The 144,179-nt window shown below is 40.8% G+C and overlaps 4 protein-coding genes and 1 non-coding gene across 18 annotated transcripts; 3 read left to right on the forward strand and 2 right to left on the reverse strand.

Moving 5' to 3' along the window:
- Window positions 1-2,042: 2,042 nt before the first annotated feature.
- Window positions 2,043-2,990, reverse strand: Foxe3 (forkhead box E3). The gene has a single exon (XM_020184005.1). It carries the CDS (start codon window positions 2,988-2,990, stop codon window positions 2,043-2,045), a length of 948 nt encoding a protein of 315 aa, XP_020039594.1.
- Window positions 2,991-27,041: 24,051 nt separating this feature from the next.
- Cmpk1 (cytidine/uridine monophosphate kinase 1) lies at window positions 27,042-53,518 on the reverse strand. Its single transcript, XM_020184009.2, has 6 exons — window positions 53,253-53,518; window positions 33,341-33,487; window positions 30,817-30,969; window positions 29,484-29,560; window positions 29,142-29,238; window positions 27,042-28,096 (listed from the first exon to the last, which is right to left on the reverse strand). The coding sequence occupies exons 1-6, from the start codon at window positions 53,421-53,423 to the stop codon at window positions 28,055-28,057; spliced, it is 687 nt and encodes a 228-aa protein (XP_020039598.1). The 5' UTR covers window positions 53,424-53,518; the 3' UTR covers window positions 27,042-28,054.
- LOC141425387 (small nucleolar RNA U13) lies at window positions 37,954-38,054 on the forward strand. The gene has a single exon (XR_012450438.1). It is a non-coding gene; the product is annotated as a small nucleolar RNA U13 (small nucleolar RNA).
- Window positions 53,519-53,535: 17 nt separating the features above from the next.
- On the forward strand, window positions 53,536-117,443 carry Stil (STIL centriolar assembly protein). Of its 7 annotated transcripts, none has more exons than XM_074080198.1 (17): window positions 53,536-53,738; window positions 69,818-69,902; window positions 71,862-71,969; window positions 73,586-73,695; window positions 74,109-74,296; window positions 76,573-76,820; window positions 78,942-79,025; window positions 80,573-80,659; window positions 83,126-83,276; window positions 84,548-84,657; window positions 89,071-89,185; window positions 90,674-91,639; window positions 98,153-98,306; window positions 101,669-101,900; window positions 111,908-112,121; window positions 113,094-113,347; window positions 115,996-117,443. In XM_074080198.1, the coding sequence occupies exons 2-17, from the start codon at window positions 69,859-69,861 to the stop codon at window positions 116,753-116,755; spliced, it is 3,825 nt and encodes a 1,274-aa protein (XP_073936299.1). In that variant the 5' UTR covers window positions 53,536-53,738; window positions 69,818-69,858; the 3' UTR covers window positions 116,756-117,443. The 7 variants fall into 7 exon arrangements, with proteins under 7 accessions (XP_073936299.1, XP_073936301.1, XP_073936303.1 ...); XM_020184006.2 differs by lacking the exon at window positions 53,536-53,738 and adding an exon at window positions 65,081-67,762; XM_020184007.2 differs by lacking the exon at window positions 53,536-53,738 and adding an exon at window positions 65,081-67,762 and having other exon boundaries at window positions 111,911-112,121.
- Window positions 117,444-128,252: 10,809 nt separating this feature from the next.
- Tal1 (TAL bHLH transcription factor 1, erythroid differentiation factor) lies at window positions 128,253-143,546 on the forward strand. 8 transcript variants are annotated; one of them, XM_074080203.1, is made up of 7 exons: window positions 128,366-128,742; window positions 129,513-129,576; window positions 131,028-131,176; window positions 133,061-133,122; window positions 134,491-134,937; window positions 136,207-136,301; window positions 140,104-143,546. In XM_074080203.1, exons 1-7 carry the CDS (start codon window positions 128,710-128,712, stop codon window positions 140,550-140,552), a joined length of 1,299 nt encoding a protein of 432 aa, XP_073936304.1. In that variant the 5' UTR covers window positions 128,366-128,709; the 3' UTR covers window positions 140,553-143,546. The 8 variants fall into 8 exon arrangements, 7 of the variants coding, with proteins under 7 accessions (XP_073936311.1, XP_073936304.1, XP_073936305.1 ...); XM_074080204.1 differs by having other exon boundaries at window positions 128,646-129,882; XM_074080205.1 differs by lacking the exon at window positions 129,513-129,576 and having other exon boundaries at window positions 128,646-129,486.
- Window positions 143,547-144,179: the final 633 nt, after the last annotated feature.

Here is a 144,179-nt window from a genome sequence, read left to right on the forward strand (position 1 = left end):
CCCTTCACTTCCAGGAAAGGTGCATCCAGCACATGCAACAAATAAATCACATTCATTCTGAGCTTGAGACACACCGATCCCCTCCTCTGCCCTTTCTCACCCCCTAATTCAGGCTCAATTAGACTGGGAGCCCTGGAGCAGGAAACTGGGAAAATACTGATGCTTGGTGTTTGGGTCAGCACCAGAGAGCAGGACAGGGTCAAAGCCCAATTCCCTCATATTTTCCCCTCTGAGTCTCTGCTCAGTGCTGCCCTGGCCTTGGTGCTGGGGACAGTGATGAATCAGCTCAGGTCACTGCTGCCCCATTTTACAATACAGTAGGGATGACAAAGTAGGAAGCATAGCTGACAGTGTAAGGTCTAGCTCCAGAAGTTCAGAGGGGGAGGTGTGACCTGTGACTTGGTCTCACTCCTTATGGTAAGGAGCTTTACAATTGTTTTCCCTGTGGTACTGGGATTGAACCTAGAGCCTTCTGCATGCTAGGCAAGTGCTTTGCCACTTAAGCCACACCCCCAGCCTTTTTATTTTTATTGTTTTTGAGGCAAGGTCTCCAGCTACCTTTGCCTGGACTGGCCTCATATTCTCTATCCACCTCCACCTCCCAAGTAACTGGGATTGCAGGCATGAACCACCACACCTGGCTGGGGGCTTTAATTTTTTAGACTGAGCCCCCAGCAGGGTCCAGCATATTCCTTCAGCATAGTATGTACACTAACCATCTAGTTTTGTTGAAATGAAGAAGCTGATGATTCAGTGGGTTTGAAGTGAGGCCTGACCTGAAATCCTACATTTCTAACAAGCTTCCGGGTGATGTTGGAGGTCTGTGGACCACATTTTGATAACAAGGCTCTCGTGCACTTACCTCACTTCTCTGAGCAGTGATGACTACATTAATATCTTTCCCCACTGATCTGTAAACTCCACGAGGCAAGGATTTTGCCCATCATTCAATGATGTGTCCATAAGTACTTGGGGGAGTGTATCGACCACCTTATCCATGAGAGCTGGCAATGACCCTAAATAGCAGGCAACCCACTGCACAAATGCACTCACACATAGGCACACCCCCATGTCATCTCTACCAGGTTCTGAGACATGGGTGACACCATTTGACTAGGCTTATGTGCACAGCTATGAATAAAATACTACCTGATCCCATTTCATGAAACTCTGCCTCATGACCCACAAGAGGGCTCGCCCCATGTGGCATCCCATGATGCAACGCTCACCCACCTCCGGTCCTCCCCACCCACTCCCCAAGTTACCAGCCAGCACACCAAACCCAGAGAAAGGTTTCTTTCTTTTTAATTAAACCAGCTTCCATTGAAAAATAATAACCGAAAAAGTCCTGTACTTTCCAGGGAGTCTGGCAGACATAGAGGTCCACTCATTCCCCTTTCAGTCAAGAGCTCCTGGTGCTGCCTGTCTCAGAAATCTCTAAGAAAATGTCCTCAAGGGCTGGAACAGGGCAGCCAGCTATGTCTGTGTGGGAGGGGAGCTCTCTCTCAGTAAGAAACTGAGGGCAGACAGGTAAGTGGGGAGGGGAGGCAAACTTGTGGGGAAATAAAGGAAGATGGTGAGGAAGCAACAAACCCAGGCGTCTGACCTCCACTGTGTTGGCAAAACAAGACAGGTTGACCAAGTAGTCTGCTGAGGAGGTGACTTTCTCCAAGCTTCCCAAGACCGGAACTACCAGGACACCTAGGTGAGGGGCTTACTGGTGTGGTACAGCTTCCGGACATGGTACCACAGACAGTATTGGGGGAGGTAAAGATGGGGTTCACAAGTGAATGCAGAAGAAATGAAGGGCTCACAAATTGGAAGGGACGCTTCAGTCCGGTGGCGAGAAGGGAGCGTCTCTTTCCTCACCGATGGTGGGCAATGAAGGATTTAGCAGGTGTGCTCAGTTCAGGAGGCAGATATGGGGAACTCAGAGAAGAGTCCCGAGCTGGGCATGGAGCGACAGAGATGGGGCGCTCAGGAGTCGCGCCTCCTTCCTGGGGGACAGGGACCCACAGGTGCAGCTGGATGTGGGGAAAAGGTCACAGGTAGCGCTCCAGCCCGGGCGTGAAGCCAGGCTGCCGCAGGTAGGCCTCCCCGGGGCTGAGTGGCCCTAGCACGCTGGCCTGCCCGGCCAAGGCCAGGAGGGGCTCGGCGGGCAGCGGCCCGGGGCGCGTCGGGGGCAGCCCTAGGCGTTCTGGAGCCTGCGAGTAGAGCTGCGGCGAGGCGGCGGCCGCACAGGGCGGGAAGGCGGCGGCGTCGGGCGCCGCGCAGCAGGGCGGCTCGGGGGCGCCCAGCCCCGCCAGCTCGGGCTGCAGGCTCACCAAGCTGTCCACGCCGAAGAGGCGCGCGGGCGGCGCGGGGCCTGAGGCGGCGGGCGGCGGCGCGAGCAGCGCGGGCCCGGGCGCGGGCGCGTAGGGCGCGTAGGGGAAGGGCAGCGGGGGCCCCGGCGGCGCGGCCGCGTGCGCGGGCAGCTCGGCGCGCTTGAAGCGCTTACGGCGCCGCAGAAAGCTGCCGTTGTCGAACATGTCTGCGGCCGCGGGGTCCAGCGTCCAGTAGTTGCCCTTGCCCGGGTTGCCCGGCTCACGGGGCACCTTGACGAAGCAGTCGTTGAGCGTGAGGTTGTGGCGGATGCTGTTCTGCCACTTGCGCGGGCTGTCGCGGTAGAAGGCGAAGCGCTCGGTGATGAAGCGGTAGATGGCGGCCAGGGTGAGGCGGCGGCCCGGGGCGTGCGCCAGGGCCATGGCGATGAGCGCGATGTATGAGTAGGGCGGCTTTCCGCGCTGCAGGGGCCGTCGCCGCCGCCTCCCCGGGCCCGGCGTGGGGCTGGGGTCCGCCTCCCCGCCTCCCGCCGCCACCACTTCCTCGGGTTCCCGCCCTGGCTCGGCTCCCACGAGCGGCGACGGCGGCGGCCCCGACGGCGCTAGCGAGGGCAGCGCCGGGAAGCCGGAGAAGGCGGCGGGCGGATCCATGTCGCTGCGCCCTGTCATTGGGATGCAGCAGCCCTTGCCCTAGGTTCGGAAAGAGCGGGGGGCCTCGTACCCGCCTTATATGGACACCCCCCCACACACACACACCTCCAGGGGAGAGGACTCAGACCTTCCTGGCAGGCCAACACCTCCTCTCTCATTTGCTTTCCCAGCCCCCTTCCTGGGGCCCCCCTCTATTTCGCCCCTCCCTAGGTCTCATCCCTTTGGGTCAGTTTTTCCCAGACCCTGCCTTTTCCCTTCCCATCTCCACTGGGTCAGTCCCCAGTGGAGCCCCTTGGCCCCATTCTGCAGTATTTGATCTGCCCCTTGCCTTTCTGCCCCTCCCTCAACCCCCTCCTCTTTGGGTCAATCCCAATTACAAATCCACCCACTCAGCACACTCTCTGACCCTTTCCCCATTTTGCTCCTCCCAGTAGTAGGACCCCTCATCCTCCTCCCGCCCTTCCATCCCCCACTCCTCCCTCATCTTGCCAACCCTTAGCACAGTAGGTGGCTGGTCAGGGAGGCATCAGGCTGCCATTGGATAGTGGAGAACCAGAACCAAGGTAAGGAAGAAGGGCAGGGGCAGAGCCAGACTGGCTTTGTCTCAGGGGAAGATTTTTGAAGTCACCATCCCCTCCCTCTGCTTACCTTCCTCACATCCCTGTTCAGTCCTCACTCCAGACTTTGTGAGTCTTCTTTGAAAAAGCAAAGTGGTAAAAAGTGATCTAATTGCTTTAAATCAGGAGTCCCCCCAAAACCCACAACTTGGAGTTGCCCTTCTGGCTGCTAGTCTCCACACTACCTTTGTTTCTTCCCCTCCCCCAAGAAAAAGAAAAGAAAAAAGGAGGGGAGGACATTGAGTCTGCATTTCATAGAACTACTCCCCATCTATTACCGTTTTCAATTTGGAGAAACATTCATTTTGGCTCATAATATTCCATTATGCTGTTTTTCAGAGAAGGGAGGGAGGAAGGGAGGAAGGAAGGAAGAAAAGAAAGAAAGAAACACAAACACAGCTCTGCGAAGTCAGAAACACCATGCCCTCATCTCATTCGGGGTAGGGAGTCTAGGCAATTTTCGTTAAAAATTCAGTAGGAAATATCACCCACCAACATGATCCAGAGAGAACCAAAGAGTGATGGAGGCTATGTTAAAGCCTGAAGACAGGCAAAATTAAGAAACCTGGACATGGAGAAGGGCTGGGAGTATAGAGATGTAAGTGAGGGTCCTTTGGTGCAAACTTTAAGGAGCACACACTCTCTGGGGCTTGCAGGTGCATGATCAGCCCTTGAGAGCCAGGACCTACTAAAATTTGGAATTTTGTTCCCAGAGTCCAACTTTGATGAGGTGTGCTTTACACCCCCTACAGATGAGCAAAGAGAGCCTGTGACCTACAGTATCAGAACCCAAACTCAAGCCCCAGAGTACGAAGGCCCCTCCCTCAGCTCTGGTTATAGTTGGTAACATCCCAGCCACCATTATGAGCATTTTGTATTTGGTAAACATTTAAAAACATTATTTCACTGAAGTTTGAACACCCCGTGAGGAGTTATTATCCTTACTTCCTTAGTAGGAAGACACACTCTGAGAGGCTAAGTGGTTTATCTAACATCACATAGCTGATAGTGACAGACTTAAACTCAGATGTCTGAGCACTGGCACCACCATTCTTTTAACACCATCCTTTACAGTGGAGGCTTTAGTGGGTATAGTGGTACACACCTATAATCCTAGCACTTAGGAGGCAGAGGCAGGAGGATTACGAATTTGAGGCCTGCCTGGACTATATTTGAGTTTCTGGCCAGCCTGAGCTACATAATGAGGCCCTGTCTCAAAAACAAAATAAGTATAAATAAATACAGTAGAGACTTTAAAAATAAATTATTCTAGAGTTCTTTTAACTTCAGGTACCAAAGCTGATTCCTGGCCTCTCTCCTGACCTCCTGGTCAGCAGGTCATACCCATTTGGACATCACCACCATCTCATGGCATCTCAAACCCAGATATCCTAAATAAAATGCTGCTCTCCCCTAACCCTCTAACTCCAGACTGCTCTCCTACCAGCATTCCAGATCTCATCAAATGGATGCCCCCTTCTCCTCCTGCCTCAGTTCCTGTGTCTAGACCACTGTCAAGTCCTGTCAGTGCCTTGTGGATCCCCACATCCACCCGTTCATGAGCTCTCCTGGGCTTAGTTCAGCCTGCATCACTCACCCAGTGATTCTGGACCAGGCACTTTGAGAACACTCAGGGCAATACGGAGAGGATGAGACACAATCTGATGGAAAGATGCACATTCCAAGCAGAGAGGTAGGGGGTGGGGGCTGTGAGAGCAGAGATGAAAGAGATGACACTTGTGGATCTAGAGACAATGCCCTACTCACAACAATACAGAATCAGCTGGGCTTATGCTCAACAGGCCCTGTCTCGATACACCTGCTACCCTTTCCACCTTGTATTCTGCTGCTCGAGAACACAGGACAGGGCAATCACACCAGGCAGTTCACCAGAGAGAAGGGCCCGCACCTCTAAGAAGTGAGGAAGTTTGGGGGGAATTTCATCTTACTACCTCCCATAACTGACTGCACTTTTCTTGTACTTTCAATTTCCCAATCCATGTATACAGCTTGAGATGTAGCATATGTCCAATAAATGATCTTGAATGTGTGGCTGGCTATGCTAATCCTGAGGAGGTTGCTGGGCCAAAAGGGTAAGAACCCAGACATTTCGAGTTCTTTATGTCTGTCTGCCCCCTCCATTGGGACTGCTTCCCAGAGCCACGCAAGCCAGTGTCAGGGGGCAGCCCAAGGGCTAATCCATGTTTTCAGCGTGGCTGGGCCCTCTTTTCACAGGCCCTGGGCCAGACGTGATGCGGCTGAGCATCCGGGCATAAGATGGCCAGTGAAGGCAGCCCCTTTCTCATGGGCCTGGATTCCAGGCGGCCCAGCGTCTGAGTGGAGCCCCTGGGGCGGGAGGAACACAGTGGCTGGGCTGGGCAGTCCTTTGTCTGACCATACTGGGTGGATATTTGGGCTGGCAGGAGGGATTAATGGCCAGGGATTGGCCCTGGGGCCGGCCTTCGCACTGCCCTTTTGAGGCCAAAGGCCCAGGTCAGGGCACACAGCATTGATGGCTCTCTAGATAGGAGTGGAAATTCCCACCCTTGTCCAAAGCTGTTTGCACCAGTCTCCAAGACCCCCTGCCTCCTGCCCCAGCTCTGCAGAGGCACCACTAGCCCAGATAGACTTGGAGGCAAGGAGCAAGAGTGGGGCCAGAGTTTACCAAGTAGGCTGCCTAGGAAAGAAGACTGGGGTTGAAAGACATTTCAGGTCCTCTGGAAGTGCCCCATGATTGCCCCTTGAGCTCTGGAGAGAAAGAGCTTTGTTAACCCAATGAAGATCCAAGAGACCAACTTGAACTGTCCCCAGACCCCTTAAGCCTTGCTGGAATATTCCCCAAAAAAACCCTCTAGTTGTAGAACATCCCAAAGCATCCAGGGATCCCATAGCCCAAAGGCGGCAACAGGGTTTCGGAAGCCACAGGAATTCCTAGACACCCACAACATCTCTGGCCATCCAGGGGACCTTAAAGGCTCCCTGCAAAGCTTTCTCTTTCTTACTCCCTTAACTGGACCTGCTCACCGCTCATTCCTCAAGAGCCCGAGGCAGGCAGCTACAAACCGGGTGGGGGCCATCTGGGAGCCCACTGTGGTGAGGCTTCTTCTGCCAGACTGTTCCTGCAGCAGGGCTGAGAGTAGTAGCCCAGCCTCGCCTGTGTGAGTGGGCTCAGGTAAGACAGCATTGCAGGCCTGCCTGGTGAGGAACACCCTTCATTGTGATTCTTCACTTCTTTTTGATTCTGAAAAGGCTAAGGAAGTATGTCAGGCAGCCTGGAGACTGGAGACTGAATCCTAATTAGGAGTCACACAGTCCTCTGCCTTCTGCTGCACTCAGGAAGAGGCAGCCAAGCAGACACTCCCCCATATGTTCGTTAGCATGTGATGTCGGCAGAGTGTGATATTTGTGCTCACCCAGCCTGGACAAATCAGAAGGGTTTCCTAGAAGGAGTGCAGCTCTAGATGCCAAGTGGAAAAGGACCCAGGCTGAATTAGGAGCTTGTTCTCTGGGCCCCTATAACATTCCTGTCACTGCCCCTTACCTTGTTGAATTATCCTTGTTCCTTTGTGACTGTTTCCCTCACTAGACTTTGTATACACAGATACATCCCATGTCTCACTCATCTTTGGACCTCCAGCATTTAGTGTAGTGCCTGGCAGGAGTTGATAATTGATAGGTGTCAGATGGCTGGAAGATCAGCTGCGATAGGTTGAGGATACTGAGAGTACAAAGGTCTGAAGACCTGGTCTATCCTGCTAAGGGCAGGACTTGGGTGTTTTTCTAAGAACCATAAGAGCTAATGTGTAAAGTTCCTAGAGCCCTGCCCACACATTCTAGTGCTGGGTAACTAGTGGTTGTTGTTACTGTTATTATCCACCATGACTGGTGGAGAGGGTCACTAGACTTACACAAGGGAAACAGACAGGAGTCAGGTGCAGCTGACTTTATTTGCCTGGCAATAGGGACCTTTGAAAAGTTTCCAGCAAGGGGTGACCTCCTCAGATCTCCCATTCAGATGCCTTAGTCTGCCAGGGGTTGGGTAGAGCAGGAGGAAGCTGGAGGCTTAGAGGCCAGGTTGGAGGCTGACCCTGTGATGATGTGTGCACCAAGGGTTTGGTGCTGAGAGAGCAACAAACAATTACCATTCATTCCACACAGGACAGAGGGAGAACCTCTCACTCCATGCAGGACAGAGGAAGAACATCTCACTTGATAGCTTAAACACTTGGTCACAAGTCCAGAAACCAGCCACCATCCTCTACTCCTTTTTCTCCCCAACCATCTCCACTCACTGAGCTCTGCCACTTCTCAGAATGTTCTCTCAAATCCACTCTCTTCTCTTGTCCTTCTGTCTCAGTCTTCATTCAGCCCAGTATCTGCTCTTCCTCTAGTGGCCTCCTGGCTAGTCTGTGTGCTTTCCTTCTCTCCTCAGCAGCAATAGCCATGCTCATCTATGGTCTGCTTAGACACCTGAAGTGTCTCCCCACCTCTCTGCAGGGTCACACAGCTCAGCAGGACTGACTTGCATGCCCTCACTGCTGCACTTCTCCCCAGTTTCCTGGCCTGCTTCCTGGCAACATGCTCATTCTGTACAGAGCTAGATGGAGCTACTTTCCAGCTTGGTGCCAGGTCTGCTTTCATCCTCAGCCTTTGTAATCAAAATGAGGACAACCCATTTGCTAGCCTACGACACAACACAGTCTCCTATTTTTTTTAAACAGCCCAAGGATCTCCTAAGCCCTTTGTTGCAGCAAGTCCATTTGTACCTCTGAATAACTCCACCTCCATGTTATCAAACAAATGACCAACAAATCAACACACAAAACCCCGAGGGCTTTTCCACTCAAAGGCAGATCAAGGAACTACTGGCTTCTCTCACTGGCCCTGAGCCAAGAGGGGCCTTTCTTCCCTGACCTGCCCAGTGCCCTCATACTTGTTCCTTGAGAGCCACTCTCAGATAATAACCATTTTATCTTCTAGAAAACATTCCCCAATTCTCCTTCCCCAAGCAAAAGGCCGCCCCGACACCTCTGGCTTGCCTTTATCCAGAGAGACTGCCACTCATGCTCAGCAGAAGCCGAACAGCTCTGATCAAGGCTGGACCATTTATCCTTAAACTCAGCCAGGATCCAGAGCTCAGTGAGCATTTACTCAGCGCCCATCTTGCTGAATGAATGAACGAACGAATATGAATGGCCACCGTGTCTGGAAAAGGGATAGGTCCTTGTACCTGACTTCCAGCTGTGAGACGGCCTCCTGCTCTCACTGCCTCTCTGCACAGCACTGTGGCCCTGGGTAGAGACCCCACACACAGTCCTTGCCTTAGCAGGGTCCAGACTCAGCCCAGGTTCAGACAACGTTGGCTCAGCCTCGAGGATGTAATTCTAGCCACTCCTAAGCCACACACTTGATGTATGTTCCGTGTCATTTGGAGCTGTCAGCATTCTGACATCTACCTCGCCTCCCTGCTTCTCATTTCCCAGGAAACTGAGGGTGTGGTGCTGCCCACCAAGCTGGCTGGGCCACGGGCCCACACTGGAGAAAAGTGAGTTTGAATTCACCACTCATTTGCTGTGTGCTCCATGCAAGACACCACCCACACAGCCCATGTTAGATGTACAAGCTTCTAGCACCTGGAGGAAGCCAGCGCTTCCCAAGCTCTGGACCCCTTCACCAAAGGCATCTGGAAGCCATGTGGCACCATTGCTGTCTGTAAGCAGGATGCACAGTGTATCTTATACACACAAGTACAAATGTTTCTCAAATGGATGTAGATGCTGCTGTGACAAACACAACCACATTTAAAAGTTTGCAGTTGTTTTTATTTTGTCATGATTTTTAATCCATCAATGGATATTAAAAGCTCAACTACTATCATATGGGGTAGCTGAGAAGTATTTTTTAAATACCCATTCTTAAACTGCTGCTAAGGGTGCAATGTGCCTTCTCTATAATTTTGGATATTGAGGGCCAGAAAGTGAAGATACATGCCTGAAATCCTGAAGCAAATCAGTGCAAAGCCATTGATTTGTGCGAAGCCCCCCTTCCCACCACCCAGTTTCTTCTTCTCTCCATGTATTCAACAGTCTTTATGCAGCACCTGACTGGTGGTAGACTCTAGGCTGGGCATTTGGAGCCAAAGATAAAAACCAAGGGTCCTCACTAACTCAGGGGCTGTCATTTGGGGGAGGATGGATCATTGTTAAGGGAGAGAGATTGGAACAAAGATGTCCTGTCCTAATTATTAAAAGAAAGCCATTGAAGGACTTGAATGGGAAAGCGGTACAGATTCCTTCTGTACAATAACCACTCATTTGCAATATGGAGGGTGGGGAAGTGTCTGTCACTGAGGATGTTTTTGGCATCTAGCAATAGAAAACTCAAAACCGTTTAAACTATAGCGAAACCTATTTTCTCCCTAACAAGAGGGTCAGAGGAGAACACTGTTAGGCCTCTGATTTGACTTTCCCTTGATGCTGCTGGCTCCGCTATCCCTCAGTGGGCTTCATCTCTAGGCCTGTACAAGATAATGACAGCACCCAGGTCTACAGCTTGAGTTCCAATTGTCCAGAAGAAGACAGGCTGTTTCTTTTTCTAGAAGGCCACAGGAGTTGACTAAGTAGGGCACCTTCTCTCAAATGCTTACCTGTCTGTCTCATGCAAGCTGCTCGTTGTTGTTGTTGTGACATAGGTTTGAACTCAGGGCCTCACCCTAGGCAGGCACTCTTACCACTTGAGCCACTCAGCTTTTTTTGTGATTTTTTTTTTTTGAGAGAGGGTCTCATGAACTATTTTCTGGCTTTGAATCATGATCCTCCTGATCTCTGCCTCCGAAGTATCTAGGATTATAGGTGTGAGCCACCAGCGCCTGGCTACAACCTGCTTTTGTGTGTCTGGCTCACCTACTTGACTCTCAGCTCCTGCAGGCAAGGCCTTGTGGATCTAGGCCCAATTGCTGAAGAGGAAGAACAGTGGCTAGAAAAGATATTGTATTTCCACAATAAAAAGCATTGGCTTCTATTTGAGAAGTGTTCCAAGCAGAGACCAGATAATAATACTCCACGGGAGATTATCCGACTGGGCGACCTGGAGTGATCACCTTAAATATCTCCTTTGAGAATTGAAACGGGGGGGGGTGGTGTTCTTACGCTTTGGCAACAGTTACCTCCCACAAAATGTTGTCTTTATCACGTTGGTAGAGCCTCCAAGTGAGGATGAGTGGAGAGGGCTTGAGAAAAGGAAGAAGAGGGAGAGCTGGGTAGGTAGAAAGATAAGAACTGGAGTGCTGGAGCCAGTCCCAACTAGCTTAGGAAAGTGTATGCATCTCATCCCAGCTCTGCTTTTGGTGACTTCATGTTGGTAGTTTGAAATGAGCTGCATGGGAGTATTTACACCACAGAAATTGGCAAACACTACCAATCAGGGTGCCTCCACCAGCCAAAGGTACAGCTGTTTAACATTTACGAGCTCACCACTTGGCAAGACTCCAGCAATAAAAATATTCAAGATCAGATGATTGAGACTTTCCCATGTGGCCCAGTAGGAGGCTCCAGGAAGAGAAGGTTTACAGAGTGGGGCTTCTGGAGGGAGAGAGTAGATACTTATCCTCTCTCTACTCTTAGGCTTACACTCATAAGTTTCATGCCTGTGTCCAGCACTAAGCCAGAGCCGTATGTAACATGAGTCCTTTCAGCAGCCATGTGAGTCAGGCCTGAACCTCTCTATTTTATCCTGAGTTCTAAAGGAAACTTATGACTTGATTCCATAATACCCCCTTTTAGGAACTCATCTTGGGGCATGTACTTAATGGTGTATGTCCAAGGATGGTCATTGCTGTGCTGTTATCATAGAGGAAAACTCAAGCCTAATATTCTACAATCAGATGGGATCCATTCCTTAGAACATTAGGCAAACATTAAAATAACTATTTTTCTTAAAGAAAAACCAAACACACTATTTTTTTGGTCTAGCAAGCATGAGGATAGATAAATATGAAAACAGAAAAGAACTATTTTGAAGAATATTTAGTGACATGAGAAAATGTTCATGACAAGATGATAAATATAAAAAACATGCTATAAAAATTATACACATGGCTTCAGTGTTTGAAAAACAATGGGAAGATAATACACCAAAATATCAAGTTTTATCTCTAGGTGATTTTGATTTTTAATTTTTTAAAGGAATTAAAACTGAACAGCCAGGCACCAGTGGCTCACACCTGTAATCCTAGCTACCCAGGAGGCAGAGATCAGGAGGATCATGGTTCAAAACCAGCCAGGGCAAACAGTTCTCGAGACCCTATCTCGAAAAAAATCCATCACAAAAAAGGGCTGGTGGAGGGGCTCAAGGTGTAGGCCCTGAGTTCAAGTCCTAGTGCCAAAAAAACCCCAAAAACCTATAAACAGAGGGGCTGGGAATAGAGCACTTGTGTAGAATGCATGAGGCCCTGGGTTCAATCCCCAGCATTGCAAAGAAAAAAAAAATCCACTCTAAGACTATGAGCGTTAGTCATCAAGTTATGTTTTTTTTTATATATGTACCTCACTGTATGTAGTGTATAGATATTTAATATGACAGATGCCAATAGCAATGGCTACCTCTGGGAAAGAGAACCATGTGACTATGAAACAGGAGCCTGTGGTGCATGCCTATGTTTCCAGCTGCTCAGAAAATTGAGGTAGGAGGGTCTCTTGAGCCCAGGAGTTTGAGACCAACCTGGGCAACATAATGAGACCTTGTGTCAAAAAGAAACAAACAGCCAAGCATGGTAGGACATGCCTATAATCCCAGCTACCCAGGACACAGATAGGAGGACTAAAGTTCAAGGGCAACCTGGGCAAAAAATGTCAATGAGACCCTATCTCAAAAAACAAACTGTGTGTAGTGGCTCATGTCTATAATCCCAGCTAGTCTGGAGGCAGAGTTAGGAGGATCATGGCCCATGGCCAGCTCTGGGCTCAAAGATCCTGTCTGAAAAAAATAACTAAAGGAAAAAAGGACTGGGGGCATGGCTCAAGTGGTAGAGGCCTCAGTTCAAACCCCAGTACTAAAGAAAAAGAAAAAAACAAGAAAAAGCAAAAAACAAAACAAAACAAGAAACAGGAGTAAGAGGGGGACTAACCATGCTACAGTGTTCGCGTATTTTGAATCTGGAGTCATGTTGAATATATAACCCATCCAAAAACATCTTGATTAAATTTCAAAATAAACAGTAAACATGCATAAATTCATCAACTAGAAAGGAAATGTTAATTTAAAAACTGTCCCCAATTTACAAATGAGAGTGGAGTTTCACAGAGCTGGAAGAAGCCACCCCAGACCATCCAGCTAGAAAGTAATTCCAACTCCAGGATCCTCCCTGACTGTGTTTGGGACTTGGGCTTTTCAAGTTACTGCTTCCCTATAGACTCCCTTTTTGACAGATGCAGAAACTGAGAACACCCAAATTTTGAACCCATATTCCCCGGCCTCAGGTCACCTGGAGTGAACCCTGGCTCCAGGTTCACCATCCCAGCACTTCTCTCACCACGCCACCAGGCCAACATGCACAGTCCCTATGGTGACTTAAGGCAAGGATTCCCTAACTTCCCCAAAAAGCCCAGAGATGATAGTCATTCAACCCAATATCCCCACTGGATCATCATCTCCTAAAAGACTGGAATCCCAGGAAGAAATCAGAAGCTTGGGTGGCTGCAGGAGAAGGAGGGCTCTCCCAGAGGGAAGGGGCAGTATGTGGAACAGTTGAGCCTCTGGAGCAGGCGTGCCCTCATCAGCAGGACTTTGGTACATTCGGGGGCAATAACAGCATGTTGTCTCCAGGAGCATTGCGGGCCACCTCTGATCAAAACGAAATGAGCATGTTCCCTGCAAGAGAGGGGTGTTCCTTCCTCCCAGGCCTGCCTGCCTGCGCTGCTCCTGTGCTGTCTGCATGGTGTTAGCCTCACCTGCCTTCCTATTTTTGGATGAATTCCACAGCCCTAAGTGCAGTTCTACCTGCCTAGGTGCCCTTCTATCCCATCTCAGCCCTGCTCAAAGGCTGCCTTATACCTGATGCCTTTTCCCCACCCTCCACTCACTCCAAAGGGGAAAACAGGCTCCCTTCCCATGGACCCACTACCACCCACTTTATTTACAATTATCTATGCAAGTACCTGTTTGCTCCACCAGAACATGGCCCTGAGACCAGGATTCAGATCGTGTTTATCTGTTTCCTTACTGCCCAGTGTTGGGGCTGGCCCTGGCCCTGTGGGGGGGTGGTGGTAATGAGTTTGCTGAATGCATGAGTATATTCAGCTCTCATGTTAATCAAGGGAGGAAGAAACGTGTTGCTGCCTCCTTAGCAACCTCCCACCCCCATTTGCCAACCTGTAGAAAAAGATTTGAGGGCCTGGGAGCCCATCCTGCCATGGGGGGTGAAGGAGATTAAGGAGGAAGCCAAGTGGACCGCAGGAGGGAAATCAGCAGTCTAGGCAGTAAGAGTGGCTACTACAAAGGTGTGGAAATGGGAAGGCCTCTGGCACCTTCCAGGAATTGGGAAGAGTCCAGTGTGGCTGGAGCAGAGGGAATGGAGTAGAGGACTTGATAGCCATGCAGGGCACTGTTCTGATTTGGGCAGTCACTGGAGAGTGACAGAGTAACATGATCTGATTTAGTCCTAAAAAGTCTAATATTCTTGCTGTCATTGTATATGCCTACTGTGTTCAGAGTTGAGCTGAGGGTGTAGCTCGTGGTAGAGCACTTTCCCCAGTGTGCACAAGGCCCTGGGTTCAATCCCCTGCACAGAAAAAAATGTACGTTAGGGATTTAATAGTTTTGGATGGATGGGAGAGTAAGAAGAAAGAAAGGAATAGCTGTGGAGGAAAAAGATGGAAAGGCAACCCTGGAGGACAGGCTAACTTTGATGCCAGTAATTCAAAAGTTCTGTTATACAGCCATAACAAGGAACCTATTTCTGCTGAGCAGTGTATATCTTCTTGCTGTAATTGCATCTTAATGGCAGAAATCCTTGTCTTGGGGACTGAATGGCCTCAGGAAAATCTATGAGCTGTGTCTTCCATGATTAGAGATAGCCTGTGTATCCCTAACCTCCCCATCTGTCCTTTAGCTCAAATATCACAAGTGGGTTTAGGGGTTGGTGTCACCTCCTTCTGATCTTCAGGATGCTGAGCCTTTTGGGTGCCTTTGGTCTGCTTTCCTTAGGCAGTACCAAAGACAGGGAGGAGCCATGGAGTCAGCCTGAAAGGAAACACTGGCTGCGGAACATCTGGAGCAATATTTGGCTGGGCAGAGTCCTGGGTTCTAGTAGGGAGCCAAGGACAGGCAAGCCAGGAACCCTCTGCCTTAATTTGTTGCCTCTAAATTCCTCCCAGAAATGAGGCGTGTCAGCCTTCAAACTCCCAGGTTTTATGAGGCAATTATAGCGATTACTATAAATCTCCTGTGTGTTGTTTTCAAAGGAGCAATTAGGTGAAGGAACCAGGCACCATTTTCCTTTCTCATTAAGTGATTAGGTTTGTTTGGCAAATTCCAACACCAGTGGCTAGAGGCAGGCTCTGCTGAGTTTGGTTTGGGCAATTCATAAGTCTCCACACCTGCTAAGATTCCAGCACTTCCCTTCCACCATGGCCTCTCAGCCTGAAGGAGCTGGAAGGAGGCCTTTTGTTACACAGGTGAGGAAATGGACACAGAATGGAAAAAGACTTGCCAATATTACACCACAGTAGAGCCAGTAGTCTCCCCCTCCTAGAGAGTTTCTGGAGCCAAAATAAATCCTTTCCTCCTTTTAAGCTGTTTCTCTCACTTATTTTCACAGCGATGAAAAGTCTAATGGAACACAGTATGGTAAGATGGCAGGGTCATGGCCTTTGCGACGTATTAGCTACTAGAGGGTCAAGCCATTGCAAGCTGGGTTTTCTGTGAAAGTTTGGAGCAGAGAGCAAACAGAACTGGAGAAGGCTTCCTTGAGGAAGAGAGACTTAAAATGGACATTTCAAGAGATTTCACATGCTTAGACTTTGGCATCAGGGGACTCCTTGGCTCCAGTTCAATTTCTTCAATTACCATTAGCTGTGTGTCTCAGAGCAGGTTAGCCTCGTTAACCTCCCCATGTGTGAAGTACGAATGTTAATACTCACTGTAATGTCATTCTGAGCATCACGAGATGATGATACAGAGCTTAGAATGGGGCCTAAAATAATAAATGATCTATAAATGGTATTTGTCATTTTAAATCATGTCATTAATTGAAAGGAGAAACCTAGCTTGTTCTGTGTGGTTCCTGAGGTCATGCTGGGACCACTGAAGGAAAGTTTCAGGAAAACACTTTGTGAGAGACTCCAGTACATCGGTATATACCCAGCCCCCATCTCTAGAGGTACAAGGGAACTCGGTGAGGGGCATGAGAGGAGGCTATAGAAGGGCTTTTCCCCCCAAGAGATGTCCATTACAACTAAGGGAAGAGGTGGGGGTGAGCCTGTACTTGAGACTAGGGAGAAGAATCAAACTTTCCTCTATGGGACAAAGCCTAGGTTGGAAGAAATAGGCAAAGGAAATGTCCTCTGAAGGTAGGTAACCAATTTATCCTGTGTGCACAGAACTCTCCAGACTGTGCACTGAAAAGCTCATTTCCTGGAAAACCTCTGGTCCTGGGCAAAGCAGGCTTGTGAGTCAGGTCCTGTCTGTAGAGGATCTTCCAGGTGAAGCCCTTCAGGGGGGCCTAGCGTCCCAGCCTTGGGCACATCACCCAACCCCCTAGGTCTGTCCCACAGAGGTTTAGGATGTAGAGCCACCTCCAGAAAATGAAATTAAAAGATAAGGAGTTTGAAAATATGAGAGCTGGGTGCAAAGGCTCATGCCTATAATCATAGCCACTCCAGCTACTCAGGAGGCAGAGATTGAGAGGATCATGGTTTGAGACCAGCTGGGGCAAAAAGTTAGCAAGACCTCATCTCAATAATAAAAACTCTGGGCTTGATGGTGCACTTCTATAATCCTACCAACAGGGAAAGAAGGCATAGGTAGGAGGATTATTCTCTGAGGCTGGCCCTGGGCAAAAACCTGAGATCCTATCTAAAAAATAACTTAAAGCAAAAAGGTCTAGAGTGGCTCAAGTGGTAGAACACTTGCTAGCAAGCACAAGGCTTTGGGTTCCATCCTCAGTACTGCTGAAAGAATTTTTTTCTTCTAAAATCAAGTTCATAAAGTTTCCATATTAAAATAACTACATGCCTTCCAAACTGTATGAAAAAGTGATCCACTCAGTTATGACGTCCTGACATTTGTGAACAGGATAATAAGATCTCAAAACTTTCGGAGGGAAGAAAAATGAAAATAAAGAAAAAAAGGGCACAAAAGTGTGGGGATTACATGACTTCAGAATTCTCAGCAGCAACACTATTTGCTGGAAAGACAAATGGAAAATGCTTCAAAATGCTGGGAGAACTCAGTGCTCAATCTAGAATTCTATATAGGCTGAACTATCAATTATAAGACATTTGGAGACAGAAGTCAGAATATTTATATGTTATTCACCCTTTCTTAAGGTGGTTCCTTGATGGCGTGCTCCAGAAAACCAAGGGACTATATTATGAAGGAGGGAAACATGAGTTTCAGAGAAAAGTGGGCCTCATGCAGTAGGCTGAGAAAAGGAGTCAAAGTCAGGACAGATGTCCAGCAGCTATAGACATCAGCAGACCAATCTAAAGCAGGTAAACAGAGGGCCTCTATGTGTATGGAACATGTTGTTTCTACATTGAATATTATTGGTGAAATGTATTTGGGAAATCAGTACCCAAGGCTGCTTTTGTGTGTGTGTGTGTGTGTGTGTGTGTTGGGGGTGCTTGTGGAGAGACAGTCTGGGAGTTGGATATAGACAAATTTCAGTTTGAAATCTTTACCATGCTATTTTGCCTAAATTAAAAAGAGAAAAATAGAAGCATATCTTATAAATACATGGAGGCAAGTCCTAGCAGGAACAGCTAAAATTCTGAAGTCTTTCACTTCACAGAGGTGTGTTGCTGCTGCTTTTAAATTTTTTATTATAGTAAGGAATGAGCTTAGGAGGAAGTTTCCTTCCTAGAGCCTCTAAATAAGAGCCCAGTCTAGCCAACATCTTGATTGGCTTGTGGTACTATGCACTGAAAACCCAGTCAACTCCACCAGACTTCTGACCTATAGAACGATGACGTAATAAATAGGTGCTTTAAGTCACCCTATTTCTATTGCTGTAATGCAATAGAAAGCAAATACACTGCAATGACCTTCGCCTGTCTGTTCCAAACTCTTACTTTGCTTATGTCATGAGAGGCATTCTGGACTGCTGGTTAAGCTTGCACAGAGGAAGCCTACTTTCAAATGCTTCCTCTGTGATGACTGACACTCAGTGAGCACAGCAACTGGTAACACTCTTTTATATTCAGTCTATGCATCTCTGGTCTGCTCACTCCCTAAATTTCCCTACTCTTTTGGAAAGTTTGTCACAGTCTTGGGAGCATTTTGCCCTTATTCTTATTGTTGCACATCTCTCACCTCTCACTGTATTGCCCTCAGCAATCTATTAACTCCTTGGAGGACAGAAATTTGGTCTTTCCAGAGCTTGCCCCAACTTCTGTTTTGGTGAAGAACTCTGAAAACAAATGTTTGTGGAGAAGCACAGAGGAGGAAGTCTGAGCGATCGATGAAGAGGGCTGCTCAAGGAGGGGTGAGTACTAGCATAGCTGCCTGCCAGGGGTACAGAAAAGTATGGATTTTGCAGGCTGGTGGAGTGGCCCTGGTGGTAGAGTGCCTGCCTAGCAAGCATGAGGCCATGAGTTCAAGCCCCAGTACTTTTAAAAACAAAACAAACATGGACTTCATGACGTTTTAGGTCTTTCTGACCCTAGTTTGTGTTTTGAAGCTGGCATTTGAATCACTGAAACATAAAAAAAAAAAAATTTAAAAGACAAGTATTGAAGGGGCAGACCTCTCCAGCCAGCTGTTCCTGGGGAAGAAGCTCCAGGTAGGAATTACATGACAATCAAGACCTGACAAATCCAGTTATCTAGGAAGAGTTGCAGGACCAGCAGAGCATTCTGTTAGCAGGATAGGGACTTGTGTTTGTTTCAGTGATGTGAGCCAGACAGAAGATTAGAATGAGTACAGTAGATTCTGGAAGGTTGAGGTTGAGAGTGCCAAGCTTCAAGCAGGAAACCAGAACAAGAAGATAAAGGCTTGTGTGTGCAAAAACAATTGACCAACTGACAGAACCAGGGATAGGTGAATGCAGGATGGATTCTGGGCGCCCCTTGGTGGCTGCACTGATAACTACACCTGATATCACCAACACACGGCCAGTGCCCAACTGATTAAGGACTTCATTTCTCCTGGGAGGACTCACTCACTCACCTATGAGAATCACTTACTATAGTAAAATTGACTTTTGTGAATGGATCTATGTCTGAAGTTGTGTATCTCTGTGCTTGTATTGTCCAAATGTGTAAATGTATTCATATATGTGTATATGGATGTATTCTTATGTGCCTTGAGTCTGTGTAAGTGTGGGTAATTGAGCACTTATGTGTGAGTTGTGTGTATTGTATATACAAGCATGAGTTTGTGTGCACTAGTGCCAAACCATGTCTGTGTTTGTATGTCTGTATATCTGCTGGTGTGTTCCCTTGTGTGTGTGCGTCTGAGTGCATGGTTAATGCAACTTCTTGGGACTTGGCTTTCTATTCTATTACACATTGAAATAGTTAAGCTCCATAATCTTATTGTTTGTTTAAAGTTTGCTTTTGGATGCAGGCCTGTTCCAGAATAACTAGCAGATGCAAAAAGCATCCATTATGTATTTTTGCAATTAGCCAAAAACCCAGAACCTTTTCTTAAGTAACAGACACAATTCTGTGGGTTGCTTATTGCTGGGACCCACCTCCTTTCCCCAGCTTGTCCTGTGCCCAGCCCTAACCCAAGCCAAGCCAGAGAGGGTTTGCAAACTGTCCCTAGTGGGATGGGAAAAAAACCATTAAGGGTTTCAGAATAGAACTCAAGGGAATTTGCAGTGGGGAGGAGGAAGAGAAAAACAGGAGAGCAGCCATCAAAACCTGAAATGCCTTTGTCAAACTGACTCATCCAGTCTAGCAGTTACCCAGCTTTCTAGTCTGGACTCAGCCAAATAGTCACAGGACAAAATCCATATATATTCATTCACCTATTAAAGGTTTTTCCATTGTATGTCTCCATCTTATCTTTGCATACAGGAACCCTCACCTCCTTTAACTCGGTGTACCTCCCCTATCCTTTACTGATACCTTTTTGCTAGTCCATTTCTTTCAGCTGGAATACACTGCTCCTCTCCTCACAAACCAGGCACCACCTGCCTGCTAGCAGTACTTCCATCAGCAAACTTTGTTCAGCAGCTACCCTAGGCCCTGGGGCTGGCCCCTGGGTAGCAGAAACAGAGACCCAGGGACTTTCTCAACATTTGAGCTCTTTTGAGGAGGCACAGATCCCTCAAAATAACCCTTTGCCCTTCTTCCCCACATCTATGGATAGGGAACTCCTGTGTCCTGGGTTTCAAGAGGACCTAGGCATGTAGCCGAGGTTCCAGGTGAACATCAGACATGCATAGCTACAGCTTGATCAGGGTGACACCTAAACCACATGCCCTGAGACTGGAAGACTCAGCATCCAGACTCTGCCTGCACATTTCCAGGGATGGAGAACTCATGTCCTCAAGTTCACGTGGCCCAGTTCACAGTTGGCCAACATTAGGTCTTGCTTATATTGCTCCACTGTACTAACTCTACCCTCAAACGATACTGAACACATCTCCATCTCCCTTCAGAGGTTGGACACAGCAATCATGGTCCCCCAGGTGCTCAACTTGTTGAGACTGGCAGCTGCTAAGTAAGATCAAAGCAGGGCCACTATGACAAGTTGGTATCCCTTACTGGGAGAGCATCTGGGATCTTCTTGAAGTACTTCTTCCCCTCAGTCCTGAGCCTCTGGGATGGAAGACTGGGCCAATGACTCACTTGTGAGCATTCATTGAGTTGTCACAATTGTGGATTCATCAAACATAGTGCTAGGCACTGTGGACACAAAGGCCCTTGCCCACAGAGCTGCAGAGCTGTGCATTTCCAGTATCTGCTCTGCCCACTTTGTTTAGTATAATGATTCTCAAAGTACTAATATCAGCATCACCCAAAACTTTACAAGAAATTCATTCTTGACTGTGCCCCAGATTCACTGGGTCAGAAACCTCACCCATGGGCCCAGCAATCTAGGTTAAGCAAGCCCGCCCAATGATTCCGATACATTCTAATCTTTACAAACCACTGATTTAGATTCACCTAAGCTTTTAAAATTAAAGTAGAAGCCGGGTATCGATGGCTCATGCCTGTAATCCTAGCTCCGGAGAAGGCAGAGATCAGGAGGATTGCGGTTCAAAGCCAGCCCCAGGGAAATAGTTACTGAGACCCTATCTCCGGGGGAAAAAAAAATCACACACAAAAAAAGGACTGATGGAGTGGCTGAAGCAGTTAGAGTGTCTGCCTAGCAACTGTGAGGCCCCGAGTTCAAACCCCTGTGCTACCAAAAAAAAAAAAAAAGTAGAATTGCTAGAAGTAGGCCTGAGGCATTGGTCTTACCACTTGAGCCACTCCGCCAGCCCTCAGACCATTTTTCTTTTCAATTTATTCTTACTGGGGGTGGGGAAGGTGGCCAAAACAATGTATATACACATGTGAGTGAATGTAAAACTGAGTTAAAAAAAAAAAGAACTTACTGAGTGTCTACTATATGTAGGCACTGGGAAACGGGAATGAGTAAGAGTGATGTTTTTGTTCTCCAGGTACTTAAAATCTAGAGGGGAGATCAACAATAAGCAAACAAAGTAACTTCACATAACCATATACAATAAAGAAAACAAACCAGGAGATAGACGTGGAGGCCCACACTCCTAATCTCAGTACTCAGGAGGCAGAGGCAGGAGGATCATGAGTTTGAAAACAGCTTGGGCTGCAAGATAAGACCTGTCTTTAAATACACACACACCACACACACACACACACACACACAAAATAAGCTAGTGTCCAAGGAAGGATGATAAGGCATTAGAAGACACACTGCCTAATTATAGGTAGACAGCAGGTAGAGGAATGAAAGACAAAATGGATGAGACCCAGAGATGAATGCATCTGTTTTATTCCAGTTCCAAACCCACAACTATTTCACAATAAAGACTGCACACAATTAACTTGGTCTCTTTGGGTCTCAGTTTAATCATCCATGAAAAAGGAAAATCACTGTTTCAACCTGCCTTGGAATTGTTAGGAAAACCACGTAAGATCAGAGGTGAAAGTTTGCCAGCATTAAAAGCACTGTACTCAAACAATATAGTTAAGAAACCACTGGACTTGAGTTTGTTTAGTGAGCTTGCTGAGCCCAATGGTTGGATATTAACTGATTGTTGGATTCCCCAATATCTCAAACATGTTTTGAATGAATGACCAGTTTTTCTAACATGAACATTTTGGTGTTATTGGCATTCTTTGGTCTGGTGACACACAAGGAAGATGTGGACTACACGTAACCAACTCTGAGCCCAACATATCTGAAAATTGGCTTGCTAGTGACCAGCTAGCTACAATTAAGATGGCAGACCCCCTTGTGTGAATGTGATTAGATTGCAATAATGCTTCTTAGATGTATATGGCTATCATTTCACCAATTAGTCACAATCTGTATGGTCATACAAAACAATGCCTCAGTTGCTAACTAAAATTACGTAAGTACTTTCCTAAGTCAAATGCACAAACTAAACTCACAAATATCCATAAAGTTACTCAAAACACAAACTAAAGATAACTGACTATAGATGGTGTTAAGGAAGTCCTATTCCTGAAACCCTTTTTAATCACTGAATCATTCTTGGAGATGAGTGGGAATGTGGTCTGTGATGATGAAGACTTCCAGGCAGACTAGGCAATGGTGTATGGCAGGAGCAATGATTGGCAGAGTAAGACAGACCTGACAAGAGCTGTCACACAGAAGTAGAACTAAACAGAATCATGCTTCTCTGTGTAAGGATTTTACTCTCCCTGCACATCTCCTCCCATCCTCTCAATTTCAGAATTTTCCATTAAAACATAGTAGCAGCAGCAGCTTCAAGTCCAGTAGCTACATTCCTTCCTCAAATAGCACTTACTAAGACCCAAGTAAATGCCTAACACCCCCCCACCAGCCTTTTAGGACTTAGGTTTCACTATGTTGCCCAGGCTGGCCTAGAACTCCTGGGCTCAAGCAATTCTCTTGCCTGTCTCCAGACTGACTACCTGTGATTACAGGCATGTGGCACAGCACCCAGCTGATACAGTTGCTTTTAAATTGGTCTGCTACACTTCGCCCCCACCTTCACTTTTTGTGGTAGTGGTAATCAAACCCAGGGCCTTGGTGATGCTAGGCAAGCACTCTAGCACCGTGTTACATCTCTGGGTCAGCAACTTGGTAATTTTAATGTGAGAGTATTTTCACCCAATCTAAAAGTTAGACAATTAGACTTTAGCATATTTCCCCTCCAAAAAATGAGTAATGTATCCATCTTGATCATTATTCCAGTTGAGAAGAGAAAAATGGCAATGCCCATTGTGCACTTGGGAATTAAAAGGGAAAACAGCCATCTTGATTCAGTGTCTTCCTGATTACAGATACTCAACTGACCCAATTCTGACAGCTGTTTTAGAACCACTTGTAAAAAATGCTTCTTTATAAAACCAATAAACAACTTAGGGCAAGTCAGGACACACAACATTGTGCTTTCAATTAACAATTAACAATTGCTGAACCTGTCCAATGTCTTTTCCCTCTGGCTCTGGACGCCCTTGGAGCCAGGCTAGCTCATAAGTCCTCAGAGGACTGCAAGGGCTTAGTCTCACAAGGTAACTTATTGACTGCAGGGGTTTTCTTGGAAGCTCATCTTGAGTCCACAAATAATTTTTTTTTAATTTCATTAAAGTAGCTACTGAGAGCATATTCCTTACATGAAGCCTTCAAGAGTAGTGTAAGAACATTTCCAAAGCTCCTGTACATGTTTTTTTTTTACTTTTTCTTTTTAAATGTGATTGTTCAACCAAATGAAGATACATATGCTCTTTATATGTTATATTGCTTAATTGCTTGATTCCACTGTGTAGAAGACAGCCAATAGGGTGTGTTTATAACCATACTGCATGTGGTTACATAACATTAGGGCTGGGATGTGGCAATGTAGCTGGTAACAACCTCTGCAGATGCTGCCCCTTGGTTACTTGGCTGTCAAAGGCCAGTGTTCAGAAGTTATACATTTACTTCAAACTGTATCATAAATAAAAAAGAATTTTCTGTGGCTAAAAGAACTTCACATAGAGAAATTTTCTGATTTATTACCTTATCTCCTTAAATAAAACTAAATAAGTAAACTCTCTCCTCTTAGGTTTGGGTATCAGAAGGATAAAGCCAGAAAGAAAAACCTCTTTGAAGAGTGACCCCTGAAAAACAGGTTCTGCATTTGTCATTGTCAAACACACAGTAGCCTCTCATTTAGCTCCGTTCAACAAGAATATAGTTTGTGCCCTGACATTTCCCTAAAAATGGCAAGTCTCATTTATCACAACGGAAGTTTTTAAGCTTCATAACCACCGTTGCAAAGGTGAGCTGAGATTTTTAAGAATGGCTTTGCTGAGCAATGTTATTTCTTCACGAAAACTCATAACTTGACTTTTCAAACTTGTATCCCTCCACATCCTCTTGCTATCTCAATAAAACCTGACAAAAAAAAAAGCAGGTTCTGCTCTGATGAGCCTGGAATGCAGAGATCCACAAACATCTGCCCCTGAGTGATAGCCTAGAGATAATATGGTTGACCTCAGCCTGAAATTGAATTTCATCTTCCAGCTCTCCCCAGAACCTTCAGGGCTTAATGAGTTTCCAGGTTAATAACAATCATAATAACCACTCCACAAGCATTCCTGGATGCAAGAGAGTACTTTCAACTGGCCTCAGGGATGAAGAAATGAAGGGACAGATGATCAGACCTTTGATTCCTTTCTCTTTGGCATAATAAATAAGCTTTTATTTCATTAAAAAAGGAAAAATGCTTAGAATTAAGAAATGCTTAATTGAATTAAGGATCCAGGTGGGTTAAGAAGAACTGAAATAAGAATGTATAAAGAATGATCGAGCCTGGTGTGGTGATACTCACTTGCAATCCCAGCACTCAGGAAGCTGAGGCAGGAGGATCAGGAGTTTAAAGCCAGCCTATGCTACATAGCAAAACCCTGCCCTAAAAAACAAAACAAAAAAAGACATTATTTGAAGGTCTATCCAAAAAAACACATAAAAAGACAACATTTGGAAATCTAACCATATCCAAGTGTTTTAGACAGGAAACTCCTGGAAGGCAGAGAATGAGTTTGTAGCACTATGGCTTATACCTGTTTAAAGATGAAGACCCAGGATAGCATAAAAAAATTAAATTAAAATAAAATAAAGATGAAGACCTCCAGGGAAGAGATGCTGACCTAGTGTGGCCTATTATCTCCAAGGATCACTAGAATGCCTGTCAACTACTAAAATTACATGAACAAAGCCACAGTCTACAAAAGGCCCACCTTCTGAGACATATTCCCTGCTATCAATTTCCCCCCTCAATGAGACAAGCAACCATGTTCCTACCGGTGCCTCCACCCAGATTACTTCTTGACAAAATGGGATAAAGTCATGCTTTCTGCCTAAGATGCTCAAACATAACACACAGCAGAAAATTCTTCTGGATCCTGAACTCTGCCTTTGCTGTGTGACGACCCACGGGTTAAATGTGATACCTTTTGTAATATGCTTAAGACAACAGAAATCTGAACCAGCAAATATAGCAAAGGCCACAGCACAAAATTTATTGGGATTATTTACTAAATAATGCAAACACATTCAACACCACTGAATAGAAATTTTAATTTTAAAAACATCGCAAGGCTCAAATTAGGGTCTTTCAAGAAACTTAAAAACTTCTTAGTAACCGTGTTGTTGTTGAGACAGGATCTTGCTATGTAGCCCCGGCTGGCCTTGAACTCCAGATCCTCTTGCCATAGCCTTTCTAGTGCTGAGGTTACAGGTGTGCACCACCATGCCCAACTTAGTGACTGAATCTCAACTCCAAAATTTGATACTACCAACATATTTTTCTACTCAAAAGCAAACAAAAAAGCAAAACTACATAATTTAGTAATTGCCATGTTTCTTGGTTTATGTTCACAAATGCCACAGAAAGATAACAGATGAAAGGAAGTAAGACACCTAGACTGAAGGTTATGCTCCCAAGCATCAGCATAAATATTTAGATTCCCATCTGACAGATTTTTTTTTTTTTTTTGTGGTACTGGGGTTTGAACTCAGGGCCTATACCTTGAGCCACTCCACCAGTCCTTTTTTTGTGAATGGGTTTTTTGAGACAGGGTCTCGTGGAACTATTTGCCTAGGCTGGCTATGAACTGCAATCCTCCTGATCTCTACCTCCTGAGTAGCTAGGATTACAGGCATGAGCCACCAGCGCCCATGACAGATTTCTTTACTTACATAAACAGCAATGCTCTCAAAATCTTAGTCTCTATTCTTGCTTCATACTATAACTGTGCTGATTAAATCACCAACAAAGCCCCTGGTGTTGGATGGACTGAAATATTAGATTAAAAACTCTTTACAATCTCTTCCAAGAAACCAAGACAGTCTCAGTACAAATTACTAAAGATACTTTGCTTTCCATGTTGAAAATTTTCTCATTGGTAGTTGAATTTCATTAACATACATAGTAACAAATGATTCTACTATAATACAAGAACATATATTAACTTGTTCTTACTATTACTAATGACTTTAAATATAAACTCTAATTATACAAAGACAAAATTCCATGCTCAATTTAACCCTGTGTACCAAACAGTGTAAGTGCTGAAAATGAAAACCATTTTAAGAAATCTCCATTAAGAGCCTTGGATACCACATAACTTTAGTGATAGGAGAAAACACATTTCTCAGAGAGAATTTTTAAAGGAATAATGGATCTAAAAGAAAATTTATTTTAGCTGGGCAGTAGTGGTTCACTCCCGTAATTCTAGCTACTTAGGGAGCTGAGTTCTGGAGGATTATGTTTGAGGTCAACCTGGGCAAATAGTTAGAGACCCTCATCTCCAAAATAACCAGAGCAAAATGGACTGAATGTGTAGCTCAAGTGGTAGAGTACCTGTTTTGTAAGCATGAAGCCCTGAGTTCAAACCCTAGTCCCACCAAAAATAAATAAACAAACAAACAAATAAATATTCCTTTGGACACTATAGCCTTTTTAAAAGCTGTGTGTGTCTTTTAACAATTCAATGTGATACCAAAAAAAAGAAAAAAAAAAAAAAAAGGATTTTCAACAAATGTAGCCAGGAAGAGAATCCAACATTTATAAGATATATTTATTATCTTTCTGACCAAAGTGCAATGATTTTTAAATCTTTTTAAACAAATAACTATGAAAAAAAGTATTCCAGAAAATAAAATACAAATAGGAAATTTAACCATTAGATTGCCTTTTCTAATTTACTCTTGCCCTATATTTAGTCTAGATAACAAAACAAAAAACCTCTTGAAGTTTTACTAAAATGAGACCTGAATCATTTTAACATAAATCTAGCACATGCATTTCAAAGTTTCATTGCTAGAAATTTTTTTTAAGATCAGTTTAATCATGAATAGAGCATAAGGAACACAAGTCACTAGATGTGATCCTTGCCCCACACCCTCAGATTATGTCAGAATATAGCTGACAATTCTGCCAGGTTCTGAACTCCTTGTGCCCCCAACCCAAACTTTGGAAGCTAGAACTATGCCCTGTCACACAACTTTGTACAAGCTGCAATAAATCAAAGCCTAAGTCGTCTTATCTTTCTATAGGAAATGGTCAGTTACTTGATGAATACTAAAACATTGCTAGGAATACATTTTATGAGCTTTTTACTAAATATCTTGTGCAAGAACTTACTACACAAAAAGTTCCTTTGAAATTTGGTCCACAAATTCATTTAACGGGTTGCAAATTTAAAAGCTGCAAGAAAAAGAGGAAGTGGGAATCCCTAACCTTAACATGTTGCAATTAGTAAAGAGACATACATGCATATTTTGCTCACAGAAGGACAAGCTATAAAAGAGACAGTCTTTTTAATAAATCAAAGAACTAGCAGATACCCTTCTTTGTTTTGTGAGCACCATAATAACTAAGATGAAGTTAAACCTGAATTCACTGTCTACTCTTGTGATAAAAATAAAAAAACATAAAAAATTTTCTTACTATATATTTCCTAACATTGAGATGTAATTTTGAAAGATTCAAATTGCCTTAAAAGGGGGTTGTGATAGCAGCTATCAAAGCAATATTCAAGCATGATTTCAAGGATGCTTTCAGATTTAAGGTTAACCTTCTTTGTCAAAAATCTTCATAACATCATCAAAAACCTGCAAAAGAAAAAAAAGACAATCGTTGTAAAAGCAAATACTGTTTAAACACCATATAGCACGTGCCAGTCTCTTGGTTCAATTCCCAGCACCAAAGATAAAATTAAGTACAAAAAATACCAAAACCACCAAAACAAAAATCCATCATAATGCTAAGTTCATGTTAAAGTTAATTTTATATTAACTTTTAAAATGAATCGTTTAAAAAATCAAATTATATTCTTAGTTTAATTTCACTTTATACATAATACAAATAACAAAATTATGATCATGCTGCATTGTATTTTATTAGTGCTTTTTGGATAAAACATACTTTAAAAAAATCATACTTCTTGATAAGCTACTTGGTAATTTGGTAAAACGTAATCTGAAGTGGCTTATCTTCTTAGTTCTGATTCTGAAAGAATGAAGTTTTCTCATGTATTATTTCACCTCTATAGAAGTAGTAATGGATCAAAGACTCACTGAATCTTTTTCCTCTGGACCTTTCTTTTTTGTCTTGTAAGGGGAAGATTCAGAGAATCAAGGAACAGGAAATTAGGTGAATTAAGATTCACTAAAAATATGTGTAGGCTCTGTGAGATCCAACCACAATTTAGAGATCACTGAGTTAATGAAGACAGAAACCTCACACCTGACCTTTAAAGCTACTTGTTCTGTCACAGAAAAAGAAGTAGCCTGGGGCTCTTGAGCTAGATGTCTTGTCAGTCATGCTACAGGTTTTAAATCATGAATATGATATGAATCACTGTACTCAAAATACCAATTTTCCAAGGTTTGAGAAAACCTAAATTCATGTTTTAAAAACATACTCATGTTTTTAAAAATGTTAAACCACCCACTCCTCATGAAGAGTAAGTCTAAAGTTATAAAATCCACTTTAGACCTATTCAAAAAGAAGAAAAACCTCATTTCAAGTTTAGTCTCCAAGCGTTGGGAAAACAAACTTCCCTGTCAAAGCATATATTTTTCTCATGCTTATCCCCAGAGAAGTAATCACATTTTTATTTGACTTTTTTTTCAAAGACAAGCCAGGGACACTTACTTCATCAACAGATTTAGAAGCATCTATTTTCTTAACTTTCCCCATTTCTTCATACAGGTCAATAATTGGCTTGGTTGACTGAAGGTAAGTCTGAATTCTGCAAAGGAAGCAAGTATTTCAAGGTTTTAGGTATCCATCCTTCCCCTCTCCACATTATATTACAGCTCAGAGACAACACAAAGTCAGACCCAATTGACTCCTTCATCATCTCTTTACGTAAGCCACTGTACCTATGTAAGCATAACATGTTTTCCTTCTGGACCAAAATGGGACAGGGATTTAATGTGTCATGGAAGTTCTGCACTGGCATTGAGGTAGTTAAAAGTAAAAACTGAAAAGTACCTCTTTTCCAAGCTTTCTCTGTTGTCATCACTCCTACCACTACTCTTTCCCCTCTCAAGACATCGTTCAATACAGATCTAAATAAAGATAGAGTAAAACGTTATGTAAAAAACAAAGTTATGAATTTGCCATTTACTTAACCTAAAAAGAAAATAAAGTTTAAAGAGACTACTAAAAAAAATCCTACATTAAACCTGATGTGTCTAACTCATTAATCAACATGCAAAATCTTTTTCAATTTAAACATGTGGTACAATTTATATAAATTAGGTTAAATAAGTACAGAGCATAATAATTCATTCATGACTCAGTTTTTCCTGTGTGTATTTTTTTTAAACCGCAATAAAAAGAAGATCTGTATGTGTATGTTCCATCTTGGATATATTATTAACTTATTAGGTATGAATTACAACCTCAAACTTTATACCATTTTTGCTTATTTTATGATAATTCCATAAATATTCAAATATTTAAGAGTCAACATATTTGAATAAAGCATCTCTTGTTAAATCATGAATACACATTTCTTAGTTATAAAGCTGTGGTAACAATCTAAAGTTAACTTTGAAAAATAAGTGAAAACATATTTTTAGGGGTTGGAAGAAGAGAGTTACATTTTAAAACAACTTAAAGGCTACAGAAAGTCTCTCCTTAGAGGCACATTTGTAATTCAACCTAAGAATAGCCAACTTCCTTCAAGGCACTACTTCAGATTCTTACTCTTGCAGACTGTTGGCATTAATTTAATGAAATTTATATCACAGCAGCTGTCAAGCAGAGTCAGGTCTTCTAATTAAATGGTTCTGAAAAATTCATTTAGTTATTCAAAGATATGTCTGGGTATGCTGTGAGGAATGCCAGAAAAAAAAAAAAAGAACTCTTTCCTGCTGTTTTTAAGAGCATCTCATTCTTTTGAAGACAATCCACGCTATCCTGTAAGTTTCTTTAAAACAGAAAACTTCCTCAACTTTCCAGAAATGTTTCTTTTCCAATAAACAACATGCTCTCTGAAAATAGTGAAAACTTAACCAAGCAATAGTTCAGCTTCATTACCTAACTTTATTATGCATTCTAATTCTTATTTTTTAAAAAAACCTAATTTTTATTATTTTGAAAATACAGCAATTTTTAAGTTTACAAGGCTGCTGATACCATACAGGTTTTAATGTTCCAAGAGCAAGACTGTGCTTTTCTGTTTACCCAATCTACTAATTAAAAAACAAACAACAAAACTGCTATCTATAGAAAATCACTTTGTTTTTCTCTAATAAGCTTTGTTTTACTCTTAATCAGTTGTTTAAAGTCTAGGTGAGTAGATGAAGATTTTCATTACCTCATTATTGCAGTCAAAAAACAGAACAAAAGATACATCTGCCTTCCCATCCATGGTCTTGTTCCAACCTTGAAGGTTGTCTTGATTTCTCGGAAACCCATCAATCAAAAATTTGTTCTTCTGAGCATTGACAGCCATTGTCTGATCCATTTCCTAAAGGAGAAAAAAGATTCAGATTCAACAGTACATTAACAAAGTACAATTTCTAAAGCAAAACATTGAATACATATTGTTTTGTTATTATTCTCTAAACCATAAACAAAGGGTCAGGCATGGTGGTGCACCTTTATAATCCCAGCTAAAATTCAAGATCCTATCTGAAAAATAACTAAAACAGGGCTGGGAGTGTGGCTCAGTGGTTGAGTGCCTGCCTAGTAAGTGCAAGGCCCTGAGTTCAAACCTCAGTACCACCAAAAAGAAAAAGGGAGGGGGGCTGACGTAGTGGCTCAAGTGGTAGAGTGTTGGCTTAGCAAGTATGAGGCTCCGACTTCAAACCCCAGTGCTGCCCAAAAAAAAAAAATCTGGGAGCTGGTGGCTCATGTCTGTAATCCTAGCTACTTAGGAGGCTGAGATCAGAAGGACCACAGTTCAAAGCTACTCTGTACAAATAGTTCTTGAGACTCCCGCTTCCAAAATAACCAGAGCAAAATGGACTGTGACTCAAGCAGTAGAGTGCCTGCTTTCCACGTGTGAGGCCCTGAGTTCAAACCCCAGTTCCAAACAAATGAATCTAATCAAAACAACAATGACAAAAAACATAAGTATGTAAAGAGTGAAGGGTACGTAAGAAAAATAGACCAATAGGAAATGAGCCTATCAATTTGGTTGCATCAAGCTGAATAGACTATGGATATGTGGTCCCCCTTCTCATTTTACACACACACACAATTTTTCCCTGTGGTTCCAAATTTAAAGAATAAGCATATCCTATGGTTTGGATGTTGAATGTCCCCCAAGGTCCATGGGTCCCTCAAGGTCCATGTGCAACTTTAGAGTTGCACTATTGGGAGGTGCTGGGGGCTTTTAGGAGGGGGTCTTGTAGGAGGTCCTGAGGTCATTGGGGGCACACTCCTGCAGGGGACTGTAGGACCCTGGCCTCTTTGGTTTTATCTCTGGCTTCCTGGCCAGGAGGTGAGCAGCTTGCCCCACGAGCTCCTTCTCATTGCCATCCATCATCTCCACCAGAGGCTTAAAACACCTGAGTTTACACTGGAACTCAAAACTAAAAGGCAAAAATAACCTTTTATTTTTCTTTTTTCTTTTTTTTTGAGTAAGGCAGGAGAATTTTTTGAGATAGAAAAGTAGCAAAGAGCAGAGCTCCTAGAGCTGGAAGGAGTCCCAAGAGAAATCCAAAAAGGAAAGGTCCAAAATAACCTTTTTTCTTTTAAGTTAATTGTTTCAGAAATTTTGTTATATACACAGAAAGCTAATACAGCACATATTAATTTCACATATAAACATCACAAGATTATAAAAAAATAAGAGGAAAGTAACCATTAACCAAGACCCTATTTTGCCCTCCCTCTGCTATTCCTAAGTCATTCTGCTGTGGTAGAAAGTATGCTGCTAATTTATTTTTTACTTTTTGATACAGAATCTTATCATGCAGCCCAGGCTGGCCTCAAACTTAGATTCCTCTGTCTCAGCCTCTCAAGTGCTGGGATTACAGATGTGTGCCACAATACTTGGCTGAAAGTGCTACAGGTGCTCAACTTTGCTGTAATTTAAGTCCAACAGAAAGTGGAGTCAAGTGTCTCTGGTTCCATCCAGATGCTTATATATTTCTCTTCCATCAGGCTTCAGTTATTTCCTGCTGTTACCAACATTGCAATTCTCCACTGTTTTCTTGTATGTCAAAATTCCTGTTAATGACCATACTCTTAGGGGGTCTACAGAGAAGAGTTACCAAGTAAATGCAAGGTGTCTGTTTTTCAGATGTCACATTGAGGATGGTGATTCATTTCAGGCATCAGGAAAGAAGATACCAAGACTGAGACTATCAACAATGACAATGAGGGACATAAGAGTGTGAGTGTGTGTGTGTGTGTGTGTAAGAGTGAGAGAGAGAGAGAGAGAGAGAGAGAGAGAAGAAGAAGGAGGAGGAGGAGGAAGAAGAGGAGGAGGAGGAGGAGAGGAGGAGGAGAAGGAAGAGGAAGAAGAAGAGGAGGAGGAAGAGAAAACGATAAAGGTTTACAGGAAAACAAAAAGGAGAAGGGGGGATGGAGAGGGAAGAAGAAACAAAGGGAAGAGAAAATAATGAATGTTGGGAAGGAAGGACAAAGTACACATATATATACATGTTACACTGCAGTGTGGCTGATCCTAAATTAAGGTAGAGAATCCTTGCCACTGTCCAGTTTCTTCCTAGATGAAAGCAGAGTTTCCAGTATTGCCATTCTCAAACACAATACCACCTTCCACAAGCAAGAAATTCAATGCTCTAATTTTTCATTACTTAAACGAAGGCACATTTAATTTCTTCTTTCCTTTCTGGTTGAAACTGGTTGATATGCACACTCCTTACCCTCTTTAATAAACTGATGGTTATCTCAACTGGCACAATCTTTCCATCTTTAATGTACTTTTCAATGAGTTCACCATATTGTGAGTCTGGGTTCTTTCTTTCATCACGAAGAAGCTCTCCTGCAGAAAGGTGTGTGTAGCCATATTTCTGAAAGAAACAACACACAGGAAAAAAAAATCAGAATTCGTTCAACCCACTGGTATGACTAGTCATTTTTTCTTTGTGTTAAATTCTACAATTTTTCTACAATAAATGTGCTTGTATATAAAATAATAAAAATTTAAGAGATTTTTGATAGTCCAGTTTGCTTATTAATAACATCCTTACCCTTCATGTTTGTGCACCATAAAATCATCCCCAAATTTATCTAACCAGTCAAGGCATTAACATCTATTTATATTTTTTCATAAACATGATCAGAATTTGTTATTAATATTGTTCAAACAAATGTCTAACAAAAATCTGTATGACTCAAAATAAAAAATCAAAAGCCTTACCACTGTTGGCTATATCCACATTCTATTTAAAAAAAAAAAAGTCTACTTAGAACTCAGTATGTCTAAACAGAACTCATCACCACTTCCACAAACCTCATTCTCCCATTTTCTTCCCTTAAGTCCTACCTCCATGAAGTCAGCTTTCCTGACATCACTGGAAAGTGCTCACATAATCAAATGTATTTTAGATTATCACTGTCTCTCCGCTTAGACCAGCTTATTGTTATTGTTTGGTGGTACGGGGTGGGGGGGTTGAACTTGTACTTACTAGGCAGACACTCAAATACTCGAGCCACACCTCCAGCCCCTTTTACATTGGTTATCTTTGAGATAGGGTCTCCCTTATGCCTGGGCCTGGCCTGGACTGCGATCCTTCTATTCACATTTTCTGTATAGCTGGGATGACAGATGCATGCCACCTTGTCCAGCTTTTATTGATTGAGACAGGGTCTTGTGAATGTTTTGCCCAGGCTGGCCTTGAACCCAGATCCTCCCAATCTCTGCCTCCTGAGTAGGTAGTATTATACACATGAGTGACTGCACCTGGCTCAGACCAGTATCTTAAAAGTACATTTTCTAACTTTCTATCCACAACAAGAAGTCTCATTTGTGAGTCTGCATGGTGTTACATGCCTGGAATCTCTGTACTCAGGAGACTAAGGCAGGAGGATCATAAGTTCCAAGCCTGTCTGGGTTACATATTGAGACCCTGTCTCACAAAACAAGAACATTGGCCAGGAGCAGTAGTTCATGCCCGTAATCCTGGCTACTTGAGGTTTGAGGACAGTTCATCAAAAAGTTAGCAAGAGTCCATCTCAACAAAAAAAATGTGTGTATGATACTTTGCACTTGTAATCCTAGGCTGGCCAGAGCAAAAACCAAGTCCCTATCTATCTAAAACAAAGAACCTAAAGCAAAAAGGGCAGAAGGTATGGCTCAAGTTGTAGAGCACCTGCCTAGCAAGCACAAGGCTCTGAGTTCAAATGCCAGTGCCGCCAAAAATAAAACAACAAAAACCAGCATACCATGTTACCCCAGCATTAGACTTACATATTTCATGTTTACCTTAATTGAGTCAAGAGGCCATATACAGGCTGGTTCAAGAAGTGGTTCCAGCAGTAAGAGCACCTGCCTAGCAAGCGTTAGGCTCTGAGTTCAAACTCCAATACCACCAAAAAAAAAGAAAAGACCACATAGAGTGACCAACCTATACCATCTGGGTTTGTGTGAGTGTACTTTATGATGTTCCAACAAGAATACATTTTTAAATTTTTTTAACCTTTTCTTTTAATTGTACTGGGTGAGGGTACATTGTGGCATTCACAAAAATTCTTACAATATGTCAAATATATGGTACTTGAGTTCACACCCTCCATCATTCTCCTTCATTCCCCCTCCCACAACAATAAAATTGCCTAACGATGAATTTCAGAACTTACCCCATCACTAAGTGACACGACTTCACAACAAGAATACCTACTTGTTGTCAAGCAATTTTGTTGTTGGGTGAATATCACAGAGCACACTTACTAAAATGGCTACAATGTTACAAGGCAATGTAATCTTATGAGACCAAGTTGTACATGTGGCCTGTCACTGAAATGTTAGTATGCAGTGCATGACAATATATATACATGTATCTTAGTGGTTTTGGTAGAAAAAAAAACAATCAAGGAGGCTTAAGTGAGATAATAGACATGAATACCTTAATGAAAGGTAGGTAGTAAAATATGATGGTGATGATTATTATCATTAAGGATTTACAAATACATATTACATCAGGGTAGAGGGTAACAGTTAAGCTAAGTCATGTAAGACACAATATATTGTACTGCCATTTCACCTTGAATGCAATGAGAAAACAATACAGTCTAAAAATAATTCTGAATAGTGAAAAGCTTCTTCTACAGAACTTACAGGTTCATTTTTATTCAATCAAATCCATTTTAAAAGTTTTAGCTGGGTGTTGGTGGCTCACGCTTATTATCCTAGCTACTCAGGAAGCAGAGATCAGGAGGATAGTGGTTTGAAGCCAGCCCAGGGAAACAGTTTGCAAGACCCTATCTCAAAAAACCCTTCAAAAAACAGGGCTGGTGGAGTGGCTCAAGGTGAAGGCCCTGAGTTCAAGCCCCAGAACTGGAAAAAAAAGGTTTTAAGTTTTTACTCTCAAATATTAGAAATATATTCAATACTCAAGTTACAATAATTATCTCATCCTAAATTCTTAAGAATCCTTCAAAGAGTTTTTAATCTTACCTAAATATACAAAAAAATACTTGATCATGTGTTATCTTTAATTTCAGTGTTAAGATTTGAGGCAGTCTACAAAACTACCCTGTTTTGAAGTGTTTCATGCTGGTATGTTAATACAAGCCTGTAAGTCTAGCTTCTCCAGAGGCTGAGGTATGAGGATCCTGAGTTCAAGGCCAGCCTGGCCTACACAATGAGATCCTGTCTCAAAAAAAAAAGAAAAAGAAAGTATTTCAGCTTACATTGCTCATTTTACAAAAACTAACTCCTTCAATTACCTAGACTATGGTGAACTTTCTTATTTTGGGTTGCAGAAGCCATATAGTCCTTATCCCCTTTCTATGTTCCAAAAATGTTGGTTAAGCTTGTTCTTGCTTACTGTAGTAAGCTAGCAATCAGGTAGTCAGTGAGAGAAAACAAACTCTAAGTAGTTTATTTGCCAAATAAATGTGGGTACAAAGGTGGATGAGAATAAGCAAAAGCCATAGTATCATCCATGTTTATGTCTTATATGTCTGTCCACTAGGCAAGTAATCAAAAGTATACTTAATTATTGTAATTATTTTTTTAAAAAGCTATCATCATTTATAGAAAACAGACATAAATATAAAATTATTCATTTAAGCTATTTTTAAAAATTATTTCATACCATTTATAAATGCCTACTTTGATCACTGGGTAAAGGCAAACTTCTGAATGCTGAGTACAGAAAGGACTTTATGAAAAATGAGGTGTGACCTACTTCCCCACTTACTATGCACAATTTTTAAAAAGCACTTTGCAACTACTGTCCACAAAATTTTATAGCAGCTTCATTTCCCACTGTTTATTTTGGCTCCTACTTGGAAGTCTCTGCTTGCCGGATGCTCTACTCTGGTCTAGTGATTATAGCATATGGTGATATTGAATAAATGCAGAGACAAACAGTACTAAACAATGGCAAGCACTCAGTGAAAACACCAGTGGTACATGCTGCTTCATAATGCTCTGCTGTAGGAACAATGTATACGTTTAGAAGCCCAGCTAGTAATTTAGAAATTAGTATACTCACTGTTTGTTTCCTGACATTGGAGAACTCAAATTTGCAAGCTTTATATTGCATTAAAATGGGGTTTGGGATTATATCATTAAAAAAAAAAGAAAAACTAGTTGTAAACTGTAGATATATGCAAATGATACTTTTAAAGCTAGTTTTATAATCTGTCAAAAAGAAAAAAACGACTTTACCTGCAAAGTCAAAGAAAATAAGGAATGTAAATAAACATGACTATGTCAAACCTACAAATGCATCTTTTGATTCTCATCCATTTCATTTTTTAAAAATTCTCTACCAGTTGCTTTTTAATACTACATTTTACTTAAGGATTTTGCTTACGCTTTCCTTTTACCACAGAGTTTCAACAATAACACAACTCACATACTAGTTATTATAACATTTAAATAATAACTAGACTTTAAGGGGCTATTTTCATGCTGGGAGCATGGCTCAAGTGGTAACAGTGCCTGACTAGCAAGCATGAAGCCCTGAGTTCAAACCCCAGTACCGCAAAAAAAAAAAAAAAAAAAAAGACATATTTTAAAAGCATTTTTCTGTCACCAAGTATTCATGGATGCAAGTTCTGAGGAAAGAACTTTTGCCTTTACCAAAGCTTCTTCATATTCTCTGTGACTTCCTAGCAATTAAAAACTAGTGGATCACTTTTGTAGTCTTTAGGGAAATAGTCACAACCATAGCAGCTTATAACTACAATTACAGGCTACTAGTCAACCAAAAAGGTTTCTAGTGACAAATGCCTACACTCAATTCATTGCGAGTAACTGTTTATATTTTTACTTTCATTTCTCCTTTAAGATGCTGAAAAATAGATCTTTTGGTTCATAAGCATGGTGATTGGGTGTTCACACCTTTGTGTGACATATGCTGCCCTCAAACCTTGTTACGATGTAGGTACATTACCCTTCTGACATGAAAAAAAAAATGGTGAAAAATAACCCAACAACCTTTGTGAATCATACACTAAGATTTAGAGGCAGAAAAAGGCACCATGTTCTCAACAAGTACAGAACAACATTCTATTTTACTATAACTAAAAGGTTCATGGTAGAGTGCCAGCCTGTTTTACTGTAACTAGGTAAATACTGTCAGTTCTATGGTATCAACTCAGGCCACTCTCACTGCCTAGCAACTTTGGCTTTCTTTCCCTCCTTCTAAATTTAGATAATGTGGGGCCTGGAAATGTTCCTCAGTGGTAGAGCACTTGCTCTGCATGTACAAGGTCCTGGGTTTAACCTCCAGCACTGCAAAAAATAAAATAAAATAAAAATTGAAAAAAATCAGATAATGTGGTTCGACGTGAACCACATTAAAAACAAAAAACAGAGTTGAAGGTACAAATGATACATAAATGACAAGTCCTTGAGGCAGGAAGAGAACCAGATGCCAGGCACTTCTCATGCTGCTGTGGCAATTAGAAAGTGCTACTGACTGCTACTGAGCCTTTCTTGCATTACACCCAAAAAAAGACAGCAGAAAATATTAGATACAAAGACAGACTAGATAGATAGCAACTGAGTGAATTAAAACTATTAGGTGTCTTTTATTTTTTAAAATTGTTTTTCACAACCAGTGAAAAACTATCATTAATCAGTTTCAACAAGAAAAGTGAATGAATACACCTACAAACATGAACACCTCCCCAAGCAGCAATCAGGGAAGGAAAGGCCACAGAGGTAGGCCTAGGTTATTCCCTGTATGCCCCAGGAAAAGTGGGACTACAAGTAAGGGTAGGTTCCCTCCATCCAGCTAGGGACCTTAAGACCACCTCACTTAAGATAAGAAGTGAAGTACAAGCAGCTAAGGATGGGAGAGTGAACAGCCAATGGCTAGGCCTAGGCAAGGTGAATAGGTAGGTCCAGCATTGGACCCTTCTCAGCTGACATCACCAGGACAAGGGATAGGACTCATGGGCTGATTCTGTACATAGGGCATCACCCCCTGCAGAGATGGGTGCCATGAAGCTATTCATCATCTGCTTAGTGTCCCTGAGCTCTGAGAGTTGGCAAAGTTGATAAAGAAGCAGTAGGCATCTGGGAGCCAGTGGCTCATGCCTGTAATCCTAGCTACTCAGGAGGCAGAGATCAGAAGGACTGCCATTCAAAGTCAGCCTGGGAAAATAGTTCATGAGACCCTATCTCAAAAAACCCTTGAAGCCCCAGTACTGAAAAAAAAGCAGTAGACAGTGACCCAAGTATATCACTTCAACTTAAGCCTGAAGCCAGTTCTCAGGTCATCCAAGGCCAGGCAGATTACACTCAGTTTGTGGGAGTTTATATCTCAGCACTTTGTTAGGCCTCTGTGGGTCTGACATATTGTTTGCGGACATAGTGAGTCAAAGCTATTAGGTGTCCTTTAGATACACACATATGAAACACTTAAAACTAAGTTTACCTGTCATTCTCTGTAAGATTAGTGAACACTGTCAACAATCTACCTTCAGAATGCCCAGAAATGTTGTGGGAACTATGCACGAGTCATGCAGACTCGTGTCTGGGATCTATTGCAAACAATAGTTTTGTAGCCTGCAACATGCTAGGAACACTTTCTGTAAGGCTATCTGTTTCAAAGATATTTCCAACAGAACCTTTTCCAATTAATCTAAATTATGTACGATAAGGACTTTCCAGTCCTGGGGAATTTACTTTTCTTTGACCATAAGATCAGAGTACCCAGATACTTACTGGCCAGCTTTTTAGGGTTCCATTCTGAACCATCCACATAGAACTGGGGGAAAAAAAGGGGTTTCCAATAGTAATCACTATTGAAGAAAGGTTTTCATAAGGAAAAGACTATATATCCAATGGAAGAAAAGCTAAGTGTCATATCTTATATAAATTGCTAGTGGATTTCCAATCTATTTTTAGTTTGCCCTTAGTGTATTTCTAAATGTGTCATGACTATTAATAAAGTATAGAAATTATAAATGAAGTCTAATCTCTTCTTAGGCAAGAAGTTTTAGCAAATTGACATGAAGCAAACTTCTTTCTCTAAAGAGTGATATGTAAAAGCTTACCTTTTGCAAAAGAAAAGAGGGATATAACCAACTGCAGACAATTACAGCACCATTTTGTTTTCCTCATGTTTTGCTCTTCATGTAAGAAAACATTAAGTACACTTTAAATCTACAAATATTTATTGAAGTCTACAAAGTGTTGGTAATATACTGATTTGGAGGAGATAAACAGATTATATTCACAAAGGATACAATAAGGACTTGCATTTATAAAGTGACTTGAGTCCTACTACCAATTCACAAACGCAACTAATTCTTCATTATTTCCATAACTTTACCAATTCTGCCTCTTGGGGAAGAAGCTGATTCTTCACAAGTAATGGAAAGAAGGCAAAACCATATATAAAAACTTAGAGAAAAGGTGAGTTAAAAGTCACCAAACTGTTGAGACCTGGATATCCCTCTAATTTTGCAGGTTTTTCAGATAATTGAGGATTATGGTATCTCATTTAGATACTAAATGGCCCCTACAGCAATTGTGAATTGGAATTTTCACACTCCCATTTCATTCTGTAGTTGGTCAATTTCAGTACCTGTATTTCTTCTAATTTATCTCTATTCTGAATCAGTCTACATTAGAAGGGAAAGGAAAACAGTCAAAGATGAAAACCAGGCCCAGAAACTCCTAGAGATTCTAGAAACTGAGGCAATAATTTGAAAACTTATAGTATAAATGGATATGCACAGAGCTCTTGTTAACATTTAGAAACACCCATCTAGTCTTGTTAATTAAGTGATCAATTCTTATTGTCACTGAAGAATCTATGAGCTACATACTCATCTAATTTCTGAACAGATCAATATCTTAAGAAATCTCTCATGTATTACTACAAGCCAAATATTGTTGCAAATGGTCTAAAGAAAAAGGACCTACTATGAGAGCCCTTAGGTCAGAGAGGAGTTAGACATACTCTTAAAGGTTACTCATAGTTTATTTTGGAGCTAAACTACAAATTACACACCACAGGAACAGAACTATCAAACCAGCTCAACAGTAAATGAAATGTACATAAGAAAACTGAAAGAGTAGAGTACATACAACTGAAAGAATAACTAGTAGTAAACACATGAAAATACAATTCATTCTGTAAACAGCTTTAAAAACAGGCTTCAAACACCGGCATCACACATGTATCTGAGCGTATTAAAAAAACTTGTGAGAATCAACAAGAATTTATCTGGCTTACTATCTTTTTTGCTTGTATTTTCTGCTTACTATCTTTTTTACAAACAGATTAATAGCTTTTTAATCAATTAACAGTGACTAGAGAATACACATTTTAAAAGAGCCAATGGTGGGTGTGTGGTCAGAGTCCAGGAGTTCAAGATTAGTCTGGGCAACACATTGAGAGCCAATCTTTAGGGGGGGAAGTAGTAAAAGAAGAAAAGGGCAGAGTTCAAACCCCTGTACCACCAAAAACAAAACAAAAAAGAAAAGGGCAAAGTGTAAGAACAAAAAATTCACCAGGTAGTGGTGTGTGTGTCCCACAGAGGCCCAACCTTACTAGTAATCATGAACATGCAAATTAAAAGAAAGTGATATGGCAAATGGCAAAGACACAGGGAAACAAGTATCCTCACACTTCATGCAAGTGCTCAGAGGGCAATTTGTCAGTATATCAAAATTTAAGTGTGCATTTTATTTATTTATTTTATAGTATTGGGGTTTGAACTCGGGGCCTTGTGCTTGCCAGGCAGAATCCCTAGCCCAAGTTTGCACATTCTTTGATTCAGTAATTCTACTTTGATTGCACATGTGCACAAAGACATACATATATAAATGTTCACAGTAGTATCACATGTAAAACAGAAAATCTAGATGGCCACCAACCAATATGTGAATGGATAAATTACTGTGTACATTACAATGCCGTTATTTGTATGTTCTGATATGGAAAGCTCACCAAGATATTTTGTTTAAAAATGCATGTTAAAAAAAACAAGCAATATGTGTACATATGCACATGCACTAAGTCTGTACATAAATACATTTAAAGAGGACAAAATGCATTTAAAAACTTGATAAATGATTATATAAGGAGAGTAGACCGAGACTGGTTAAGAACATCCACTTCTGGGCTATAGGTGTGGCTCAAGTGGTAGAACAATTGCTTTGCAAGCTCAAAACCCTGAGTTCAAACTCCAGTCTCACCACCACCCCCCCCCAAAAAAGAAAAAAAATCACTTTTTACTTCATATACTTTCAAACTGAGTTTTTATAGTATGCAGCATATAAACTTTTTAAAGTTTTAATTTTAAAAACTATGCACATCTTTAAAAAGCAAACACCACAAAACAAGATTTAAATGTTTTTAGTAATATCAGATCCTAACAGCACATTAAAATTAAACTTGAAACAGCTTTATATTAAGTAACAATAAGAATCTCAATATAAGGGGGCTGGGGGTGAACTTCAATGACAAAGTGTATGCTTAGCATCCTTCCAAAAGAATACAAGAAACACCATTCAATTTCAAGAAAAAAAGGAAATAGTACTTTCACAATCAAAAAAGTTATTTAAAATTTGAAACTAAATCGTTGCAGAAAATATCAGTTTTAGAGAAAAGATATTCGGTGAACTTCTCTAAAACCAAAAATTACTTCAGATTTTTAGATGAAATTTTCTCTGGAAAGTGATCCATTCCTTAAGCAAAGAAAAAACAAAAGTATAATACAGCAACACAGAAACATACTACATGGGCATAAAGTCAAGAATTATAAATGTAAGCAGAAAACAGTCCAGTTTCATAACCTAGGAACAGATGAAAATTTAGAGACATATTCAATTGAGATTATCCAAAGGTTTAAAAGGAAACATGTCCAATGAAGCCCTACTTTACAAACTAGAATTCAATAAGATATTCAGGAAATGCAACTTCTACAGTAGACAATGGACTCAAACAACTCCTAATCTTGATAACATGTTAGAGCACTTTTAGAACTGTACTGTACTAAGCAACTGTTCTCAATTAGCCTTAGAGAAAAAAAAAGAGTCACTGATTAGAGAACAGAGTCGCTGTCATTTTTAGTTTAACAACTTTTGTTAACAGAAGAAAGTGTAAGAAAAATCATCATTTGGCTTTGAAAAGTAGTACATCTTAAAAATATTTTTAGTATAATAGTTACCATCAGAAATACATTGGGTGACTTCAACTATGATACACTGTAAGAACTTTTGTACCCCCAGTACAATAATAATATGATAATTTAAACAAAAGGAATACATTTTGCTAAATCTAAAGTTAAAGTCAGTGTAGGAATATATTTTAGATGACATAGCAATCAAATCTTAGCCCACTTTAGGATTTTATGTTAACAAATAATTATACTCATTTTTATATTGTAGAACAGAATCAGGGGGTCCTGGTTCTTGGTTAGAATTTAACCTTATAAGGGAAATGCCTTGAAAGTGGTAAGCTCATGAAAAAAATTTTTCACAAACACTTCTTTCCTGCCATGACCAACAATAGGAAGAGCACTGGAAGCCATGTGCAAAATGGGCACCTCCCATTCCACTATTCCAACTTAATTAACTCGAACCCAACTGTGCCCTGGGATCAACAAAAGAAATAATGAAGATGGGCGCCGGTGGCTCACACCTATAATCCTAGCTATGCAGGAGACAGAGATCAGGAGGATGGAAGTTCTAAGCCTGCCCAGGCAAAAACAGGGCTGGCGGAATGGTTCAAGATGAAGGCCCTTAGTTCAAGCCCCAGTACCACCTCAATAAATAAATAAATAAATAAATAAATAAATAAATAAATAAATAAAATGAGAATTTGTTGCCTTACCCCTTTTTTCTTTCCATCCATCACTATCCCTTATCATCCCCATTCCCAACTCCCAGTCCCAAGCACAAAATAAACACTTATAGGTCTTTTAATCTCTGCATCATGGCCAAGAAAAAGTATACTGTAATTTTAAATTTGCAAGTTGTAAAACCTAATCAAAGTTAGACTTCTTTCTTCCAAGGACGCAACCAAGAAAATAAAAGACCACTGTCTTTTTATTGTCTACAGATCATATATCTGGAAAAGGAGCCTACATGTAAAATAAATAAACTCTTACAACTCAGTAATAAAAAGATATATAATCCAATTAAAAATGAGCAAAGATGGGCTGACAGAGTGGCTTAAGTGGCAGAGCACCTGCCTAGTACCCTGAGTTCAAAACCCAGGGTAATCCTAGGTAATCCTAGCTAGTAATCCTAGCTACTCAGGAGGCAGAGATAAGGAAGATTGAAGTTCAAAGCCAGTACAGGCAAATAGTTCCGGAGACCCTATCTCGGAAAAAAAAAAAAAATCACAAAAAAGGGCTGGTGTAGTGGCTCAACATGAAGACCCTGAGTTCAAACCCCAGTACTGAAAAAAAAAAGTTACATTTCAAAAGGCTATTCCTAAACTACATGTGGTGGTGCATACCTATTATGAATATAAACAGTAACCTATTTTTGAAATAGCATTTACATTCCCATGAAACATGCTTCATGGGACTCAGTCCCTCAAGTGACAACAGCTGACAGTAGTAAGTAACAACTGATGCTTTTTCCTTTACCCTAGTAAAGTGCTGTAATCCCAGCACTCTGAAGGCTGAGGCCAGTTGGATTACCAGTTGGAGGCCAGACAGGAGACCGTATCTAAAGGGGAAAAAAAAAGCTTCCTCTTTTTCAATTTTATAGGTTCCTTGATATCATTCTGAAGTTCTATGAAAACATGAAACACAGAAGAGAATTTATTAAGTGCAATTCCTTGGTACTTCCACTTGAGGGAGGGTAAAGTTCAGGACTCATACTACAATCTCAGATTAACCCTGCTCTGGCTCAGCGACTACCCTCACCTGGCCAGGGAGCCACCCATTCCAGTCCCCATTCATTGATTATTGGATGGGAATCACCTGGTTCCTCCCTTCGCACAGATTAGCCTACGTTTTAAAAGTACCTGGAGAAAAGAAGCACTCTCTCTCTGCCTGCAGATTCCACCTGCGCCCACCATGCTCCCCTTTGTATTTCCCTTCCCTAATTTGCAATAAACTCCATTTACACCCAGGTGTCCTGCATTGGGTTCTTCTCTGCAGGACAAACGAATTTGGACTTCTAATCACAGACTCCATCCACCATCAACACACTTACACAGCACAGAAGGCACACAGGTTACTAGTAACCATAATTTGCCTTTGGGGTTTGGCTAGATTGGACTACATGCTATCTAATCCTGAAGTCTTGAGATACAGAACTCTTTTAGGACTGGCAAAAGCCACTGACTCATTTTATATAACCCTCATTTTACAAAAGGAGAAGCTGAGATGTGCTGATTTCGTTAATGTAGAGAAAACTGAATCCAGGCCTCCTGATGCAGTGACTATTATTCCTCAGTGGGCCTCAGAGGTAATTCCTTGGTGAGCAAAGGGAAAATGCACAGCCTTTAGCCTTCAAGCTTCCATGGCCTTTAAATGACAGAATTAGAAGACAGACATTAAAGAGACTCAAAGCCAATGGATTTTTGTTGTATGCCAGCATGGAGATGACATAAAGGACTTTATTGCCAGGTGCCAGTGACTCATGCCTGTAATCCTAACTACTCAGGAGGCAGAGATCAGGGGGTTCGTGGTTCCAAGCCAGCCTGGGCAAACAGTTAAAGAGACCATGTCAAAAATACTCAACACAAAAAAAAAAAAAAGGGCTGGTGGAGTGACTCAAGTGGTAGAGAACCTGTCTAGCAAGCATGAGGCCTAAATTCAAACTCCAGTATCGCAAAAAAAAAAAAAAAAAAAAAAAATCCACACACAGAGCGAGGTATATTTCATTCACCTTGAATCAACCAGATTCTAACCACTTTGGTTTCATGAGCATTATCCTTGCTTTTCTCCACCTCTGAAATACTACCATTTGCACTTGCCTTGACCAATAATTATTAAATAGTAAAATAAAAAAAAAATTGAAAACCTAATTGGGCGTCAAATTAATTCCAAATTACACAATCAAAACATTTTCTAGGGTGTTTCTATACACCCAGCAGATAATACAATGGAAATTCATGTTATTATCTACTTAAACTACACACAGTTATAAAGTAAAGCCTATGGGTTAAATACATAGTACTTTCCAATAGCAAACATCAATGACCAATATATTCTTGAAGTCACAAACAGAAAGATGGCAAGGAAGCACTGTTTTTTTGTATGGCCCCAAGTTGGGGATATTTAATTGGCTATTGGTATGAGATATACCCTAATGGGGAATGGAACCAACTCATAGGACACGTCTTACGAAAGACTGATGGAAACCAGGCATGGAACATATGTTCCGTGGGACCTAGTCCCTCAAAGTGATAGTTTCTAAGATTATTAAGTACAGTTGGTGCTTTTTCCTTTACCCAAGTGATGTTTTGTTAGCATTATTCACAAAGCAAAATAAAGCTGTGAACAAATAGTGTCAGTAACACCTGCTCTCTATTAAGTTCCAAATGCTCTTATCACATGTTTAGTCTGTAAAAATGTTCTTGATTTGTGAAGTTAAAGCAACTGAAGTGTTAAAACAAATACACTTTCATATGGTTATTGGGCTAAAGTTAGCTTTAAGGTAACAAGAGCCAGTGTGACCAGGCCAACATAACACAAAGAATTAAGACAGTTATACTGTCCCCAAAACCTGACTTGGTCAAAATGTCTATTAGAACAATTTCTCAGAAGTGCTCCAAATTTCAGTTCAGAAGTCAATTATTAAAATACTGTACTCTTAATTGACTTTGGGAGGTCTTCCAGTACAGTCCACTCCCAATTATTGTTGATGAAACTTTAACTCAAAGGGTGTAAATGAAGTAGATTTCAAAGGAAATATAGACAAGGGAAAAAACGTATATTGAGGAGGGACTTTAAGCTAGGGCAGACATAGGTAGAGATGATATCTAATTCTGATTAGGGTAAAAAAAGTTACATTTTGGGAGTCTCTACTCCCATTTCCTGCATAGGGGCAGGAAATGTTTCTTTTTTCCACTTCTCCCTACTTTTTATCCTGTTATACTAAATTTCTTTCCTAATAAACTTTAAATAACTATTATTTTTACTACAAAAAGTTGTATTTTTTTTCCAGAGAAACCCCTTCCATCCAGCACAACACAATATAGATGAAAGGGTTTTTTGTTTGGTTTTTTTTGGTGCTGAGAATTAAATCGAGGTCCTCCCATATGCTAGGCAAGTGCTCTGCCACTGAGCTACATTTCCAGACCTGATTTTTTTTTTTTTTTAAATGTAGAAACTGAGTAAGCATAAATTCAGAGTCAATGCTAGAGGTATGGCTGCACTGGGACTCCTCACCCTTAAAACCTGAAGACTAGAGCCTGGGGCCAGCTACACATGCATGCCCCTCACCTATTTCCAACTCAAAGAGCTCCACGTACAGTCAGGACCCTTAAGGATGATACCCTTCCTTCAGAAAACAGTAAAATTCCTAGCCACAAGTTACATACTTTAAGAAGAAAAAATGATCTCAGAAGGGAGGTCTGAGGTACAAAAGCAAATGATGAGTGAAGAAAACGGCATATGTTGGGTGCCAGTGGCTCACGTCTGTAATCCTAGCTACTCAGGAGGCAGAGATCAGGCGGATCAAAACCCATGCATACATGCCATTTTCTTTCTTCTTTCTGATTAACATATCTTTCTTTCTCTACTACACTGTGAACTTTTGGCAACAAGGGTCTGTATCGTGTTCATCTCAGCAGCTATCACAGTGTCTGGCTCTTAAAAAAATGTTTTCTGAATCAATGACAATTACATTTATAGAAATAGAAAAAAAGTACACAGTTAATTTGCCCTTTCGACTTAATGGACCTCTTTGAAAAAAAAAGAATTTACTCAGGAAAAACTTCTTTACAAAGGAGATGACAAATTTGCAAAAACTAAAATAATTATCCAGTACTGGAAAAGAATCATACACTTCTGATAAAAATGTAGTAAGTATAGGCTAGTGATAGTTAAGGTTAGTGTCAAAATGATTGTGTAAAGGGATATTCACAAAACGGGTAAAACATTTTTCCAGATAGGTCTATAGGAATGTTTCGGAGGCAAGCATCTGTAGACTGAGTAAAGATAAACCCTCACCACTGCAGGCAGGCATTATGTAATCCATTGAGTACTATTTAAACAAAAAGGCAGAGGAAGGGCTCTCCTAGAGCTGAGACATCTATCTTCTGCCATCAGATGTCTTCAGACATTAGAACTTAGGATTCTCAAACCTTCCAACTCACTGCATTATACCAGCAGCTTCCTTGGTTCTCCAGCTTGCACATGGTATATCATGTGTCTTCTTGGCCTTTATAATTGTGTGAGCCACTTCTCCAAAAAAATCTTTTATATATTTATATCTTCATTTATTTCCTACTAGTTCTGCTTCTCTGGGGAACTCAAGTATGTTTTTCAAAAGTAACTGGACAATTATCAATTAAAATAAAAAATGCACATTCCTCTGACCCAGCAATCCATTTTCAGGAAATCTTGCTTACAAAATAAAAGCAACCATAAGCAAAGTCATATTCACAAGGAAGTTTATTGAAACATTGTTGCAATAGCTAAATAACCCTCAAAACTGTCCTCAATATTCATCAAGAGATGATACACCATTCTATGGTAACATACAGAACAGTGTGCAGCTACAAATAAGTATGAATTAAATCTGTACATAAAATCTGAAAGGATATATATAATATATTTAGTAAAAAAAAACAGAATAATCCCAATTGGAGGTAAAAATTATAAATATTTACATTTTTGTAAGAATACTGAGAAAGTGATGGGGAAGTAGTTAATATTGGTAACCTCAGGATTTAAAAATACTTAACTTTTCCCAATAGGCATGTATTACCTTTGCATTTAAAATGGAAAGGCAAAAGAAATACAGCAAATAATCTGAAGATATTCTCCCCTCTTCCAAATTCTCAACATAAAAATCCCATGTTACAAGCATCCTTAATGAAACAGTGGTGCTTTAGTACAGTCGATTCTGTGAACCAGAATCTTTACAGATTCTTTTAGAGATTAATTAAAAAAAAAAAAAACTTTTTATAAAAAAAAAAAATTATTCACTCTACCCCCTTCAAGAAAGAAAGAGTCCCAGTCTTCAACACTGGATCTTAAAGTCTAGCATATTTTCCCTATCTAGTTTCTTTTGAGGGCAAATATGCTCTGTGGATTTGTAATCAAGACCTTTTGAAAATCAAAGTAACCGGAAGTCTTACGTGAGAAATCTGAGAAAGTCAAAACCAGGTCTCATTCACACTTATGGTTCAGAAAATAGGAAAGCGTGGGCTACGTGGGTGCCCCCTGGAGACCAAATTTTTAAAATTTATACAACTTCAGGATGAATTATTGTCTTCCATCATCAATATCCACTGGAATACTCATTAAGTACTTACTATGTGCCAGATACCATGTTCAACTATGGCGACCAAAGATAAATGCAATCACATTTCTGACTTCTATATACTTACAGTCAATATCTACGCACAGTAAATAGGACGGGCATGCAAAATATGAATCACACATACAATCCATGAAGGAAGTTGCAACACAGATTATAAATAAGATCTCTGGGTGATACAGAAAGCAATATGGCACAGATGTAAGTTTTAGTCATAAGTTGTTTATGTAAGCAAAATGTTCACAATCTGTAAAAAGAGAGGTTTGATATTCCTTCCATTAATACATGAAAAATTGTGTCTGCTATTTTCAAAAATAAGTTTGAGTTACAGTGCCATAATTTCTCTTGGGCCAAAGCAACAAATATAAATAAAGGTTAATTTAAAACATTCCAAAAAATCACACAGTAGCTCCATCATTATTTTTTAGAAACAAGATATTACACAACAATAATTCTACTCTGAACACTTAATTTGAATAAAGCATGCAGTTATTTAGAGCATGGCTAATTTTCAAAGACAATTTTAGTACAAGAGGACAAAGATTTAGAAATAATTAGAAAACAAATTGAAAAAGACCAGTACAAATAAACCAGCAAAGTCACTTCCAAAACCTCCCTATGTCTTCTCAGCTGGTAACAATGTCAGAAGATACTGTATCAGATTTGCCTGTTCTTCCTCATGAAGCAATTTGTAGAATACAGAGTTTGTTTCCAGAGGAAAAGTATCAGCTTTCCTCCAACTACACCCCCTTCCCTAATTGTAATGCTAATCCTGAGGGTTTAGGGCCAAAATAGCCTCAGGTTATGTAGGCAGGAAGCACGAATTTCTGGTCAAGGAGCACATCTGTAAACCCAGCACTACAGACCAGTCTCTACAAGGTGAGACTCCAACTCAAAAAAAAAAAAAAAAACCTATACTTCTCTGCTGGCAACCTGTGATGGAAAGTTATCCAATTCCCCGCTCCCCCCCCTCCCGCCTCCCCAAAATCAATTCTACTTCAGTCCACATTTTAGGTAACCTGTGAACTAGATTAGCTTTGGCATGATAGTTGCAGATTTCAGCACTGATTTATATAACTTTTTACCTACGGGGAAAAAAATTTAGTCCCAAAGCCGGGCACTGGTGACTCAAACCTGTAATCTTAGCTACTCAGGAGGATGGTGGTTCGAAGCCAGCCTGGGCAAATAGTCAGTGAGACCCTATCTCAGAAAAACCCATCACAAATAAAGGGCTGGTGTAGTGGCTCAAGATGTAGGCCCTGAGTTCAAGCCCAAGTATCACCAAAAAAAAAAATTAGTCCCAAAAACTACAATCTCTTGGCATTTGGTCTATGATTGCCTATATAATAAAATATTGAGCCCAAATACAAGAGAATCACAAAGGGTGAGGGGAACTTCTGACTTAACTAAACATAGATATTCCAGTGTTTATTTAATCAGTTATGGGATATATAAACTACTTGAAATTAGTTATTATCAGGTTAATAATATTTAACCAAATAGAACCAAACACAAACATGTTCATCAAAGAAAATCTTGTAACTTAAACTGTTTAAGTTCATATAATTACTGAAATTTTAAATGTTATATTATAGAACATAACTCATCATGGAATCTTATAATTGGTAATTAACAGTTTCAAAAAAAATCAGCTTCTACTGAACAGAGTAAAGTATAAATACCAGTTACAGAACCTGTAGAGTATTCTTAATCCAGTGGAGTATAATATGGGTATTATTAGGTTTAGTGTGGACATTTAATGGCAAATTATGATTCAGAAACAAAATATTTACGTGCATTCAAATATAAACTTCATAAGCCAAATTTTAAAGTTACCTCAAAATAAAAATAACCAATTCAATAAGATCAGGAAGTTCAAATTGGAGAAAAATTTGCATCTGTCTCTGTATGCCAGATGTTTTACCTCATTCAATATTCACAAATATCACACAAGACAGACATTTCTACTTTTCTCCTTTTTTTACAGAGGAACTCAAGCTAAAAGTAAGAACTTTTCTGGGAGTAGAGAAACAGTGATGACAGAGTGAGGGGTTAAAACCATATCCCTTTGACTCTAAAGTCCTTGTACCTTCCCTTCACACTAATTACATGTAAGTCACTTAAGATATAAAACAAAAACCTGCAATCAGCCACTTGTCTTGGTTTTTTTTTAAGACAGTATCTTGTGCAGCCCAGGCTGGAGTCCAGCTGGCTATCCTCCTCCATCAACTTCCCCAGTGCTGCAATTACAGCCCTGTCCCACCATGCCCAGCCCACTAGTCTGTTAAAAAGTAAAAAATGCTGGGTGCCATGGCTCACACCTGTAATCCTAGCTACTCAGGAGGCAGAGATCAGAATGATTGCAATTCGAAGCCAGCCTGTGCAAAAGGTTCCCAGGACCCTATTTCGTTAAACCCTTCACAAAAATTGGGTTGGTGGAGTGGTTCAAGGTGAAGGCCCTGAGTTCAAGTCCCAGTACACAAAAGGACCTAAATTCAAACACCAGTGCTGCCAAAAAAGTGAAAACAACAAAAATGAATAGTGTATTTTTTTGTTAACAGAACTAGTTCCTAAAATGATCAGTAATTACAAATACAGCTGCAGAACACATCCTACTTTTCCTGGATGCTGTTAAAAGCATAAAAAATAGGACCAGAATTGATGGTATGAACACAGAAGTAAAAGATCAAAACTAGTATCCTGGAAAATAAATTATTTTAGAAGTTGTGGGTCAAAAACTTTTATTGGTCACAGAGTTTAACAACGATTTGGGGGCGTTTTACCCCACCACTGCTAGCCTCTTTTGTTTCTACATACCTGTTTTTCTCCCAGACATTCCCTAGACTGTACATTAAGTCTTCTTCACCGTAACACTACAGCTAACAATGTACCTGTCACTCTAGACCGAAAACTATTAACACAATTGAACTGGCAAACTTATCACGCCTTAAAGCAAAAGCAAAACAAAAACAGTAATAGCATTTTAGAGTTGGGAGGTGTTTTGTATTCTCACTCCATCTGGGTGCAATGCCTCTTATATTTAGACGGGACAATTGGGGCTCCGAGAGAGGAAGTGACTCGCCCAAGGACAAAGTATGAGTTGGCATCAGGGCAAAGGTTAAGCGTGAGCTCGATACACTGCTCGACCGCTTTTGCAAAGACCCGGGTAGAGCCCCAGGGTCTGGCCCTGCCCAGAAGCCGCCGGTGGACAAGGCCGAGAGAACTCAAGAGCAGGACACCTGAAGCAAAACCCTGCCTTTACACCTTTTGGGATAAACTGGCTTAGCTGACGGTTGGGAGTTGGAGGGCCTGCGGGAAGCCGATCTCCCTTTGAGGCCAAATCCGCGCTCCTGTACGCTCACCCTCCGCACACCAGCGACACACTGACCTCTGCGCGCGGGGCCCAATGGTTGGCCCTCCGGAACCCTCTCCCAGCCCACTCTTGAGACACATCCAGTCCCTAAAATATAAGAAAAGTGGGGCGCAGAAACAAGCCCCGAGCAGCGCCCCGCAGCGGGACGGGATGCCGAAGACTCCGCGCCCCGAAACGCCACGCGGCGGCGCGGTGGCCGTCGGGACGCGTAGTCCGCGGCCCGCGGCAGGGAGCGCGGACGGCCAGCGTGGCGGCTACAGCCCACCCGCCTCCCGCCAAGCCCCGGAAGCCCACCGCCGCCGCCCGGCCTCACCTCGACGATGCGCGCGCACTGGGTCCCCTTGCCGGCGCCGGGGCCGCCCAGGACGAACACGACCAGAGGCTTCATGGGGCGGCGAGGGCAGAGGCGAAGCGGCCCGAGGGTCGGCAGCGGGGATGTCGGGCCCAGAACGTGCAGCAGCCGGTGGCGACAGCAGCTCAGCATACGCCGCGTCTCTGACAGCGGCCGGCGAGGCGCGAAGCGGGGCGGGGCGGCACCAGGCCCCGCCACCGAGCTGCCCCGGCGTCCGCCCCTGCCGGAAGGGGCGGGGCGACCGCTGTACGCTTCCACGCCGGGATCCTCCGCAAGCCGGAGCGGGGCGGTCCTGCCTTCAGGCTTGTCAATCCGTGCCTCGCCGTGTCGGGAGCTGTGCCGGAAGCTGGCATGTGATACACGGCCCCTCAAAACCCAGTGTTTGATCGCCGGAGTTCCAGCTCCGATGGGGAGGCGGCCGGCCTGAACACGTTAATACACCAATCAGTGAGTGCGAACGATTCGGTGTTGAAGGAAACACGAACGAAAGAAAAACAAGAAGGGTATAATTTGTTAGAAGTAGTTAGAAAAGGTCTCTGAAGAGCTGACAGTTAAGCCAAGACGTAAGGATAGGAAAGAGCAAAAGCAGGAAAAGACTGAGAAAATGTCCCACAAAGGGAGTAAAGCACGTGGATCACTGACCAGAGCAGTGTAAAGTGAGGGAAGAATGGAAGGTGAAAGGTGACAGAGCTATGCCGGTGGCAGATCATTAAGGCCTTTTGACTGTGGAAAGGAATTTGGAATATACATATGTATTTTTCGTGTGGTACTGGGGATTGAGTAGAGGGCCTCACGCTTGCTAGGCAGGCAAGTTCCACTTGAGCCACTCCATCAGGCCTTTTAGTATTGGCTATTTTAGAGATAGGGTCTTGCTTTATGCCAATCTGGACCTCGATCCTCCTATTTGTGCTTTCGCCAGTATCTGGGATGACAGGCGTGCAACCCTGCTATTGGTTGATATGGGCTCTCATCAACATTTTGCCTAGGGTACGCTCAAACTGCAATCCTCTCAGTCTCTGCCTCCCAAGTAGGTAGATTACAGGCTTGAGCCACTATGACTGACTAGATCTTTTAGCTCTAGCTGCCAGAAGAGATAAACAAAATCACTTACAGGACTGTGCACAAAGGAAAGAAGGCACATTTTCTTTGATATGGCCCTTCCTAACATGACCAGTTGTCCTTTTTCTTAGTTGTTATGTCCTAGCTCCTCTTCCCCAGCACCTGGAGTATTTGAAACCTTCCTTTGGGCACGGATTGGACTTCTAATACCAGGTGTTGTGCTAGATCAGAGCAAACTACAGCTTGTCAGCTAAGAACTGTTGTCACATATCAAATGGATTTTTTAAAAAAAGAAATACTATTTTGAGACATTTGCAAATTATATGGAATTTAAATTTTAGTGTCCATAACATTTTATTCAAACACAACCATGCTCATTTGTTTATATTGTCTGAGGCAGCATTTGTCCTACAATGGCCAAGCCGAATAGTTGCCACAGAGATGGTATGGCCCATACAACCTAAAATATTTATTTGACACTACAGAAAAAGTTGGTAAATCACTGAGCTAAAGTACCAGGGGCATGTCATCAAGAAGTTTAGTAACAGCAATTGGATAGCTATCCCTTTTCTAATCAGAAAACATAAACCTGGTAAGCCTCAAGGGTCACCTAAACCAAGTCTTTCATTTTATCCTCCTCTCTATTCCCCAGTTTAAAGTTGGAAAAACTGAAAGTTCAGAGACTCGCCGTAGTTTCCTATGGTCAGAGTAAGTTATCAGAGATTTAAATGTAGGTCTCCTTACTCTTGGTCAGATGCTCTAAATATTCATCCTCTGTCAGTCCTAATACTTGTACAAAACAGGCCAATATTGTGGACTAGGTACTTTCTATTGGTAACATGAGAAGTCTGAACATACGACGAGTTCAACAGTTCCTTTCAACCTTGATGAGCTATGCTTTTTCATGAGATGATACCTAGCTCCATAGCAGTAACAAAAACATGAGACATGGACTCAGAAGCTCTGAATTCTAACTCCTGCAATTTACTGACTATATGTCTTTGAACTGCTTTGGCTTCAGGTTTTGTTTTGTTTTATTTTGTTTTTGAGACAAGGTCTTGCTATGTAGTCCAGGCTAACCTCAAAATTATGGCCCTCCTGCCTCAGCCTCTGGCTTCAGGTTCCATCTGCAAAGTGAGTTTACCTAATAGTAGCTATGTCACTAGGCCCAGCTACAATAATATGAGATATCCCATTCCCCCTTCCATGATGGAAGGAAAAGGTAGACATTGTGGAAAGGAAGGATGCAGGAACTGAAGGATGAGGGAATTAGTGAGGCAAAGAAAGAAAGAGGACCAAGCTGGGTGCTCATGGCTCATGCCTGTAATCCTAGTTACTTGGGAGGCTGAGATAGGAGGATCATGGTTTGAGTCCTGCCCAGCAAATAGCTCATGAAACCCCCATCTCCATATATATGTATATGGAAATATGCATATATTTAAAGTGTATAGGGTAATTTGTGGAATCTATTGGTCGACCTTTAGAGAATGTCTTAAACCAAAGACAAAGACAGTCTTTGTTGCTTCAAAATAGAGCATCAAAATTAAGGATTCCTTTTAGGGGTTTAGGTCTAAAACTCCTTATATTCCTACTTACAGCAAAACATAGTGATTTTTTTTTTCTTTCTGTGTCTCTGTGAATAACTATGACCAACTAAGTTGCATACTTAATGTAGTGCAGCTTGCCTATCTCCTGCCAATTATGCTAAACTACAAAGAAAAACATTAATGTGGAAAGATATAAAAAAGTGAAACCCAAGTACCCATCTCTGCCAAGGGTTTTCAAGGGAGTTACTTCTAGGAAGGATAAGGCTAGGCAAAAGAATGCTTCATTACTAGTTGGCTCTTTTGAGCCTGTTTTGATTATCTATTGCTTTGTAACAAACCACTCCCAAAATTAGTGGCTTAAAACGAAAAGAAACATTTTATTTTTGCTTATGACATTCAGTTTTGGCTGGGCTCAGTGGGGGGACAGCTCCTCTTTGTTCCATGTGGCATCAGCTAGGGCAGCTCACAGGAATGAGAGGATCCACTTTCAAAAAGGCTCATTCGCATTGCCGGCAATTTTGTGTTGGCTCTTGGCTGGTGGCTCAACCAGTACCATGAGTTTCACCATAGGTTGCTTGGATTGCTTCTTACTGCATGATGGCTAGGTTTTAAGAGAAAACATTCCAAGAGATGGCAGTTTTTAAAACCTGGATCCAGAAACTGCCACAGTAATACTCTACTATATTATTTCAGTCAACCAGGCACAGTGCCCAGACTCAGAGAAAGGGTACATCATTGCTACTTCTTGATAAAAGTAGTGTCAGAAAATTTTGGATCCAAGATGTTTTTGTTTGTTTGTTTGTTTGGCAGTGCTGGGGTTTGAATTCAAGGCCCACATCTTGAGCCACTCCACCAGCCCTTTTTTTGTTATGGGTTTTATTGAGATAGGGTCTCATGAACTATTTGCATGGGACTGGCTTTAAACCTTGATCCTCCTGATCTCTGCCTCCTGAGTAGCATGGCATGAGCCATGGGTACCCAGCCTTGGACCTGAGTTTTAAAGCAGCTACAGGCTCCCAAACCTGTCTGTTATACCTTAGCTTTAGTAAGCTGAGCTGGATCAAGTAAAGCTTAGAGAACTGTCTTGTGTAATCAAGGCAGACCTAGATGGCCTTCCTTCCCTTAGACCCCTCCCTGGAAACCCCAGACCAGATACATGGGAGCAATCAAGAAGAGAAATAAGCCAAGGAGGTCAGGATCTCCAAATAGCCTTTGACCTGTCTTATCACAGCACACAGTCACATGGAGCCATGTTAAGAAGCTCGGATTCATAAGGGGCAACAGGCTGTCTTGATGCTTTAACATTGAACCCTTCTGTTTACCCACAGTGAAAGGTCTACTTCTTAGCACGCTAGCTTTAAATTCTCTCCAAAGAGGTGGCAGAGAAGCAATGAACCAGATGTATAATAATAGTATGCCCCAATAAGTGTAGAAGTGGGTATCACACAGTAGAAGACCATTCCCTATTAAACCCATAGAATGAATCCATGGGCTAATACAAGTAAATTTAAATTTGATGAGTATCTATTGAATGTCCACAATGTGCCAGGCACTTCACTTATATTATTTTGAATGGTTTTCAAACTCTTACAGTATCAAAGCAATCAGAATATCTGTAGAGATTCCCATGCCAGGATTTTCTATACTAGACATCCTTTAATTGCTGAATCATGAGGAGGTCCCCAATGTTCCAAGGTATGGTGGAAGGGTACTGAAAGTGCTTACAGGACTAGCTGTATAGCAATTCATATGTAAATATTTCAGTATTTTAACCACCAGTACCGTCATTCCAGAAGTATATTGGCTAAATGTTAGCCTTGCATTATAAAATCTCCCTAATGCTGTGAAGAAAGAACTGAAGAAGTAAATCCAGTATATAAAAGTACTTTGCTCAAGACCACAAAGCAACTGGGTATGATGGCTCCTGCCTATAATTCCAGCTACTCAGAAAGCAGAGACTGGGAGATCGAGGTTCAAGGCCAGCCTGGGTGAAAAATTAGTGAGACCCCCCCATCTCAATCAGTAAACTAGGTATGGTGGTATGTGACTTGAGCCAGCTACACCAGAGGCCATAGGTAGGAGGAATGTGGTCTGAGGCCAGCCCCAAGAAACTCCAGATCCTACCTGAAAAATAATAATTAAAAAAAAAAAAGGCATAGCTCAAGTGTTAGAGTACCCATCTAGTAAATGCCAGGCCCTGAGTTTAAACCCAGCAGTACCAAAAATAAAACAGCTGGGTACCTGAAGCTCATGCCTGTAATCCTAACTACTTGACTACTTGGGAGACTGAGCTCAGAGGATTACAGTTCAAGGCCAGAACAAGCAAATAGTTCTCAAGACCCTGTCTCTAAAATAACTGGAGCAAAGTGGATTGAAGGCAAGGCTCAAGCAGTAAAGTACCTGCTTTGCAAGCACAAAGCCCTGAATTCAAAGCCCAGTCTCACCAAAAAAACAAAACCCCACACACAAAAACTAGTGGCTGGCAGAAATCAAATTCACACTGAGCATATGACTTCAAAATCTGCATTCTCACTGACTGCTTGAAAAAAATCCCATACTCACAGAATTCAAGTAAGTTATGTTACAGATGAGAAGACTGATCTCAGAAAGATGTATAGCAAGAGATATCCTTAAACCTACCAATTCATATGTGTTTATTTATTATTAATCACATTAGTTCTTCTGACAACTATTCTGTGAATGCTTACTACTCCCAGGATATATGTCTGTTCCTAGTGCACTCTTTCAGGGCTTAAGAAATTGGGCCTTGTCACCATTCCTCTGTCCTATTTATAAAGAATTGCCCTTTAGAGAGAGATTATCATTCCCATATTTTCATTCCACTTGGTTGGCTATGTTCTACTCTGGTTTTCAGATTTCAGCTCAGTTTTTACCTCTTCCATGAGGCTTCCTCTGAATTCCCATGACTAGGTTAGGTACACCCCTTTTGTGCTTCTGCCCTCCCTACTAATCAAGACCCTTATTGCTTCTGTTGCATTGTTGTGTTGGATATCTCCTTAAAGGGACTGATTACTGTTTGTACAGCTTTGAACTAAATGGATGATGATGTGTTGATAAGTACAATGCAAAATTCACTCTTATAAGTATGAAGGCTTTATGCTTTATTCAGGCTTTCATAGCCATCTAGTACATTATAATCTAGTTCCTGGATGGACACTTAACCCATTGCATAACATGATGCTTAATGGAGTTTCTAAAATTAAGGGTTCTACCACTCACATTTTCCTGCTTATTGCCAAAAGGCTTTATCAAATATTCTGAGAGCTAAGTTAAGGGAAATAGTCTTTGAAAATCTGATGTGCCAAACTGCCGGCAGACAAGATGTTTACCCTCCTGGGAGTGACTTTGTCAGCTGACCTTAGTTCCATACTGTAGAACCACAGGCAGACCAGTGAAAGGAGATTGTCTTTTTATCAGTACTGGGGTTTGAACTCAGGGCCTACACCTTGAGCCACTCCACCAGCCCTTTTTCGAGAAGGGTTTTTTTCGAGATAGGGTCTCTCGAACTATTTGCCCAGGCTGGCTTCAAACCAAGATTCTCCTGATCTCTGCCTCCTGAGTAGCTAGGATTACAGGCATGAGCCAACAGCACCCAGCTGGGAGGTTGTCTTAAACTGATTTTATAGCATCAATGCTTCTTAAATCTTGCAAACTTAGAAGTTGGTATACCTATTATTTTCTTGTCAGGATGATAGTATATGAACTCAGTTTAGCAAATATTTTTAAAGAAGTTACCAATGTGTGATTAATATCTAAAAGAAGTTTTATAGTAAAGCTGTCGTTATTTTTTAAAAAGCAGTAGTACAAATTAGCTCAGAAGGATAAATTTAAAAAGGGAAGGTTGGGTGTTTCGAGAAACTTAGAACAGTAAATAAGCAAAAGAACAGGGAAGAAAAGAAATAACTGATTCTAACTTCCTTGTTCCTGGTGAAAACAATAGCTCTTTACTCCTCACAGGCAGCTTGTTAGCAGCCACCATCAGGGTTTATAACACCAAACATTTACCTGATCTAATCATGAAGACCATGTCACCAAACAGGTACTGAAAGAGAGTACGAAAAAAACAATTGATGTGTCATTATCTTAGTCTATTTAGGACACTATGTTAGGACCTGGAATCCTATTCCCCCGAGAGACAGAGAGCCAGGCGTGAATGCAATCTACAAAGCAGAGTTTATTGGGCTGGCTAGCCAGGGTCGAGCTCCCACACGGACACGCAGGACCGGTTAGGAAAAACACGACCCTGAGCCTTTTTAGGGGAAATCTTATATAGACCGCGGTGGCGTGCATATTTTCGTTATCAACATTGGGCAAGCAGGCAGAGCACATCTTGCGCGTACCTCACATCTTGCATGTACCTCCCGCTCACATTCCCCACATTCTATATGCCCTAACTGAGCCCTGCCGCATTGCTTATCTTATCTACATGGGGTGTTTGGTACTGGTTTCTCCAACAAGGGGGTTGGGGCCCGCTGAGACCTCCTATTCCTTTCAACTACAAAAGAATCCTATAAACTGGGTAGCATTTAAACAATACAAATTTATTTCATATAGTTCTGGAGGTGATGAAGCCAAACAATGATAAAGGTCTTGGCAGATTTGGTATTTGGTGAGAGATGCTTCTCATTTCAGACACTGCCATCTTCTTGTGGTGGAAAGAGGCAAGGAGCACTCTGGGGGCTTCTTTTATAAGGACACTATCCCACTCATGTGAATTCTACCTTCATGATCTAATCACCTCCCAAAGGCCCCACATCCTACCATCACATTGGGGTTAAGATTTCAACATATGATTTTGGGTGGAACACAGTCTATACCAGTTACAAAGCAGAATTGTGAATGAATTTTTCCCTTTACATTTTTTTCTTATTATAACATTGTACAAAAATTAATTCATTTAAAAATTATAGTTTCCTTTTATTATTTTTATGTGGCGATGGTGATTGAACTCAGGTCCTCACTCATGGTAGGCAAGTACTCTACCACTGAGTTATAAATTCACACAATTTTTAAGAGTATGACACACTTGAAATGGTTCTCTCAGGATGATAGCTTTTCACAGTAGGGGCCAATAGCCATAGCAAATCTACAGTGTCTTGAAATGATGCATAAATATATGTAAACAAGAATCAAAGACTAGGAGAGTATATACTCAGTCTGTTTAACCTGGTCTGCAATTTAACAGTAATTCATATTTGCTTTGGAAATTACCTCTTATTACCTAGCCTATAAAATGATACCTTCCTGGTTCTATGCTTATTATGTCCTTTCAATTCCCCGTATCATCTAGCACAAAACTTAATGTGTAATAGGTTCTTTGTATGGTATTTGTAGATTTTATTTCACTAAACTTCTACTTTTTCTAGCTTAACAAATCAATTCCCTTAATCTCTTTGAATGTAAGGCAGTATGCTGCTCCTTTATCAGTGAACCTAGACTAGTAATAATATTTAGGCAGAACTTTTAATTAACTTTCATGCTCATGTATTAACTTTTTATGACAATGTACAATATGCAAATAAGGAAAATAAATTTTAGAGAGATTGAATGACAGATTTCAGGCTAGAATCCCACTATTGCTTGTTGTGTTTCACTATAATTTGAAGAAATGTTTTAAAATATCTGGAGATGCACACATTTTAATTGCCTTCTTGCTTTCCATAATATAAAGCCAAGTCATTCCAATCCTAAAATGAAGCACTAATTATTTTTCTTTCTGATCAAAAAGTCATTGTACAGAGCATTATATGTATCCTGCTTTGAAGTCCAGTGCTGATAGTGTTTAATTGAAATCTTGCTGGTATTTGAGTTATTATTAAGCAAAAAGGAAGACATTTTATTTTAGTTGTTAAAAAAATTAATACAGGCTTTAATTCCTCTCCCTTTGTTTTTTCTTTCTAACAGATTTTATTTTTTAGAAGTTTTATTTCCTTAGATTTGCTTTTTTTCCTGCTTCCCTACCTCCATTTTTCCCTCCCTTCTTTTTTTGGTGCTGCAGATCAAATTCAGGAACTCACACATGCCAGACAAGTGCTCCACCACTGAGCTACATCCCTAGCCTCCCACAATAATTTTAGATTTACAGAAAAACTGAAGGCTGCTGAGTGTATGTATATAATTCCAGCACTCAAGGGCTGAGGCAGAAGGACTGCAAATTCAAGTCAAGTCCTGCCTGGAATATATGGTAAGACTGTGTCTCAAAAAAAAAAAAAAGGAAAAGAAAAATTGGAAACATATATGAACATAGTACAGAGTCCCTATATACAATTTCCCCTATTTTTTTTTCTGTGGTACTGGGGCTTGAACACAGGGCCTTCACCTTGAGCCACTTCACCAGCCCTATTTTTATGAAGGGTTTTTTGAAATAGGGTCTCCGAACTATTTGCCTAGGCTGACTTCAAATGGAAATCCTAATCTCTGCCTCCTGAGTAGCTAGGATTATAGGTGTGAGCCACCAGCACACAGCAACTTTTTTTTTTTTTTGAAGTTTCAATCTTGTCCATTTTCTTTCTTTCTCTTCCTTCCTTCCTTCTTCCTTTTATTGTTGTGCTGGGGGTACATTGTGACATTTACAAAAGTTCTTACACTGTATCAAATATATCATACTTGAATTCATCCCCTCCATCAACTTACATTTTTTAAAAAAAGAGAGATAAGGTCTCATTTACTATGTTGCCTAGGATGCCCCTGAATGCCTAAACTTATCTTCTGCCTCAGACTCCCAGACTTTAGATGTATGCCACAAGGTCCAGTTTAACAGATTTTGTTTTGTTTTGTTCATCTGTTTGTTGGCAGTACTGGGGTTTGAACTCAGAGCCTTGCACTTGCCAGGCAAGAACTCTACCACTTAAGCCATATGCCAGCCCTTTTTTTTTTAGGCATTTTTCTTTTTTTTTTTTCTGATAGCATAGGAATTTGAACTCAGAGCCTCATGCTTGTTAGGCAGATACTCTTAACACTTGAGCCAATCTACCAGCCCTTTTTTTGTGAAGGGTTTCTTCAAGATAGGGTCTCAGGAACTGTTTGCCTGGGGCTGGCTTCACACTGTGATCCTCCTGATGTCTGCCTCCTGAGTAGCTAGGATTACAGGAGTCAGCCACTGGCATCTGGCTTGCATAGGCATTTTTCAAATAGAATCTTGCATTTATGCCCAGAGACATATACTTTAAGCCACTCCACCAGCCCTTTTTTGTGATGGTTTTCTTTTTTTTTTTTTTTTTGTGATGGGTTTTTTCAAGATAGAGTCTCTCAAACTATTTGCCCAGGCTGGCTTCATACTTCGATCCTCTTGATCTCTGCCTCCTGAGTAGCTAGTATTGCAGGTGTGAGTCACTGGCACCCAGCTTGCACCCAGTTTTCAGTGGTGAAGGTGGAGTCTCAAGAACTATTTGCCCAGACTGGCCTTGAGCTTCATTTCTCCCAATCTGTGCCTCCCAAGAAGGTAGGATTATAGGTGTGAGCCATGGCACCCAGGTTCAATTTAACTGTTTTGAAGAGTATGGGTCAGGTATTTTATAGGTTCCTCACTATTGGAATTTGTGTGATGTCTTCATGATAAGACAGACCTTAAGGTTATCGGGAGGAAGATCACAGAGTTAAAGCACCGTTTTCATCACATCATATCAAGTGTACATACTGTCAACATGACTCTATGACTATGATGTTGGCCCTGATTATTGGGCAGAAGTAATGTCTGTCAGTTTTCTCCACTGTTAAGTCAGTCTTTCCTCTCCACTCCTTTTTCATCCTCTCTCTTTCCATACTGTACATGTCATTACGTGCAACCTAACACCTAAGGAATTCGGAGTTATGTGTTATCCTTGCCCTTTCCTTTTTGACTAACTCATATTATTCTGACATTTCTCTTTTTACATGTCTTAAAGAAGCTTTAACCAGTAAATCATGTGGGGCTCACACGTTTTCTTTGAGATGCTAAATTCAATCTTTAATCAAAATCTATTGATCATACCTTCAAAGTATATTCAGAATCCAGCAATCTTTCACCACTTCTGTTGCTACCATTCTGGTCCAAGCTACCATCAGTCTCTCAGCTAGTTTATTGTAGAACTTTTCTAAATGGTCTGCCCTTGCCTGCTTTCTAACTTGCTTCTGTCCTTGCTTTTCTTCTTTTTTCTTTCTTTTTTCTTCTTTCTTCTTTCTTCTTCTTCTTCTTTCTTCTTTCTTCTTCTTCTTTCTTCCCTTCTCTTTTCTTCTTCTTCTTTCTTCCCTTCTCTTTTCTTCTTCTTTCTTCTTTCTTTCTTCTTCTTCTTTCTTCTTTCTTCTTTCTTCTTCTTCTTCCTTCCTCTTCTTTTCTTCTTCTTCCTCCTCCTCCTCCTTCTTCCTCCTCCTCCTTCTTCCTCCTTCTCCTTCTCCTCCTTCTCCTCCTCTTCTTCTTCCTCTTCTTGCTCTTCCTCTTCTTCCTCCTTTTCTTCTTCCTCTTCCTCTTCTTTCTCCTCTTCTTCTTCTTCCTCTTCTTTTTTTGTGGTACTGGGGTTTGAACTAGGTTCCTTGCAGTTAGTTAGGCAGATACTTTACCAAACCTTAGCCATGCTTCTAATCCTCAGTCCCCTATTTAAAATCTATCAGTAGCTTCCCATCTAACTCAAGAGTATAACCAAGTCCTTATGGCCTGTACGGCCCTATGTGGTCTGTCAAACCCTCCTAACCCCTCAGTTCTTTTTTGTTGGGGGAGAGGAGGTAGTTCTGGAGTTAGAACTCAGGCCCTTGAACTTGCTAGGTAAGTGCTCTACCATTTGAAGCACATTCTCGGCCCCTATCTCAATTCTTCTGCCCACTCACTCTGCTGAAGATGTACTGGCCTTCTGCTCTTCCTTGAAGTTGCTAGGAAGCTCTCACCTCAGGACCTTTGCATTTCATATGTCCTAGAGTGAACATTAAAATGTAGCTGGTGGAGAGGCTCAAGTGGTAGAGTGCCTGTCTAGCAAGCATGAGACTCTGAGTTCAAACTCCAGCACCACACTTAAAAAGAAAAAAGGGTAATTGCAATGTTCTGCTGGGCACTGATGGCTCATGCTTGTATACCTGGCTACTCAGGATGCAGAGATCAGGAGGATCAGGGTTCAAAGCCAGACTAGGCAAATAGTTCGTGAGACCCTATCTCAAAAAAAAAAAAAAAAAAATCACAAGAAAGGGCTGGTGGAGTGGCTCAAGGTGTAGGCCCTGAGTTCAAAGCCCAGTGCCATAAAAAAAAAGTCACTTAGATCTCTCTAGAAAGAACTTGCCAACTGGTTGCCAAAGGGGCTATCGGTTGACAACTTCTTACTGTGGCCTTTGGAATCTGCTTTAGCTTTGATGCTTGCTTTTTTTGGTAAGCCCTAGATGCTCACTAAGCACAGCAAAGGTTTTAGGGCCTAGCCAATTTTGCCTAATGTGGGATCCCTCTAATCCCTTTAATGGGCAATCTGCTCTGTAGCTCACTGTTTGGTTGGCCAACAGTTTGTCAGACATGCATTAGTGTCTGGGGCTCTTCCTGTTCTCATACCAGTGTGAGGAAATGGCCATCATTTCCCTTAAAATGTGTTCCCTAGATTCAAGGAATTTTTTCAGGAAGGAGAATAATACTCTACAGAACATGTATTTCTTGGCTAGTTTGATGTATTTTCAGGATAGTGTTTTCACTTTTGAAAGAATGGATGCTTATTCCAAAGACAACAGCCTACAAATGTAGCTCAGACTTCAAGATACTGCCATATTGCACAAGAAACTAACAAAAATAGAATGCTGAGCAAAGGAAGTGGCATTTAGAATAGTAAATGGCACTATCTGTGGGATATTTAACCTTTTGTCCTTTGTTGAATCAGGATAGTAACTACTTTGTCTGTTAGGAAAATCCTATACAGTCAGCCCTCTTTACCCAAAGTTTGTGCATCTGCAGATACCAACCTCAACCAACCTCAGATTGGAAATTTTCTAAAAACAAAAAAGTGTTCAGACTTGTTTTTTCTTGTCATAATACAGTATAGTGATTTACATTGTATTAAGCATTATAAATAATGATTGAAAATACACATAGAGGATGTGCATAACTGTATGCAAATCTGCCATTTTATTTGAGGGACTTGAACATCTTCAGATTTTGGTATGAGGGAGGGGGAGTCCTGGAACCATTCTCTTATGATACTGGTAAGGCATAATTACCACATTAGGAATGGTGCAGTGGAGCACATCTGTAGTACCAGCTACTAAGGAGGCTGAGGCAGGTGGATCACTGGAGTCCAGAATTTGAGACCAGGCTGGGTAACATGGCTACACCTCAGCTCAAAAGAAAAACAAAAATCTTGCATCTACTTGTAATCCCAGCAATCTAGAGGCTTGAAACTGGATAGTGAGTTCAAGACCAATCTGGGCTACATATGGAGACCAGCTCAAAAAAAAAAAAACCAAAAAAACCAACCAAGCAACAACAACAACAACAAAAACAAAACGGTATTAGCTGTGGAGATAATGAGAAATTATCAAACCAATATTAATACTATATATAAACTATCACAATTATGTATAATACAGAGGCAGGTAAGACTTAGGGAAAGTTCGGGATTGTTAGATATATGACTTAATTTGTATTTCGGTTTGAACAGTCTTCTCTCAGAGCCTTCAACTACAAATGTATGTAGGTTAACCACCCTCACCTGTCCCAGGGACCACCCATGCTGCTCCCCACAAATGGATTATTGATTAGGAATCGCCAAGTTCTTTCCTTCCCTTAGGTTAGTGGAAATTTTAAAAGCACCCAGAAAACTCTGCTTCCAGCTTCCCCCTAGTCCCATCATGCGCTTTTGTAATTCCCCTCCCTAACTTTATTTAACTCCATTACACCCACGTGTCTTGCCATAGATTCTTTAACGTGGAACACAAAAAATTTGGAAATATTCTGATCAGAGATTACATCATTGCAGTTAACAATACTAATATTAGTTGTGAAGTAAAATGGCTTATAAATCTAAGTCGCATTCTTTTCTGCTCAATGGGATTTTAAAAAATTCTTCAACAGTAAAGAATTTTTTAAAAAATTTATTGAGAGGAGAGGATCCTTCATAGGAAAGCAACTAGAAGAATTTTTTTTTTTTTCCCATACTGAGGTTTGAACTCGGCCTACACTTTGGGCCACTCCACTAGCCATTACTTAAGGGTTTTTCGAGATAGGATCTCCGAACTATTTGCGGGGACTGGCTTTAAACTGCGATCCTCCTGATCTCTGCCTCTTGAGTAGCTGGGATTACAGGCGAGAGCCACTGGCGACAGGCATAAGAAGAAATTTACGCATTCAAGTATAAGCTTTGGAAGCTGATCACTGGTCTCTAGGCCGCCAATCAGTGCAGCAAACACTTCCGGCTTCCTCTAGCTCCGGATGTTCTTATTGCGCGTGCGCGAGGCCCACCTACCCCGGAACTTAATCTTCTACGAAATGCAGGTTTTAAATCCTTGGAATACTTATCCAGGAACTACGTTAGCGCTCTCAATTCTCCAAAGAGCCTTGGGATTGGTCGAGCGCGGAACTGATTCAGGGCTATGATTGGTTGACACACTAGCACGACGTAGCGACTTTGCGTAACGCCTTGGGCTCCGCCCTTGCTTCCTGACTGGCGGAGTTTCTAACCACTCAGCAGGCGCGGCGCGTCCTTTGGTTTCTCGAGAGGATATTTGCCGCCTCGGTTCCCGCGACCCCAACGTCCCAGAGGCGGGGCCGGAGCTAGCCGAGGTTCTCCTTGGAGCCCGCCTCTGTTTTGGCCCAACAAACAAGACTCCATCCTGACAGAGGTAGTAGCGAGTGGGACTTTATGCTCCTGGTTTCCCCGAGGGGCCGGCGCGGCCCGAGGAAGGAAGGTGGGTAAACATTCCGGGCCCTGTGATGGGTTGAGTTCAGTCTTCCTGGGGCCGATGGTCGGAAGGGGAGCTAGTGGGAGAAAGTGGGCGCACCACGTATTCCCTTTTCTGTTAACGTGAGTGAAAGAGGTTTGCAGTCGACAACGTGCCATTTAAAGTTGTTTTTACTAGTGGGAAATTGAGGACTGAAATCCCGAATCCTCGCCCTTGCGTTACTGCAGTCTCTGGCTCAGTTAGTGTTTGAACTTGTTGAGGTGGTGACCTCACCGTGGTGCGGACCTGGTAATGGGCGTTAGCTTGACGTTCTCAGCAAACAGGGCAGGCAGCCTGTGCTAAAACAGGGACTGCAGCTAGTTCCGTTTGAGAGGTAAGATGGTTGGAATACCAGGGTGGGGTCGAATTGTGAAGTGTCTATTTGTTTATGAAAGACAGATTTATATATATGAACACCCTTATATAGCAACACTGGGGGTCGTTTCAGTAAGTCCTGTGAGAGCTATTGAGGTCTGCCAAGATGATGGAATGGAAAGAGACCCGATGGTTTTCATTTGCTACACTGAAAGCACTAAAGAGAATATGTTTTTCTAGGGATAGGTGTTTGTAATTCTGGGACTAGAACTCAAGACCTTGCACTTACTAGCCATACCTCCAGCCCTTTAATTTTTTTAATTGTCAGAATAAACTACTTTATGTAGATTGCTTAAAAATGAGAAATGGATCAACATTAATCTTTTCATGCATAAAGGAAAAAGAGATAGTGAGGGGAAATGACACTTTGTATGCTTTGTAGAAGTAGAGTTACCAGTCTGAATACTGTTATCCATGGCAACCAAGTGCTGTAGAAGAGCAGTAGAGTTTAAAGCCTGCATTCCACAGAAGCTGGGTTAATCTTTGAAGTTGTTATCGCCAAGAAAGATTTTTTTAGTCAACCTTACCAGGGCACATTCAATAGAGTTTTGTTCTCACAAATGTTTCCAGTCTTATATTTTATTGACGTCTTTTCTAAATAACTTTTGCACCCACATTAGTAATATTTCTTTATCTTGCTTTAGACAATTCTTTTTTGCTAGAATTGAAACAATGTGTTAGAACCAAAAAAATTAAAGAATAGACTTAAATTCTAAAAAAAAAAAAAAAAAAAAAAAAAGACTTAAACAATAAAGAAAATACCTAACTGTAAAGAAAGGATTATGAGGTTTGTATTTTGCTTCAGTAATATTTAGATGAAGCTATCTAGTGGGCAATTTAAAATGCTGAAGGTTTGCTGTGTTTAATGGGCATGCAAACAGTGGGAGTGGATGAGAGTACCCAGAGAGCATGTATGCGTGAATCGAAAGCAAAAAAATAAAAAAGAAAGAAAGAAAGAAAACCTGCTTTTTCACTAATAGAAGACAGTTTGGGATACAGTATTTTTCTTCCATTACCACAGGATTGAAGATTCCTTGATGACTTCCTTATAGCCCAGTTTAGTCCCACATTTTCCTATCTACTACTTATGGTTTTGTGAGGATTTTGAAGTCTTCAGTAAAAGTTCTCATATATTAACTAGCACCTGTCCTACTGAGCTCACTAAGTTGAAATTGATACAAATATTTCAGGGCAAAATCTGTGCTTTCCTCAATGAATATATATGCCAATTCATTTTGCTGCCTAAAGTAAGCATTAACATTAATTTATAGGTAGATGACTTTAAAGTATGAAAAGGATCAGCAAAATCTACAAGCATTTAATCTTATTTATAGTCACATTTCATATAAGTAACCTAATTTGGCTTGTAATTTTGTTAATACGTGGTTAAATCATATATCTTCTTACTCAGTTTTTTGGGGGTACAGGGGCTTGAACTCAGGACCTTCACCTTGAGCCACTCTACCAGCCCTATTTTCTTGAAGGGTTTTTTGAGATAGGGCCTCTTGAACCTTTTTTTTGCCTGGACTGACTTTACACTGTGATCCTCCTGATCTCTGCCTCCTGAGTGGGTAGGATTACAGGCATAAACCAGTGCCCACCCTATTCTGTGTTTTTATCGTTAGTAATATCTTTTTATTTTCTTAGGATACTGAGGATTCAAAGTTAAATAATCACTCGCCAAATATATGGAGCCTGTTTGTCCTCTTTCGAGGTTCCAGATGAATACCAGGTAAATAGAATTTTTCCCTCCACAAGACAGATTCTCACCATGTTACCAGTCTGGTCTCAAACTTGTGGACTCAAGTGACTGCCTCAGTTTTCTAAGTGCTAGGACTTAGAAGTCCTACTCCTAATATAGAAATATTTTCAAAAATTTGTTTTGTGAAAATGTCACTATTCCTGATACAGAAATATTTTCACAAAATTTTTTTCGTAGCTACTGACATTAACTTGGAAAGGTAGGGTGGAAGAAAAGAAAATATAGTCTTCAGAATCAGAAAAATTTGGGGACTATCCTATCTATTACTACTTAATAGATTGGGGAACCTTAATCAGGTTAATTAATTAAGCCTTGGTTTCTTATCTGTGAAATGGGGATGATAATCTGTTTTACAGAAGATTATTGTGAAGTGCTAACTAAGATTATTAAACTCAGGGTCTGGTACACAGTAGCCTCTTGGAAAATATTAGTTCCTTTTCCTTCTTATTTTAATTACTTAAGAGATCTTTTTTTATGTGTAGTAGTACCTGAATTCATTCCTATGAATGACAAAGGTTTTTATTTACATCCTAAACAAATGGGAGAGTGACAGGATTCCTTCTTTTTAAATACTGATTCCTTAATGATAATCATTTCACATGGGTATTCCAAGTTTCTTCAACTGTCCCTAAGCCTTTACTATTCATGTGGAGTAGGAAGGAGGAGCTTACCACCTGTCTTCGTATTTTCTCAGTCTGTTATTAGTTGGGAGGCCAGGCAAAGTGGCTTGCATTATTGGGCTCTTTGGATCATTTTTTTCCACTAGGGAAGAACAGGTAATGCTGACATATGAATTTTTTTTTTTCCAACCGTAATTACACCCATGGGGTACTTTTATTCTCCGTATTGTCTTCTTTTGTGCCAGATGTTCTTGATTAGACAATGGGAAACATGATCCAAGGAAGCTATCATATTTCTTTTAATTTTGACCCTTCTGTTGTACCCCACTGCCACCTCTTTTTTTTTTTAACTTTAATTTTATATGTTGTGGCAGTACTAGGGATTGAAGCAGGGTGCTAGGCAAGCACTGTACCACTTGAGCTATATCTCCAGCTGCTTTTTTTCTTTTTTTTTTTTTTTTTTTTGCTATGTGGCTAGGGTTGGCCTGGAACTCATTATGTAGCCCAGTCTGATTTCAAACTTGAGATCTTCCTGCCTCTACCTCTTGAGTGCTGGAAGTGTGCACCACCATGCCGGTGCCACTTGTTATTCTTTGAAAGTTTATCAATTTCTGTTCTTTGAAAGGTATAATTGTGTAACAAATTCAGCAAATTTTATTATCAGATTGACTATGGGTCACATTCATTCCTTACATGATATGTAAGATATATGTACTCATGTGATTTAAGCTGGTTATTCTTTGCATATATTTTCTTTTACTTATTTACTGACCAATTTTCAGTAATCTCTGTCATTTATGGCAGTAATTGTGACTCATGTATGTGTATTGGAAGGGGAGTTAGGACCCTTTGAATATCTCGTAAGAGCCATGCCTTTTATTCCCTAAGAAAAAACATACATGCATGCAAAATTTTGTACCCAGGGTCAGAGTGCAACTTTCAATTTGTGTCTTCCCTGCCTCCAAAGTCTGCCTGTAGACTCCGGAGTAAGAAAAAGACTAATAACTGCATTAATTGAAGTTTTGCAATGCATTGTGCCAGGTGATGTGTGAAGCACTTTTCCATTCCTATTTTATCCTTACAGCAAGCTTATGAGATGGGTACTATTATTCCCACCTTTTCTTTAAATGAGGAAAATATAGCATAGAGAGATTACTCAACCATACTCATGCAGTTACTAAGTGGTATAGCCAGGATTTAAACCTGATGTGACTTCTACCCTGCAGTGCTGAGGAAGTAAACTTGAAGCATTGTAGGTTGGGCTTTAAAGGTACTTTTCTGTGTGCTTTAATTTTAATTTTTTTTAAAGGTTTCCTTCAAGCAAGATGGTACCTTTCCACTTTCCTCCATCAAAATTAGCACTTTGGAACCCAATACCAATTGGAGATATTGTCTACTTACATCTCAATTACTACAGGTATAAGATGTTTCTTTTTTCAAATCAAACCAGTATAAATATGAGTCATAAAAGAATGTGTAAGGCAAAGTTGGTTATTATGACCAATTAAAAGTTGAGCATCTCTAATCCCAAAATCCAAAATCTGATATGTTCCAAAATCCAAAAGTTTTTGGGTGCCTATATTATGCCACAGGTGGAAAATTCTGACTCACATATACCAAGTCACAGTCAAAATGAAATCAGGCTTTGTGTATAAAATGTTTCTAAAATATCAGTTAATTTCATGTTTAGGTTTGGATCCTATCCCCAAGATAGCTCATATATGTGCTAATATTTCAAAATCTAGAACCCTTCTGGTCTCAAGCATTTCAGATGAGGAATGCTCAACCTATGTTCATTTTTCTTTACTGTCCCACAAAAAGCTCCCCTCAGACAAAAATTACATCTGCCATTTCTTAAATCTTTTCCTTATGCTTTTGAGAAATAATCTCAAATTTCACATTCAAAATATTCTACAAATTTAAAGTTCTGAGTATTGTAGGTATCCAAAAGAGATGAACTACAAAAACTAAAAATGCTTCTCATCATACTTTACATCAAATATTGAGAAGATTGAACTGATTTTGAGTAGATCAGATTAGAAGGAATATAAAATATTGTGGTTCTATTTAGGACCAGGAAGAAGTTTAGATTTAAAGTAGTAGAAAATAGATCCATTGAGATTTCATATATAAGGACTTGTTAAAAGCAATATTTTAAGAAGAATGGATTATGATGTTAGGACCTAGCTATGATACGGTTTTCTGTAATCTCATAGATTTATGCTACTGTGGTTTACGATAATTTATCAGGAGTCTGCCTAGAGTGTTAAATCCTGATTTTTCTCCTTCTTATTTATGTGACCTCAATATTTATAGTGGGGTGGGGTGCTGATAATTGAACCCAGGTTCCTTGATCATGCTAGGCAAACACTCTACCACTGAGCCCCCCCCGCCCTCCGTCCATTCAGGTTTTTCAAATTTGGAAGTACATACACCATATATATGAAAGAATGTTAATAATACATATGCTTAGTGTATAGAATAATAGTAAACATCTGTGGACCTGTTTCCAGTGAATTACTATATAATCTTTTGAATTTTTAGTTGATTATATTTTATTTCTGCAAGTTCTGAGTACTTTTTTTCAAATTTGTCTGGTTTTGTTTTATAGATTTTTTTGTTCCTTGATCATTTTGGCTTCCCTCTTATATTTCTTTAAACATTTAATCATTTTTATATTCTTATTCATTAGTGCTATTTGAAGTTTATAAACAATATGTAAACATATGGATGTGACTGTTCCAATAAAACTTTATTTACAAAAACAGATCAGCCTCATAATTTGTTAATTCATGCTCTGGCTTCTAAAGTAGGCAGGTGCCTAGAGGACACTTGCAGTTCTGAGTCAGCTTACTGACATTATAGTTTCCAGGTGACCCTCTCTACCCCTTGCCTTTGACCTTGGGATTTCCTGATAATCATCTTTGTGTACATGTTAAAAATTGTGTGTTACATTTTAGGCAGCATTTCATAACAAGCTGTTTTAGGACAGCAGATTCATCACATTCATAAAAGACTTCCATTATTTTTCAGAAATCCAAAGCTTGTGGTGACTAAAAAGACCATTAGACTTGCTTATCGTCATGCTAAGCAGAATAAAAATGTGCTGTGCTTTTTACTTGGTTCTCTTTCAGTGGATGAAGGTAATACACTTTTTAAAAATTAATTATATGACTATAATAGAATTTACATTTATTGATTCAGCCAGCTATAGTATGTACTTTTTGCTAATTTTCTTTTATATATACGAAGGATATGAAGACGAGTAAAACTACTCATTGCAGACTTCACAATATAGTTAGGTGGAAGACTATACAAGCAAGCCATCTTCTGTGTGTTGGGTGGGGGGAGGGGCACTGGGCATTGAACCCAGTGTCTTGTGCTTGCTAAGCAATCACTGTATCAGTTGAGCTATGACCCCAGTTAAACCACTTTTCAGAGGAAGATTTTTAGTATACTATTGGTGTGAACAAAGTGTTTGCTAAAATATAGTCTTGCTTGGCTGATTTATGTTATATTAGCATGCTACATAATCATTGTTATTTTTGATCTTCAGATGAAGAAGGTGTGACATTGACAGTAGATCGCTTTGATCCTGGTCGAGAAGTACCTGAATGCTTAGAAAGAACCCCCACTGCTTCTCTTCCTGGAGACTTTTTGATCCCATGCAAAGTTCATACTCAAGGAGTTTGTTCGAGAGAAATGACAATTCATAATGCAGATGACTTCAGTTCAACTTTTAAGGTGAAATTCAATGGTAGCTTGCTTGATTTATTGATTGATTTGGTGGTACTGGAGTTTCAACTCAGGGTCTTGCACTTGCTAGGCAAGCACTCTGCTACTTGAGCCTCAACCCCAGCCATTCTTCTTTTTTTCCCCACATTATAAGTATTATTTAAAAAACGAGATGAAAACACTTACATCATGTCCCAGGGCCTGGAGGAAGTACTGGTGGAGCTCCAGGGTATCAGCCATCAGTCTTAATTCAATACAAGAATCGTACTGTATGGGACAGCGAATATGATTGAAATACTTCATATACATGTTTGAAGATAGAATAATGAAACTTGTTAAAATTGCTTAAAAAGGAGAAGAGGGAGATAAGAAAGAGTAACATAGGAGGTCAGTTTGATCAAAGTACTTTATATGTGTGTATGTAAATATCACAATGAAACCTCTTTGTACAATTAAAATACACTAATTGAAAAAAGAGACAAAAGACTGGATAATGTGGGTCATGCCTATAATCCCAGCTACACAGGAGAAGGAGATTGGGAAGATTGTAGTTCAAGACCAGCCTAGGCAAAAAGATAAACTACATCTCAACCAACATGCTGGGTGTGGTGGTGCATGCCTGTGGTCCCAGCTATGCAGTCAGCTGTAGGTAGGACGATCATGGTGTAGGCTAGCCCTGCTAAAAGCACAAGGCCCTAGCTGAAAAATAACATCAAAAGCAAAAAGGGCTGGAGGTATTGTTCAAGTGGCATAACCTCTGAGTCAAAACCCCAGTACTGCCAAAAAAAATTAAGAAAAAAGTCATTTTATAGATTATGCAGTATTTATTTTTTTTTTGTAACTAAAAGAAACTATTGCTAAAGTTAAATATATTATTACAAAAGCAGCATGCATTTATTACAGAAAAACAGAATCAAAGATTGATAATCATATTGACAAGCATTAAAAAAGCAATCTTTCCATTCAGAGATAACCATATTAACTACATTGACATAGAAAATTCCAGATATTTTACAGTGCACGTGTTTTTAAATAAAAATAGGAGCATATGGCTCATGCTGTTCTGTAAATTGGTTTTCTTTTACCTAACAATGTATCATAAAATTGTCCCATATTAAATATTATATAGAACATCATTTTTATGTTACTAGTCCATTGTGTTAATATCATTTCTTTACTAAATCCCCTATTGTTAGGTGTTTATTCAATAACAGTCATCCTTGTGGAACTAAATTTTCACATATATCCGTAGTTAATTTGCTAAGACAAATTGCTAAAAGTGGAATTTCTGGTCCAAAGAGTTTTCACACTATAACACACTATGCTATTTTCTCTCTCCCCTCTTTTTTTTGATTGTTTTTTATTATTTTTAGAACTCACATGTGTAATTCTACCCTCCCCACTGCAGTATTTCAAAGTATTTGAAAGATAGTCATAAATAATTTCTCATTGAATTTTTGTGGACCTATAATCCAATTAAATGGTTTCTGAGGATAAACATCCTAGGTATGTAGTATGTGTAGCATTCCAGAAGAAGAAACAGTGTGAACAAGATAGGAAAGTTCAAGGTGTAACTTTAAGGGTATAGATTTTTGCTGTATTTGTGAGCAGTTGGACTGGAGTATTAGTTTGGTCAGATTATGGAGAGCCTTGTCTACCAGGCTAAGGAATTTGGACTTTCTTATAGGGACCATTAAAGGTTTCTTACAGTGCTGAGGATGGAACCCAGGTGTTTTACCACTCCACTATATCCCCAGCCTTTTGTTTTGCTTTTTTGAGTTGAGGCAGGCTGACTGAAGTCAGAGAGAGAAGTTAATGAGACCATTTGCAGTAGTAGTCAGACGTGTATTAGAGAGGATGTATTAGCCTATAATAGAGTGGTGGCACTAAGATTACAACAGAGGACATGAGCAAATACAGAACTGACTTGACAACTTAGGGAAACAAGAAAGGACTCAAAAAGGAATGATCTTGAGATTCTCTGAGATGGATTCAGAGTTAATTTAACATCTTTTTTTTCCTATGCAATAAATACTTACTAGGGGTAAAATTCCCCAGTAAGAATTTGACATGTTACTAAGACATCTAAGTTGAAAATATGTGATGAAGCTACAGAAGTCTTACTTGCTTTCATGCAGTTACTCACGTAATCTTTTGATCACATGAAAAAAATGAGAATTAAAATAACTCAGAAGTAATGCAAGCTGTATGTGGCACCAAGTAAACCTTAAAGATATGGATACTTTTCAAAATTTTAAAATAATTGTATAATATTGATTCCTCAGGCTCTACAGCATCACATATGTAGCAAAGATTCCTTGGACTGGGGGAAGCTGCTTTCCCTAAGAGCTCAGATCACTTGCAGGGAGAGTTTGAACAGTGTGGATTTTGACTTGCACTGGGCAGCAGTAACTTTAGCAAATAACTTCAAATGTGCTCCTGTGAAGCCCATCCCCATTATTCCAACAGCTCTAGCAAGAAACTTGAGCAGTAATCTGAATATTTCTCAAGTTCAAGAGATCTACAAATATGGGTAAGTAAAACATTAATCTAAACATTTTATTTATTTATTTATTTATTTTGGTGGTATTAGGGGTTGAACTCAGGGTCTTGTGCTTGCTAAGCAGGCACTACCACTTGAGCCGTGCCTTCAGCACTTAATTTTAAATATTGGTTCCATTAGGTTTTTTTTTTTTTTTTTTTTTTTTTTTACAGTACTGGGGTTTGAACTCAGGGCCTTCACCTTGAGCCATTCCATCAGCCCTTTTTTGTGAAGGATTTTTGCGAGATAGGATCTTGTGAACTATTTCCCAGGCTGGCTTCAAAGCTTAATCCTCCTGATCTCTGCCTCCTGAGTCGCTAGGATTAAAGGCGTGAGCCATCAATGCCCAGCAAGTTTTATTAAAATTGACTGGGTGGTGGGGATGTAGCCAGTGTTAGAGTGCTTACCTAGCATGTGTGAGATTAGATTAGAAAAACTTTTGGTTCATATTTTATTATTTTAAAATATAAGGGGAAATTACGTATTATTTTGCCTGTTCTATTTTGCCTGGGTTTTAGGCTATTTTCTTTTTTTTTAAACTATAATATGACTATGAACCTAAGAGAAGCTGGAGAACTTATTCATAGTATGCACTTTTAGGCATGAGTACTGAGTACAACAGGTAGAGAAAGGAGATAATTAAAATTTTGTAGTGCTCTTGCTTACCAAATTGTCAACTCCTTGAGGGTGGAGTTTCCTTACAGCTGGAGTAGAATCCTCTCCAGCTTCCTATACTGTAGTTTCTTAGGAAATGTAAGTCAAAATACTTGCTTTCTAATCCTCAGCAGGGCTGCTTCCCTGAATCCTCATCTGTTTTATCTTTTGTCTACTGAAGTAGGTTAGACAATGTAAGCACCCTGTGTTTTAAAATTTTGACCATAGGTAGCTCTAACATTATGCTTCTGGCTTCCTTTCCCACTGACTGCACCCTGGTTCCTGTTAGGTCTCTAGAGCCAAAAATGTTTGCCAAGGTACACTCAGCTCCAAGTCTGATCCTCTAAAAGTACTACTTCAAAAGAGAATGAGGAAAAAAAACAGAACATTCTCCTCAGAGTAGCAAGAAAGTCCCATTTTGAGTCTCAGATTCTGACCAGAGAGGTGCTTGCTGTTTAGAATGACCCAAAGAAAAAAGTATATTAAATCTTGGAATATTAAAAGGCATGATGATCAAAAAAGGTTTGAATAGAACATTTAATCCTTTTAAAATAATAAAGTGCTTCTCAACTGGGACATGGGATTTTAGGTCTTAAAATAAACCAAAAAATTAGTTTTCCTTTGTACCCATATCCATTCATTTATACAGCATGGATTTTCCTTTCCTTGAATTATCTATCTGTGACTACTTGGCATGCTGGATGTTCAGTAATCCATCCAGCCAGGTTTAAATTTAGAGCCTCATGCAAACTAGGCAGGTGCTCTTCTGCTTGAGCCACTCCGCCAGCCCCTTTTCATATTCTTAAAGCCTACTGTCAATTATAAGTATAATAATAAAGTATAAGTATAGTATAATGTCCTTTGAAAAAGTGGGTTTTTGGGTTTTATTATCATATTCTTTGACAGTGGTTGGAGGAGTTGTGGTTCGTGAATGGTTGATTAATACCTCCCCTAACTTAGCCTCTTTGACTGAGAAATCACATTTATTGCAATCTTGTCAAGTCACCTGGATGCTAAAAAAAACTTCCAGTAACAGGAATTTCACTTTTTCCAGTGTAACGTAATTGGTTCTGAAATAGTTTGAGTGTTAACACTTTTTTTGTGGGAGTGTGTTGTGCTAGGGACACTCAACCAATGAGCTACATCCCCAGTGTTGACACTTGATTAAAGTAAATTGTGAGTAAAGTTGAGGAGTAAAATTTTTGAAACAGTGTAATCTTCAGTGACCATTTTAATAAATAGAACTTTTAAGACCTTATGCCTCTTTAATTTCTTACCAGAGTCTTCCCTTTACTAAGTTAAATGCTTTGAACTGCTTTCTTTGTGTTTACATGTGTCTGAGAGACAGTGTTCTTTTGAATCATCCCTTACCTGAAATAAACTTCATGACTCAGATTATCTCTTTTAGGTAGAAAGTACATATTTAAAATTATTTTTGCATAACTATTTTCTGTTTAGATATCTTACCATGGATGAGACACGCAAATTATTACTTTTGCTGGAATCTGATCCCAAGGTGTATTCTCTACCATTAGTGGGAATGTAAGTATTGTACTACTTATGAAAGCCTTTTTAACCAGATGTGTAGCTAATATATGTGATAAGCATGTGAATTAGTTGTGTTTGAGTATTTAGATCATCTTATAAAACCACAAAAGTCAGTTGTTCTTAAGCTTTCTTTTAATAGTAGAATCAGCTAAAGTAAGATTTTTCCCAGTCTTAGGAAGAACTCTATTATGTAAAATAGATAAAATTGAATTCTCATTGAAGTTGTAAGCTTAGAGCCCTATTTATTCAATGTTTTTTTCAATACCCTTTGTCCTAAAGGTACCTTGAAAAACCAATAGTAGTGCTTAAAATCTACTACCAAGCAATTTTGCCTTTAGTATTAATGGCTTTCTCTTTAGAGTTAGTGGTTAACGATATTTAGACAGATTATTCCGAAATTTATTTATTTATTCAGCATTTATTTTTATTTATTTTTGGTGATACTGGGTGAATTCACAGCTTCATGCTTGCTTTTTTGTGTGGGGTATTAGGGTCTCACTTTTTTTTTTTTTTTTTTTTGGCATGGGCTGGCCTCAAACTGATCCTCCTGATCTCTGACTCTCAAGTATCTAGGATTACAGGCATGAGCCACCAGCACCTAGTTTTTCAGTTTTCATTGAATGCTTTCCATGTGCATAACATTATGTTTGGTACTATGTTTTGACTTAAAGCCCCTTCTCAAGGAATGTATAATCACAAAGAAAAATTAATAATAATGAAGTAAATGAACTGTGAAATGAATATAGAAAGTGAACAGTATCAGTATTTGAAAGAAATGATAGGGGGCATTTTCTTGTAGAAGGAAACGTGACCTGGACCTTTAATTGTTTGGATAGTGGAAGGGATGATGGCATGTGCAAAGTTAATAAGAATGCACATGGATTCTCTGGATTATGAAATCTGTATGCTGTGGTTCTGGTATTGGCTATGGCTTACCGATACTTAAGTAAACATTGACTAATAGCCTTCTGTATTTCAGGCTATCTGTGTATGTTACACCATTTAATCTCAACAACTCTGTAGAGTAGTTTTAGGTTACAAACTTCAGTCTCCTCAGCCCAATTTTCCAGTACAAGATACTCATTCTGACATTCTGTTTTCACCACTGAACCATTTTCTCTCTTACATCTCATGTGGAAGAAGACGGAAAAAGAAAGGTGTGCTTATTTTCTCTTAAGTAGACAGTATATATATTGACATAGATATCTACATTATCTCTCTAAATTGTCAGCATGATCTAGTTAGTGTTTGTAGATTTCTTATTTATAAGTCCTTTTAACATATTACTGGTAAATGTTAAGGATCTGCCATAATATCGCCTTGAGAATGGCACAATCTGATAATGCCAACCTCTAAGTGACGACAGACTTGTTTTTGGTTTTGTTGTTTGGTTTCACTTTGAGAAAGTCTCTGTAGCCTTGAGCTTCGTAGTTCAAAGCCAACACCCTACCTGTCTTCATGCCCCAGCCTCCCAAGCGCTGCAGTTGCAGTTGTGTACCATGACTTTTGGCTCATTATATGCTTTAATTTCTATTTTTTAGTTGGCTGTCTGGAATTATACATATCTATAGTCCTCAGGTGTGGGCTTGCTGCTTGAGATACATGTTCAGTTCTTCTATTCAAGAAAGGTAAGTGATATTTTATTCTGTAGTATTTTATTTTGATCTTTCCCCCTATTTATATTGTGTTGGCCTCACTTAAAATTCATATAACACTGTAATCTTTTTTTTTCTTGCCATGCTGGGGATGAAACCCAGGGCTATACACATACGAGGAAGTGCTCTACCACTAAACTACATACCAACCCATGCCTTAACTTTTTACAGTACTCATAAACAAGTAGCTTAAGAAAAATAAACCTTACATTAAATGGGAATAAAACAAAAAAAAAAAAGATGAGGTGACAGTATTCCTGGAAATAATCAAGGAATTCACTTGCCTAACAGAACTGTGATACAGAAGATACACTTTTTAAAGAACTCTCTAGTGATCATCTGCTGTGGCATTCTATTTTCATTCAGCAAAATGACTGAAAATGAGCTTGGATTTGTTACAAGTACTTTGTCAAGTTACACAGTGCTGCTACTACTGCACTAGGAAACATTTGAAATGCATTGTTTAATTTTTTTCCTGGAATTAAAGCATAAACATTAGAATTAATAGTTGGGAAACTTTATTTAATTTTATTTTATACATGGTGCCACTATTTGCCTCTTGCTTTTTCTTATCCACTTTTAGGAGTATTATGAAAATTAAAAAATAATCTCTTGTATATTCTTCAGATGCTTTTTGTTTGTTTGTTTGTTTGTTTGTTTTGAGACAGATCTCACTATAGAGCTGAGGCTGGTCCAGAACTCACTATGTAGCCCATGCTGGCTTCAAACTGAAGATTCTTCTATCTAAACTTCCTGAGTGTTGGGATTATAGGAATGCACCAATACATCTGGCTTCTAGACACTCTTATGGTTATACTTTTTATGTTTTATTTCATCTTCTCAAGAGAATTAGTTTTATTTGCAATGAAACAACGTAAGCTAGGTGTAGTGGTGTATGGCAGTGATCCTAGCATTTGGAAGGCTTAGGTGGGAGGGTTGCAAGTTCAAGGCTTGTCTGGACTACATAGACAGTTCCAGGCCACCCTGGGCTATGTAGTAGGATTTCATCTCAAAAAACAAAAACAAGGTCATTCTCATTTTCTCTCTAGAGATAATCTGCTTTTAGTCTATCAGAGGTATGTTCCTTTTCTAATAAACTTTGCCATCACTTTCACTACAAAAAAAGAAAAGCTGAGTGTTAGTTTTTTATTCTTTGCTAAGATTTAGTACAGTTAAGTTGTATTTAAGTTCCTTTTCAGTAAAATTAATTTTGAAGCTGTTTCTCATATACTGTGTTCATTCTGAAGCATTATGTAATTTCTTTGATACCAGAACTCTTTAATTATTGCCATAACTTAGGTTGGTACTTTACAGTTCCCCGAGCAGTGGTCTTACCTGACCCCAGAGAGAGGAACTAAGCAGAATATGCATTCTACCTCCATCCTCCACTGCTTTGATTGGTCATGTGACATCCCCAAACTATTTCTCATTCAATATTCTACAAAGTAGAGACAACTACTAAAAGTATTTTTAGTTAGATTTAGTATGTATTTTAAGGACTTGATAACTTTATAAAGATTTGTTGGATTGCTTAGTGAATAATAAAATTAATGTAATTTTATTAGGGTTTATAATAGTGAAATATAGTAAACAATTCAAATACCATTCATTAAAATCTAGGTGAACTAATAATGGGACATCTAAATGCTAGGCAGTTGCTAAAAAAATGAGAGCTGAGTGTGGTGGAGCATTATAATCCCAGCACTTTGGATGCTGAGGCAGTAGGATCATGATTTCCAGGGCAGACTGGACTACATAATAAGACTATATATAAAAAAAAAAAAATCTGAGTTATAATGTAGAATAGTGACATGGAAATATACAAGATAGACTGTCATATAAAAACAAAAATAGTAGTTGCAAATAATGAGTGAGGCCCCAATTTGTTGAATTATATAAAATATTTGTGTATATGTACAAAAGAATTCTGGGTAAAATGTTTTTGAGATTGACCCTTGCTATGTGGTTCAGGTAAATCTATAATTCCTGGAGTTTAGTGATCCTCCTGCCTCAGCCTCCCAAGCAGCTAGGGTTACAGGTGCCTGCTACCATGCCCAAATTCTGGAAGTACATGTCCTAAACTAGAGAGGGGTTGTCTTTATTTTCTTCATTCCTATTGTGTTTGATGTTTTTACAAGATTTACGTGATACATAGTAAAATTCATTTTTAAAATTAAAATTCAATGATTTTAACTTTTAATTTGTGATATAATAAATAATTATTAATAATAAATATACAATAATATAAATATATTATTATTTGTGTGTAATAATAATAATTTATTGATAGTAGTAATTATTTTATTATTATATCCCTAGTTTTCTTCCAAAAATTATACTCTAGATTCTCAACTAGGTTGGGAAACTTACCTGGGAGTTCTTTCAGGGTAATTTTGTTGTTGTCATTACATTTTAATTAAATGGTATTTTTTTGTCCAGGGTTTTTTCAGAATCTGGAAATTTCATCTTGGTTCTCTATTCTTTGACACATAAGGAACCTGAGTTTTATGAATGCCTCCCATGTGATGGCAGGACACCTGACCTTCGATTTCAGTTGCTCACCAGCAAGGAAACATTTCATCTTTTCAATGTAAGTGATTTGATGCCCAGTACATTAATGACTATTCTGGGTTGCATTTTTGCAGTTTAAACCATGGCCTCTACACTCCAAAATCTTTGGAGTATATGTATAGCTTACATGTTGTATCATTTTGAGTATTGAGGATGAATTTTGTGGTTTTATTATTCTCTTTGTCCTTATTGTGTCATCTTTGAAATATGTAGGCATAACAGGTAATATATAAAAGTCATATTTTTGACTGAAAAATCAATATTTATATAATAAAATCCAAGGAATTGGAATAAGTTATCTCTAGATCTAATAAAATACATAGAAATGCATGTATGTGATCACCAACAATACTGAAACAATAAGTGTCAGTATATAAAAACTAAATTTAAAGACCACTTTTTTTTTTTAAGATGGAGTTCTTATTATGTTGCCTAGGCTGTCCTTGAACTCCTAGTTCTTAAGTGATCTTCCTGCCTCAGCCTTTTTGAATAACTAGGACTACACCACTCCTGGCTTAAAGATCCAACAATAAAATTATTGGTTATCTTAGGTCTGAGAGCAATAATAAAATTATATTTTCTGTTATGAATACTTCTAAATAACCATGTGTTTCCTTTCAGATCTTTTGTTGTTGTTATCGACACTGGAGTTTCAACCCAGTGCCTTGTGCTTGCCAGGCAAGTGCTGTATCACTTGAGACCTGCCTCCAGTCCTTTTTGCTTTTACTTACCTTTAGAATAGGGTTTCATGTTTATGCTGGGTCTGCCTGGACCACAGTCATTCTATTTATGCTTCCTATGTAGCTAGGTTGGCAGGCATGCACCACCACACCCAGCTTTTTATGGTTAAGATGGGGTCCTGTGACTTTTGCCTGGGCTATCCTTAAATGGTGATATTTCCAGTGTCTGCCTCTTGAGTAGTTTAGGATTACAGGCATGAGCCATCACACTTGGCCTCCACTCAGATCTTTTGTTTCCTTTGAGTTCTTTTATGTTTTATGAATAAAGTTTTACTTCAATTATAACCATTGTAAATGATGTGTAATAATTTTTTTCTGTTTTAGAGACTTCATTTATCATTTTATTCTTTAGATGGTCTCTTCTGTTCATAGTTTTTATATTCACTGAATCCCTGGTTACTGAGTAAGCTATATAACACAGATAGGTGATTAGGTTACAGTTACAGAAATCAGAAGTGCTCCCCATCCTCTTCTCTCCTCAGTGTTTCAAAGCTACTTTTCATCTAAATAGAGTTGTTTGGAGTTTTTATTTCTGTGTTCTTCATTTCAGAATGTTGAAAGTTCTGACAAAAATCCAATCCATTTTGAACTGAGTGCTGAAAGCCAAGATGTAGAAAGAGAATTTTTCAGCAAGTTTCCCAAGAATCTTTCAGTTAAGAGGTAAAAGATAACTTTTCATTATCTTGTGTACTTTTTTGTTTTACTACAATCATTAATTTTTGGTGAATAAAGTAACTCTCCAATTATTTCTGATAAAACTATGTGTAAATCTTATGACCATAGTTGTCTTTGCTTTAAATGCATTCATTTCTTCATTTTAACTAGTAAGTTATATGATAATTTTAATGAAATTATAACTAATATGATTTTTGTGTGAGTTGACTTACGTAGGAAAATGAAAAGAGTATTTGTCAGCAGTTATCTTACTTAAGAAGTAGCATTCTATTTTTGCTTAATGCCTTTTGTTTTTCCCTTTCTTGGAGTTTTAAACCTGGGCCTAACAGATAAACTACTGTAAAAATAACTCCTCTACCTATAAAAGAAATTGTTTGTTTAAATTTTTTTTTATTTTTTGTTTAAGGCATAATTGTACCTGATAGCTTAAAAACTTTTAAAGCAAATACACTTTGCAGAATGTTAAATAAGGGCTTGGGTCATTGTATTCTACCTTTGCTACCTTTTGTGGTAAAGAAGATACTCCTGGCATTAAAAATGGTTCTCCAGAGAAACAGAAACAGCAGGATGTGTATATACAGAGTGAGGTATTTATTTTCAGGTACTGGCTCCAGTAACTAAGGAGGCTTGACATGTCCAAAATCTGCAAGGTAGGCTGGCAGGCTGGAGACCCAGGAAGAGTTGCATTTTGAGAACAAAGGCCATTTGCTGGCAAGATTCCCTTTCCCTCCAGGGAAGTCAATGTTTTTCTATTAAAATGTTCAACTGATTGGATGTGGCCTACCCATATTATGGAGAGTGCTGATTTAAATGTTAATCTCAAATAAAAATATACCTCCATGGAAACATCTAGAAGAATGTTTGACCAAATTATTTGGGTACTCTGTCCTAGCAGAGTCAACACAAAATTAATCATTACATCCCTAATTCAGTTTTTTCATTTATTCGACTACATGCCTGGTAATTGCTGAGGTGTGGGGATTTGGTGGCATACCAGATGCATGGAATTTATAATCCAGTGATAGAATGTTGGGTGTTATATTATTTGAGAGGTCCATTAATTTTATAAAGTCAGTTAAAAGCTGCTCTTAAGCCAGGCGCTGGTGGCTCATGCTTGTGATCCTAGCTACTCAGGAAGTAGAGATCAGGAGGGTCACAGTTCAAAGCTAGCCCAGACAAATAATTCTTGAGACTTTATCTCAAAAAAACCCACCACAAGAAAAGGCTGATTGAGTGGCTTAAGGTGCAGGCCCTGAGTTCAAACCCCCATACAACAGAAAAAAAAAAGCCGCTCTTGAATATTGTTTGTTTGTTTGTTTGTTTGTTTTTGGCGACACTGGGGTTTGAACTCAGGGTCTTAGGCTTGCTAGGCAGGGACTTTTACCACTTGAGCCACTCAGCCCTTTATTTTATTCTGAAGAATGTTGAGCCATGCCTAAAGCAGTAAAGCACCTACCTCACAAGTGTTAAGGTCTGAGTTCAAATCCCAGTACTGCCAAAAAAAAAAATGTTTATCCTTTGACTCTTCAGTTTAGAAATAGTATGTTATTTTTAATTCATCCTAGCAGTTGAGTTGTCTGTTTCTCAACTTTTTGACATTACTCTATACCTGGCTTTTGGATTCTTTAATATTGTCTGTTTAGAATATTGCATGAGAAACAAGCAGATACAAGGTAGCTATTGACTTTTAAATTTTTTTTATTATGTTATTGTACTGGGAGTACATTATAACATTTACAAAAGTGCTTACAATATATCTTAGTTAAATTCACCCCCTCCATCATTCTCCTTTATTTCCCATACCCCCATTGATTTGTTTTTTAGTATTTTAATCTTACTCAGAAAATGTGATGTGGTGTGTGTGTGCGCACTGCAGATCAAACCAAGGGCACATGCTAGGCAAGCATTGTACCACCGAGTTACAGACACCCATCCTTGATTATTTTTATTTTTTTATTTTATTGTATTCTTTTTTTTTTTTTTTTTTGGTGGTACTGGGGTTTGAACTGAGGGCCTACACAGTGAACCACTCCGCTAGCTCTTTTTTGTGATTTTTTTTTTTTTTTTTTTTTTTGAGATAGGGTCTCACAAACTATTTGCCTAGGCTGGCTTCAAACTGCAATCCTTCTGATCTCTGCCTCCTGAGTAGCTAGATTTACAGACGTGAGCCACCAGCGCCCAGCTCAAAATGAGTCCCTGAATGGAAAATCAAAGTATTGGCAGGGTTACATCACTTCTGGAGGCAATAGGGGGAAAATCTATTTTGTTGCGTCTTCCAGCTTCTCGAGACTACCCACATTCCTTGTCTCATAGTCCCTCACTCCATTTTCAAAACTAGCAGCATAGCATCTTCAAATCTATCTCTCTCTTTCCTCTTCCTCTCTCCATCTCTCTCTGACCTACTTTTCTAACTCTGACGCTCTTAACTTCTCTCCAGTAAGTACCCTTTTGGTTACATTGGGCCCACCCGGATAATCCAAAATAACTCCCCATGTCAAGATCCTCAATATAATTACACCTGCAAACTTTCTTTTGCGCATATTCAGTAGTTGGAGGGAATAGAAAGGTGTCTAAAGTATGTCCACTCAGTCTTCTTTGGGTATTTTAAACTATCCCTGGAATAGATCACCAGAAAAACTGTTACATTCTAAGGCTTTCAGAAGTACCTTAAATTTCTTAAGTTGTAAGACTTTAATTAACATTTTATTGAATATTTATGAAAGAAAAGGTCAAAGTCAGGCAGCACAATTTCTTTGTTTTCTGTTTTTCTGGTGGAACTGGGATTTGAACTACGGGCTTCGCACTTGTAGAGCAAGCACTCTACCACTTGTCATGTCCATGCACTGAGCACATGGGATATCATTGTATATTCCAAATGTCCTTCTTGGATGTTGTGGGAGAGCTTCTTAAACACACCCTGCAGATATGTTCACTGCTTCATTCTTTCCAGACTATCAGTATTTGGGGAACAGTCTCTGCTGTCAGATCTTCAGATCTACTTTGGGATTTCTTTTCTATTATTCTCCTGCTAGGAAGAATTCCACTTGCATGAAATGGGATGCAAGATGCTTTCTTAGAAACCTCATTCATTCTAAGCTGTTGTAGCTTCTTCAGGCTTATCTTTTTCCTAAAGTATCCTAATGAGACTTTAGTTTAGAATGCAAAAAACAGTCATGCACATAGGATTCCAAATCTTTAGTAGTCTTTAAAATTTTGGGGTGGTACTGAGGTTTGAACTCAGAGCCTTATGTTTGTGAGGCAGGCACTCTTACCACTTGAGCCACTCCACCAGCACTTTTTTGTGATGAGTTTTTTTGAGATAGGGTCTCAAGAATTATTTGCCCTGGACTGGCTTTGAACCACAATCCTCCTGATCTCTGCCTCCTGAATAGCTAGGATTATAGGTCTGAGCCACTGGAGCCTAGCCAAATTTTTAGTTGTCTTAAACCCTAATTTTAGGTTTTGAAACATAGTGCTAACAGTCAAAAGAATTTTTTTTTTTCCTTTTTTGCATTGCTGGGGATTAAACCCAGGGCCTTGCACATGTTATGCAATTGTTCCAGCTGAACATAGAAAAATTTTGATAAGCACATAGGATTACAAATCTTTAGTAGTCTTTGTAAGTGGGTTGTGATACTCTTATGTCTCAAAGTATTTTTCCATCACAGATATAGATACATTGGAAAATATAATTATCTAATGGTTTTCTCTTTTTTTTGCAGTACTAGGGCTTGAACTCTGAGTCTCATGCCACCAGCCATTTTTTGTATTGAACATTTTTGAGATAGACTCCCTTGAACTATTTGCCCATGATCCTCCTGATCTCTGCTTCCTGAGTAGCTGGGATAACAGGCATGAGCCACCAGCACCCAGCTTGGTTTTCCTTTTCAACACAGTTGGTACTTCATACAATGTGTTTAGTACAAGTCTGTCACATTAAACAATTTTTTTTATAGTAAGTGCCAGGTTTATTTCTACATTCTTCAGTGTGGTCAATCTGAAGGTGCTCTGTGACTATTGATTTATTGTAACATCAACAACATAGGGTTAAAGTTACCATGATGAGGCAAATGAGTTCAGTAAGCATGAGTTGGAGTAAACTAGCTTTCCCTGTAAACTAACATTTACTTAAAAAAAAAAAACCTATTGTTGTCTGATATTAAATGATACAAACACTACTTATTAAAGGAGTTTATTCAGTTTCAAAAAGGAAGAAAGAAAGAACACCAGAAAGTTTTTGGGATTTTTTTTTTTTTTTTTTGAGACAGGGTCTTGCCATGTATGCCACACTAGCCTCAAACTCAACAATCCTCCTACCTCAGCCTCCCAAGTACTGGGATTATAGTTGTATGTCACCACACCTGGCTTGAAGGTTTTTCTTGTCTGTCTACTTTTTAGGTCTCCCCAGAAGTTACCCCCTGGGAAAATACCAATAAATGACCATGACTCTGGTGTTGAAGATGAAGATTTTTCTCCAAGACCAATTCCTAGTCCTCATCCAGTGAGTCAGAAGGTATCAGCAATCCTACAGTGAATTCTCCTTTGTGGTTAGAAACCTGAAAAATCTCTTTATGTTAAAGCAGTAAAAATACCTAAAACTTAGGTATCATTCTAGTTGTCTGTATCTGTATGATATCTATATCTATATAGAGATATCTATGTACCTCAAATGTACATATAATTATTATTAAATATCATGTATGCATATATTCACATATGTGTAATAATGTATACATAATAAGTACATATAATTATCATTCCCAGAGTAAACTGAGGCATAGATTGGTTGTTACCTGTCCAAGATCACACAGCTAATAAGTAGTAAACCTTGGATCCTAATTCAGGAGGTTTGGTTTTAGAATCTGGTGCTTTTAACGAACATATAGTCTCAACATTCTATACTGTCACCAAAACTGACACTGGTTTTTGTTACTATATTCTGAGAAAACATCTAGTTGCATTCAGAAGTTGCTAATAAACCCTGTCATATATTTTTTTTGATTGCTGCCACCCAGTGGATTATTCTAGAATTGTTGTTTACATTAATTGGACTCGTTTTAGAAGAAAAAGGAGTGGAAGGTTGTGTGTGATGGTACATGTCTATAATCCCAGCTACTAAGGAGACAGATTAGAAAGATCGTGGTTCCGCTAACCTGGGCAAAAAGTTAGTAAGACTCCATCTCAGCCAGCAAGCCAGGCATGGTGCTGTGCATCTGTTACGTCATCTACATGAAGGGCAAAGGAAGGAGGCCCACAGTCCCAGGCCAGCTCCAAATAAAGATGCACAACCCTATCTGGAAAATGACTAAAGTGGGCATTAAAAAAAAAAAAAAAAGGCTTAGGCCTTTTACTCAAGTAGTAGTGTGCCTCTGTAGCAAGTGCAAGACCTTGAGTTCAAACTCTAATACTGCCAAAAACAAAAGGAAACAGCGGGAAAGATTTTTAAAAGTTAATATCACGGTATAACAAATTCACATCAGGAATATTGTGTTTGTTTTCTTTTTTATCCCTTTTAGTTACTATTAGTAGAAGAAATAACTGAATAACTTTACTTAGTAGAGAAATATTCTGATATTTGCTGGAGAATCCTTTGTTATTCAAGATGTATAAACATTTGCTACTGTGGTTCAACATTGCAATTGAAGCATGCTGCCTGTAATAATGTTTTTTGCAAAGTGAGGGTAAAATACTATTGTGTAAAACAATTTTCTCATACTGTATTCTGTGATCTAAGCAATGCACATCAGTTCCAATAAAAGGCATTCCACTATTAAATAAGTGTGGGAAATGCTTAGATATATTCTTTGAGGACAAAGACCTTGCTTATTTGCTCACAATTGTATGCCTACTGTCTAGCATATAGAAGATGCCCAGGACATACTTGTTGATTGTCTAAATAATGGACAATTATTTATACACAATTGGACATTATTTGGGAAATACTGGTCTAAGGAAAGTACAGCATGTCTCCTAAAAATTTCCTCTTTTTTCCCTGTTGTAGATTTCTAAGATCCAACCATCAGTTCCTGAACTTTCTCTTGTGTTGGATGGCAATTACACAGAATCTAATCATATCTCTAATCCATTGGAAGTGATGAATATTGAAACCCTTCCTTCAGTTAACCAGACTGAACACTTGAAGCCCTTGCAACCTGAGCTTTATGATGAAAAACACAGCACAGAAGATGAAGCTGGAGAGTCTTCCTTGAAAGGGATGCCAAATCAGTTGAACCAGGGCACTGCTTCTTTGAGTCACTGCAAAGTAAGACAGTCATCTTCCTGCAAGAACGAGAACCATCATTTCAAGAACAACAGTATTATACCATCCTCTCTTAATGTACCACCTCTTGATATACCTGAGAAGCTTCAAGTAGTTTCTGCTGGGAACGAACAAAGAGAAGACTATTGTATAAGACCTTCAGTGTTTAATTCTGGGCAGTCTTCTCTTGCTCCACAGCCCCACCCACACAATTTTGTTTTTTCACCCCATAATGCAGGAAGACCAATGAAATTTCAGATACCTACTCCCTCACTACCATCTTACTATTCCACAAATGTTTGCAGCTGTTGTCAGCATCATGGTCATATTCAATATAGTACAATAAATTCTTGGCAAGGAATAAATTCAGTGGGGTCCATTCAAGACCTCCAGCCAGAAGCCCTTCAAAAGCATTCAGTATTTCCCCCAAGCAGGTGTCCAGCTTTGTACCACAATGCAGTCTACTCCTCAAGTAGTCCTGTAACCTTGAGACCTCAGGGAAGTATGGCCAGTTGTTCTTACCACAACAATACAGAACCGTCCCCTGTGGCAGGACCTTCACATATGAACTCATGTAACCCACAGCCTTGTGCAGTGTTCATGCACACACCCAAGACTGGATCAGATGATGGAATGATGGGACTATCTCCAGATGCATATCGGTTTGTCACAGAGCAAGACAGACAGCTGAGATTACTTCAGGCGCAGGTTTGCTTGGAACTTTCTTAGTTTTGTCAAATTTTTGGTATTAACATGATTTCTTAAAAACTGGTAACTCTCAGTAATTATGCTTTATAGAAGTATAGAATGTCAGAATTAGAAAGAGCCTTAGAAACTGAATTCTAGTCCTCCTGATTACCTGTAAGTAAAATGAGGATTACAGAGAATAATTTAACCCAATGCCACATTGCTAGTTAGTAGTAGAATCAGGACTAGAAAGCAAAGTTTCTTTCTGTTTATCTTGTGGATATCCTACCCTACAAAATAATTGCATTTTTCTTTTCACTTTTTGCCTTCAATGAAAAGACTATGTTACCTTTACATACAACTAAGAACAAAGACTGGCATGTATTTTAGTTTGTCAACACTTTAGTATGTATACTAACCCTTAGCCAGTATGCTATAAGGGAATAGTCAAGAACCTTTCTGTTTATCTATTGGAATTTGTTCCAGTCATTTTATTCTGAAATGTTCCCTTTCTTCAGGACTTTTATTGCAGAGCTCTTAGTCTCTTAATTATATTCTCCTGCAGAGTTTAGTGCAGAAGTAATTGTGTCTTTTTTTTTTTTTCCCTTTTCTCATCAGCATACTTACTCTATATAGTACTACAAGCCTGTTGTTCCTCTCTTTCCACCCAGTACCAGTGGTAACAACCTGAAATATGTTCTTCATGTATTTTCCATGATTCTCTAACTATACAAATATATGTGCAATATGCATAAATAATGTAGTCCTTTTATTAAGTTGGAGCCATAGTGTTTGCATTTTGAAAAAGAAAGTGAATTTTGAAATTCTCTTTAAAAATTCTTTGAATAGGAGCATCTGAGAAAAATTTACTTTTGCTGCTTTTTAAACATAGGTTAATTCTCTGAAATTATAAAATGGATTTTAACAAATCTTTATAAACTTAGCAAAAGTTTTAATATAAATATTTTCACATTGAAAAGAATTCTTTACATTTATTTCCCGTTCTATTTAAAAAGAAAGACTAATAGAGGCTAAAAGGATGCTTTAAGCTATTTAGAAATCTTAGTTACTTGGGATTATAGGCTTAAAATGTAATATAGACTGTGGAATTTCATGTAGATTATCTGCCTTTTTATACAATATGTGATACAGAAAATCTTCTGTGATAAGTATACATAGTATTTTCCTCCTACATAAACTTTTTTTTAAGCTTTTGTTTTTTTTCCTTACAGTGCTGGGAATTGAACTCAGGGCCTTATATATGCTAGGCAAGTGCTCTACCACTGAACTACACCCCAGCCCCTTTAGTTACCTGTTTTGGAAATATTTTAGACATATTCTCTATAAGTACATATAGAAATTTTATTCTGCTAGGATTGTTTTCTCTTATTCTCCCATTGATTATGTCAACAGTTTGAGATTTCTTCTGTTGCAAACAGTGTAGCAGTGAGCATCCTTATACTAAGATCATTTTATTTACATTTATCCTTTTTTTAAAGTTTTTTACATCATTTATTCACATTTATTTTTCACTGCATATGTGGCAGTATCTCTGTACAATAGACTCCTAGAAGTAATTGAGAAGTCAAAGGGAATATATCTTTTAAATGTCCAAAGATACCCACAGTTTCTCCTCTTCTAGTATTCCAAGTCTCATTTCAGTATAGTGCTTAAGGGAGTAGGCTCTGGTGCCAGACTCCTTAAATTCTAATCCAGTTTCTGGGTAACCTAAGTTATCCAACCTTCAACAGGTAACCTCTCTGAATTCAGTTTTCTAATGTATAAAATGAGATACATATATATGTAAAAGTTGTATGAAGTTCTAAGGATTAAATGAATTAGTAGGTAAAGGCTTAGTGTAAGTGCTTGGCATATAGTTAGTACTCAATAAATATTAACTGTTACTATTTCCATTATCATTATTTGCTCAGTTAATGGTACCACCTGTTATCCAGTCACGCAGTCCAAATTCACCCCCAAAAAACTGAGCTTTGGGAGCTAGGTCTGTAGCTTAGTGGTAGTGTATTTGCCTAGCATGTGTGAGGTTTGAGATTCAATCTCTAGCACTGTAAAGAAGAACAAAAATGAAAGTATGTTGGTTTACTTTGTAAATAAGTCTTGAACTTAACTCTTTTGTTTTTTAACTACTCTTTACTATCTTTCCTGATACCACCCTAATTCAATATTTTGTCTAATTTATGCTGCTTCCAGTACTGTCACCTCATATTTCCTTCAATTGAAACATGCAGCTATCTTTTTAAAGCACAGATCAGATCACATCACTCTTCCTTAATCCTCCAAAGTTTTTTCATTGCAAGTAAAATAAAATCCAAATTTCTAACTTTGGTCCTTTGTGATTTGACTTCCTTCTCCCTCTACCAACTCCTCTCTTACATCCTTTTCCATGTTAGCTTCATTTCAAATACAGTGTTTTGCTTTTTGTTCTTGAACATGACAGAACATGTTCTCATGCTCACTGTTCCCTTTGCCGGAAATATTCTGGTTCTTATTATTGCTAGTTTTGTCACGTCATTCACACCTAATTACATGGTTGGCTTTTGTTTTGTTGTTATTGCTAATCCTCCTTTCTGCAATAGAAAGTAGCTCTAAAAAGGGAATAGTACTTGACATGTAATAGTTGCTTACTATATAGTTCATTACGTGAATGAAAATGAATTAAAATGATGGCCAGAAAGGTTATAATACTTTGTTTTTTGTTGCATCCTGAAGATTGAACTCTACTACTTGAGCCACATCCCCAACCCTTTTAGACAAGGTGCAGGGAGCATCTTTCTTTCTTGGTCGGATGTCTGTGCTTTGTGCTTGCAAAGCAGACCATCTACCACTTGAGCCTCGCCTCCAGTCTATTTTTACTCTGGTTATTTTAGAGATGCGGGGGTGGAGGGAGTATGGGCAGGTGGTGTCTCATGAACTGTTTGCCCAGACTGGCCTCTAACTGCAGTCCTCTACATCTCAGCCTCCCAAGTAGCTAGGATTACAGGCATGAGCCACCAGCATCTGACATCCTTTGTTTTTAACAAAGATAATTAAGTCTCTGTTTTATTATTTATTTATTTATTCAGTGCTGGGGATTGAACCCAGGACCTTACATGCTAATAAGCAAGTGCTCTGCCAATGGGCTGCATCCCCCAGCCCATGTTATACCAATTTAATACCTTATGACCATTTTCCTACCTGTATCAAACACTTAAGTTATCAATCTTATCAATAGAAACTTTTGTATTTATTATAAGTAACATTGATTATTTGTGGCCATTTATATTCCTTTGATAAACTGTGTATCATCGAAACATTTTGTATCTAGTCCTTTTCTAGTTGATTTATAAGAGCTCATATGTTAAAGAAATTGGTTCTTTATAATAAATATGGCATTTTTTAGTTTACCTTAAATATTTGCCTTTTAACCACTTGTTTTATACAGAATAATCTAGTTATAGTTAAATTTACTAGCCATTTTCTTTCTGGGTTTTGTATTATGTTTAGAAAGTCTTAAGATTATAAAAAATTTACTCTTCCCTTTCCCTCAGAGATTATATTTATTGCTTCTATTTTATTTTGGTATATGGGATAAGATATTTTTTCTTTTTAATAAGATGGCCAACCCATATATTTATTGAATAGTACATATATTTGTTAATGATTTACAAATGCATCTTTTGTCATAATGAAAATATGTGTTTACATCTATTCCAGCATCAGTACCATTTAATTTAATTACTATAGCTTTATAATATACAGTTGACCTTTCATATCCAAGGGTTTCCAATCTGCATTCAACCAAGTGCAGATGGAAAATAATTTGAAAAGAAAAAATTGCTCCAGTACTGAACATGTGCAGACTTTTTTCTTTTATTCCATAAACAATACAACATCTATTTGTGTAACATTTACATTGTATTAGATATTATAAGTAATCTAGAAGTGATTTAAAGTATATGTGTTATGTGCAAATACCACACCTTCACCTTCATACCTTTTTACTTTTCCTTTCTTGATTTGGATATATAATACAAGCTGACCTTGAGCCCACTGTCCTTCAGTCTCCAAAGTGCTAGGACTATAGGACTGTGCCTCCACACCCAGCTAAATTCCACACCTATATTTAAAAGACTTGAATTGGAAACCTATGGGTTTGGTACCTGGGGGGATCCTGGAACCAATCCTTCATGGATACCAAGTGATATGGTATTTTAAAGTTCTAACTTGAGGAGAAGAAGTTGGAAAACACTAAAACAAAAGATCCTTGAAACTTCCAAAAAAAAAAAAGAAAGGATACTAGCTCACTCTAGTGATCAATGTATTAAAGTATTAAAAGCTAAGCAGGCTGGGCGCCAGTGGCTCACACCTGTAACCTTAGCTACTCAGGAAACACATCAGGAGGATTGCAGTTTGAAGCCAGCATGAGACCCTATCTTGAAAAACCCTTCACAAAAATAGGAGTGGTGGAGTAGCTCAAGGTGAAGGCCCTGGGTTCAAGCCCCAGTACTGCAAAAAAAAAAAAAAAAAATGCTAAGCAGAACAGTGGTGCACACTTGTCATACCAGCAGAAGAGGCTGAAGCAAGAGGATTCTAAGTTTGAAGCCAGCCTGGACAATATAGTGAGATTCTATCTGACAATAATAATAATTTAAAAATATAAATAAAGGTAATAAGAAGGAAAAAATATTTTTTCTGTCTTTGGTAGTGCTGAGGTTCAAACCCAAGACCTCACTTAGAACTCAAGTGCTTCACCACTGAGCTACATTCCCAGCCAAGCAAATACATATTTAAAGCATACTAGCTGATTAATTTTAGAACCTGAATGTATATAATAAGTCTTTCATTGAGTGTTTCCTCTATGATTTTTTCATCTGTAAAATAGGAGAAATGATCAGTATAATCTACAAATCTACATTTGAAGGTTAAATGAGTTTATTATAAAGTGCTCAATGTAGGACCTAGCTTTGGAAGTACTCAACGAGTTACAACTATTTTATTCATCTCTTTCAGTTCTCATAACATCCTTAGTTTTAGGTGATATTGAAGCTTAAATGGTTAAATAACTTCTCCAAGATACTATAAATACTTATGCCTTTTTTTTGGTGGGGGGGTTGTACTAGAATTTGAGGTCAGGGCTTCATGATTGCTATGCAGGCAACTCTTCCACTTGAGTAACACCGCCAGCTATGTATGCTGTTTTTTAGTTTTTTGGATTTTTTTTTTTTATGGTGATGGTGGTACTGGGGTTTGAACTCAGGACTTTGCACATGCTACATGTGCTGTTTTATTTTTAGTTTATATTTCTATTGAGCTAAATAATTTATTGATGGTACTCATTAATCTATTAAAATCAATTAGTAGATAAGCACAGTAGTACCATTTATAGGGAAATAGAAAATCACCATATTTAAAAGGGAGGCTCCTCTACTTCAGTATATACTAAGAGAAATAATATGTCCTCCCAAAACCCTGTATGTAAATGTCCATAGCAACAATAGTTCAAATTGTAAATAACCCAATTGTCTATCAACTGATGAATGGATAAACACAATGTGACATACAGACAATGGAATTAAAAGTATTGACAAATACTATGATATGGTTAAACCTTGAAAACATTATGTTAATTGATAAAAGCCAGACACAAAGCTTGGTTGTTTATATGAAATGTCCAGAGTAGACAAACTCACATAGACAATATATTAGTAGTTGCCAGGGCCTGGGGAGAAGGATGATGGAGAGGGACTACAAGCAGTTATTGAGTCTTTGGGGGTTTGATGATGTTTTGAATTCATAGAGGTGATGGCTGCCCATTTTGTGAATATAATAAAAACTACTGAATTACTAGTAGTGAATACTATGATGTATAAATTACATCTCAATTTTAAAAGGAGAAGGGGTGGCTTTTGGTGTTTTAACCTCACTTCTGCTACTTGTTAGTTTTGTGGTGTGGACAAGTAATTTAACTTTCCTGTGACTCAAGTTTTTTAATCTTTTTAAAGGCAGTATATTCTTCATGGGGTTGTTGTGAAAATCATACATAAAAGCTTGTAGTATAATGTCTTGCAAGTAAGCACTCAACAAGTTTTAGCTATTACTTAATATTTCCAGTTTTAACATGGCTAAATGGGCAGTTCTGATTAACCTTTGTAAGAAGAATCCTGTTCAGTATTTGGTACATTGAGTCAGAGTATACCGCCATTCTTTCTTGACTGAGAAGTGAAGTAGAAATAAAATGTTGATGTATTAACATTCAGCCTTTTCTACACAAGTGTCAATTTATGAACACTAATCTAACCACCTTTATGATTCACTTTTAAATTTATACCCAGTTTTAAGATCTTCTTAACTAAATTATAATGCTTTTTCCTACACTGATTAAGTTTCATGGTACAATCTAATCGTAATGTGAGAAAGTATCATTAAAAGTCAGCTCTTTATAACTGGGGCACTTTGTAATTTGCTATTAAACTCTGTGACCAGTTTTGTTGATTATTTTACTGTCAGCTTAAAGTATGTTTTTAACTGATACAGATTCAGCGTTTATTGGAAGCACAGTCTCTGAAGCCTGGCTCGCCTAAGACAACCACTCTTGAAGATGCAAGACAAATGGAGCTGGTTTCCACGGAAGCACAGTCTTCCCCTGGCTTGCACTTGAGAAAAAGTGTAAGCATTGCTGTGAGCACAGGTAACTTCAACTTTTCTTTCCATTTGTAGGATTTTTAAAAAATGTTTTCAATATCTGCTTTGTGTATTTTTGTACTGAAATTGGAAGCCAATACAATAGAAACAAAACTAACGTGAGGAGAGATACTATTTAAGTCTTTCTGTAATTTTACTCTTTATGAAATGAAACTACACCTGAAAACAGATATAAAACTTCATAATACATTGTTTTTATTACTTTTCTAGGTTGAGTCCAGTTCTAAAAAGAGAATTGTCTGTGGTTTGAGGGGTCAGGGAGAGTTTTCATCAATGCAGTGTTACTGAGTCTGGGCCTTGAAGGGTATGTAGTATTATTGCAGTACATGGAATTGAGGGATGGAAAACAGATCAGGTGGAGAAAATAGTATGGGCTCAATAAGAAAACACATGGCTCTGAGTTGTAACTGTGTTAATGATAACAATGAAGAGGAGGGCTGAGTGTGGTGTTACATGCCTGTAATTCCAGCTACTGAGGAGGCATAGATAAGAGGATCTGGTTCAAGGTCAACCTAGGCAAAAAGTTTTCGGACCTTATCTAAAAAGCTATCTAAAAGCAAAAGCACATGGCTCAAGTGATAGAATGCTTGCCTAACAAGTACAAGACTTTTTTTTTCTTTTTCTTTTTCTCTTCTTTTTTTTTTGCAGTACTGGACTATGAACTCAAGGCCTTTGCTTGCTCTGCCATTGCTAACTAATTAAATGTAGCAGTTAAATTAAAGTGAAGACTGAAAAGTTACTTCAACTGAAACAATGTGATATCCCAGGTTGGATCCTGGAACACAAAAGGGATATTAGTGAGAAAATTGGTGAAAAAAAAAAAAAAAGCCCAGCACTTAATTAATAATCTAGTATACCAATGTTGGCTTCTTGATTTTGACAAATGTATATTGGTAATGTAAGATGTTAACATCAGAGGAAACTAGGTAAGGGGTATATAGAAACTCTAGTCTTTACTTAAATCTGGAATGATTCCACAATTAAGAATTAATTTATTAAGAATAAAAATAGAAGTTACTCTAGCATTTTAAGCTTGTATAATAGGGTGGGAGATAGCATTAGAAAGAAGGAGCCAAGTTAGAGAAGTAGAGGAGAGACATGAAATCAGTCTATAAATATGTAGAGATTAAGCTACTTTGGGAAATAAAATAGAGATACTTAATGTCAGAAGAATAAGAGCACACATGGGTTGATGCCAAGGACTTCCAAAAGTAACACGATTTGAAGCTACAGAATAAAAAATAGAGAAAGTAAAGGAGCAAAACATTTCTGTATTTTTTGAAACAATTTTCTAAGCTATCATGTAGAGGGGAACAGGATGGAAGGAAGCAAGAGCCACACACATATTTTTGAGTCAGACTCAGGTATTATTTAGTGTTATTTAAAACCCTTTGGGTATAAGTAACATATCACTTACTTTTAACTAATATAAGCAAGGAAAAGAAATTTCCTGGAAAGATTGGGGATGTTTCATGGAAACCAAGACTAAGAATGGAGCTGGACTTTAGGAAAAAAATAGAATTAGAAACTAGACTACCATTAGCACTACCCAGTTATTCTACATGACTGTCACTCAATTCTGTCTGCAGCCTGGCTTTTCACTGCTTTACATTTCAATTTTGGCTGAACCAGAGTTTGTATTATGTAATTTCCAGTTTCAAATTGCAGAGAACTCCAATGGCCTAAATCAGATTAGTCTTTAATCCCTACTTCAGAGGTAAGGAGGTTGAGAAACATAGGAATTTATGTGTTGGAGTCTCCCACCATTGTGGATTGCAAAAGTGACAATTCTCAGGGAAACTGTCTGTGGTGGTGGTGATGGTAAAGGAGCTTGTGAGTATTATAGGCTAAGTAAACATATCAAAAAGTGTGCTATTCTGTGCTCTCTTATAAGATTTTGTGTTTACTGTGTTATAGTTGCTTATCATCAGCATCCATCTCTAGACTATAAACTTTTGCGATCTGGACATTTGCTTCTTCAGCTTTGTATCTCTTATTCACACATTGAAACATAATGTCTGCTGAACAAATGACAATCAAAGTCATTCACATTTAAACTGATATTCTTAGATTTTTTTGAAACAAGTTTTCAAACAAGTAAGAATTCATTTAAAAACTTCAGCACTGGAGGTGTTGCTCAGATGGTAGAGCATCTGCTTAAGAAAGAAGTGTGAGGTCCTGAGTTCACATCCCAGTACCCCCAAAACCAAACAACATATGTATTATTAGGCATGTATTTAAAAATCAAATGCTTCCCTAACTTTATGGGCCACTTGCATGTATTTTTGGATCTTTTTTCATACATTATTTGCTTACATTTTATTTTCTATTTTTACCTGGTCTCATCATTTCTTTGACATCATAGGTTTGATGTACTAGCTTTACCTTTTCCCAACACTCATAATAAATACATTTACAAAACATAAAATATTTGTTTGCATACTACCCAAATAATCTTTTGTACTATCTGCATTCTGCAATTTAGGAAATGTTACTACATATATTGGTTTAAAGAAATGGTTAAAACCAAAAAGTTTCTACTTTGGTGATCTACTTGGATGGTTTTATGAATAGTAATAAAAGCAATATTTAGCTTTGCATTCACTGTTTTTCACTATATATATATATATATATTTATTTATTTATTTATTTTTTTTTTTTTGGAGCCATGCCCTCAGTGCTTTTTGCTTTTTGCTTTATTTTCCCTATCAGGTCTTACAGTTTTTGCCCCAGGCAAAATTGTAACTGGTATGATAGACTCATGCCACCACGTTCACAGTTTACTGGTTGAGATGGGGGTCTCAACTTTTTTTTTCCCAGGCTGGCCTTGAACCTTGATCTTCTTGATCTCTGCCTCCTGAGTAGCTGGGACTATAAGGAGCAGCCACCATGCCTGGCTCTAATATAATACCCTAAATATTTCTTTTAAGGATCAAAACCAGAGAACCTAGGGATTTGTATTTTGAATAGTCTCTCCTGGTTTTTGTTCTGTTTTATTTATTTTGAGACAAGGTCTTGCTATATTGCCACAGCTGGACTTGAATTCTCAATCCTCCTGCTTCAGCTTCCTGAGTGCTGGGGTTACAAATGTGTGCCATCATGCCTGGCTATCAGAATATAGAGTCATTCCTTAAAGAAGCAAGGCCCAGAATGTCCTCTTTTCCTCTGCCCCCAGTTTTCTGTCTTTCTGCCTTTCACCTACTTCTTTGTGGCATTTCTAAGGAAGTGTAATCTAAAAACAGTTACAAGTAATTGTGTTAAGATAATATTGCTGGTCTTAACAACTTTTGCATTTTTATTTTTGTAGTTGAATATGTTTCTGTGTCTGTTAAATCATTTAACCTCCAGGTGCTAGCTTATTTTGGAATGCAGCTGATGATGATCAAGAGCCCGACTCTCTGTTGAAGCAAGATGATACCAAAATTTCCAGTGAAGACATGAATTTCTCTGTTGATATTAATAATGAAGTCACAAGTCCTCCAGGTAGTGCATCTTCATTAAAAGCCATTGATATCCCCAGTTTTGAAGAGAGCAACATTGTTGTGGAAGAAGAATTTAATCAGCTCCTTTCTAAATCCAAGTAAGCAGTCTTTGATTAAATGTTTTATCCGACTATCTTCCTTTTTAAAAATTGTATTGTTAATTGACAGCTAATAATTGTTTATGGGGTAGAGTGTGGTTTTAATTTGTTTAAATATCTACAGTATGGAATGATTAAATCAGGCTGAGAAACTAATTCAGGACCTCACACACTTAAGTATGTTGAAAATACTTAAAATCTATACCTTACAAGTTTGAAATATACCATGTGTTATTATTATAGTCATCATTCTATACAAATATGTTTTAATTCTAATATTTTGGTCTTCTAATTTAGAAACTATTTGTTTTCTAAATGATATTTTCATCGCATGGTATCAGTGTAACTGACAATTCTGAGGCTCCTAGACCTATTCACAAATGTTAGTTATTGGATACATTAACAGTCTGAATGAATCAGAATACCTGAAGAAAAAACTTCAAAATTACATATATATGAGTATTTTGAGAGATGCAACCTCATATTTCATATTTATGAAATATTACCAGAGATTTGCTTCAAAATAATCTAGTGAGAGATGAAATGGTTAAGGGTATAAATGAAACAAAATTTGTTAAGAGTTGGTAACTTTTGAAACAGATTTTGTATGGTGGCTTGTTAAACAGTTTTCACTTATATTTGAAATTTTCTATTAAAAAACTAAGGAGTCCAGGCTGAGTGGTGCATACCTGTAATTCCAGCATGTGGGAGGCAGAGGCAAAGGATCTCAAGTTTGTGGTCAGCCTGAGCTACATAATGAGACGTCTCAAAAAATCAAAACCAAAACAAACAAACAAATAAAAATTTAAAAAAAGGATTCCAAAGTAATTCAGATCCTCAGTAAATTTGGAAACAAATTAACAAATACTCTTTGAGCTTCTGGTGTGTGCTACCACAGATGTAGGCATCAGAGATCAAGCAGTATGTTAAGCAAGGCTCCTAATTTTGTGGAACTTAACCACAAAAGCATCAAAAATCATATAATTTCATGTGACAGTTAACTCTGAAGGAAATAAAATGATCAAATGGAGTATAACTGGGATGGTAGCGTGAGTGTGACATGTGATATATTAAGTAGGGTAGTAGGGTAGTAAAGGAAGCCTCTAGGCTGACATTTGAGCAGTGACATAAATGGTGGAAGGAATGAGTTATGACATTATCTTTAGGAGGTGTGTTCTGGGTAAAGGGGATGGCAAGTTATAAAGATGCTGAGGTGTGTATAAGCTTGAAAATTCCAGAAACAGAAAAGCCAGTGTGGCTGGACATAATGACTGATTGAGAGAATGTAGAACATAACATTAGGGAGTGAAGCAAGAGCCAAATTATATAGGACTTTATAGGATGTAGAAAGGAGTTTTTAATTTATTCCATGTTCATTAAATCCAAAGGAAGATTTAAACAATGGAATGGTTTTGAAGGCTCTAGTACTTGTTTTGTAGAGAACTAAAGGATGTTAAGAGTAGAAGTTGGAGCTGGGTGCCAGTGGCTCACGCCTGTAATCCTAGCTACTCAGGAAGCAGGGATCAGGAGGATTTAGGTTCAAAGCCAGCCCAAGCAAATAGTTCTAGAGACCCTATCTCGAAAAAACCCTTCACAAAAAAGGGCTGATAGAGTGGCTCAAGGTGTAGGGCCTGAGTTCAAACCCCAGTACTGCCCACCCCACCCCCACAAAAAAGAGTAGAAGTTGGGAGTTAGGGGCACCTGTCTGGCAAGTACAAGGCAAACCTCAGTACTGCTTCCCCCTCCTCCCCCACCCCCAAAAGTTAGGAGACCAAGTGAGATGAAGGAACCTTGGACTTGTAATAGAAGTTGTGGGAGGGGTCAGATGTTATATAAATTTTGAAGGTAAGAAAAGAAAAGTAGGAGTAAAATACCTTAGGTAATATCACATGAAACATATAAAGAGGTAAACTTGGAACAGACAGTTGATTACTTTTAATATCAGCCTTGTGATAATAATTGACATTGTAACTTTTTCTGACTACAATAATGGTTAAAACAATAAACATGCCCCTACAAAAAACTAGAGAGAAACACTTATCTTCTTTCAGAATAGTATCTGTTTAATTATATAATTCAATTATATACTCATTGAACATACCACAGTATGTTGAAAAGATGTTTTGTGTATATCTTCTCAGCTAGGTTGAGTTCCTACAGGGGAGTGATCATTTTCATTTCTATAGCTTTAGAACTTGACCCAATGTCTGGTTCCCCATGTTAGCTTTTGATAAATGTTCATTGACAGGAAGAACAATTTCTGGTGAGTCCCAGGGTAGGTCCATGTTTTATTTGGCTTTATTTTATTTTTTGTGGTGTTGGGGATAGAAGCCTGTCCTCACACATGATAAGCAAGTGCTCAATGACTAACTATATCCTCAGCTCCTCGTTTTATTTGGAGTAATTACAGAAACTGAAAACAAAAAAGAATAAACTGTGATTTATTCTATTTGCCTCGATTTTGTAAAATGCAAAATACTTTTATGAATAGAATTATGGAGTTTTCAAGTTAGAACTTTAAAAATCTCCAGTCCTTTGGTGTTTTTTAACTTCAGAAACAGATCTGAGTTAACTGATAGAATGAAGTTAATTGCTCTTTCAGAGCTATTAATCAGCTTTATTTATTCCAACATGTAACTAGATGTAAATCTGGTCATTTGTTCAGCATAATGTATTGATTTGTATTGAATACTATCTCCCAGCTGTATGTGGCAATGCATGTCTATAATCCCAGCACTAGAGAGGCTCAGGTAGGAGGATCATGAATTTGAGGCCAGCCTGGGCTACATAGTGAGACAGTTTCAACAAAAACAGGTCTGGTGAAGTGGCTCAAGTGGTAAAGTTCCTGCCTAGCAAGCATAAGGCCCTGAGTTCAAACCCCAGTACTGCCAAAAAAAAAGTAAGTGTCTGTTTTGATGCTTCTCTACGCTTCTCCCAAACGTATAAACATATGGTCTAAACAGTGGTTCCCACTGTTGAGTATTCATAGTTTCACTTAGCTACCTTGGCTCCCAGTCCCCTTTGAATAGTGTTGCTTAATCAGACTTTCTGATGTTGAAGCAGTCTGTGAAAGATAAGTTTATTTGCCTTGAAGCTTAATTAGTTATTGATTGCTTTTTCCTAATGGACTATAATGGAATGTGGTATTTATAGAGACTTTCTTTAAATTTTTTTAAGAGGCCATGCTTTGAACATACCTAATAATACTTGACATATTAGAATCATTTTTTTAATCTTAAATCTTTTGAGGTTTGAAACCTTTAATATTTTAGTTATATTCCTTTTCAGCTTTTGTTTTTACTTGCTAGATTAGACACTAAGACAGGTATTTTTAAATCCTTGAGCACACAGTGTAGCAGAGTGATTTTGAGCATAGCCTCTGATTTCAGACTGCCAGGATTGGAATCATAGCAGTATGATCATGGACAGGTCTCATGATCTCTTGTTGACTATTTTCTCATCTATAAAATGGGAATAATAAAAGTACCTATTTCATAAGATTGTTGTGAGTATTAAATGAGTTAAATTTGTAAAACAGTTAGAAAAGTGCTTTATTACCTGTCGTTAGCTTTTTGTCACTATGAAAAATGCCTGAGAGAGGCCAGGTGCAGTGGCTTATGCCTGTAACCCCAGCTACTTGGAAATTCGAAGATTAGAGAGGATTGAGGTTCCAGGTCAGCCCAGGGAAAAAAGTTAGCAAGACTGCATCTCAGCAAAGAAGCTAGGTAGGGTAGTACCATACCTGTAATTGTAGCTATATGGGAGATATATGCAGGAGGATCTTGATCCAGGACCACCTGAACAGAAATGAGGGACCCTATGAAAAGTAATTAAGCAAAAAAAGCCTGGGGGTGTGGCTCAAGTGCTAGCATGAGGCCCTCAGTTTACAAAAAAAAGCTTGAGAGAAACAGTTTAAAGGATTTATTTTGGCTTATAGTTCAGAGCTTTTAGTCCATAGTTGGCTGACTCCATTCCTGGTAGGCCTATGGTAAGACTAAAACATAGCAGAAGGGTATGGCAGAGCAGAGCTGCTCACCTCATGGCAGTCGGGGAGTGGAGGAAGAGTAAGCCTGAGCTAGCAAGCTTCCTCTTTCTTTCCATTTTCTTCTATCAGGCCTATTGGATGATGCCACCCACATTCAGGGCAGGTCTTTTCCCCTCAGTTGCTGTTGCACATGCCATTCATCCCCAATAATGCCCTCAGACATACCCAGAAATGTGCTTTACTAATCTCCTAGCATTTCTCAATCCAATCAAGTTGGCAGTTAGTATTAATCATCATAGTACCTAATTAATATTATTTTGCTGAAGATTAAAGAAGGTAAACTTGGTACCTGACATGGGCCCTCCTTAAAGTGTTCTGGGCTGACGATATGGCTCAAGCAGTAGAGTACATGCTTTGCAAACTCAAAGCCCTGAGTTCAAACCCCAGTCCCATCAAAATAAAAAATAAATAAAAACCAAAGTGTTTTGTAAATGTTTGGGTAATAAAATTCATGCTCATTGCAAATGATATTTTGAAAAGCTATAATATCTCAGAAGGCTGAGTTTTGCTGCTGTGTTTGAGAATCTGGGTGTTTTTAAAGTGAGATTGGTTAATATGGTGAAGATAAAGACCCAATCTGATGTCTAAGGTACAGGGGAAGGCAGTAGTAGATGAAAACTAACAATTATGAATTGCCCACTATGTATAATTGGTACTGTGCTAGGCCCAGTATCTCTACTAATCTTCTCTCATTTTCTTCAACCCAGGGAAGTATATGTTGTTTTCCCTGTTTTACACATAAGGGAACTGAGAGATAAATTTGCCTAAACCATGAAGAACATACAGATAGCTGTAATACAAATGAACACCAACATAAAGAAAAAAAAAAGGCAGAAATGGGGGTTGAAATAAGCAAGAAAATATATCCAGTTAGAGTTTAGAACAAAATCATAGAAGAAGCTTACTTTTGAAATGCTCTGTCATCTACCCTTGAAGGATAAATAGGATTTTTTAATGTGTTTTGTTTTGTGACATGGTTTCACCTTGTAGCCCAGTCTGGCCTGAACTCAAATTCCTCCTGCCTCAGCCTTCCATGTGCTAGTATTACAGGCATGCACCATCACACCTAGCTTTGGAATTACTTTTTTATACTTTTTATTTTGAATTTTTAGATCTATGGAAAAATAGTAGTTCGTCACTTTTCCTGTTGCTAACATCTTACATAATCATAGCAGAATTTCAAAATCAGGACTTAACATTGGCACAATAATGTAAACTAAACTGCAAACTCTTTATTGTATTCCATTTTTCAAATGTTCCAGGATCCAAAATAGGAACCCACAGTGATGTAGTAGTTATATGTCCCTAATTCAATCTGTGATAACCTTCCATTCTTTCCTTGTCTTTCATAACCTTAATACCAAGTGCTGGTCAGTTGTTTTGTAGAATGTTTCTTAATTTAGAGTTAGCTTATACTTTTTCCATTGAATTGAGGTTTTGTAATTTTGGGGAGTACTTATAGAAGAGGTATTGTGGCCTTTTCCATGCATGATGTCAGTGGGTTCATGTCACTTATCTTATTAATGTTGCTCACTCAGTAAAAATGATACCTGCCGGTTCTCTACACCATAAAGCTGGATTTTTCCCTAGTAGTAAATAAACCCCTCAGGGAGATACTGCAGATACCCTCTTCATAAGCTTTTCTCACTGATTTTAGCATCCATCTGTGGATCTTGCCTGCTGCGGTTACTACTGTAATATTTGCCTAGTAATGATTTTTATTTTCTTCATTCTTTCCGCATTTATAATTTGGGGTTCTTCTGTAAGAAAAAGTTCATTTTCCTCTATTTATTCATTTATTCTTATTAGAAAGGACTCTATTATTTATTTTACTCTTTGAGTTACAGTCCAATAGTATCATTATTTCATTGCTTAAGTCATTCCAGTTTTGGAACTTTTAGAAGTTCTTTTAGATTGGCTTTTGTTTACTTTGGACAAGCCCCTATTCTTTTTTTTTTTGAACACATCCTATTTTCTGGTACTACAAGATATTAAGATGTTCCTGGTTCATCTTGTATTTTCCCTGCCCCAGCCTAGAAACAACCACAGAAATCAGGAACACTAGTATAAGAGAAAAGTATTTAGAAACCAAAATCTGAGTACTCAGTGCACTCATTACTACTGTTATATCTATGTGTCCAGGGTCATTTTAGCCCGCAGGGGTTTATATACACAAAACACATGTACACACATGACCCATGCATACTTACAATCTTTATTTGTAGATGTATCTATGTATATATAAAAATCCCTAACTTCACAAGTGATTATCCAATACCAGTCCAACCCCTCCTTATTTATGGCTTTGTTTTCCAATGTTGAGAAACATGACTCTCATTGCATATGCTGTACTTATTTTATTCAATTCTAGTGTATACATACATTAGTTCAGAACTGCTAAGAATTTTGAAACATATTTAGTAGATAGTGTATATTTGTGCACAGTTCTTTTTGTCTTTAGTTTTATAATAACTGATCAAATACTGTTTTCTGGAGTTGACAGGGTCTCCTTGTATAGCCCAGGCTGGCCTCTAACTTGTGATCCTCCTGCCTCTACCTCCTCAGTGCTGAGAATGAGTATTCACCATCACACCTGGCCCTCCGGAGTTATTTAGATTAGTTCTTTTCTTCTCAGTTTCTTTCAGTATGATTATGTTGTTTGCAATGCCATTTGTAAAATGGCGTCTGTAGATATTTATATTCCATTATGAGTCCCTCGTATTCTGGTTGCTTTTATTTACTTTGGAGGTATGTGAAACACTGACGTTCTAAGAGATCAAACTATAAAAAGATATGTACTCAGAGAGAAGTTGCTCTCTTCTTATTCCTACTCCTGTATTCCCAAATCCCCCTACTCCCACCAGTCTCTTTTAGGTAGCAAATACCTTTAGTTTCTGGTTTATTCTTTCTGTATTCTTTTCTCACTTATGTCTTCTTTTTTACATGAAGTATAAAACAGTGGCCTACTATAGGTACTCTTTTGAGCTTGGCTTTTTTCACTTAATGGTAAACTTGAAAATCATTCTAATCAATTCCTAGAGATCTTCCATATCCCCCCTCCCTTTTTTTTTATTTAAATAACTGCACTGTACTCTATTGAGTGGTTGTGTCATAGTTTAATCAGCCACTTTATTAATGAAGATTTGCATTATCTACACTATTTTGCAATTACACATAGTGCTACATTGACTTACTTTGTACATGTGTGTATTTGAATTGTTTTAGAAATGGGAATTCCTGCATTTAAAGTCAAATGCACAAAATATATATATATATATATTTTTTTTAAGGTAATGCCAAATTTCCTTTCAGAAGGTTGTGTCAGTTTGCATTCTAACCAGCAACATATGAGAGTACTTCTCCACAACCACACCAATAGAATATATTTCCTTTTTTTTTTTTTTTTTCAAAGTTTCTTACCAAGCTGACAGGTGACACATGGTATTACAAGTGTTTTAGTTTTCAGTTTTAGTTTAAACACTCAATTGAGGGTCATTTTGACATCTTTATGAATTGTCTTTTTCTGTCTTTTAACATTTTTCCATATGCTTTTAGGTCTTTTGCATCTCAATTTTAAAGTCTTTTTATGTTAGAGATGTATGTGAGCTTTTGTGGCATGTATTGCAAGTATTTTCTCCCAGTTTTTGTGGGGTTTTTTTCCCATATGAATTTACTATTTTTATGTAGTCAAACATATTGATCTTTTTTAAAAATTATATCTTGATTGGTGTTTTATAAAGATTCAATTCAGCTAATATTTATTGAGCTTATCATTGTACCAAACATATGCTTTGGAACTTCATATCTAGTTAAAAATTAAACAATGTAGAAAAATTGGACCTAACCTAAGAGGAGGTTTGGTTAGAAAATCATTCCATGTCTGTAAAATGAAATACTATATAATGATTAGAAACTTGTTTTAAAGACTACTTAATGAAATGGGAAGATATTCATAATACTAGACTTTTAAAACAATTGCTAAAGTTATGATATGGCATAGCTTTTCAAAGAAAATCTGTAGGAAAATTTATAGATGAAAATTCTATAAAATGTTACCAGTAGTTGTCTATAGTTTTTAAATTAGCCTTGACTTTTATTTTCTTCATGCTTGGTGTAAGTTGGAGTAGGTTAGTTACCTAACCTTGTTATTCAATTTCTTCATCTGTCAGATGGGAATAATATATAATGCCTAACGGGTTTTTGGGTAGAGATAATCAAATGATGTACCCGAAATCATGCCTGGCCCATAATAACAGTTCTAACTACTGTTTATTATTATTACTTTTCTCTGTTTTCTTCCTTCCTTTCCTTCTCCCTTCCCCTTCTTCCTCTCCTTCCTCTTCTCCCCTCCCTCTTCCCTTTTTCCTTTTCTTTTTCTTTTCCCTTTCCTTTCCAACAGGGTCAAGATATCTACCCCAGACTGGCCTCAAACTCAAGATTCTCCTCCTTCCTCTTCCTGAGTGCTGGAATTTACAGGCATGAGCCACCATGCCCAGTGACTTTTCTCTATTTTCTACAATAGCCACAGATTGCTGTTCTAACAAAAAATATATACTGTTTGTTTGTTTGGTGCTAGGGATCATACTCTGGGCCTTTTGCATGCTGGGCAAAATACTCTACAACTGCTACATCCCTAGCCCCCCAGCCTCAAGAAATAGATTTTTTTACTTATTTATATACATGTATGGATATATTACAATGAAACCCCATTGTACAATTAATATACTCTAATAAAGATATTTTTAAACAAGAAATATGTGTTTAATGCTACTTTTCTAGTTACTTAAAAATACATTTTTTTAAATTTTGGGGTTTGTTTTTGTTTTGTTTTGTTTGGCACTAGGGCTTGAACTCAGGGCCTTACACTTGGAAGGCAGGCATTCTACCACTTGAGCCACTCCACCAGCCTTTTTTTAAATTTTGAAGGTAATAAATGCTCATTGCATAAAATTGAAAAAATACACAAACATATAGAAGAAAAGAAATACCACCAGTGTATATAAATGGCACCTTTTGAGGTTTATTTATTTTTTGGTGGTACTAGGGTTTTAATTCTGGGCCTTGTGCTTGCTAACAGGCCCTCTTCTTGAGCCACATCCCAGTTGAACTTTCATTTGACAAGGATCTTTTTTTTTTTTTTTTTGGGGGGGCAACTTGGCTGTTTCCATAACTTGGCTATTGTGAATAGTGCTGCAATAAACATGGGTGTGAAGTTGCCTTTGGAATAACCTGAGTTACATTTCTTTGGCTATATCCCTAGGAGTGGTATTGCTGGATCATATGGCAGATCTATGTTTAGTTTTTAAGGAAGCCTCCATATTGTTTCCCAAAGTGGTTGTACTAGCTTATATTCCCACCAGCAGTGTAGGAGGTTTCTTTTTTCCCCACATCTTCACCAAAATTTGTTGCTATTGATGTTTTTGTTGATGGCTATTCTAATAGGAGTGAGGTGGAATCTTAGTGTAGTTTTTTTTTTTTTTCATTTTTCTTTTATTATTCATATGTGCTAGGTTCTTTTTTTTCTTTTTGTTGGTGGCACTGGGGTTTGAACTCAGGGCCTTATGCTTGCTAGGCAGGTGTTCTTACTGCTCAAGCCACTCCGCCAGCCCAATAAGGATCTTTTCTATTATTGAAACTTGGAAGTGAGCAAATAATACATTAAAATTTTTTAGATACTTTAAATGTTTTCATGGCATCTAGTTCAGAGACAACAACAGGTTTTTCATTCTTCAAAGAAAATCATCTTAAATCCTTCAAAGAAAATTGTCTTAAATGTATTATAAATAACATAACTTTTAAAGGTACTATATGCAGCCTATCAAGATGATATGTTTATATCACTAAGAGCTGAAAATATAAACCAGTTGCTGCTCGAGTCTTACCTGTTTCTTCCAAAGTTAATGCGTTTCAAATATGTTAAGGTACCTTGATAACTAACATTTGCCTTATATATCCTTTCAAGCAGCTCTTCAACAGAGGTGAGAAAAGAACTTGATGTGCCTGTGTTCTTTCCAAATGCTCTGCTGGCAGAGAGTGTGAGCATGTGCTTACAGAGCGGACCAATTGAGGGTGCCAGTAACAACACCGAAACATTGGGGAAACCAGAAATTGATCAAGTAATGGACTCCTTGCCTCATCAACCATCAGATAGCCAGAAAATTTACCAGGATTTATTGGTAAGAAAATGTAGAACATTTCATCTTTTATGAGATGGCTATTCAATATAGGGAATATTCGCCAAACTTTCCCTACATTTAAACTGATTAGGAACTTGAGATAGAAAGATTTTTGCCTAGTTAACAATATAATTTATTTCTTTTAGCTTTTCATAAATTATCACTTATATTCAGTAATTTACTGTAAACACGCCAGTGCCGATCATCAGGTACTTACCCAGGTAAAACAGCCTTATTTTTAAAATACAAATGTCGATGTTATGTCAGATTTATACTACTGTTAGTGTCAGAAAGAAAACAAGCAAGCATTTGTAAGAAGTTTGAAAATTGGAAAGTAGTGGACTCTTTATGGTAGTATTTACTAATTTTAATTCAGGTAAGCAAATGTTATTAACTATTTAGCTTATTCTAAAAAAGGGAACTAAGTAGAGTGAATAGTACAAAGATGAATATGACAGTTTTTGTCTTTAAGAGCATAGGGAAAATAATAACGGCACCGGTAACATACATACAACAGTTTGAGAAGTGTGTAAAGCAAAGGGAACACAGAATGAATTCTGCCAGGATGATCTGGTCTTCTTAGAAAACTTAGAATGTGAGCTGGAGTTTAACGGTTGAAATGACCCTGGCTGTCACTTCATCCAACCTGTAGACTTTGGGATATTTGTTTTCCTTATTTATAATTGAATATAAAGCATACTTGTATTCAGCATTATTTGCCTGCTAGGTACTAGACTGGTAGCTAGCCCTGTTTGAAAGTGAAATATGTTTTAATATGAACAGGGAGGTAATATCACAGGTCATTCTTATTTTTAGAAAGGAGGCTAATTCTAAAACTAACATGAAGATCTTTTTTGAACTCAGGACCTCATGCTTGCTAGGCAAGTTGCTCTACCACTTGAGCCACTGTGCCAGCCACATCCTAAGATTATTAATATTGTTTTTTAAATATGTCCTTTCTCTTTTCATCAGAGTCAAGTGAACCATTTATTAAATAATTCCTCCAAAGAAGCTGAGCAGCCATCTACAAAAGCAGTAGTTATCAGCCGTGACTGTGCCAGAACCCAAAATGTCTACCAGACAAATAAAAAAAAAAAAAACAATTCAGGACTAGTGGACAAAGATTGTGTTCTTAATGCAACTCTTAAGCAACTCAGAAGCCTGGGAGTAAAAATTGAATCTCCCACTAAAGTGAAGAAAAATGCACATAAAGTGGATCATGCCAGGTAAGTTTAACTTTTTAAAAGATGAATAAATTTTAGGTATATTGCAGCCGTCTCTTGAGAAAAGATGTGTTTGTACCTCAAGTCATTTGATTCATTATTTATTCATGGCCTAGGAGTGTATGTAGGATAAATAAGAGATCTTTACCTTATAAGTTCTTTTAATAGGATAGATTGCATATATAAGTATTTTGAGAGATTGTCTTATTGATTTATTGGTCTTGTTAGCATTTCCCCTTTGTAGAGATGCCAACAAAATATTTTGGGAAAGAGAAGTGAGTTTTATTTGGTATTATCTGAAAAATCTTCCTGGGGCAATAGAGTGATACACTATCTACTGTACAGTTATATAGTTTTGCCATCTAAAAAGCAGAAACATTACTTTTTTCAGGTGTATATCCACCTGTCATGTTCTGTTCAGATTCTTCTTTATCAAAGATGACTTTGTTACATACCTGGTAAATAGAGATAAAATCTGGAAATTATATTATTAAGGCTAGCAGTGTTTTCTGTTAGTTTCGTTATTGGAAAACTAATAAAACTTCCTGGTTTAAAAAACAAATAATACGAAGAATGTAAGATAAAATGACAAAAGCTCTCTGCTCTCCCAAACTCCCTAGTCTGACTCCTTCAAAGTTACTTCTCTTAACAGTTTCTCTGTAATCTTCTAGAAATGTTCTGTGGATGTTCAGGTATCTATGTGTTCGATAAAGTTTTGTGATTTTTTTTGTTTGTTTTTAGGCAAGGTCTTACTGTGTACCCAGGACTGGCCTGGAACTCATTGTAGCCCAGCCCTTGAATTCCTGATCCTCCTGCCTCAGCCTTCTGAGTGCTAGAATTACAAGTGTGTACCACTACACTAGCTTCATTTTTTTTTTTTAAACTTAGCTTTTTCTTAGGTTAGGTATATGCAGTTCTTATAAATTGCAACAGCTGCATAACACTCTGTTGTACCCTTGTACTGTAATATATTGAACTGCAGTCCTGCAGTCTTCTTTTAATGGACTTTTAGGCCAGATCAATCTCTCTCTCTCTCTCTTTCTCTCTCTCGCTCTCTCTCTGTCTTTAGGTCAAGTCTCTTTTATGTTATTTCAGACAATGCTAAGTGAACATCATTCAACAAGTACTAGTTAAAGTTTCTTTTTTCAGTGATGGGGATCTCACCCAAGGCCTTTATATGCTGCATACTAAGCAAGCACTCTTTCACTGAGCTACACTACTAGGCAAGCATTCTAACCAAGCCGGTACAAGAATCTTTATAAGATAAATTCGTAAGTAGGCAGGATCAAAGAATCCAAGGGTACATGCATTTTAAGTTTTAGTAGATATTATCATTGCTTGCCAGATTATGTCAATGTCTATTCTACCATTAGTGTAGGAGAGTAAAGGTGGCTAGCATTTTTGAAGGTTGTATTTCCATACTGCAAGATAGAGCCTATATAACCTCTGTTGAGCACAAATCTACCTGCTATCTATGTGAAACATAGATGTGTGTTTTTTGTTTTGTTGTTGTTTCTTTTTAGTTTGTTTTATTATATAATTTTATTTTTTATCATAAACAGTCATTTTCATTTTGTGCTATCAGCAATATCCATTTTAAATTCACTTATCAATGTATGAGCTAAAAAATAATAAACATACATTCATAGATAGAATTTTAGTTACATGTTAGATAGTTTTCTCAAGGAAAGGAAAACATGAAAAAATTTAATTCTCAGTTCAAAGCAATATATAGGATATTTCTATAAAGAAGTTAGGTGGCAAATATTGTAATGTTCAGCTGTATCATATTTTTTTTGTTGGTAATAGGTTTTTGTTTGTTTGTTTGGCTTTTGGAGTTTCTAGGGTTTAAGCTCAGGGCCTCATGCTGAGGTGTTCTACCACCTGAGGCACACCACCAGCCCTAAGTTTTTTCTAAAGCTTATAGTACAATTTTGCAAAAAAAAAAACTACAGAATTTGATATTTGTTTCTATTAAGTAATAAAAGCTTATTTTGGAAATGGAAAATTTAGCAAGAATAGATATGAAGTAAAATTCTACCAATCAAATTCAGCTATTACTAAAATTTTGCTCTTGTATTTCTTTCTTGGTCTTTTTCTTAAAGAATTTTTAACAGCAGACATTTATTGAATGCCCATAATGTGTCAGGAATTACGCTAAAATTTCTTGCAGTGTTATTTTGTTTAGGAGAATCACTGCTGAAGGTTGGCCCTAGGCAAAAACATGAGATCCTAACTGAAAAATAACTAAAGCCAAAAAGGGCTGGAGGGATGCTCCAGTGGTAGGTAGAGCACATGCCCAGCAAACATGAAGCCCTGAGTTCAAACCCCAGTACCACCAAAAGTATAATAATGATGATGATGATGATAATAATGTCTAGATAAATTGGTAGCATCTCTTGTATTTGTTCTTAAAAGCATGACTGATACATGAATTTTAGCAAATCAATTTGTATTCCACTTTCAACTTGTGAATCATGGCTGTGTGTATTTGATTAATTAGGACTTAGATGTCTTGAGGATTCAGATAAAAAGCACCATGAGCTTAAAGCTGAAACCTTTTGTTACTTTCATAGAATGAAAGCATTTAGAATGAAACTCTTATTACCCAGAATAAGGTAAAAGATGACCTGCTACTTTGTGTCTTTCAGTGTGTTGGCATGCATCAGCCCTGAAGCAGTGATCTCTGGATTAAACTACATGTCATTTGCTAATGTTGGCATGAGTGGTGTAAGCCCCACTGGGGTGGATTTGAGCATGGAGGCAAATGCTATAGCTCTGAAATATTTAAATGAAAATCAGCTGTCACAACTTTCTCTCAATCGATCAAGCCAAAATAACTGTGACTCATCTTTTAGCCTTCTACATATTAATACAGACAGAAGCACAGTGGGACTTAGCTTAATTTCACCAAATAACATGTCGTTTGCAACCAAAAAATACATGAAGAGGTATGGACTCATACAAAGCAGCGACAATAGTGAAGATGAAGAGGAGCCTCCCAGCCACATGAATAGCAAGAATCAAAGCCCTGCATCCATAACTACACAGCTGGGTCATCAGAAAGAGCCTCCTAGAAATGTCCATGAAATAATTAATTGTTATAACTGTGAATCTGATATGCCAGTACTGAGGAATATTACAAATGAAGTTGCACAGCCAAAAGCAGCAGAACAGTTGAATGAAAACTCAGCTTTCTTATTAAAGAACCTTAAACCAAGTCCTGAAATGAACCTCAGAACTGCAAAAGCAGAGTTTACTCAACATCCTGAGAAAGAAAATGAAAGGGATGTTCCAGTTTTTCCTGAAAGTCTGCAATCTTCTGAAACTTTAAAGCAAAGAAACAGCATGAATTCAGTAGGCACCTTTTTAGATGTAAAGCGTCTCAGGCAGTTGCCAAAATTATTTTAAATCTTTAATTCCCTCCCTCTGGTATGAGAACTGGATATCTCTGTACTTATAAGGAAGCCAAAGCCTTTCTGTAGCTTTGGGGTTCCTACTCAGTGTGGGAGTCAATCTGTTTTTTAACAACAGCCAGTTTACAAATTGCTAAATGAGTGACTTGATTGTGAGGCAAGTTCTCTAAGTAGGGCTGTTCAGCATCACTGAAACTTTAAAAAAACAAAAACAAAAACCTAAGATAGTTATTTTGGCAAATTAAGGTAAATGGACACTATTCAGCTATGAAACTGAACTGTCTTACGCTGTGTATTTTAAGAAATCCATTTTTGTTGCATGTTGCATCTCTGCATCTACCCAGTATCCATATCAGTAAAAGAAAACAAAGATATCATGATCCCAGCTGAATTAGCAAAACCAGCCCTTCTTGAGTGTAAGGGGAAAGTTATTTTTAAAAATAACTCGAGCTCTTTCATAGGAGTATGTTTCCTCTTAATTAAGATGTATATTTGTTGACCTCCATCGGAATAAAACTTTCAATCTGATGGATTGATAAAAATGTAACATCTTCAAATGTAACATCTGCTATAGCACTAGCTATCACAGAATAAGAAAATTATTGTGTATGACTGTTTCATAAATGATTTTTTCAAATGTCTTTATACTTTTAATAGAACTGAATAAAAAATGTCTAGAGTGACTGTTTTCCTTTTTCCACTGCTAAGGTTAATCCTTCCCCACTTTTTTTTTTTTCCCAGCCTACCACAAGTTATAAAAATAACAGAGTTCAGGTGCTCTTTTGTGGTGCTGGGGACTAAACCCGTGGCCTTATGCATGCTAGATAAGTACTATACTACTGAGCTACATCACAGCCTTTGGTTTATTTCAGATGAGGTCTCACCATTTAGCTCAGGCTGCTCTTGAACTAGCTATTTAGCACGGCTGGCTTCAATCCTGTGATCCTCCTGCCTCCACCTTCTGAGTGCTTGGATTACAGACAGGCCTGTACCCTCACATCTGACTCAGGTGTGCTCTTTACCCATTGCCTTCCAAAGTAATATCTTATATAACCATAGTAAATTTCAAAACCAAGAAACTGACATTATTAATAACTAATAATTTTCAAGTGCCTGTTTTGGTGTTAGAAGCTGAGGATTAAACTCAGGGCCTCAGATTCATACTGGACTAAACCCTCAGCTCACAAGTTTTATATGCATTTATTTCTTTACTTTTTGATGTATAGTTTTATAAAATGTTATCACTTATAGATTCACATAACTATCACTACCTTCCCCTCCACCCCCACATGGAACTGAGGTTTGAATTCAGGGCTTTGCGCTTGCAAAGCAGGTGCTCTACTGCTTGAGCTGCACCTCCACGCAATTTTGTTCTGGTTATTTTAGAGCTTGAACTATTTGTCTGGGCTGGCCTTAAACTGTAATCCTCCCTATCTCAGCCTCTTGAGCAACTAGGATTACAGACGTGAGCCACTGGTGCCTGGTTTATAACTACCTTTTTTAAATACTTTGCCTCCAGTCCTTACGCCTGATAATCAATGATCTGTTTTCTATCACTAGAATTGTGTCATTTTGAGAATGTTTTATAAACAGAATTACATGTTTTGAAGTTGGTTGAGATCTACCCAACCTATTTAAAAACTTCCAAGTAGTGGGCTGGAGGTGTAGCTTACGAGTTAGAGTGCCTGCCTAACAAGTGCAAGGCCATGAGTTCTAAACCTAGTACCACCAAAAAAATTATTTTCAGGTAGTTACTTTTAAGATAAGATACAAATGGTGTCTTAATGGTCATGTCTTTTTCCTGTTTTTCCATATGCATCTTTTGGGGCTTTAATAATAGCATGATTACTTGCACAGTTCATTGAAATACAGTTTAAGTAGCACAAGTGTCAATACCACTTTCAAGTATACTCTATTTAATGTTAGCTCTCTGTGTATCACCCAAGAAGTGAATGTGGATATCTTTTAAATCGCATATGAAAAAGCGCAATGTTGGTGGATTAACTGGCGACCTCAGCAGTTGCCATACATTTATTGTTAGGAGCCCTATAGTTTTTAATCCGAGCCAATTGTATTTATTGGTGGTACTGGGGTTTGAGTTCAGGGCCTCATACTTTCTAGGCAGGCATTCTACCACTTGAGCCACACTCCCAGCTCTTGGAAACCCTGTATTTTTATACCTCACAAGATGCTCTATCTGAACAGTAGAAACTGAACCTGGGGCTTTTAAGACAAAATTTAGTTTGATTACTTGTTACATCTCATTTCAGGACTTTAATACAATGTTTAAGCAGTTTGGGAGGCTGAATTTAGACTGCAGGTTAGTTCAACAAAACACTTTTCAAAGTGCTTTCCCACATGCCTGTTCATATAATTCTCATAACAAATTCCCTATGAAATAGAACAGGTAAGAGTAATTCTTTTCAGGTGATGAAACAGACACCAAGTATAATGGCCAGGGCCAGTGCACCAGCAATGGGTCCCTCCACAGGCTCTGGCCCAGTGGCAGCCAGTCCCTCCACCCTTCCTCTACACACCAGTGCCCTTTTTTATACCTTGTGATTTAACAGTTATGTTGATCCTGCTGGGCACTGGACTACATGCTGAATGTAAGATGAACAAAACTCAAGTGGCAAAATGCCTAGCAAGCAAGAGGTCCTGAGTTCAAACTCCTATACAGACCATAAGCAAAGAAAAAAACATCCATGGCCTTGTAGATAGGAACTCAATCTAATGAAGGAGAGCCATGCAAATATAAGCAATACAGTCAGATAAGTATAATAAAACTATATAAGATGTGAGAATACAGAAGAAGCTGGGAGGAAGGTCCCGGGAGAATGGTGACATTTTTCCAGAATCTTTTGGGAGCAATAGGAGAAGAGAAGGAGAGGAGGGGATATTTCTTTGCAAAAGCATGGAGATGTGAGTGGGTTCAGAACTGGAAGATGGGGTTTAGGGCAGGGATCCAACGATAGGAAAGAAAACAGTAGACCACTGGATTTGGCTTCAGCAACCACTGGGTTCCCGTCACTACTGTGCCCCAAACGCTGTGACTGTCACGGGCTTTAGTTTCCTGAACTAAACTAACCCTCAAGGGTTAGTTACCCTGTGAATCCTGACATATTGTGATTGTATAAAATTAACAGAAATAGGGCATGGGCAGGGGCTTGAAAGTCCAGGGGGTGGAAGGGTTTCCTGCATGAGACAGTACTAATCAGGCTTTGAAAGATATTGAAGAATTTCCACAGGCATAGGTGAGAGAAAGTTTTCCCTACTTTTATACTGTTTAGTGTACTTCACAACTGGAAAAAGAAAAGGGAATTCCATTGAGTTATCTCTTTGAAGGGATATCAGCATATCTTTTGCCAGCTCTGAATTATACATTCCCCATTTTTAAGGAGCTCAAGTCAGTGGAAAAAAAGCATAAAAGCCACAAAAAGGTATTTCAGGGTGTAGAGGCATGGGTGATGCTCCCTATCCCCTCCCACCCCCCACCACCTCCCATTTCCCTAACCGGAACCCTGTCTGGGTCATGGGGGACATCCTTAAAGGAAATCCTGCTTTCCCACTTCCTGGTCAGAGGCTGAACTCCAGGAAAAGGATGGATTTGGAGAGAGCTCTGTGTCCTGTCTCCACATGGGAGGTCTGGGACCAGGAGCTCAGGGGGTGCTAATTAAAAACAGTGGAAAAGATGACATCAGGTATCCAAGGGTGTCAGAGATGCAAGGCCCTCTGAAATCACTTGGTCCTCATTGTACCCTTGAGGACATAGTTCAGAAGGGACTTGCTCCAATTCACACAGTGCAGTGTACTAGACCCTGCCATGGTAGATGTGCATTTATGATTCTGCATGTGCAGAATCAGATTCATCTAACCTCAATCAGAGTCCCACCCAGTATCTCATTTAGACCTCACAGCAGTCCTTTAAGGTAAATGAGCAATCATGAAGTTTCATGTACAGACACTCAGAAGTGTTTGCAGTTACAGAGAACTGGAACAAAAGCACATGAAAAGACGTAAAGAGTGATGAAAGTTCTGGTTCAGTGGAATGAGGACAAAATTGAGAGGATGATGAGATATTATTGTAGAGGTCTTTTCAAAGACCAGAAACTGCCTGCTACTGGGGCAGTTTGTTTGCTATGTTGTGGATCATTAGGATCCTACAGTAAAGCATTCTATACATTCTCTCATCTAATCACATGAACAACTCAGTGACGAACAGCAGTAAAGTGAGCCTTTACTGAACATACCTGCCATGTTCTTAGTCTGTCATGTTAATGCATGTGTTTCTCCCAACTGCTATAAGAGGTTTTTATATAGTAGAAAATAGGAACAGGGCTAGAGGAATGGCTCAAGTGGTAGAGCGGATGCCTGGCAAGTGTGAGGCCCTGAGTTCAAACCCCAGCACCACACACACACACACACACAAAACCTCTGAGAATAGGAACAGGAACACTAATTTGCCCCAATTTCACACAGACAATACGAGGAGCCAGGATTCAAACCCTGAGCATCTAGCTTTAGAGTCCAGGAACTTACCCTGAGCATCAGGTCAAAATCAGCCCTGTGAGGTGTGCCCAAGATCACATGGGTGAATTAAGTGGTGATGTCAGGATTAGAACTGGATCTGTGTGATTTCAGAGTCCATATCCATGGCTCCTTTTTCTTCAGGGGCAGAGGGCTGAGGTAGGCATGTGTTCAGGTTCCTTAAAGCCCATGCCCTGCTTAGATAAAGTGACACCAGTTACTGGCCCTAGTTGGAAGGGATTGTGTGCCACAACTGAGGCACTCCTGAAGAGTGACTTGCTCCAGGCCCTTAACCACCTTGGAGAGGTTGCCCTCCTCTTTCCACCCAGCATAAGACTGTGGAGATAGGGAGCATTTACCCATCCCCATGAAGGCCTGTATTTCCTGGTCACCCCAGGCAGGGGCTGCCAGGCAGCACATATGATCATGGAGCCATTTCTTTTTCCTCCCAGACCATACAGGATGCACTTTTGTACTTCTCTGTGGCTGATTTCTAGGGCTAGGACTGCTAGCCAGTTCAGGGCCCTCCAAGTTCACAACCCAGGTTCCTGACCTGTGGCTTCCCTCTCTTTTAATTTCTCTCATCAGCTCCATCTCTGTCCCTCTGATTTCCTCAACATACATTTGTGGGGATCTTAGCCATCTCTGTGATATGCTGGAGAACAAACCACCGACATGATCCCTGCCTTGGAGGATCTTGGTGAGGTCCACAGATAAATGTGGTCAGCACCATGTTGGAGCATGTTTTTGGGAACATAGAGGTTCCCACTGTGCTGGGAGTCCAATAGCAACCAAGTTCCTTGGCTCCCTTTGCCCCAAGGAGGTTCACTTAGCATTCACCCTTCCCCTTCTTCCTGCAGCCCAGTTCAGTATGGTTGATTTTCCCATGGGCCTGGGGAAACAAGGTAATGGTGGAAATAACCTGTGAGAAGCAAGATGTCCACACATGTGCCACAGGCCTGAGTGTATATATGTGATTTCATTCAATTCCTTTCAGTTCTTCCAAGCCTGTAGTAGGAAGGATCCTCAGTTTCCTGAGAGTGACTCAGATGAGCTTTTATGTCTCTCACACCCTCAAGAGTCAGCACAGGGTCCCTTACTACTGCTCAAAAATTGTTTGTTTAAAATTAAACTTATAGTACCAGACTTGGGGAAGAACTTGGATTTCTTAACCTAGAGCATGTAGAGCATCCTATCCAGGTAGGGAACACTCTGATATCCAGGCACCTAGAATATTGTCTGGCACAAACTAAGTTCTTAGTAAATGTGGATTAAAATGAGTGAATGATCCAACCTGGGTGAGTATGTTTGCTTAGCCCTGGGCTATCAACCACTCTCACCTCATCTATACAAAGCCACTTCATACAGCTTGGCCACAATCTCAGAGCTTCTCACAGTTCCCAGATATGCCCACCATTGGGCATATCTTTCCTACTATCTGCTCCTACTAGTCACAATCCAAAGCAGATGATACCAGTTTTGTAAAGCCTTGTTTGATTCTTCCCTGCCAGAACAGAAACACATGCACAAGCATGCATGCAGCACACAGCCCCTCCTGGATTTCCAAAGTGCTTTGCACACCCCTCTCTAGTAGAGCACTATTAAGCTGCATTGTAATTCTTTGCTTCTGCCTCTGTCTCCTCCATCTTAGTATGCCTATGCCTAAATACAGGGCCTGGGGTGGAACAGAGGCTCATAATTAAGACAAATGGTTTCTATTAAATGTTGCTGGGCACTGTGCTATGCTCTTTTTACAAGTCTGAAATCTTTTCAACAATCCTAGGGATCATGTGTTGGTTTTATTCCTGTTTTAAAGATGAGAAAACTGAGGTACAGAGAAGTAGTTGCAGAAGGATTTTAGCCCCGGGTGACCTGATAATCAGTTATTCATCCTTAACTATGATATGAGACTCTGTTCCAGGGAGCAGGGTCTGGGCTGGGTACTCAGAACCCAGGCCTTGCAGAGATTATCTCCTGCCACAGCTTCTTTAGGTGACCCAGAGCTGTCTGGCAGAGTCTAGTCAACCTAACACCTGTGTGTCTCCTTAATGGGAAAAACTCCCCCCTTCCTTTTATCCTCCTTTCCATTTCCACTTCTCTCCCACCCCACATAGCTGACAGATCATCTTACGACTATCAACCTGTGGGGAATGTGATGAGAGAATTGGGATGTTTGCTTCCACAGAGGAAGCCTTTGTAGAACTGTAGTTCTCACTGAAAGCCTGATCAGAGGCCAAAAAGGAAGAAGGAAGCAAAGATGAGAGACAGTTTAAAGAGAGACAGAGAGACAGGGCCAAGGGCAGGAAAAGAGAGAAGATTTGGAGAGTGTACTCAAGCTTAAGATAGAGATGAGAGGCAGAGTGAGAGAGATAAGAGATAAAAGGGAGAGAGGCCCTATTGTTCCCCCACCCCATCCCTGTTACAGATAGGGAAACTGAGGGTCAGAGGAAGAAGTGACCCTATTTCCTAGTGATTTCCCTTTCACTTTTCCTAATACCAACATTTCAGTTCTTCTCTTATTTCCAGATCATTGCTCATGCCCATGTGCCTGACTCTGAGTAGAGTGAGTTAGACTGGATGGAAGGCTCCAAGGCATTCCAACAAGGAAGCCAGAGTGGGATGAGGAGATGGCAGGGCAGGCTGATCAGGGAAGGTTTCCTGGACAAGGAAAGATTAAAGCAGGGCCACAAAGAAGGTTTGCAGGCAACTTTATTGAGGAGTGATTTATGTACAGTAAAATGTACTCATTTTAGTGTCTACTTTACTGAGGCTTGACAAATACGTGTACTCATATACCCACCACCACAATCGAGGTACAAAATATTTCCTTTACCCAGAAAGTTCCCTTGTTTCTCTTTGTAGTGATAGCCCCTGTAACATCGCCCTTGACCCACACTCTGCCAATAGAGATTTGTTTTGCCTGTTCTAGAGTTTCATGTAAATGGAGCCAGACTCTATAGACTTTTATTTGCCCTCTGAAAAAGAAAAGACAAAAAAAAAAAAACCTCTCCCTATTTGCCCTCTGAGCAGAATGTTTTTGAGACTTTTCTATATTCTTGCACATATCAGTACTTTGTTCCTTTTATTTATTGAATAGTACTCTTATTGCATGAATGTACCACAATTTGTTTACCCATTCACCTGTTGATAGACTTTGAACTCAGGGCTTGAAAATGCTGGTGGCAGGGCTGGGATTTGCATGCTTAGAGATGGCTCTCATGCTTGGAATTCTGGGCTTAGGTCTGCAAACTGAAGGTGCAGGAGTTCTTCCAGAGGAAGGGACAGGGACAAGAATGGAGAGAACAGTTACATGGAAATGGAAGGAAGAAAAAATGACATCTTCTTAAATTGCCATTTTTACTGTCAAAAATAACCCTTATAAAACCCACCCAGTATATGAGTGGACAATGATCACCTCCCTTCTCCAGATGTGGAAAATGAAACTCAGAGATGGAATATCTTGCCTAGACTCATGTAACTGGCCAGTAGGGAGGCAGGAATAGGGGCTCAGGTCCACCTGCCTATCAGATTTTCTCTGCTGCCCCGGAAGCACCAAGGTCTGTAGTCACTGCCCTAGATGTGAATTTTGCCTCCACCACTTACCAGCTGGGCATTCTCGGCAAATTGCTCAATCTCTCTGTGCTATCTACAAAATGGAGGTCCGAGGACTCCCCACCTTATTGGATTGCTGTCAGTATTAATGGAAATGATATTGTGAAGAACTTAGTGAGGTACCTGGCACACAGTAACCATTTATTTGGTGGAAATAGACACCTGCTGCCCATCAGTGCACGTATACCGAATCCCTCCAAAGGACAAGTTCAGGAACCAAAGCTCAGAGATCGTCCAGTATCCAGAGACACTTGAAAAACAAAAAAACAAAAAAAAAAAATAAAGCCAAGGCTTTGGAGCGTTGGGAGAACCCAGGCTTCTGTAATGACGGTGACGGCAGCGAGGAGCTAGGCCTCAGGTCAAAAACCTAGCGGGGCTATTGTTCTGTCTCCAGGATCAGACTCGAGATTTACCAGTCTGGGTCCCAATCTCCCCTCCCCCCTCGCCCTGCGCCACCTCCACCCAGGCGCTCTGAGTTTCCTGCCCGACGAGGCCCCTCCTTGGAGCGGGTGGAGGAGGGGTGGCATTTCCTGGCTGGGCCGCGCTTGGACGCTCGGACAACGCGCTGACCGACAGACACCAGATGCTATTTCGGGCGGCGCCCCACTTAGCGCACAGTTTCCGTTTTTCCACTGTCGGAAACAGGGGAGGGGGAGAGTGTAGACGTCACAAGCCCCCAGCCCCAGGCGGGGATCTGGGGACGAGGCCAGTCACGGTCGTCAGACTATCAGAATCTGCACTCTGTGGACCGACAAGCGCATGTGCGGAAGAGGGGGGATGGGGAAAGCCACCTCCCGGCCCGCAGACGCGTCGCCTGGGCACATCCTCTGCGGTAGGGTTGACCGAAACCTTTTCACCTGTCCTGCCCTTGGAGGAGTAGCTAAGGATCATTTCATATCCTGGAAAACTATCCAACAGTACTCGGATGCCTCAAAGGCAAAATGCCTTGGTTCAAAACCAAATGCATAATACCTCCCAATTCCCTCCTGGTCTCGGAGACCCGCCATCTCTTGGAATAGCCATGCCATTTAGCCCGATATGACAGCTAGACACCCAAAGTTTTTCTGGATACCTCTCTTTCCCTCGTGACCCCCAATGAAATTCTTACAAACCCAGTTTTTTATATTCTACTTACATGTCATCTTCACCACCATCTAGGTTCTCTCCTCTGCCTGCACCATAGAGCAAGCTCTAATCCTCCTCCCCTCCATTGGCCCCACAACTGTTCTCCCAGGTCCTCCCCCAGCCCCACACTCCACATTGCACCCAAAGAGTTTTCTAGAAAAGCAAATCTGATCCTGTACAGGATATTATCCCCTTAAAGCAAGCAAACAAAATGGTTCGAGGAAAAAAAATCCTTTAATTGTCCACAGGCTTGCTCCATCTATACTCAACTTTTTTCTGTTCCTTTCATGAACTTACGGTCCTTTGTTCAGGCCTCATTTTCTCAAAGGAGCAATCTGCAGCTGGGCTCTCAGATATTGCAATGGGTAGCTTCTTTTTTGCAGGGGCCAGGAGACATGTAATGATTTGCTCAAGGGTTGCCTAGCCCAAGAGTGGCAAGTGAAGACAGGAGTTTTGTGGAAAGGATGGGGCAGGATTAGGCTTTTTTTTTTTTTTCAAGATACAGGTGGCCCTTCCACAATAGGATTCTGTGAAAGTTACCTGTATCCACATGACAGCCAGACTTTCATCAGAGAACACAAAGTAACACTGGGGATGAGGGAACAGGCTGCACTGAATTATGCATCATTTCAGGGAGTCATCCTGATGACCTAGGAGGGACCAGATCTCAGATGAGGCCCTCACTCTGGGGTCAATCTGTGACCAGACTAAAGGTTTATCCCCAGTTCTCAAGCTTTTCCAAAAGGAGCCTCAAACCAGAAATACTAGAGGGACAGGCAGCCCGGCATCATGGGTAGAGTGATGGACTGGGAATTGAACAACAGAGCTTGGACGTCTGTTTTTTCTGTCACTGTAAATTTGGTCAAGTTACACCTGGCTGTGCCTTAATTTCCTTCTCTATAATAACAGCCAGATCTCCCATGCAAGCATATTTGATGTTTTCCTGGGCCCTAGACTGGACAAGATTCTTTCTATATGTTATCAGCTCCCTCACACCTTTTAAAGATCATTTTACTTAACCCCATAACTTTTTGAAACAGAAATGATCTCATTTTACAGATGTAGAAACTGAAACTCAAAAATATTTGAGTCTGAGGTCTTTCCACTCGACTATGAAAGAATAAAGCTGGATATCCTCCGCAGAATGAGCCCAGGTCACCCAGGTATCATACAGTACAGATCTTGGTCCAACAATGAGTTGTGCTGGTTCCCTCATCCCAATTGAGGTTCTGGTGAGCCTTCTTCAGCTGAGCTCTGAGGGGACTCCTTGCCAATTTTCCTTCAAACCAGGCTTCATCACTCACTAGAAATGTAACATAGGAAGTTACTTTTACTCTCCGTGCCTCGGTTTCCTCACCTGTAAAATGAAAATAATGAGAATAATAAAAGCACCAACTTTTCAATCTTCTTTTGTTTCCATGCCAGGATGGAACTCAGGGCCTTACAAATGCTAGGCAAGCGCTCTACCACTGAGCTACGCCCCCCGCCCCCGGGTATTGCTTATGAAGATTAAATAGTTTTTGTAGAGTGCTTAAAACAGTGTTTCAGTAGCAGGATTAAAATGTATATTAAGGATATTATAGAGGAGAGGAGCGGTGTTCATGGGCTCTGAGATGAGCCTGAAACCAAGGAGAATGAATATTTTAGTATCTCTACTGACATATGTTCTGACCCCCTCCACCCCCCCACAGAGCCCCATGCTCCATTTTAGAGAAGTCAGGGGGCAAGACCGAAGTGGTGGAGGACAGGGAGGAGCTGGGGGCTCTCTGTCATAAAGGACATTGCCCATTGAAAGGGATTGTCTAGGACATGGGAGAAAGAATAAAGAAAGAATGGTTGGAGGTGATCATTTGGGTGTCATGGTGGTCTTCAGAGGCAAGGAAAGGTGTCAGGGTGAGGGAGTGAGTGAGGTTGTGGGGAGCCGGGATTCCCGAAAGGCCTGGAAATGAGAAATGGGGCTGCATCCTCGAGTCCTATACAGCGCGCTCATTTCTCTCCGCGGTGGCGCATTCCCGAGCCCGTCCCACCGCCGCGTAACCAGTCCCCGCTCCCTCTGGTGAAATTGCCAAATTAAAATGAATCATTTGGCCCATAATGGCCGAGGCGCTTATCGGGGGCGGGCGGACCTGCGGCAGCGCCTTATCTCTGCAGCGCACACGGCCCCGGCGCGCCTCGGCCCATGCTAACGAGGCCTGGAACGTGAGCGGGATTAGAGCGCTGCGGGGCCTGAGGCTGCGCGGGAGGGGGAGAGGGGAGGAGGGAGGACCCGGCGCCTTAGCGAGGAGCGGGCCTCAAAATGGCCACGCGCGTACCCCCGTATGGAAAAACGTGAGCATTCTGGCCTTTTTCTTGGGGAGAAGCGACCTGCCGCCTCCCACGAAGTTCCTCGTCAATTTCCTCCCTTTTCCCCCACACCCACAGAAGAGGCCTTTGGCCTTTTCCTTCAATGGGGGGCACTTTCCACCAACACCCCCGCCCTTGTCGCCGCCACCCCTCCCGCCTCGGAGACTCTCTTCCTTCCTTCCCCTTTTTCCTTACGCAATATACAGAAATGCGCGAGGCGGTGGTTGGTTTTCATTTCTTCTTCGTGGTTGTGTGCATGCGGTGGGATTGTGAGAGTGCGTGTGCGTGAGCTGTGGGCCATGCTGACTGCTTCCCATTGTGACTTTTTTGGCGATAGGTTGTATGTCCGAGTGTGATGGTGCCTGCAGTGTTTGGGTGTGTAGATTCGGACCCTTCGAGGCCCTTCTGCCTTTTATTCGTTGTATGTAATCATCCCCGGTTCCTTTCTCAACATGGGTCGGTTCTGTGTGTTGGGTTGTGTGGCCTCGGAGTTGTGTTTGGGTGATTTCGTTGTTATGCCGGACATATGTGAACCTGATTGCGCTGGGTTGTGTGACCGTGAGCAACTGCGTTTGACTGATTTCGTTGTGTCACATTGGATACTCTGTGGGTCTGACCGTATCGGCTTGTCGTGCAGTTTTAGGTTGTGCTTATTTGCTTCCCTCCTCTGGAGCTGGACCATGTGTGGTCCTGTCCAAACCGAGTTGTGTGCCTGCGTGTTTATGTCCTTTCAAAGTGCATTTGCAAATCGCTGGGGGCGGGAGTTGGGGGAGGGCGAGCGAGAGATCGAGGCTCCGGTGGGGACGTCGGCATGGGGGCGGGGAGCGAGATTTCACATTTTATTCCAAATTATGATGTATTCGAGAGCCAGTGTTAGCTTGGATGGGCAGATAGAGCCCAGTCGGCGGCTGCTCTGTCCGGAGGCCTGTCGGTGCCCTGGTGTTTGAGGGGCTAGTTGGTGAGTGGGGGGCTCTTCCAAACTCGAAGCTGAGCAGCGCTCACAGAGGCCCGCGCCTTCAAGCTGGTAGCCGCGGGCTTGGGTTCGCGTCGCACTCAGTCTTCGCCCATTTCTGGTCAGTTTTGCCGGGTGCGGCCGCGGTGATCTGGGGCAGAGGCTGGGTAAGAACAATGGACGCATTTTCCAGGCCTGTATCACGGGTGGGGGCTTTCAGGAATACCTTCGGAGAACATTTTCCCACCTCTCCTCGGGTGAGTGACATCCCTGCGTGGGTCAGATGCCTGTCGCATGGGTGGCTGTGGCCTAGGACCGGGTCAGCACTGCCATAGCTCCAGAAGAAAGGATTGGGTTTTAACACCTATCGTAGTTGCTAATGTCATCACAGTCATCATAATTAACATTCCATTTAAATTAAAATAATCGTCCGAAAGCGCAGGAGATTGTCCCTTTACCCTCTTTAGAGGGAGAACAAAGCAGCGGAGTCCCGTTCCTCCACCTCTCAGCTCTGTTTTCTAAATTGCTGGATTTGGTGTTGGGAGAGAAAATGGAGAGAGGGGGTAAGACGGAGATTCAGTCATAAAGCAAATCCCAACTAACCTATGGGGAATGGGTGGATTAGAAGAGGAGAAAGAAAATTTCTCCCATTGGATTGGAACCCAGGGAAGAATTATTTCTGTATTTCTACCAAAGCCACGGCAAAAAGAAGGAAGACTTCTCAATTAATCCAAGACTTCGATCTGTAATCATAAACTGGGCGATTTAGGCAAAACAAATTTAACAAAGCCCACCGGGGAAAAAATAAAAGCAAACTAAATCCAGTTACACCCTTGGAAGCAGTATGGGATTTGTTTTTACCCTCCTTCCCTTTTGCTTTGTTTGTTACTGCAACACATTATCAAAATTCCCCCCTCCCCATTTTGTCTGTCAAAACCCTGAACAATCGAAAATTCTTTTTTAAGAGTGGTGGAAGGTAGAGGATTTGCCTCCTTTATTTCTCCTTTCTCTCTTTCTTCTTTACTTGCCCTATTTTCCATTTCTTTCTCTTCCTTTCTGTCAATAGGGAGAAAAGAAGGGACCTAAATACATCATATAGCCCTTTCCCCCCAGTTTGGACAGTATTCCGGTAAGGAAGTAACGGTCCTTTGAATGAATTCTGGTTTCACTTTGGGCCGGAGAAGGGTTACATGGGGATCATGGAGAGAATGTCAAGAGGGACTCTGAGGTTCGGTCCCACTGACCAGGCCTAGAAGACTCTTAACTTCATTGTTTTCCGACACATCCCCCTATCCTCATCAGGCTGGGGACGACCCCTTTGCGCTGTGGCTACAGCCGGCGCCTGGCTCAAGTTGCGGAGCAAACAGCGTAGACACGTCCGTACTTAGAAAACAAACTCGGCCATACAGAACCAGACTGATTCCAGTTGGAGGGGGTCGAAATGTTCTGGGCAGCCTGCCGGGAAGGATTGTTGTTGTTGGACTAAATAGCTAGTGCTGATTGGTCAGGTGTAGGGCTCATTTTCACCAGGGCCAGGAGGAGGGGGCTGCAACACCTGCGAGTTGGGGGCGGAAAGCGGTCCGCTATTCCCTGGGCTGACTGGCAGGGCACATGAGGTAATTCCCAGCCATTGACCCCCATTTCTCTCTTGCCCTCCCTCTTTCTCTCCACCCCCATCTTTCCTGGAAACTCGCTTTGGGCGCGGCAGACCGCCCAGGACCACACCGCAGCCTAACTAACTGCTGGCCTCTCTGCGAGAGGGGGAAAAGCAAATCCCCCCATCCCAACCTCAACCCCTCTCGGCGGAGGAGTGGAGGGCCTTTTCAAGAGGGGCCGGTCTCTCTAACTATGCCCCAGGTGAGTGTATTTGGGGTGGATGAGTGGCGGAGTCGGTGGAAACAGTGTTGAGAACGCCTTGGGGTTCCTGCTTGGGGTGGGGGAGGCTCAGGACTGAGGAGAGCCCAGTCTCTGATTTGGGCAGAGGTGAAGAGGACAAACCCGGGGTTGGGAATCAGGGATCTGACTGCCAGTGGCTGTCTCCAGCCTCCAGCAAGGCCCTTTCCTTTTTCCGGCCTCCGGTAAAACCAGCTGGTTGGACTAAATCCTCCTGGCCTCTCCCATCGTCCTGGTTCTGTGGACGTTTCACAAGACCGGCAACTTTGTTGCTATATCCGGGTGATGCAGGCTGCCTGGAGCTCCAGCAGAAAGGCCGAAACCATCCTGGCTAGCTCAGTCCGCGCTTGCGTGGGCCCAGATGCAGGGTCTGATGCCTGGGCGGGGAGGGAGGGGGGCTTTCTGGAACACCCCTCCATCCTTAGCGGCTGACTAGTGTGCTGTGCACCAGCGACTTTGGTTCTGGTGTAGGCTTGCCCCCCAGCCCCCCGCAAGGAGGGACCAGAGACCAGGTCTAAGGCGGTGGCTCTAGCCCTGACTTGCAAAGGCTATTTCGTTTAAGAAATTCTCCATGATGCAGTTTGTGGGGTTGGGAGCTGCTGAAGACGCCTCGCCTGTCCTCAGGAAGGAGCTCCTGGGCTGGAGGTGTGGATGCAGGATTGCAGGCTGCAAACTGGGTCTCTGCAGCACAAAGAAGAATTGTAATGGTCGAATACTGTAGTCTTGTGCGATCTAGTCCGAAACCTCCCCCCTTCCGCATCCTCCCCAAATAAAAACATAGAATCCACTCAGGCTTTCCTTTAAGTAATCTTAACCTAAGGCAAGTGATGCAGCCTAGTGGCTCACAACCACGGTGCTCTTGAGTCTTCTGGCTTCCTCTGGAACAAGGACCCCTAGCTGGGGTGATCCTGGTCTCAGAAGAGTCCAGGGGAGGAGCAGAAAGGGGTCTGCTGAAAGCCTTGAAGATATTTATTGGCATCTGGAGAGGGTGTTTGGGGCCAGGGTCAACTCATCTGGAATATAGGCTCCCCTGGTCCCTGAGGAACCTGCTTCCATTGCTGCAGGGGAATTAATCAGGGGTATAAATGTGTCAGAAGGGAACTGGAGCTCAGTTGGTGATTGCAATGCTTTGAAACTCAGAAACTGGGACTGAAGCACTGGTCACTGGGTGCAGGATGGTGGTGGCAGTGAGGTAAGGAGCCAAAAGATGGGAATTGCACATTTCACCAAAGGCTGGTCTATTTCTAGTGCATTTCAACTGAGGGGAGGGAAGCCTGGATGACAGATAGAATTCTGGTTCATTTCCAGTGGCCATCAGTGCCTTGGCTGTCTTACTCTGTGGAGACCTTTTGTCTCCCCTCTAATAGTAATAGTAATAAAGCATGGAAGACCCACTACTGGCTTTGCAGCTTTTGTACAAGTGTTGGGGGATTTTTCTCACTTTAAGTGAGGTTGAAGCTGGCAGACCCTTAACAGCTGGTGTGGTCTGTATTTCAGTTCTCTGCCTCCATGGGTATCTACTGGCAATTGAGTTGCATTCTGGAGGAGGCCGACGAAGGTCTAGTTTCATTTCTGGGATGGGAGGGATGGCTCCCAGGATGACTCTGGTCCAGAGCATTTCCATGGCAGAATGGGAGCTCAGTGACTGCCACTAATGGCTAGACGAACTCTGCTTCCACCTGAATTGGACTTTACTACATTTATTTTCTGCTTTTAAATAACCCAATTTTATAATTTGGAGAGTAGGAATCTTATTTTGAAGAATTTATGAAACCTCTCGAGTTGATTGTGTGTGTGTGTGTGTGTGTGTGTGTGTGTGTATTTTGAGATATGGTCTTTGTTATGTAGCCCAAGCTCAGGATCCTCTGCCTCCAGAGTGCTGAGATTACAGGCATGTACTACCCTGCCCAGTGAGTTGATTTTAGTTTTATTTTATTTTTTACTAAAACAACTTGAAAGTACTCCCGAACTCTGGATCCTGTGTTTCATGGTTTTCCTGTTTGGTTTTTGCTGGGGCTTGGCTCCATGTGGATGAAGCCAGGTGATGGAAGAAAGTTACCATAGGTGTGAGAACAGGAGTATGTCTGTGCTCATCTTGGAGTATGGCAGTTTGGGACAGGGAGGTTCTTGGCTCCAGGTATATATGAGAGGATAACACAAAGTAAGAACTTAGAGGGCACCAAGGTGGAGGAGAGGGGTTACTGGATGAGTTCAAAGGCCTTGACACCTACTCTCTCTCTCTCTCTCTTTTTTTTTTTTTTTGTGATACTGGTGTTTGAACTCAGAGCCTCTCCTTTGCTAGGCAGGCACTCTAGAGCTTGAGCCATACCTCCAGCACCTCATTCTGTTGGAGGAGACTCCAGACTCCATTGGCCTCTAGAGCAAGGAGCACTGTTTGAATGTCTGGGCAGTACCACCTCAGCCAGACCTCCCTTCCAGACCTGAGCTCACCTGAATCCAGATGAGTGGAAGGAGTGGAGTGTACAGGACAGTAGGGCCAGGATCGTCTTCATCCCTTGGCCACCTCTATTTTGGGTAGGGTAGGTGCACACAGAATACAAGGTAGATTTGTGTAGTGTGACCACCCTGACACACGCACATACACACACACAGAGTATTTTTTGGGGGGGGTGGTGAACTGGTTCCTCTTGATTATTTTTAGAGAGAACCCCAGCTTCTGTAGCCTTCATTCCCCCTTTCCGCCTCCACCGGGATTCTGGGTGTATGTGTGGGTTGCATGCGTGTAGCAGTAGACTGGGGCTCATTGCTGAGAGGTGAAGGTTTGGGTCCAAAAGCGCTCCACCCCTGCTTGACAGATTCCCCGCCAAAACCGAAAGCGGGGCGGGAAGAACGTCGGGGGATTTGTTCCCTCCCCTTCCCTTGTGGCCTGAGAAGGGGGACCGGGCGATCTTTCTCTCCTTTGTACATTTCCTTCCTCCTTTTATTCCCTTCGGTTTTTCTTTCGCTGACTGTATTCCTTTTCTTTCAATATTTCTGCCGTCTTTCTCCATCTCTGTCCTTTTGGCCCTCAGTCTCGGTGTCTCCCGGGCACTCCTCCATCCCCTGCTTCTAATTCAGAGACCCTTCCTTTCTCCCCTGCTCCTGCCGTCTTGGCCTTTAGGCCCGGCGGGCGGGGGTGTGTGTCCACGTGGCGCTAAGTTTAAGTTTGTCCGCTGCTTCTCACGTCTCAGTGAGTGAGTTCCTCTCGCTGCCCCTCACCCCTTTGCGGGTGGGCGGGGGATGGTTGTGAGAGCGTCCACCGGTGTGTCTGCCCGCAGGATGACCGAGCGGCCGCCCAGCGAGGCGGCACGCAGTGATACCCCACTAGAGGGACCGGACGCGGCCGAGACCCGCATGGCCCCCCCGCACCTGGTCCTGCTGAACGGCGTCGCCAAGGAGACGAGCCGAGCAGCCCCAGCGGAGCCCCCGGTCATCGAGCTGGGAGCGCGCGGCGGCCCAGGGGGCGTCCCTGCCGGTGGGGGCGGCTCCGCGAGAGACTTAAAGGGCCGCGACGCGGCGGCGGCCGAAGCGCGCCATCGGGTGCCCACCACCGAGCTGTGCAGACCTCCCGGGCCCGCGCCGGCCCCCGCGCCAGCCTCGGCCCCAGCGGAGCTGCCCGGCGACGGTCGCATGGTGCAGTTGAGCCCTCCGGCGCTGGCGGCCCCCGCCGGGCCCGGCCGCGCGCTGCTCTACAGCCTCAGCCAGCCGCTGGCCTCGCTCGGCAGGTGAGAGGCGGGCGGGAGCACCGGGAGGGCGAGGCGGGCTGCCGCCCAGCTCCTCTTCTACACTTGGGGGGCGACCGCTATCCTACGCGCCGGCCTGAGCCCGGAAGGCGCTGAAAAAGAGGAGTTCGTTTGGAACCCCTGGGCATGAGAGCCTGGAAGCTGGAGCCCGCGTACCCAAGTGGGAAAGGAGCCCTAGGGGAGAGAGCTTGTGAAGGACTTGTGATGTGCACAGAGGTGTGGAAGCCCAGGAGAGATGAGAACACGCCTCTGGGGGTGTAGGCGTGTGGCTGGGTGTGAGTAGCCGCAGTGCGGGGTGGAGTGGGGGTGGATTGGAGAGCCACTGAATGTGGGCTCCAGGCAGATGTATCTGAATGTGCTCTGATGTGAGCAGTGGAGGGGCTGGCTGCTGGGAGGGTGAGTCTTCTGGAAACTGAAGCGCTAGGTAGACAGGCAAGAGAGAATTACCCAGAGGTGTTTGCAGAGGGCTTCTGATCTCTCCTGGGGGGCTCCTGAGGAAACATGTTTCCTCAGCATCTAGGGCCACTGCCTTTAGCTGTGGCCCGAACCTGTGCGTTCGGTGTGGGTGTATCCACTTCTCTGCTGTGATGAACGGAGGTAGGGCTGGGTTGGGGAGGAGAGGAGGACCAAGGGGTAGAGTTGTAGGACATGCAGTGAGAAAGAGCTGTAGGGGTGATGTGATGGTTAACAGCAGCCAGGGAGCACTTGTGGAGGGGGGAGCAAGGCTTTCCTGTCTGTGGCCCCCAGAAGGCCAAAGGGAAGTGGGGTGAGACTGATAGGAGGGCACAGTATGCCCCTCTGTGGCACCAGAGTTATACACAGCCAAGTGTAAAGGCTGCATCTGCCTGTGGAGGTACCTGTTCGGTAGTCGTGAGATCTGTGTGGATTGGGCACTTGTTTCTGGGCTAGAATGTGCCTGGTGTGTGTGTGTGTATTCATTTTTTGTGTTTGCTCGGTAAGTTCACTTCTGCTTCTGTGTGTTTGTGTTGTGGAGGAGTGTGTGGGTATATGGCCCCTTCCTTCCTTTGCTTGTCTCATGACAGGGGGGAGTGTGTGTGTGTGTGTGTGTGTGTGTGTGAGAGAGAGAGAGAGAGAGAGAGAGAGAGAGAGAGAGAGAGAGAGAGAGCGATTCTATCCTGAGTAAAGTGTGAAAGGAGCAAGGTTGCCCTCCATGGGGCAGAGGGAGTCTGTGGATCCTTTCTTCCCTCCACACCACATGTGATTCTTCTGATCTGCCTACTCCCTCCACAGTGGGTTTTTTGGGGAGCCTGATGCCTTCCCTATGTTTACCACCACCAACCGAGTGAAGAGGAGACCCTCCCCCTATGAGATGGAGATTACAGATGGTGAGTCTACCTTGCCTCGGCTGTATATTGGCCCCTCACCCTGGTTAGAGCCCTCTTGTGGGGGGAAGATGACCTTGAGGACTATGCGAATGTCTTGCAATAGGTGGGCAGGCCACCTTGGAACCCCAAAGCCCTTCACCGAGGAACTGAGCTGGGATTAGATGAAGTCATGGGTGGGGTTGGGAGGGCCACACTCAGTCTTGGGAAGAAGGGACATGGGAGAGGGATACACAGTGGTGCTTGGCTCAAAGCTGTAGTCAGTTCTCATGCCAATCTAGGCTCCATTCCTACCCTTTGACAAGGATCCTGGGGAAGGAAGAAACAATCCATGTCCCCAATTTTAACCTCTGACCCTCAGGGAGTCCCTGCATTACCCCTCAAATCCTCTTTGGAATCTGGAGTTTGCTCCCTGCCTGGAATTGCACCTTCTAGTGTTTCTTCCTCCATTTTGGGTTCCCCTTGTCCCCATTACATGTTCTAGAATTCCTCTTGCCACCATAGAGTCTACCCTGGCCCCTTGATTCCTCAGAGGAGCCTCAGCACTGCTACTGTGAATTACCTGAGTTTATTTTGATCCTGAACTTGTGGGGTGGGGCTGAATGAGTGGGAGACTTGGAGGACCCCCACCCTTCTCCCAGTGTTGATCTGATACAGCTGGGTCCCAGTACCAGGGCAGGTGAGCAGGTTCTTCAGATCTGTAGGATTTTGGCAAGTCATTGGGGCTCTCTGGCTGGGGTCCCTGTGGAAAGGGCACTGAGGGCTTAGGGGGGTTTAGGACTTAGGCTGAGTTAGCAAGAATGTGTGTATATGTGGGGTGTGTGTAGCTGGGGCTTCTAGAGGAGGCTGACCTCTGACAACAGAACAAATCTCAAAAGCCCCAGCTTGCCTGGGGCACAAGTGTGTGGCACTGAAAGCAAGGGAGAAAGCTGCTACTGGATTAGAGGGTTCTACAGCTTACTGGATGTGGGGGTGCCTAACAGGAAGTAGGTGGATCCTGCTCTGAAGTTTCCCAGGAGCAAGACAAAGAGATGGGCCAGTGTGGAGGGTTTACCTATGAGGGTAGGTTAGCCATTACCATAAATTTTGCCAGTGTACAGTGAGCACCTGCTCAGTGTCAGGCCAGAGGGAAAGAAAGGATGCCAGAGGTAAGGACAGACTCAGGATAGAGGAGGGAGTTGAAGCATTCTCTGGAAAGGAGCCAGAAAGGAGTAGGCAGACATGTAAGGGAAGGGAGGGTGTGGGGGTGCAGGACATGTCCATGGGATTTGGATGTCAGAGACTGAACCAAGAAGAGTCCATACAAGTGAATTGATATGGCTTCTCTTTGCTGAGTTTTTCTGGGCTGCAGTTTCCACATGTGTAACATGGGGAGAACAACAGCTTCCTCAGATTGTTGTGAGTTCATTGGGGAAAAGTGTTTTCAGAGCCTGGCTTCAAGTCAGTTCTAAGGCCATGTGAGTGCTCCCCCTTCTCCTCCTCTTCCTCTGCCTGTCAGGAATCTGATGAGGCGACAGTAAGCCCCTCTTCACTGAAGACCAGAACCTCTTTAACACAGCGTTTTTGTATGTCTTATTCATGACCACACTAGCACACAGAACGTTGCAATAAGGTGGGAATGGGGTAGGTAATGGCAATAATAGCTACCTTTTGTTAGATACCTACTATGTGCCAAAGACTTTGTGTGCTTCATTTTTATTCAGTCCTCAGCACTAGCCAATGAAGTTGATATTGCTTCTATTTCACAGATGAAGAAAGTAAAGTTCTAAGAGGTTAAGCAGCCTGCTCAGAACCTGTGTGTCTGAGTCCTAAACCATCCTCAAAGCATTGATCTTAAGCTTTGGAATAAGTACTGGATTCCTCCTCACCTCTTGCTGCCCAAGTCAATCTAGCTATAACTGTGACAGCAGTCATAATGCCCCCTTCTCTGACTAGGAGCCCCCTCAAGTTCATCAGCAATAACCATGGTACACGATTGGTCCTCCCTATGTCACAGCTGAGGACTCTCCTATCTGACCTGGAAGCATGAAAACAGCAGGTTGTTTCCTCTGAGGCAGTCCAGAGTAGGACTGCCCAGCAGGTGTGCTGTGTTTTTCCCAGCCTGGGTCTGGCCCTTGACAAAGAGTCAGCTGGGCTGGGGCCTACGGGGTTTGGAAAGACAGCCTCAGAGGCATGGCAGGCAAAGCAGGGGCTGAGTGATCCTCTCTGGGAAAAGATGGGATTTGCACACATTTAAGAAAGGGAGGGAGGGAGACTGAGAAATTGAGAGAGACCCGAGCAAGAGAGAACTTCCCCATGCTTCTGAAGTCTGGATCCAGTGACTACTGGAAGAGGACAAATAATCCCTCATCCGCTCCCGGGACTGGCTGGCCTTTCAGTGCACATAGCTTCCTGAGGGCTGCTGGAAAGCTGGCTCTCTCCTTGTGTGGAAGGAGTCAGTGTTCTCAACCCAGGGGCTCAGGACCCCTGGCAAGTCTGCTCTCTGTCTTCCTTAGCTCTGGAAATCCAGGTCAGGCTTGAGCATTTAGTGCAGTGCTTTGCACACTATAGTTGTTGTGTACTTGTGCACTGGTGTCTGCCACTGCACAGCAGGTCTTAGAACCTAGCATGAAAGTGACTATTGAGTCCAGTCTTAATCAGTGGATTGTAGACATGGGGAGACTGAGGCAGTCCCTGGCCAGCCTGCTCAGAGCCTCAGGCAATGGCTATGTCTCCACTCCTCTCCTGGAGATAGGAGCTCACAGGGTAGTTCTACTCCCTTCTGGTCTCTCCTCTTCTCTCCATTCTTTTCTCTGTCACCATGATTGGTCACTCAGGAAACATTACTGAACCTCTACACTGTGCTTTCCATCACACCTAGAATAAAGTCCTCACTTCTTACCACAGGGCCCTATGAGATCTGTACCCTGTCTACTTTGATCTTGTGGGCACTACTGCAGCGAGGGTGGCTTTGGTTATTTTTTACCTCAGCGCCTGTGCACCTGCTATTCCCTCTGCTTGAACACTCTTCCTCTTTTTTCCCTGTGCCTGAAGGCTTTGCTTCAACCTCAAGTTTTTACCCTATCACCTCTAAGAACAGCTTTTGTAAGCCACCCAAGCTAAGCATAGTAGCTCCTTTCTGTCTTTTACTTGCCATGTGACCCCGTTTGTTTTTTGTTTGCTACTTGCTCATCATATCTCATCATTAAAATGTAAGCTTCACACAGGTAGGGACACTGTTTTGTTCATCACTGTTCTTTAGCATCTAGCACAGTGCACTGGTTGTTAGTAAAACACTGGTGAGCAGATATAACAGTGAATACTGACTGTTTAAGCAGAGGCAGGCATTGTCTCAGGCACACACATGTAATAGTCTGTGAGACTTGACCTCCTGGCTTCATTTTGCAGTGCAGGACAAGGAAGTGGAGGCACAGATTGTCAAGTCTCCTGTGCCTTGGGCACTCTATTGATTGCTAGTCAGGAATTAAACCCAGAGATACTGGCTCCAGTCAGTCTTCCTACAGAATATTAAGGCTCTTGGCACAGTGACTGACTGAATGACACATGGTCCCTGTCTTCAAATGTCGCACAGCCCAGAGAAGCCAAGTACAGAAACATGAGTCACAATAGAGACTGATGGAGAGAATGGTGCGGCTGGGTCATCAGGTGGGAAAGAGGTTGGTTTGGTTGGGTTGGAAGGTTGCAGGAGTATCTGAAGAGATGGTATTCTAACTGGACTTGGAGACTGCTTCCCTTACTTCCCAGTGGGTGGAGTCCTTTGGGGGATCTCCACTCATTCTCCTAACTCGTGTCCTCTTACTCTCAGGTCCCCACACAAAAGTTGTGCGGAGGATCTTCACCAACAGCCGGGAGCGATGGCGGCAGCAGAATGTGAACGGGGCGTTTGCAGAGCTCCGCAAGCTGATCCCCACTCATCCCCCAGACAAGAAGCTCAGCAAGAATGAGATCCTTCGCCTGGCCATGAAGTATATCAACTTCCTGGCCAAGCTGCTCAACGACCAGGAGGAGGAGGGCACCCAGCGAGTCAAGCCTGGCAAGGACCCTGTGCTGGGAGCTGGCGGGGGTGGGGCAGGGGGTGGTGCGCCTCCGGATGACCTACTGCAGGACGTGCTTTCTCCCAACTCCAGCTGTGGCAGTTCCCTGGATGGAGCAGCCAGCCCGGACAGCTACACGGAGGAGCCAGCACCCAAGCACACTGCCCGCAGCCTCCATCCTGCACTGCTGCCTGCCACCGATGGGGCTGGCCCTCGGTGATGTGTCTGGGGCTGCCCGGGATCAGCAGCAGGGGCCCCTAAGCCATTGAGATGGTGGACTGTAGGGCAGGTGGGATGAGTATGTACAGGGCAGTGGACTTGAGTCTGAACTTTGGGAAGCCCTAACTGACCCTGGGCTGGCTTTTCTGTTTCTTGCCTCAGGGGGAGAACAAGAAAATGGAGTGAAGTGGTAGGTACTTTTTCTGAAGATGGCACGGTCTTCCCTCTCTTCCCCAAGTCCTAGAACTTCCCAAGAGGCTCCAGTGTCACTGCTTTTGGCCTGGAGTTTGGGAGTCCTGTCTTTGCTGAGACCAGGGCCTGTCAGCTATCACCTGAGGCACCCAGCAGTCTCTGCTTTGCCTTTAGCTGTGGCTGCTTCTGTCCAAATACATAGGTACCCAAGAGCTGCCCATTTCTTGAGCCCCATCTTCACTCAGGCCTGTGTTGATCCATCCAGCTTGCCAGCTGCTGCAGAGAGTCACAAGTCTGGAGGTGCCTTCTTTAGGGCCTGGTTGAAGAAGATGGCCAGTGTACAGCCTGCTTTTGATTAGCTGGGCCAGAGGTCAGGAATCCTAGGAAATGTCTTGCTCTGGGGATCAGAGCTCCACTTTCTCCTTACTAAGACATGCCTTCCTATCTTGTGGCTGTGAGGATGCCCTTTTGGGTTTTGTGTGAAGGTAGAGAAAGGGAAAGTGACATTAGAGAGAAATTGAGAAAGAGATGTTATGGGCTTGAAGGTTTCAACTCACTGCTTGTGCTGGTGAGCCGTCAGTGTTCTGATGGGCACATGTTCGTGCTGGGAGATGTGCAGCCAATGTGTGTTTTAGAGGCTTAGTGAGAGCTCCATGCTGCAAGATGTCTGTTGGCTGATGGTCTGGTTTTCCTTTTGAATTGAGCACAAACTTGTCTTATGAATTCTTTGTATTTAAGATTTTTGCTTGATTTCAGTTATTGGTGGACTCTTTAGGCCTTGATAGGACCCAGGAATCCAGTCAGAGACCAGGCCCTGGCTAAGACCCAAACATATGCACATTCACATAGCAGAACCTTAAATACCCCTCAACTGTGCATCTTCCAATCATCAAGGGTGCGTATGGGAGGTTGGTTTAATGCTTTAGGACTGCCCCCTCCAAAAGTTGTACATGAAATTTTTGTAAATTAAATCCTTATCTTTCATTTTTTAAAGAAGTAACTACTGCAAGCCCTTTTGTAAAGTTGATAATCCTTTTGTAATGTGGACTACTGCACCCTGTTTTTCTCTGTGACAACCCAGAAGGTTGGTCATGGTTTTCTTAAGGCTAGACCTTCCCGTGATGCATTCAAAGTCCATGGAACAAACTACACTTATGTATCTGTTATTGTACTCTGAGTCACCTAGCTCTCTTCCACCAGACTCTGCCTTTGAGTCAGAGGAAATATATCCAGTGGCCCCATCCTGTCACGCAGGGACCTACCACTGTGGCTGATAGAAAACCCTTTCATGTTCTGAGTGTCATTCTAGTGGCTTGCCCCACTATGATGGGGCTTTGAGTATAGCCCTGTGCAGGTAAAGAATGATCCCTGCTCCCTTCCCCTTTTAAGTTGTGAGATGCAGTTCTTGGGCATGTGAACAATACGGTTAACCTTTGAAGCACTCTGAGTCTCCATCTCATTTCAGACTGCCTAAGTAACGTTTCAGTGAACGTGAGGGTTTGTTCCTTTCCAGTGCTTGAGAGATCCAGTGAGGGGGGGTAAAGACAGACCACTTGTCCTTGGCTCTAAGACTACATTTACTTACCAGTGTGTTGATTTGACTTGCAAATGAAAGATGGTTATAGGTGAATGGGTGGATGGATTTTATGAGATGGACTGCACATTCTATCCAAAACTCAAGTTTCAGTTCCCCCTTAGATTTGTACTGTAACTGGAATAAGTGTCAGTTTCTCATAATACCCTGGTATTGTCTGTTTCCTGGGGCTGTAGTATGGACTGAATGTGGTCATGAAGGAAGTGTTTTGAGACCATAAAGAACTATTGTGTGGGAAGGACTATAGCTCAGAGGTAGAGCACTTGCCTAGCATGTAGAAGGTCCTGGGTTCAATACCCAGCACTAAAAGGAAAAAAAATGCTCTGTTGCTCTTGGTACCAAAACTGCAGTGAGGTCCCAGCTTCAGTTCAGGCCCTGGGCAGTTGACATTTGGATAATTTAGGTTATAAACCACTTTTGCCTGACTTTTCTAGATCCTACTTATTTCTCCAGACTGTCTTTATTTCTGTCTCATTTCAAAGCAAGGAATAGGAATGAGAATGGAAAAGTGATTTGGGAACATGGGAAGACTATATAAAATGGAAAGGGCACGGTTTTAGGTCTTTGTAAGAACTAAAGAAAATCTAGGATTTCTATCTCATCTTTCATAGCCCGTGTCCTTCTCCTTTCTTTGCCTTCTCCTCGCCCATGAAGAAATGGCAGCATTCCAAGAATAATATCTTTGTAATATCTGTACAAAAGGGAGAAATGTAAAGGTAAAAAATGTTTTGAGGAAAACAAAAATGTAATGACTGGATGTAATCACATCTTTTAAGAAGAATTCATGTTGTTTTACTTGTAGTGGCAAATGACAAGATGGTACAACCTTTATTCTTTTCCAGAAATAAAACAAAGGGAACAGCATCCATAGTTAGCTGACAGCTATTTCGGCCTTTTGGGTGGGTCTAGCCATACTTGTGATTTCAGTGGTACATGACCCTTTGCCCAAGGCTTACCCCTGCCTGTGTACATAGCACACTGTTTCTGTGGGCGGGTCCAGCACTTTCTGTCATTGTTGTACTGTATGTGATGAATTGCATTGGTCTCTGCATTTTTCTGCAGAAGAGGAGTAACCGTCCGGGTACCTTGACCTTTGTACAGCCCAGAGGCCAACAGTGTGGGCGTGTGACTCTTCAGCAAAAATGATGACATGTGTATATACATAAGGTTATATGGGGAAGATTTCTAAATAAATGTTTTACAAAGGGATCTGGGCTTCACTTGCACTTTGTTCTCCAAACCTGAGAACTATATCCTCTGAAATGGGGACAGGCCTGGTGGAGAGGAGAGGACTACCCCTCAAGAATTTCATTCTTTTCCATCTGCCAGGCCTCCCAGAGGAACCTCTTTCCTCAGCATCTTGTACCTGTATTTTCAGCTCAGGGCAACAATGGCAGCTGTCCCTCTTTGTGTGGGGTTCTATGACTGGGTTACTTGCTTCTAGCATAGGTTCAGGATAGATCAAACTGTCACCATTGGTGGCCCCAGGTTCCCTGTGACTCAATGGAGGCTGCAACTCCAGTCCTATATCTTGAAGACTGGGGTCTCAAGCATGGAGGCCGAAGGTTTTGGAAGCCACCGGCTCCATATCACCTGGGAGGGCTTCACTGGAGGCTCAAGAGTGTGGTTTGAGGCAGGACTTTGGATCTAGGGGAGTTCACTGTGCATGGGTTGTTTGATCCTCAGGGACTTCAGTAGGGTGGACACCTCCAACGTGCATTCACAAACATTTATTGAGCACCTGCAATAGGCAAGGTACTGTGCTAGGGGCTGGGCATCCAGGATTGTACAGAACAAGCATCCCTATTCTTGCAGAGCTTGAATTCTAGCAGAGAAAGCAAT

The sequence above is a fragment of the Castor canadensis genome, chromosome 7 (assembly GCF_047511655.1).
Source record: "Castor canadensis chromosome 7, mCasCan1.hap1v2, whole genome shotgun sequence".
Classification (NCBI taxonomy): Eukaryota; Metazoa; Chordata; class Mammalia; order Rodentia; family Castoridae; genus Castor; species Castor canadensis.

What these genes read in the sequence shown, in the direction of transcription:
- Foxe3 (XM_020184005.1), bottom strand. Translation starts at nt 2,990, where the DNA reads ATGACAGGGCGCAGCGACATGGATCCGCCCGCCGCCTTCTCCGGCTTC.
- Cmpk1 (XM_020184009.2), bottom strand. Translation starts at nt 53,423, where the DNA reads ATGCTGAGCTGCTGTCGCCACCGGCTGCTGCACGTTCTGGGCCCGACA. An exon ending in AGAGAAAGCTTGGAAAAGAG is followed by an intron (nt 29,239 to 29,483) that starts GTACTTTTCAGT and finishes CTTCCTTTGCAG; the next exon opens with AATTCAGACTTACCTTCAGT. An exon ending in CTTCTAAATCTGTTGATGAA is followed by an intron (nt 28,097 to 29,141) that starts GTAAGTGTCCCT and finishes TTTCTTTTGCAG; the next exon opens with GTTTTTGATGATGTTATGAA.
- Stil (XM_074080198.1), top strand. Translation starts at nt 69,859, where the DNA reads ATGGAGCCTGTTTGTCCTCTTTCGAGGTTCCAGATGAATACCAG. An exon ending in TTACATCTCAATTACTACAG is followed by an intron (nt 71,970 to 73,585) that starts GTATAAGATGTT and finishes ATTATTTTTCAG; the next exon opens with AAATCCAAAGCTTGTGGTGA. An exon ending in CATAAAGTGGATCATGCCAG is followed by an intron (nt 113,348 to 115,995) that starts GTAAGTTTAACT and finishes TGTGTCTTTCAG; the next exon opens with TGTGTTGGCATGCATCAGCC.
- Tal1 (XM_074080203.1), top strand. Translation starts at nt 128,710, where the DNA reads ATGTCCGAGTGTGATGGTGCCTGCAGTGTTTGG. An exon ending in TCTCTCTAACTATGCCCCAG is followed by an intron (nt 131,177 to 133,060) that starts GTGAGTGTATTT and finishes TTTGTTATGTAG; the next exon opens with CCCAAGCTCAGGATCCTCTG. An exon ending in GGCATGTACTACCCTGCCCA is followed by an intron (nt 133,123 to 134,490) that starts GTGAGTTGATTT and finishes GTCTGCCCGCAG; the next exon opens with GATGACCGAGCGGCCGCCCA.